The 121,896-nt window shown below is 42.4% G+C and overlaps 5 protein-coding genes and 1 long non-coding RNA gene across 14 annotated transcripts; 3 read left to right on the plus strand and 3 right to left on the minus strand.

The window, feature by feature from the left end:
* Nucleotides 1–10,518: 10,518 nt before the first annotated feature.
* Nucleotides 10,519–56,419, minus strand: IFT81 (intraflagellar transport 81). 3 transcript variants are annotated; one of them, XR_012631349.1, is made up of 20 exons: nt 56,331–56,419; nt 55,803–55,967; nt 54,890–54,993; nt 54,074–54,254; nt 51,050–51,139; nt 49,911–49,976; nt 49,482–49,592; nt 48,143–48,227; nt 40,113–40,276; nt 37,368–37,463; nt 35,222–35,368; nt 26,672–26,821; nt 24,618–24,746; nt 23,411–23,500; nt 22,323–22,409; nt 20,678–20,749; nt 20,502–20,587; nt 15,646–15,691; nt 14,480–14,718; nt 10,519–10,843 (listed from the first exon to the last, which is right to left on the minus strand). XR_012631349.1 is itself a non-coding variant. In XM_074887756.1 (19 exons), the coding sequence occupies exons 2-19, from the start codon at nt 55,944–55,946 to the stop codon at nt 14,536–14,538; spliced, it is 2,031 nt and encodes a 676-aa protein (XP_074743857.1). In that variant the 5' UTR covers nt 55,947–55,967; nt 56,331–56,419; the 3' UTR covers nt 10,519–14,535. The 3 variants fall into 3 exon arrangements, 2 of the variants coding, with proteins under 2 accessions (XP_074743857.1, XP_074743858.1); XM_074887756.1 differs by having other exon boundaries at nt 10,519–14,718; XM_074887757.1 differs by lacking the exon at nt 56,331–56,419 and adding an exon at nt 56,053–56,292 and having other exon boundaries at nt 10,519–14,718.
* Nucleotides 56,420–56,542: 123 nt separating this feature from the next.
* LOC141951463 (uncharacterized) lies at nt 56,543–59,809 on the plus strand. The gene is made up of 2 exons (XR_012631350.1): nt 56,543–57,006; nt 59,425–59,809. It is a non-coding gene; the product is annotated as an uncharacterized LOC141951463 (long non-coding RNA).
* A 1,104-nt stretch (nt 59,810–60,913) lies between these two features.
* On the plus strand, nt 60,914–77,526 carry P2RX7 (purinergic receptor P2X 7). Of its 2 annotated transcripts, none has more exons than XM_074887759.1 (13): nt 60,914–61,154; nt 62,730–62,866; nt 63,421–63,488; nt 64,345–64,417; nt 65,343–65,439; nt 68,478–68,558; nt 69,139–69,268; nt 70,200–70,324; nt 73,663–73,756; nt 74,211–74,276; nt 74,369–74,485; nt 75,094–75,189; nt 75,665–77,526. In XM_074887759.1, the coding sequence occupies exons 1-13, from the start codon at nt 61,030–61,032 to the stop codon at nt 76,136–76,138; spliced, it is 1,683 nt and encodes a 560-aa protein (XP_074743860.1). In that variant the 5' UTR covers nt 60,914–61,029; the 3' UTR covers nt 76,139–77,526. The 2 variants fall into 2 exon arrangements, with proteins under 2 accessions (XP_074743860.1, XP_074743861.1); XM_074887760.1 differs by lacking the exon at nt 60,914–61,154 and adding an exon at nt 61,739–61,810.
* A 339-nt stretch (nt 77,527–77,865) lies between these two features.
* Nucleotides 77,866–85,431, plus strand: P2RX4 (purinergic receptor P2X 4). Of its 3 annotated transcripts, XM_074887396.1 has the most exons (13): nt 77,866–77,955; nt 78,464–78,603; nt 79,296–79,443; nt 80,451–80,522; nt 80,613–80,685; nt 81,158–81,254; nt 81,434–81,514; nt 81,618–81,759; nt 82,072–82,208; nt 83,613–83,706; nt 83,791–83,856; nt 83,944–84,039; nt 84,725–85,431. In XM_074887396.1, the coding sequence occupies exons 2-13, from the start codon at nt 78,473–78,475 to the stop codon at nt 84,755–84,757; spliced, it is 1,170 nt and encodes a 389-aa protein (XP_074743497.1). In that variant the 5' UTR covers nt 77,866–77,955; nt 78,464–78,472; the 3' UTR covers nt 84,758–85,431. The 3 variants fall into 3 exon arrangements, with proteins under 3 accessions (XP_074743497.1, XP_074743496.1, XP_074743499.1); XM_074887395.1 differs by lacking the exon at nt 77,866–77,955 and having other exon boundaries at nt 78,328–78,603; XM_074887398.1 differs by lacking the exon at nt 77,866–77,955 and having other exon boundaries at nt 78,328–78,603; nt 83,986–84,039.
* An 891-nt stretch (nt 85,432–86,322) lies between these two features.
* On the minus strand, nt 86,323–104,785 carry CAMKK2 (calcium/calmodulin dependent protein kinase kinase 2). 4 transcript variants are annotated; one of them, XM_074887003.1, is made up of 18 exons: nt 104,647–104,785; nt 100,098–100,226; nt 99,183–99,669; nt 98,396–98,443; nt 97,935–97,988; nt 97,726–97,777; nt 97,500–97,633; nt 96,814–96,850; nt 96,004–96,025; nt 95,632–95,720; nt 95,191–95,390; nt 95,046–95,099; nt 94,507–94,580; nt 93,859–93,946; nt 93,516–93,611; nt 92,830–92,958; nt 90,070–90,170; nt 86,323–89,677 (listed from the first exon to the last, which is right to left on the minus strand). In XM_074887003.1, the coding sequence occupies exons 3-18, from the start codon at nt 99,618–99,620 to the stop codon at nt 89,605–89,607; spliced, it is 1,689 nt and encodes a 562-aa protein (XP_074743104.1). In that variant the 5' UTR covers nt 99,621–99,669; nt 100,098–100,226; nt 104,647–104,785; the 3' UTR covers nt 86,323–89,604. The 4 variants fall into 4 exon arrangements, with proteins under 4 accessions (XP_074743104.1, XP_074743103.1, XP_074743106.1 ...); XM_074887002.1 differs by having other exon boundaries at nt 86,323–89,680; XM_074887005.1 differs by lacking the exon at nt 93,516–93,611.
* Nucleotides 104,786–106,918: 2,133 nt separating this feature from the next.
* ANAPC5 (anaphase promoting complex subunit 5) lies at nt 106,919–121,430 on the minus strand. The gene is made up of 17 exons (XM_074887237.1): nt 121,185–121,430; nt 121,003–121,082; nt 120,095–120,204; nt 119,498–119,693; nt 118,224–118,290; nt 116,441–116,542; nt 115,081–115,271; nt 114,100–114,181; nt 113,265–113,354; nt 112,154–112,335; nt 111,538–111,673; nt 111,226–111,300; nt 110,329–110,450; nt 109,074–109,181; nt 108,405–108,552; nt 107,655–107,817; nt 106,919–107,251 (listed from the first exon to the last, which is right to left on the minus strand). Exons 1-17 carry the CDS (start codon nt 121,386–121,388, stop codon nt 107,037–107,039), a joined length of 2,271 nt encoding a protein of 756 aa, XP_074743338.1. The 5' UTR covers nt 121,389–121,430; the 3' UTR covers nt 106,919–107,036.
* Between the last annotated feature and the right edge of the window lie 466 nt (nt 121,431–121,896).

Consider the following 121,896-nt stretch of genomic DNA (forward strand, 5'->3'; position numbering starts at 1 on the left):
GGAGACAGTCTTCTCTTCTGCAAATAAGCGTCTTCTGTTGGAGAGCAGATTGCTAGATGTAAGTAAAAATAAACACGAACCAAATCAGATAATTCTCCTCTGAACAGTTGTTTTCCTTGCCCTTGAAATGTCATCAGCTACAGATTCATTTCTTTCCCTGATGCTCAGGTAGAGAATCTGTTCAGAGGGGAGTTCTTCCTGCATGCAGAAGGCATTTTGTAAAACTACACCTCTACATAGGATACATAAACAAACCAAATGACTCAACAGAAAAAAAGTTACATGCAGTGAGATCTTTTCCTCTAGGGATATTTTTACTGCAAGAAAATTAAAATATTGGCAGAAGACAAAGACTTTGAAATCACTGAAATTGTTCTCTCCCCAGTCTGAGTCTGACCAGTCTGGAATTTAATTTTTGGATGTGGTGCCTGATCTAGCCCTAAGGTAGCAGTCCACCTTTCTATCTGTTGTGGGAAAAAGAGAGTCTCAGCTGAGGTTAAGAAGCTGCTTACATCTAAGTTTTTGTAAGTGAATGTCACCTCCCATCTGCTATACTCATTGCAGTTTACAAAAAAGGATTAATTATTTCTTCTAGATCAGTACATATGCAAGTTCCTCTAAAAAAATTCGTTAAGAAATTCTGGGCAGAGACAATGGACTTATTTGACAGCTACTGATGACTCTTTAAGATGATTAAAAATGTTCAGAGAAAGTAACAGTCTTTGTAGTTAGGAATAAAAAAAATGGTAATTGTTCCATATTGTAACTTCCTTACCATTTGAGAACAAACCCAAATTTAATTCTGCCATCACAGGAATTTTGGCTGAGTTAAATGTGAGAAAAGATTTCAATTTTGAGCATGAAATTTCTTTTAACTGTGATTTCTGATACAACATATGCCATAGAAATGAGGAAAAAAACACTGCAGTTAGTGTGAGGGCCTTCTGATCTTTCTGAAGGATCCTGTGTGCCTCAGTATGTTAGTGCTTGAAAAGATTTAATATAGATGTTTTTGGAAAGGAATTAGTTTTACTTGTACCTGATACCAATAATGTTTTCTTTTTCAAACAGATTTAATAATCACAGACTGTGCTGTGAATAAGCTTCTAAATAAAATTAAAACTTTTGCACATAACATTTTTAATTTAATTGCATCATAAGCTACTAAAATTGAAATATTTCCACTGTAAGAGGTATCATGTGAAATTTCAAAGCCATATGTAACCCGCTACATTTACGTACTGACCACTGGAAAAGTAGCACTAGAAACAGAGTGTACCAATTTGAATTATCCAAGAATATCATGTTCTTAAAAGGCAATAGATATTAAATACCCAATACATGAGAATAATATGGAAATTCATGCTTTTATAACTTCAGTATTGATTTCCATTTTTTGAAACTTTAGGTTTTCTGCTTTCTAAAAATGGATTTGTGTGAAGAATATCTTTGCAGCTGAACTTTTGTATAGTAATTTTGGCAGGTTGAACCTGATATTAAGAACTTAAATCTATTTGAACAGCACCTGAATTTTCCTGCAAGGTACAAGAAAACGCAGCAAGCAGACCCCCAGTTATATAAGCAATACTACAACTGCCGTTCTGCCTGACAAAGTCATCATCTGATTTCTGATTACATATTAAGAGTAACAAATTAAGATAATTCCAAGCAGATGGATATCCAACATCATTTATTTAGTATTCCACATGTCCTTTAAAAATTTCTCTTTTCTTTCAAGAATGAAATGTGTTCTCTGAGTTGCAGCTGGAGAATGAGGGCAGCTTAGGGCACCCCAAATCTCAGGAGATCAATAGTGTTAGCAGCTGATGGTCTAATTATGGATTATTTGGGTCGGACTCTTTTCGCCTAGCTAGGTGTGACTTGAGTGACTCAAAAGAGGTTAGTTCATTCAGTTCACAGGAGTTATAGCATCAGTGAATCATTCCCCTAACAACTGCCATACTATTAATCATAAGGAGACTCTAGCATTTCCTATGAGGAAACATTTTGATCTTATAAGACTTTTTTCATGCATATCTTCATGATATTGCATGAATTGCTGGCAGTCATGTATGTTATTATTACATTTGTATTAGTTATGTATATTTTTAAGAAAGCTCAGGATGAAAACATTTACTCGGAAAAATACTGTTACAAATGTTTCCTTTGCAACGTATCTCTCTGAATTTTGCAAAGGCATATATCCAAACCAGGCTGCCACAGTGCGGAATCATTCATGCACTCATATCTTAAGCTGACCATAAACAAGATGCATGATGGTGTAGGGCTCATTACATATCTTAAATTTTCATTGCTTAAGAGATTGAAAAATACTGCCTACTTGACTTACATAATAACCCATAACTGGATGCCAGTATTCTGGAGTTTTCCAGTTTCTTGCATAAGCATTTTTATAATCTCCCTATTGTTGTATTTTACCTCATATTAGCTATCAGCCTTACAGAACATGTACAATGTGTCTGGGCATTAATGTCGCACTCAGGAAAACTCATGAAGTCCTGCCTTACAATGAGAAAGCTTAATGTAAATGATGGGCTACACTAATTAGGGCAGTCTATTTTCTCTGTGGTTGTTCAGGAAATCAGAAGGGATCTGTCCAAGACATTACATCAGGAAAGTGACTTCGGCTCATTTATACCATCATGTAAGCAGACAGATTCCCAGAACTTTATGTTCTAGTTTAATAGATACATCTGCTCTGTGAGGGGAGGATAATGAGTTTATGGAGGGAAAAGCATTCCCTGGAAAATCAAAAGCCCAGGTGATCATTCTGAATCTTTGTATTTCGTTTTTTGAGAATCACACAAAGGAGAGGATCAGGACACCTCTGACAAAGCAAATCAGAAGTTACGAGTATTAATTTCCTGCCTTCCAGTGCTGATCGTCTGGTAAGCATTTCTTAGATGATAAAAAGTTTCTGTCTTGTTTTTCTGTTATTTAACTCTGTGATCACTCAACATCCCCTTAGGGGAGCAGGTTTTTGATGAAGGCAAGATTTCACCTTTGCTTATGAGCTTTTTAATAAAGCAGTTGTTATTTTTCTAATTTGTCTTCAGACTGTCTTGAGCTGATCACTGAAGCACATTGAGGACACTAGGAACTGCAGACATAGGTGCAGTTCTGCAAAACATTTTCTTTGACAGCAAAGGCAGTTTAGGAAAGCTCCAGACCCTGGTTCTCTGTGTCCCTGCCCACTTGCTCCCAGCTCCTTGCCTGCTGCTCTCTCCCCCTTTGGCTGTGCTTTTACAGTTATTTGTGTCTATGAAGTGAGTAACTGAGTTAATAATCATCTTTCACCAAGAGGCTGTGATAAGCCTGACCGTGCAGCTCCACAGAGAGTTGTGCCAACACAACTGAAAACACGTTTTCACAATAATTGCAAGCTGGTTTAGACAATGGTACCACAGAGCAGAGAAGTTGCACCTCTTCTCTCAAGCTACCAGTTGGTTTTTCCTAACCATGCAGTAACGTCTATCACCGTATGCTAGTGTAACGCATCGATGAGTGTACTAACATGGATTTTTTTCAAATCTGTTGAATGCAAAGCTGCTGTCTTTCATAGGCTTTCTATCAAGGCAGTCTGGCTTTTCTTTGCAGCTGTTTTGCTCCACAGGCACTGGAAGTGGGAGTGTGCTCTGCCCATGACCCAGCTTTTTTCATGTTCTTTAACTAGCTCACTCATCTTCATGTAGACCCTTTAGCTTGTTGACAGCACTTAAAATAATAATTCATCTTTTAAAAATTATGCAAACAGTATGAGCCTGCATACAGTGTCTTATAGATACTGCGTTTGTGGACTTGTGTGTCGACAATGTGTGGCTGCAAACAAGCCTTGAAAAAGGGGTTTCAGATGGGTCGGTTCTCCAAAACTCGTAACACGCAGTCAGTCATCCAGGCAGTTTGCTGATGAAGCACAAGGTGGTTACAACTGGAGGAACATGCGTGTGGGGACTGATTTTTTTTTTTTTGCCATTAGTGCAGTGGTGGCTATGAAACAGCAGTCCTATTCTGATGGCTCTGCTTTGGGCAGATTGGCTGGGATTACTGCTGGCTCTGGTGTAACGGCAGGAGGTGTGTGCGTGGAGTTCATGTATGTGAGGTTTCTCTTTTGAAACAGCATTTTGTCAGTTTTTGGTTTACTGTCTGTGCCTTGTAAAGATAAATTGTACAGAATGTATTAGTATATACCAAGTAATGATTTCAGTTAAAAGCAGAGCTCTCACTATGATTTTACTGGAGATACTTTGTTTTTGAAGAAGCTTTGGCTTAAGCTCCATACAGCCTATGTAGCACTCTGCAATTTAAGAAGCTCCATCTAATGTTTTTTGGCCTTCTTTTAGATTCCAGGTGCAAATTATTGCTGGACTTAATCTCCTGGAAACCTACATCCTCGTTGTATTCAGGGAGCAACCATAGTATGTGCAGTAAGAGGGCAGGCTTAATCCAGGCTTATTTACTGTGTGCTTCATCTCCGGCCAATAATCACCCCAAATTTAATTAGCTAATGATGTGTTTAGATATTCAATATTTATGCATCAGTGAAGCAATAACATTGCAAACCACTCTATTTGTTGAATGCCCTTTTATAAAAACTGGATGTACCCATATGGATTGTTTCAAACAAAGATAAATTGCACCAGCACTATGTATTTGCAGGTAAAATGGGCTCTGATTCAGCTGCTGTATCAAAGAAAAATTCCCTTATTATGAAACTCTGGTATCCATGCCTCTCCTTGGAGAATATAATACTATAAACTGAGCCTGCTGTGAAGAGTTCATCTGATTCTAATGGAACAACACAGTAACAGGCTGTACATCTTGTAAGTAAGGAGAACATTTCCATCAAAGCTATTCGAGTTGGTTTTATTTTATTGTATTGACTAAAGAACGTTTTCTTTTTTTTCAAAAAGTATGTTTTCTTTTGAAAAATTTAACTTTGCATTAAAAAGTTGGTTTTTTAAACATGATTTTTCAGTTTATTAAAGAAATAATATGAAGATTTGATTTTTTTGTTCTGTTGAGACTGAAATTTTTCTTGGGGAAAATGGTTTTACTCCCCTGTGGTCTATGCACGTATCAACAGAAGCTCAGGTTTTGTTTAAGGCCAGATCTATCAGACTAAACAGGAGCTATCACCACTGACTGGGTTATTCATTAACTGAGGTTACCCTGGATTTGTTCTCACATAAAAAAGCAAAATTTAGTGCTCCAGTGATAAATCTGGCTTTCTATTTGATGTCTAATTCCACCTAGTTCCGTACCAGTACACTGAGGAGTAGACCAGCCAAGCAGAAGCAGCAGCTCTGACCAGAGCTGCCTGGGGCAATATACCAGCAGCACAAACCCATCCCTTCCCATGTCTAAGCCAGCCCGTTTTCCTCTGGTAGTGCTTTCACATGCATGCATCTTTACATTTTTTGAAGAAAACATTGAATAATATTCAAAATCTCTTCATTTCCTCTAGATGTTTAAGAAAAAAGAAAATTTCCTGTTATTTCTGCTAGGTTATATAATCAAAGTGTTTCAGCTACGGCACAGACACTTGTAAAAAGCTAAAAATGTACACAGAATAGGCACACAAATAACAAGTTGCCCCAGGTTTATAACTGAGAGACCTAATCTTCGTTTGCATGCATGCGTGCACACGCACACACAGTGTTTCTATTTCAGACTGCTTCTCCTGATATTTATCTCTCTGGGATTATAAAAAGATCTCGGGGTAAAAGAAAACCTCACATTTAGTTTTGTTGACTCCATTAGCTCAATGAAGGTAGTTGTGATGCTTTTTATGTCTGAATTTCCTTGTTACAATTTAATTAAAAACTCCTTCAGGAAACAGCTTTACATTTGTCTGCATCATATTTGTTTATCTGTATCTGTTATGACTTTTCCGTTACACATTTCAATGAATTATCACATTGCAAGTGTACGGACATTTTACTTCTGAATTACTTTTAGGGAGTGGCAGGGGTCAGCTGAGGATACTCAAAGCTAGGACACTGACTACTGCCCTGGGAAATGTTGTGACGTTTGCTATATCATTCCTTTATGTTAAAATAAACCAAACCTCGGGCTAGGATGAGGGTTGGGGGGTCTGAACAGCCACGCTCAGGACGAGACTCAGGAGGTTTCTCAGGGAGAACAGGTTGGGAATTCTGGGCATGCCCTGAGACCACAGCCCAGGGACAAGGACTAGATTCCCAGTTTTGCTTCTGTTTCCTTCCATACTGTGGTTTGTTCATCTAGTAAATAATGTAAATAGCAGCGACTTTTATCTGGCTGTATGGCCAACAGACTTTACTAAGTGGTTTTTGTTAAATTATTTTGAGATTCTGTGATGAAAGTTGCTATACCGAATAGTTTATTTTACCCTGCTTTGTGCATATGCTAATGCAGTCATGCTCACACACATACAGGTTCACAGGATCACTTAAGAGTTGCTTCTCTTCAGCTGTCCACAGTTACTTTACATGACTAGGCCATACAATCAGCAAACTGGATATTCTAGAGTTACAACTTGAGCCATCAGTCACAGTAATTCTGTAATAGAGCTACAAAAATATGCATTGACACTGTGATCAAATGAATATTAACAATATACTCCCAAGTGGTATATTTACATCTGCATTTGCATATATCGCTTATGTCAAATAGATTCCACTGGCATGTCTAGATTTAGTTTCCATATTATACTTTGTATTTGATCATTCAGTAACACTGGACAACATTATTACTGAAAAGAGTAAATATTGTACAGGATAAATTACAAGAATACTGTACTCTGTCAATTCTGGTTTTAGTCACAGCAGCGAAACTGCATTATCATTGCAACAAACTAATTCCATTTTGTTACAGAGTGCAGTGTGCCTATAGCAGAGAGTAATACAAATGAATTAAAATATATCGATTATATTGCAAATTAAGTGCAAACTATTTAAAACATCTTAAGTGATTAGATGTAATAAAATTTTACAGATACAATTGCACAGCTGGCAAACCAAAGCCAGAAGAAAACAATCACCCCGCTCTAGATGTACAGAGAACCTGGCTCCTACCCTTGGCTTTTAAACTTGAAGCTTGACAAACAATATTTCTCCTGGGATCGGGACAGGTGGCAGTCCCATCACAGAGCCTTCGCCAGCATTACCACTCTCCTCATTTAGACTTTACATCAAGTCTGTGTGAGCTCTGGCTTGAAATCAGATTCTTCATGTCTATAAGCAAAGACAAAGGCTAACGCTTATTTATTAACACGAGTTCTGAAGGAGCAAAGGCATTACATAAAGGACCACTGTTTGTTTAGATTACACAATATTTTTAAGGGATATGTGATACCTCGGAGGACTATTTATATGTACATTTGAAAGGAACTGTCGATTGTCTAAAATAATTCTTATCCTAAACAGATCGACACTGCAAAGAAGGTACAGAAAAACAATTCTACAATAGCATAAAATAAAACTGTCTTATTTGTGGGTACACAAAAGGATTAGAGTATGATTTTACTCTCTTAGACCAAATGAAGTCCTAAATTGGAAAAGCAGCTCCATCCAAGGTCGCCTCTGTTGTTTCCAAAAATATCTTGAAACAAACGCAAGAGGAGCACTTTGTTGGGTGTTATCTAGACATATATAGTTTCAATCAAATTCTTCAAGAAGTGTCAGAATAAAAGGCGAACATTTGCTTGACACTGCCAAGTCACTAGCAAGTGAATCCCTTCAAAGGTTGAAAATAACTTTGAGAACAGAATTAAGAATTATGAGATGTTTTCTTTACATTTAAAAGAAAAAAGCCACATTAATTTGGGATGGAATTGTAAACACTTTTTAGACATTTCATAAAAGGATTGGATAATTCTTTCCGCTACATAGGGCGAAGTGTTATAAGGTTGTGTTAACGATCCCAGGAAAATATTTATAGTGCTTTTTCCAGTATATGAGTTCTCTCTTTCCCTCTCCTATTTTACGATCAACCTTCACTTCATTCAATTAAATCAACAAGCACAAAAGAACCTTCAGTGTATATTGATTTTAAAGTGATGCATTTCACATACAAATGGTTGAGGTACAGTGTAGTAAATAAAATTAGAAAAGGAATAGCAAGCACAACGGTAACAACCTGCTATGAAGTATGCCACGCTCCACCTCTTTGTTAGAAGAATTCAGATTGCTTTCTAGTTATTAGCTGTGGGAGATACTTTCCTAAGGAGACTTAATTTTGAGATGATGTTGGCATTGCCCATGAAATAATAAATTCCCAATTTTCATTACTGTCCTCTGAACATTAACTAGACCTCTCACTGTTTCATGGCTCACTCATGCAGATACCTGAGCAGTCAAGTCAGCCTACATAAAATGAAAATGGAGAAATCCTTTAGAACAAAAGATGCCACATGAATGTAAAATATTAGTGGAACAGGTTGTCTGTGGGTGATTTTCAATGTTCTGATAGAGTTCTGTTTTCTTTTTAATATGCTATAAAAACATGGGGAGCTCTAAAGCACAGAATAAGGGAGATGGGTACAATGTTTTATAAATACCTAAAACTATTCAAAGTTTTCGAATGCTGCAGTCCACAGAATGCAGTCTTGGAGCAAATCATCAGTGAAACAGCAGCTGATAAGCAAAATGCATAATTTTCATGTGTTTTTTAATTTTTAGATTTTCAATTTTTAGAATCCCAAATTCATCATGCCTTTTTGCTTTTGGTAATTCTTCACTAATGGCTCTGAGATTTCTGTGATAACTGCAAAGAAATGCTTAAACATTGGTCTACCTGCCAGAAAATGCTGCAATACCGTAAACCAAGTAAACTGCTGAATTCTTTATATTTTATCATCCTAGAATTTCAACTATTTAAAAAACATTAATCTAATTTAAAAAAAAGCATTAAAACCCCACAAATGTTAATTGCAGAAAATCTTAATCAACAATTTTGTGTTTTCTTCAGTATGAACCAGTTGTGAAATTTATAAAGGAGAAATTGTGAGATTAATTCCTTCATTATTTCCCTTACTTGGTTATTATTTGGATGTGATGTATGCCTTCATGGTCCTGGTGTTGTTGCTCCCTTAGTGCCAGGCATATTTTCTATTCCATTCCAGGGAAAAGAAGTAGGGAGAGAGAAAGGAATTTATCTTTGAAAACTGGTAAGAACCCATTTTCCATACTCCTATGAACTGCAATTTTTCTGGCACTGTGTGCAGGATTGGGCTTTATCCTATTTAAAAAGCAGTCCTAATTAAGTGCTTATTGTATAAATGAGTGTTTTTAAAACTTGAGCAGTTGCAGTAAAATTTAGAAGCTTAAAAATGACATGGTATTCTGTAATGACAGTCTGAGCTGAAACAGTATAATAGAGATTGGCTTGAGTAGATCCATTTGCAGGAAAAGAACTCTAGTTCTTGGCATTCAGCAAATGCTGGTTGTGCAAACCCTAGTTTGCAAAAACATACTTTTTTCAAAATGACGAGGAATGGAAATGCAAAAACCAAGGTAAAAATATACTACTTTTTAAATAATAAATATAAATGAGGCCTTCAAATACAAGGTAATGCATAAAGTTGTATTTTAGTGATAAACACTATAAATACTTCAGCACTAGATTTGTGCAAGACAGCATCTCATAGATGGATAATAAAAATCAAACCATATTGCTAAGGACTTGTGTATTTTGGTTGTTTGCACTGAGAAAAACTTCCACAAACATTTAATTTTTGTTCTAAATTTGAATGTGTCTAATAGAACATTGATTTGTGTTGGATGAGAGTCGTTATTGTAGATAATTACAGTTCTTTTTTTTTCCTCTGTGTCTTATAAAGCTAATGCTGGCCCTTTAATTCCTGCTTGTTCTGTCAGGAGGAAGAATACAGAGCTAAATCCAGCAGACCTTATTTTGGCAAAACTCCCACTGAAGTCAGTGAGGGTTTGTGAAAGTAAGGACAGCATGATTTGTCTCACAGTTCCTGATGATTATTTGGAATATGTTTGCTCCCCGCCTCAAGCACCAGAGTTTGACATCACCACAGCGCAGTGTCTTACAGTGGTTTTTTATCTGCAAACTAGAATCATGAAAATCAGTGTAATGCAATTGTGAAAAATACCCTTTTCACCCAATGACCTTGGACTAAACTGGATTGCCTTGGGAGTTTGGAGGCTGCTACTGCAGACCTAACGCTGCACAAAGAGAGACACTGAGAATTTGGAGAACCCATTTTAAATTCATGCTGGGAATTTAAAGAACTCTTTAAACAAGCTGGAAATAAGTCAAATTCTGATTGTTAGAAAACAACCACCCACTTGGGTGTTGTCCAGACAGGTGGTACCTTGTGATAAAATTGTTGATTCGTGTAATACTTCCTCACTGGAACACTGGCATGTCCGTGAAAATTTCAATTCTGTTTCCATTACAAATTGCAACAGAGAAAAGCAGCTGAGGAGTTAAGAGCGTTCCTTCAGCAGGAAACCTACGGCTACAAATGATAACACAGGGCACACGTTCAGCTGGAGTTCTTTATTTTTTTCACTTAAGTCTGAGCAAATACGGGCCAACGAGAGAAACCAGATCTGCAAGCATCAGTGTTCTCCTCGTCCACTGACAGGGTGACGGAGTCACAGCTTCTCACACTCCACCGGGTCAACGTGTCACGACCTTTCTCCCGAGGGCACACCTTTGGGGTGACAGCACTTCAGCCTCCGTGGTCTTTCAGTCGTACATCTGTCTGCCTTCCCGTGGAAGCTGGCTCCAGGCTCGCCAAACACTGCCAGCGCGGTGATTTAGGAATTAGACTGATACTGCCAAATCACTCTGCATAGATCACTTGCTGAGGACAAACACCAGGTAGTTAGCAGTGAGCTTTCCCTCGCTGCTCATCTGAGCCAGACGTGAAATAGTGATCTAAGGAGAAGCAGCTCTGTACTTCATTTCCAGTTCTTGAACCGGCAAGTCACTCAGAGAACAGCTTTCCTATTGCTTGTTGGGTACGATACTATCCCTGCTTATTAATCACAACACCCTCCCTGTGAGGACATTCTCTAGGCACTGAACTGTTGCTAAATACTTCTGCTGTGTTGTGTTTTGTAACAGTAAGCAGCATCATACTGCAGGAAAACCTTACCAAGAAAGCTCTGGAAATCAGTATATTTAAACAGAATAAATACTGTAGCAGCAGGGCCTTTTATGATTGTGGGCAACTATATGCATATGACTTTATTAGTAGTACTATCCATGTGAGTAAAGATATACAAATAAGTAATCCTAGGTTTAGATTACTTAAGGAACTCTAAAAACATATATTTTGTTTATTATCGTTCAAATGGAAGTAAGATGGTACCAGTAATATAATCAAAATAATCTGCTATCCAGCTGGTACAACGGCTGGCCATATAACCTGGTAGAGGTACTGTTTCCTCATGCCTATTGCTGATTCTAGTCATTATCTCATCTCTCAGGTCTACGTGGAACTTGCTGCAGCTCTCAGGACAGCTGAAGTCAACAAGACTAAATAAATGCAAAGCTGCAGAATACTAGAGTAGTTCTAGAGCTGGAATACTTCCTCATCCAGCGTGGGGTAAAGATAAGGAGAAGCCTCTTGAAGCAAAGTAAGCTGCTGCTCACGAGTGACTGCTCGGATCAGTGTTCCAACTGGAAGAAATCTGCTAAGTGCTGGAGCTCCAGATTTGGCTTCACACATTTTTTTATTTGGACCTTCACAAGGGAAAGGCAGGTATTTTTCTATATGGTATATTTAATCTTATTAGTTAACCAGCTAGGTTATTAATAATAACAAAGCAAAAAAATTAGAAGTAAGTTTTTTGTTGCAAGTGAGGAAGTAAAGATATAACTGTGAAATTCAAAGATTTTTGAATGCTCCTGTCAAATCATGAACTAGGTCGAAAAGCCAGTGAACAGAATCCATTAAGGTTGCATTTATTAAATGTCCATTTATATAAGAAGCTAAAAATAGCATTTGAGTTTTTCCAATTTTCTTTTCATAACGGTTATTATGATTTTCTGCTTCATCTCAGAAGGTCATTTTGCTGCTGCTGTAGTGTATAATCTGTGTGCCCTTTCTTGGTGCAGTACAAATGACAGAACACTAATCAGATCAGAACAACAATCACGTCATCTTTGAGTAACCAGCAATAAACTGTTTCTACAAGGAAAAAAGATGAACTATTTTTAGGGTAACTCTGAACAGAAAAACAAAAAATTATTATACTCAATCTTACTTTACATCATTGCTATGAATTTCAGAAGCATTGCTTTTTCTTGGGCAGCAGGCTAATCCATGTAATCCATCTTCGCATAAATGGTCTAGTCAAATAGGGTTTCTAGGGTTTTGTTAAAAGTTTGGACTTGAAGTATATAAAACTCCCTTTCTCCCTGCCCTGTCTGCTGACTCTGAACCATAGGCTGATTCCTAAGTAACCTAAATGCCCATTTTTGGTGATTATCCCATGTTTTCAGTATGTCTCCTATCTAGTTGTCTGCATTATTTTACTATAGCTGGCAAGTATTCGGCAAAACCCTCCTTTACAAGTCCAGGCCTGCGACTCCTGTAATTTTCTTCAGCTCAACAGGTCCCACAGTGCAACGCAGGTGAAGTAGGGTGATAACGGCACAGGGCCAGCAGGGACATCACGTGTAGGTGTCTCTGGAGGCAGCTCTGCCCACACTATACAGGCTGCACGTCCTTGTCCGGAGCGTCCCCGTTTCCGATCGATACAGCTCCCTTTGGCGCCTTACCAAGGCCCGTTCCCCGCCTGCCTCGAGTTCTCAACTCAGGGAAGCTGCACCTACCTTCTCCCCACCCCGGCCAACTCTACCTGTTTTTTCCCTGTAAATGTGTGTAGGGGAAAACGTGCTGCTTCTCCCTGTCCTGGGAAAGATTAGTGTGCAGCTGTTGCGAAAGACTATCTTCGGCTATTCAGCAGCGTGGGAGGGCTTACAGGAGGATGTCCTGGGAATCTATGGATCTGAGACCCACTCCTTACACATACGCTGCAGTTTTGAACCCTTTGGGGGCATCTGAAATAAATGTCATTAAATGACCCATTCAAACTTCTTTTTCCTATGGCCCAGCAAGCTACTTGTCACTAACAATTTACCTTCTTAAGAAATGTAAAAAAAAAAAAAGAATACTATACAGTCAAAATGTAGTCATCAGATTTTAGTTTAGTTCTGTTAACAAATATATTCAATGCAAAGGCAAACTAGGAACTATATAATTACCATACTCTCTCTTGATATAGAAAGCAGCAGCAGATCTCATAGTTAGGTACCAGAGAAAGCAAAATTGTTTTTTATGTCCTGAAAATACTTTCTACTTCAGGCAGGAAGAACTAAAAAAGACCCACCCCAACTCTATCTAGAAATTCAATAAGCCAAGAGACTAAAGAATAGCAAGAGTTCTGGTCCTGCAGACTTATCTCTCTGCTTCTGATCTTTGATTGTGGCTAAGAGGTGCTCATCCGAAATGATGAAGCGTGAGGGACAGTTTCAAGCCTCACCTACATTCCTCTTATCCTGGGTCAGCTGTGGGTCTTGATGCAATTTTCAGGGCAGTGACAGTTGCCTGTAGCTCACAGGTCAAAGCCAGAGCACACGGCAGCCTCACCTATCTGCCTGTTTTGCATATCCAAACATATGTGGGAGCCACTGTGCCACTTTTACATCCATCAACAACTCTCTGTCCCTGGGGTGACCCTCTCTGGGCAGCGTAAGCACTCTGGAACCCCACTGCACACACCAAACAGCACAAAATGTCCTCGGTGAGAAAGCCTTTAGTCGACACTTTCACATGGGCAACTCAGAAAAATTAGAAGGTATATGTGCAAGAAAAATACATTTGTTAAAAACAACAACAAAAGATAATGGAAAAATCTCAGAATTCAAATAATTGTTCTCAGAACTCATACTCCTGACGCTGTAGTGATGAACTGTCTCCTAGAAGCACAATCAGTTTAATTCAACCGTGCAAGGAAAGTCTGACTAGGAGCGTGCGGGCAAGGTCTGCGCAGCTCAGAGCGAAAATGGCTCCATTCTGGCCAGTCACACTGAGTGAATAAAGACAATAGGGAAGGAGAGGGCCAAGCCAGGAGGCCCACAATTATACAATATCAACTCCCAGGCCCTGCAAAAATGTAACCTTAGTGATACAGAATAACTAGCAGAGCAATTACGTAGGTTTTCTGTGACCCTGGAGAAGGATTTCTTTTCCTTTGATCTCTCTGCAGATGCATGCCATTCCCAGCCTCATAAAACAAAGATTTACGATGAGGTTCACCCTAGTGCAGCTCTCATAACAGATCTTCCTAACGACATTATGTTGTCACTTAGACCATGGAGGAAAAGCTTCATGGAGTGGTTATTTGTGCTCTTTATCCACCAAAACCAAATAATGTACAACAAATTTATGTAGAAATGATGAAAGCAACAATACATAGCAAGAAGTTACCTTTAAGAAGCCAACACACTGTCTTCTGACTTTATGTTGGTATGAGGAGGCAGAATTCATAATACAAGCCTATCTTTACCTCCTTCCTGAATGACTTGACCAATAGCTGTTTGATTCTGTTGTTTCAGAAAACATTCTCTCTTACATTCCATTAACTGCTCAAAATCCTGCCACATTTTAATTTGCTTCATATTTGGCCCGTGACTTTCCCGTACAACTTTCTGCTTCTCTCGTAATTTCTGTCAAAAATACAAAAAGATTAGATTTCTGGAACAGTTCTACACCACAAAAATTGCTTGCATAGGCAGCTTGGAATGACAAAGATTTTTATATGCTACTGAAATATTATTTTGTTCAAGCTGATAACACTCCTTGCAAGTGATAAATGCATTAACACCTGGGACTCAGATATCTGCTTTGTATGGACTGACAATTATTTCAATGGTTCAAAACTGTCTAAATAATAGTCTTATCTATTGGAGAAGTTATGCTAAAAATCTGAGCTCATTTCCATACAGAGCTCTTGCAGTATCAAGTTGCAACCTGCAGTGGATTCATATCATAATATAAACAGGAAATCAATGTTTTACAATTAAACCCGCTACTGATTATTAATAGTGGCAGCCTAAACCTGTAAAAATCACTCACAGAGTCATAAAAAGGAAACTAAGAAAAGAAAGATGTTTAGTGTGAACCTCGTCCATGCTGATCTGAGCTTCGTGCAAGATTAAAAATGGACAACTGCTTTTGTTTAACACTGCAGCGCTGATGATCCCCTGGCCTTTAATAACAGTGATAAGGCTGACAGGCTCAAAATTTATTGTCTTCAACAGGTTGCTTTATATACAACATAAAACTTGAGCTGGCACAGTTTGTGATGCCCATGTTTCAGTTTCTTATCCAAATGGTTTTCAGGGAATGTGCTGTCATGTTAAGCTGTTTGACTATCTTTTACAAGCGGCTCATGCTATACTCTGCAGGAAATCAAGCCCTGAAGAGTAAGCGTGATCTCTTTTCAGGGTATTAGTTACCAATGCCAGCAGTAATGGAATTTTCTTTGTAGGCTGCAATATGCTTTTTATAAAAGACTGACCACTCATTAGTAAGAAACCCCACAAAAATATGAGCTGTACAATGTTTTTACAAGGTAAAAACCTCATTCTTACCTTCCCAAGGTTTTCTTGTTCAAGGATCATTCGTGTATACTGTTCTCTAAAGGAAATATAAAATAATTTTATTACGATTTCATTTGGTTCTATGTAATAGAACAGAACAATGATGCAATCATGGAACATTATGAAGGGATTGGGAGGTTCATAAATGATACAGAAGAGGAAGCATGAAGAAACCTTTTCATCATTGGACAACATCAAGGATCACATCTCTCCGATTCTCTCAGTTGTGCAGTTGGGAAAAGTGATATTGGATAAGATCTCTTATATTTTTGAAGCAGGCATCATTACTGCTCCTTCCAGCTTGAAGACAACAGCAAGATCATTTAGATAAGATATACATGATCCCTTTTTAATAATGCATTTATCCTGTGATATTCTGAGGTTAGCCAGTGGCCTCATTTGTACCAGCATCAGAGTTTACAAATCCACAGCCCTTAATTCCTGTGAATGCAGCGTTAGAATGAGTGGGAAAATACAGGAACGAAGGGGAATAGTATTTCACCCCAGGTTTGACAAATCCAACGACTGCAATGGAACCACTGTGCGTTCTTCACTCTCAGAAAACAGCCGTCACATTTAGGTGCCTAAATATAGGCTTAGAAGCATAACTGTTGACATTCATTATTAAAAATCTTGGCTGTACACCTCTGTCTGTAACAAGTGGCTGGATCACTTTCTGACATATGCAAACTTGATACATGAAACCTGACAATATAATATGCAAACCGTAACAGCACGATTGAGATACATTACTATGTACTTATTTTAATTTTTTTGGAAATGCGACAATAAAAAAACCCTTCACCGATTCACTTAAAAAAAAAAATCAATTATTATAATTCGTGTGTAACGGGTACACTTAGAGGTTGAGAATTTGTTATGGAATACAAAATAACCCGGCTCATCTAAAGAAATTTCCAAATTGCCCAGGGTAGAAGAACATTGCGTGGAGAAATCCTAATTTCCAGGAAGAAATATCAGCCTTCATGACACCAGAGTGTGAAGGTTTGCTAGAGCGTGGTGAGCAGCCATGTAGAACCAAGGCACCGCGTTTCTTATATTCCTTCCATTTCTACTGAGTACTCCAGGCGTTCGACCGGAGCACTTGGGCCCCTGGCCACCTGGTCCTGCCTGCCACGCTCCCTGCGGAACACACGGGCGAGGAATGAAGCTGCATCGTTTTATGATCTCGCACTCTTGGACAATTCTAGCCAGACCAAATCAGAGCCGTCCTGAGGCTGCTCTAAGTGCTGCGTTGCACAGCTGATCCCCAGCAATCCCCACCAAATCAAAGAGATGGAAAGCCACACTGAATCTTCTTATTTCCACTGGCACACAGCATATGTTCGCACACATTTGGCCTCGAGAACATACTTTTTTTCTTTTTAAGTAGAGTTTTCAAAGTAATCATCAGAAGATTAGATGTCTTTCCTAGTAAGTTTTTCTTTACTATTTATAATGATGACTGGAAAGAATGCAACTTAGTAACTTCATTAAAAAACCCACAACTTTCTATTTTTAGAGAAGAAAATTAACTTTTCACATTCCTAAGAAGTGACTCCACGGAACAGAGAGTTTATATTCAATAAAGAGGGACAGAATTAAGACATTTTTTGTTCAATACGTTGTTAGGAAAGTGCTATTCTATTTATGGTTCATTTTTACTCCGTTTACATTCCAGTGCCTGCTGAAAAATACATTCACATTCTAAAAGGATGTGTAGAAAAAAAAATTATCGTCTCATTTTATATTTTGCAAAGATCTCTATATTGAACTTTGTTGTAATTCATTTAAATGTGATGGGTCTGCGACCTCTTACAGAAGGTCAAAAATGTGTATAGTCACTGTGTGAGGGTAATTTCCCTTGCTTCTGTGCCCACAGTTAGCAAGTGAACCAGGGACAGCAGAGAGAGTGGTAATGCTCCGCTCACATTCTCCTCACCATACCTGGAATTACATAGCTGGACTCACACTGAATTCCAGCGTTTGGCTCTGATGGCTTGTCCGTGTGAATACTCACATTGTGGATGTTCATTTCACGAGTATTTGAGTTGGAGCGTTTTTTGCTTAGCATCTGTGAGTAAACTCAGACCCTCCCCTTCCCCGCGAGGCCAAAAAAGGGCAGTGCCTGCTGTTTGACCCGCATTTCCTCTCAGCTGCTGGGCTGAGCTGGCCTGCTTTTCAGACTAATGAATTTTCACATCGTCACTAAGATTTTTCTCACAGCCACTTCTCTTTTCATCCTTCTGCTTAATTTTGCTGTTCCCTCATCTTTCATTAGATTAATTTCTTATTTCCTACAGCCTTCCATGATTTTGTGAGACGGAGTAAGAGGCTTCTTACCTTCCACTCACCTTCTATCTCCTCGTCTTTTTCTTCTCCCACCCTAACATTAGTAGCTTTGATTCTTTCCTTACTCTTATTTTTCCTACATTGTTTACTACACAGTGTAAACATTTTCACGCCTCAGAGTCTTGCAGAAGGTCTCTGTGATGGATATTAATTTAGCCTGTCATTTCCTAGTGATCTCTGCCTCATGTTCTAGAACAGCAGGAGATGCAGCTGCACCGGTACCAGCGCAAGGTGCATCAGGACAACTTCTACTTCATGAAGGATCTGATGGAGGAAGACGACCTCATCTCTGAGTGACTCCTGAGGGGATCCCTGGAGTTTCCTCATTCAGTCTGACACATCACTATCCCTGTCAAGGGCGCCATTCCAGAGCCCATAACATCTTAGTGGTCAACTACTGCCTTTTTTTCACTCCACAATGAGTGAAGAAATTGCCTCTGGTGATACGGAATGACACTTGATTACATACACGACCAACTAACGGTGCTTCCCTCGTTGCCACCACTGCAATGGAAAGGTCCAGAAATTATTATGAAAGGTAGAGAATCCTAAGAGGACAGATATCTTGGGAAATTAATTTATTCTTCCATCTCCTTTGAGAAGTGACAGACAACTACTGGTTCTCTTTTCCTGTTGTGACGGCAGCATGCTGGATGATGTGAAGCTTTCAAATGGAATGTAGAATGACTATTAACTATCTAGTTAAGTAGTTCTATCTTTGCTTTGTCACTCATTCACATTTTTAAATTGGTTTGTGAATGGGACAATTTTGTGAAGCGTTTTGGCACATCGTACAGAAGACTGTACATGAACCACAGCTCTGACATGACAGATTACACAGATCTCAAGCTACAATCTGTCCTGTTGCCGAAATACAAATGCAGAAGTCTAAGAAGAGGCCTCACATCAAGGAACTACATCACTGTGGCTTTTTAAAGCCTAAGCAATAAAGCAAGCTGTAGGAATGCTGATTGATGCAGACTGTGAGATGGAGAGGTACAAGGCAGAGCTGATGCCCCCTCCGCACTGAACTAAAAATGATACACTCTGTGGAGATTCCTTGGTACAGTAATGACTACACCTTGAAGGAGACCCAATCCTACTCTCAAAACAGAGTGTTTTTCACTCATTCCATTCATTAAAAAATAAACCAAAGACCCTTGATCAAACCGAGCAAACGTGAATTTTAAAACCTCTGTTTTAGTAAATATTTTCATGACTGAGAAATACTGTGGTGCAAAAGCCAAGAGACCACTTTGTAAAACTAGTGACAACAATTTAAGCTTGTTTATTTTCTTGACAGCTAGCATCTAAGAATTTATTTTTTTATGTCAAGGATAAAACTAGCTGGAAAACAGAATTTCTATTTCATGTAAAATTCTGAAATTTTGAAAAACTAATTATGAAGAATAAAAAGCAGGTATTTTGACACTTTTACCAAATGAAAGTTATAAATGTTTTGTTTTGGATTTTCCTGATGTTTAATTTTGATGGATCTGAGCCAGCTTGTTGACTTTATTGTCTGAATTTTGTTTCAACTTTCATATTGTATTAAATGATTGAACATATACAAAAATTTTAAACAGGATAGTTTTATAAAAATATGTAGGATGCAGTAAAGTGTAAAAAAAAACTATACGACATGCTAACATTTAGACTTCTTAGCACATATACTTAATCCAAAATACCTCATTCTCGTAAAACATTTCAATCTTTGGCAGGACTGCATCATTTAAAATAGAAAACTACACAAAAAAAATCATCAGCTCAATTCATAACCTCTTCTGCTTCTCTCCCTACCAGGCAAAGGCAGGGGGTCCTGAAAAAACTCACAGAATGAATCAACAGTCTTTGTATTGGAGTAAATTCAATTGAGTGTAAAGATGAAGGTTAGTGTGATGGTACAGAACAGTATTCATTCTACCTCCAGTAAGAACTACAAATAGGAGCAAACCAAAATCCATTTATGATGAGTATATGCAGTCCTCTGTGCCTGTACCAATGATGGCAATAGCTTTTTTCTTGAAAGAAGAGTAGAAGATCTGCAAGAAATGGCCAGAATCTGAGGGCAGCATATGGTTGCTCTCTAAGAGGTGGTAGACTTCTACTCCTGCATGCTGGAGTAGAACTAGAACTAGTTTCAGGGAGAAACTTGGCAGGGGCATTATGTCTGGTAGAGCCACACTTCCCGCAGGACCTAGCTGAAGCACAGCTTCTCTGAGCTTCTGCCAACAGGGGCTGCAAGTTAAAACCGCTATCTGGGGCCTATAATCTCCAGCAGGAAGGGAAAATCTTTTGGTATGTCTGAGAGAAGTCGTAGGTTTACAGCAGTATATACTGGAATTTGAGATGCTTATTTTTAGATTATTATAGTGTTTCTAAATTTATCAGGTGAACTCCTCCAGTTCAAATGCCAGTGAGAAAATTCCTAACTTCAGCCTTAGTTTATGAATATCCTTCAAGTTAACACAAATGAAACACTTTAATACATTTACCGAATTGCCTTTCGTCTCTCCTGTGGGTCTGAAGAAACATATGCCTTCATTTCTTCTTTAGCACGCTGCAGCTGTACTTCTAGATTCTATAAAGAAGTGTGTAATTAAAAAAATATATCTACTATAATTGCTATTTCATTTCACAACAAACAATTTGGTCCCTCTTGTGATCTTACCCTTTTCATGCAGTTAATGTAACGGTAGTTGCTTTCTTCCTGAACACACTCCTCAAGAAGTCCTTTTACTTCCTGCAGTACAAGAATAAGATTTCAAAGGACATGGTAACCGAAAGTCCGCAGGAGATGCCCCGTGTTGCTACATAAGCCATGAGAATCCATAATAGAAAGAGGCATTAACACTGAATTGATAATTTCTTAAATGTTTATATAATTTGGGCTTTACAGAAGTCTCTTTTAAAGTGAAAGGCAATTGCTTTTTTTAGATTTGCAGTTTCAGTCACAGTTAAGAGATGCTAAACGATTGTTAATAGGTGTTTATTAATGAGACTGACTTCTAACAGACACTCCACAAGTGCTGCCAAGACTCTTGTTCCTAAGCACATCTTAAGTGCTAAATGCAATTGTGAATAAGCGTTTCCTGGAACACATCTGCAAATGTACATTAGAAGCTACAGACATGTTAATAGTGTGTTAATTAGCAATTGATAATTATGTTGAGGAGTATGGAGACAGTGGGTTCGTCCTATCTCTAAATGGTCCATGCCAAAAAACCTAATAATCCCAATGGAATCTGTGTACTCCGGGTCACACAGCAGTTGTCAACTCCACAGCTCTGTCACCATCTGATTTTCAGACCATCAGCTGGAAAACCAAATTCTGCTGTTCAACTGCTAGAGTTTGCTGACACTCATGTCCAGCTTAATCAGTGGATGTGACTGTCATCATGTGTTAGAAAATGACTAAGATTTGTCTGCCAAGAAAAAAAGCCTTGATGATATTGTGAAATAGTTCTCATGGAAGGTCTACTTCATAGTAGGTTCATCTGTGGATTCTTTTATTTTGCTTGGATGAAGCCATACAAAGGTACTTTTAGTGCAGGGAAAGAATTACCTCTGTACCCACCCACACTTTAAATGTAGGCCTTTTTTATTTTGAAATATATTCCTTATGTGGGCAAGGCCTTGAAAAATCAAGTCGGGACAAAATTCACAGGAGGTGATCTAGTGAGATAAAGCAGATTCACATAAACATATTAACACTGTCCCCACCTGAAAGGAGTGTGCTGGTTTAAGTACCTCGCTTCCCAAAAGCACTGTAGTTCAAGTAAGGCATAAACTACACACACACAAGCTCTTAGCTGTACCTACATGGTAGTAGTTTTAAAAAACTGTTGCATGCCAGAATACAAGACAGTCACATTTAATGAAGTATCCTTGCCATCCATTTCAGTGCATTAATTATCCATTGGATTGGTTGCTAATTTAATGAATCTGCTAAATGCATATAAAGACTTGTCTGAATAAATTAATCCTTATTTTATGGTCAGATTGTTAGCAGGATTTCTGGCAGAAGCATCTTCTTTTACAATAGCCTTGCTAATCCCAGCTGGATGTCGGTGGATGGACTGGTGTACCCCTGAGTTCATTTGTTGCTATTCAGAACAGGAGATGTGTGTGACTGTAGCTGGTCCACAGCAGCTTCAGCCATGATTTGCATAGTTGTGGATCACCACTGACTCACTTCCACCTGAAGTGGGTTTGTACTTTCCCTATCCAGAGGGAAGGCAGGGCAAATATCATACCATAGTGAATAACCTGTTGCACAGCATTTATTAATATGCACAAACACGCCACCATCTTACCTGTTCCAGCGTAGAGCGATTGCTCTCTAACCCCGCTGCACAACTGTCATATTGGATTTTTTTTTCATCACATTCTTGAGTTAATTCCTTATGTGAAAAGGGCAAAAGGGTACATAAATGAACTCTTCAATTGACTGACATGTGACATTCAAGCAGACTGTGTTCTTGTCGGTCTCACACATCCACCTCAGCTCTTGGCACACGCACAGACACTTACATAAACCGAGCAGGCACAGGGGTATCGTTACACCCGGGGAAGCCACTAGCCTCCACCCGCATACTGGCAGATCAGCTGTACACACCACAACATAGCACCCAAATTTCCTCCTCACAGCCACATCCAGAGCTTTAATGTGGTAGGTTAATAGGGCAGCGTTTGCAAGAAGGAAGGAAAAATAATTATAAAAATAGAGATTAAGAAAGGATTAATATACTTGCTACCTATGAAAAGCCAGCTTTCTAGTAGCACACCACAAATGCCTTCGCTGGATTTCATTCGTTGACACCTTTAATAGAACCGTTAAAGTAAGTTTGCTGGAAATTTGGTTGATAGATAAATGGATAGCTCTGCTTCTATAGCAATGAGCCATCTTACAGCAGCTCAATGTTTTGCAGCTCTAAAATTTTGAAAACAAATGGACAAATCTGTCATTCCTACAGACTAATATAGGACTTAGATCAATGTATTCAACTATTTGGATGAGATATTATTTGCAATCCATTTAAAAAGGAGAGCATCAGTTGAGATCATTAGTGCTGAGGTACAGAAAAAGCTCTGAAACCAATTTGAAAACTAACTTTGCTATAGTTTTGAACCATGACTTTTTAAATTTCCCCCTAGTGTAGTAATTTTTTTAATTGCTATAAAGGACAAAATCATCAGCCTGATTTTGTGCCTGCACCGTCAGCTTTTACAAATTCCAGCCTTTAACATGTTGCCTGTTGCAAATCACTGTTGGCCCATCCCGCTATTTCCAGCTTTCCTTCAGTTGATTATGTCCTTGTACAGCACTACAGAGACCTGTAAATTACACCTACTTGTGATTCTGACTTTATTTACATAGAGCAAGAGAAGTGTTCCTACTAACCTGGCACTTTTGACGCAACTGTCTCAGTTCTTTGATAACAGGAGCTAGGCTTGCCTTCTTCTCTGCCACCATAGCATTCAGTTTTTTTACCTGATAGAGGGACAAAATAATATACATTAACACTATGATACTAATAGTACATTTCTATAATTAGGAATGTGAAAAGAGAGAGAAGTAAATCAAAATATGGAGAGGAAAAATGGGTGATGAAGCCTGAACTATACATAACATAAGTTTAGGCCTAATTACAAAGGGAAAGAGCCCAACTTGCAGTGGGGTTGTTACCACAAATGAGACAAATTCTGCTCCTGTTCTTTCAACCAAGAACATCACAGCAAAGTCCAGAAAACAGCCCATGTGCCAGACACCTAAAGAGCTTAAGGAGCAGGGGAACTGAAGAAGTTGCACTGAGGTGGACTGAGAGAAAGGAAGAAATCCATAAGAAAACAAACAAACAAAGCTACATAGGTTAAATAAAGTTTGAAAATGCTAAAATAGGGTCACTTTAAAATATTTATACTGAAAATTCAAATTTGATCCAGCTATTTGAGAATCATTCTATTTTAATTATACCACTTTATTTTAAAAGTGCCCTAATGATTTCAAAGAATGCTATTTTGCTTTTTGCTCTTTTCTAATATTTTCAAATTAGAAATTCAAGTTCTGTCTTGCTTCTATGGCTATGTGGAAAGTTAAATTAAAACATGACAGATCTAAGGGCAATTGATAATTAGGCTATAGAGGAAAAGACAAGATATTTAGCTCTTTAGGCATATTAAGTACTTTTTTAACAAACGCTTAACTCCAGTGATTTACAAGCATTTTAGAAAAAGATTCTGTTAAGGAGACAAACCATTCGTCTCTTTCAAATAATGTGCAAGAACAAATACGAAACCATGCCTGAAATCACTAAAAAGTAAAAGGCCAAAGATGACAAGACTTGATATCCCTAATGCTTCTGATTCATTTTTAAGATTTATTTTTTTGCTAATTCTAAATTTCTTCTTTGTACATTAAAAGAAATGCACATTTTAATAAACTTTTTCAAGATTACCTTTGCAGATGTACACTGTTTGAATTATTTAAAAATATATAAACATAGATTAAAAGAAAATTAAAAACCCAAAGAAAGATTTAACTTGGTTTTATATGCTGAGGAACCAGATATTCAAATTGAGGAAATACAATAGCTTAAGATGAAAATCACCATTTCAGACATGTTATCTAGCGTCCGGCCTTTCATTTCATCCATTTCACTCTTTACTGCAGATACTCTTTCCAGCTCCTCCTGGGTGTAACTATATCCAGAAATACCTTTCTTGTCCTCAATAGCTTGCTGCAGACACAAAAAATTAAACGCCGAATGTGAATCCATTAATCAAGTAACATAGCAAATTCCTTCACAGAGTCAAAATATTGTAAGAAAGTAGAAAAGGTAAGTACTGTAATCAATGTATTTTAAAAGTGATTAATAATCTAGCTGCCAGAAAAACTAAACTTTTTATCTAGTGCCTGTACAGCAGCATAAATAAGAACTTTCTGTAAATACAGTATTTGGTCATCCAGCGCCCAATGAAATTAACAGAAAGCTTCCACAAAGTAAAGTGGGCTTTGGGCCAGGCTCTGAAGAAGTTCAGTGTGTAAAATCCAGATGTTTAATCTGAAGATGTAGCTAACTATTTTTTAAACAACTGTCAAGCAAAACTAAATTAGAATTGTATTTATTATAGTAACATTAATACCATCTTACCGAATTCTAGCATTACATTACATAAATTTTACATTCAATTATATGTTGATGTAATGGTCTTTAGCAATGCTTGCTCATTAAGTACGTGACGAGGGTATTTTCTGAAATCTGAAAGCTAAGTGTTGATTCACGCATCTACAATTTGTTAGAAAGCAAAACATTCCTTCTTAAAAGTGCCATATATCTATGAACTCCAAGTCCGTTATCCTCAAAAACCTTTTACAACCATATGTTTAAGAAAAGATTTGTCTCTACTAATAGCTACTGCTACCATGACGGAAGCATTTTGTAAACTTTAATAGCAGTGTGTAGTTTGACAGGGCGTTATGCCCAGGGCTAGAAAAAGTGTGTTTGATTCTATGGGAAAAAAGTGTGCACTAGGCATCCGGTGGTAAGAACTTTATGAAGTCAAAGCTCTGCAGTTTTACTACAGGGTGGTTCAGAAAAGGTCAGACTTGAATGAGAATATACTGTTTACCATGTATAGCCATTTCACAGAAAAACGTCTCATGCTTTGTCTCTGCTGTGATTTTCCTGTGAGATGACCAGTGTACATTAGTTATCCTGCTGTAAATAAACACTTTGTAAGTGTTGATTCACTTTCCTTCTAGTTGAGTAGCAATCATGAGAAAAAGCTCTGATCCTACTGCTTAGGTGCTTCTTTTCACCCAGGGAGCAGTTCTGGTTTTATTTTTAATTAAACAATGAATGCCCAATTGGAATAGCATGGCATCATCCACTGCATTTATGTGAGTATCTTTCCAAAGTCTATCCCATGTATTTTCACATTTCCAATTTTCTTTTAATAAGTATTTACTTTTATGTTTAAAAATGCAAAATATGTACATATATCAAAACAGATACAACATAAATAAATCCAAAGTATTTTGATAACAAGAATACTGGTATTGGGAGAAAATACTACAGCAGTAGTACTGCATTTGGGATGCATGTATATTCCCCAAATGCTGACAGTTATCCATCGCAGAAATCCTTCTCCTGCTGAAATGTTTCACTGACTGTGAAATGCATTTTCTTCTAAATATTCTGGGGTTAGAATGTTTCCTTCCTGTCCGCTCTTTTTTAAATACCATTCCTACATATTTTGCAGCAGTAACTTGAATCCTTCTTGCTGTTGATAATTTTCAAAGCCCTTACTATGTATGTGGATACCAAAAACTAATTTAAGAATCCAGCCTTGCTCTAACTGGATTTAGTGAAGATCTACCATTGACTTTAAAAAGCAGGGTCAAGCCCCTCAGTCTAAAAAGAAATTGCAGAACAGTCATGACTGCCTGTAAGAAACAGTTGCTGAACATAAAGCACAGCAGCTTAGCATAGCCAAGAGATAAAAATAAATTTTATACCCTAATGACTCTTTTACTAATGATAGCAGGAGAGCTGAGGATGATATACATCAGAATCTAACCAAACAACATCCATCTTATCATATAGCTGTTATCAGGGAAGGATGGCTGGTGGACTGTGGGAGCAGTAAATGCTTGTATTACCAACTGCTGCTGAATAGCCTCGTGGCGCTGTTTTAGAAGTTCTTCTGTCCTCTGGAGGATACCATACTCAGCTGTAATTTCTGCTATTTCCAGTCGCTTCTTTTTATAAAATGTGTTCTTGCTCCGGAGCTTATTAACATAGTGTTTAAACTAAAGAGAGAGAATAGAAATATCATTTAACTTAAAGCAAAAAAAGGGTCTTATCACAGACTGTTGCTATATAAAATGTAATTATCCTATTTGGACTGCATATTGAAGATTAAGTGTTTAGAAAAGAGGACTGGAATTCAGGATTCCCAGGGTCTATTTATTTTCAGCTCTGCATTTGTTCACCGAGATCAAGAAAATCAGCTCTATTGCTTTCTGTCCTAGCTCACTCGTTTGTAATAGTGAGATCATTCAGTTCTGCTCACCACCATTTGACAGTGGGAAAATTAAAACTCTTTGCAAAATGTTGTGAGAAGCATGGATAATAAAAAAGTTAATGTAATAGTAATTTGCACTTGTGACAAAGCACCAGATCAGAAGTGCGTAGCCCCAAAGAGCTCTGCAGACCAAGAAACATGATAAGAAAGTGCAGAAAAATTGGAAGAGAGCATGGGAAAACTTTTTTTTCAGTGATAGTTCTCAATAGTTAAAATCTGATGTTCTCTTTCCTTGACTCTTGCAGACCTAGATGATATCACTAGCTATGTTTTTAAAAACAGGAAAAATAAAAGCAGAATCACTGCACAGAAGCAGAGAAATGCAATATCTATTTCACTCAAAATCTAAAGTAATGGAGAATTTATATTTTTCTTAAAGACTAAGTAAAATGATACATAACCTTACAGCTCAACAGCCTTAGCTAATTTACATCTGAATCCATGTGTGCTCAATTTGTAACACATACGAAATATCAGGTGTTGAAACAAACATGTAATATTTTTCTTTGCCTTAATGCTGTCCCTCTGTCACACAGGCTTAGCTCTTATTCTTCTATTTTACATGAGAGCTATGAGGCAAATGCCAGTCACAGCTCAAAAATGCATTCAGATCCAGAGACGGAAAGCAAATAAAATTTATTAGAGTAAATGATGTAAGAACAGGCTTCAGAAAGTTCCTTGATGAGGAGGGGTCCAGCATGTGCAGAGTGAGCATAAAGCAAGCAGCCCCATGGAGAAAAGAGGAGTCCCACTACCACTGATACAAGTTTAAAACTCAAACATAAGAGAACTTTGATTTTGAAATGTACATTAATTTTTCTTTTTGCAAAACTATGCCTCTCCCTTCTAAAGAATAAATCCAAAAAACCAATGTGACCACAGCCTAAGAACCCCCAGAGTAACTGTATGTTCTATAAAAAGTGTCCTGGGCAAAATGCCTGAAATGAAATCAACCCTGTTCATCTGCCATCCTGTGCAATATCTAGGCCAAAGCTGCTTCTCTCTTGCTATGCTCCAGAACTATTTTTAAAGCCAAAAGCTATAAACGTTTTTGGTGAAAGAACAAACCCACAAATTACTCAATGTGCTCTATGCAGATTGGACTATGTGTGGCTTTGGAACACCGTTTTACATTGTGCGTACTACCTAGGACAAGGATAGACAAGGTCACCTAAGCCACAGCACTGCGCAGCGGAGGCACTTCTGTTACTGTCGTACCGTCTTTGTTATAGTCTTGGCACACCTAACATAGTATTGCCAGAATTCATTCTTTTTCATAGCAAATTCAAGCATATCCTCTTAGTTAATACAAAAGACTTTTTTTTTTCCCAATTGTTTAGACAATACCAAGTTTTCTGTGATTTTCAAGAGATTATAGAAGTATAAATACAATCTCTCCAACCAACTGAGGAAAATTTAAGGGAAGCACAGTGGTCTGTCTCGACCAAGTAGTTCCTGAGATATTTCATTTGACCAATGGAATATAGCATAAAAGTGATGTAAAGGATTAAACTTACTTAATGTGACCACATACAGCTATCAAATCTGAACGATTTTCTGTCAGTTTATCCCAGATGAAAAGCAAACTATTATTCTCTTCACTTCTATAGCTACTTTTAAGGTCTTGAAAATAGCTCGAGTGGGAGGTAGAGTATTTGCATATTCCATATTCAAAGCATAATGTATTTCACAATGGAAGTCAAAGGATCTTGTTGATTAAAGAACTGATTCCACCAATTCTATTATTAGTTGAATAAGTTAGGACTATATAATAAAAATTTAATCCAAAATGAACTACAAGTTGCTCACATTGATGAGCGAAACCTATTCATTTTAGGAGATGGATGTCTACCTTTCATCACAACCTCTGGCTTTTTAAAAGCAAACTTAACCTTTCACATAGCTTTTATTGCAGCAAACAAGGGAGAACAAGATATATACAACAGTAGCAAATTTATAATATCTGTAGCAAATCAGTGGCAGAATGGCAGAATTTTCAAAAGACTTCATCTACTCCAAACACAGCACAGATTAGCCCCTCAAAATCTAACTGAAGGCTTCTTTAGATCCAGGGCCAAATTCAGAGCTGGAGTTATTAGATTTGACTCCACCCAAATCAGCAGCTTGTAGGGATCTTATGGCAAAATTAGGTTCCTTCAGCCTAAAAGCTGAAAATCATTCTGCAGGTTTCCAAAAATTAAAAATAAGCTTCTTGTAAAATACCAGTGCTTTCATTTGGTAAGCATTAATTACTTCTGAAACTTTATACATCTCATGCTCCCATCTATATGTAGATGAAAAATCAAGCCCTTAAAATGCTGTAAAACATTGTATTTTACTGCGGTAAAAGGTCTTTTAAATAATTTGAATAGTTCACAAAAGAATAACATATCACTTTAAAGTTAACTAGCCAAAAGGAATCCATTTTTGAGCAGCAGCATTTTCCCATAGACCAGGTCAACTGCTCCCTGCGCAGAAACTCAGCTCAGCCGACAGAATTCCCATGGATCTGTCAGTGCCCGCAGTGATGTACCATTCAAGGCTATGTCCACTCGTAAGCTTTTCTTTCTCAAGCAACTTAACACAAATAGTTATTTGAGCTTCAAAGATTAAATAACTGGACAAGAACCAAATGCTGGCACTGAGTTAGCAGTTAAAGTAAACAAGCCTGGAGACCCATGTTTGCTAGCCGAGTCAGAGCCCCCTGAGATATAAAAGCTATCCAAATGAAAGCAAAGAAAGATTATGCTTTTTGACTTGGCTATTTTTATGGGTGACTGTAACATAACAAGCGTGAAATCTAGATTATGAAATAGAGTGAATGAAAATAGGACTTTGATCTCTCACAGAATGTCCTGAAGCACACAGGTATCTAGCATCCCTGGGCAGACTTCCTGTATTATGTTCCATTTTCACTGAAAAAAATCCAGCAATGCCAGTACTTTATGCTTCTCCACTTATTCCAATTGCTATCACCAGATTAAGTTTTACCGCACTTTTGTGAAGTAATTAAGTATTACGACAATTCTAAATACAACAAAAATCAAATCACAGCTATTAAAATGGCTTCTCCAGGACCATTCAGAGTCTGGCAGGTTACCCCCCTCCAGGGAAGAACGTAAGCATGTTGACCACATGCCTCAGTGCATTGCTGAATTGGGATCAAAGCCCAGCTCCTCTAATGCTGAAGTCTTATGCTTTCACTATAAGCCCATCATTTCGTCTCCTTAAAACTAACATTTGCCCCACGTGAAGTTTTCACAAGGTTCTGATTCCAAGATCATCATTAAAGGAGAAAATGGATAAGCTTGTTTTCAGGAAAGAACAAATCCCAGATTAATCCCTCACTTCTGAGTCAAATCTCTCTCTGGATTACTGTATCAATTTGATTGTGAGATAGTAATCAAAATATTCTTCATACAAAAGTCCTACAGAAAATAACGTATAAATTGTAAAAGTAGAGATTTCTTTCTGAAATGCATAATCTAAACAAGGTTCCAAATAAACAGTTTTGTTAATAAAATTATTTGCATAAGCACAATAATTGCAGAAAATCTTAGCGGACTATCTCTATTTTTATTAAGAATTGAGGAACAGATGTTTTCATTTTCTAACTAGACCAATTAACACGATACAGAATGTCCAAAGTATTAAAATTCAGTTAGGAGAAGTTCCCGATCGTGACAGATTTTCAGTATTTTTTCCTAAGAGGCTTTACATTTAAGCTAGTACGGCCACTGTTGGATCGAGTTAGTAACTCATACATGAAAGGATACACTTCTAAAAGATACGAGCACCATTACCTCAATCTATTAAAATGAAAGTACCCTACAGCCTGCTCATTGGACAGATCAATCAGGAAAATTCTTCATTAGCATTAAGTAGGATATCTCTTCTAGGAGTGCTTGCTTCTGGTCAGGAAAGAAGTATTAAAGTAGCCATTACTAATAATTTGGATCAATTAGAATATTTCTCATGAAAAACCATTTTCAGTTATCACTGAAAATGCACAGATCAATAAAACTGATGATTTATTCATGTGCTGAAAGAGCATCCAGTTCAGTTCAGATTTGTCTGAATCACTGCATACATTTGGCTTAAACGATGGTTAACTTCTTACAGCAAAAAGCTTCTGGCTTCTCTAAGAATCCTACAGATTTGACACTTTTGCTCTCACAACTTGACTACCAGCTACTCTCCTATTTTCATGTGTAAGAAGCCTTTGACAGACAGGAATATAACTGTACCTAGAACCTCAGTGAAAAGTTAAGAGAAAGATGGCAAACATAGGATAATATATCCTGGGTTCTGGCTTAAACCATTTCATGCTCAAGTTATGAGCTCCTTTATAGCTACTTTCTTAAAAATTCATCCACCTAGTTTGGAGCTAGATAACTGTTTCTGGTGGATTCACATGGACCCGACAGTTTTAGAGGAAAAGTCACAAGGTCTATGGTCCAAGACTGACTGTTTTCTCTGTTTGCAAATTGAAACAGTTTTTATATTGTTTTAGCAGGGGGCAGGTAGGCATGGATGAGCATATGTATGAAAAAAAATTAAACTCCTTATGTAAATGCATACGCAAACCTTGCATATCTGTTAACAAACTGATAGGACTTTCTATGCCACTTTCTCAAAAACATATTAATTTCAACCACTGCAGCTAAGCACAGCAATGACACTATTCTATTCTGATACTTTGGGAAAGTCTAGGTTCTTGGGGCCCTATGCTGAACTCTGAAAAGTACAATGTGTTGTGTAAAGAGCTAAAAATATCACAGCTTTACCTAGGATCACTTGTAATTGAACCATCTAGCCTTCTAAGTGTCAACATTTGATTCCCTAATTTTCAGGATCTGACAGCTGCAGCTAGGAGCCTGCCAGCTTTACCGCATGCTCATTGTACTTTCTTTGAAGTGTTTAAAAAGATTTCATAATCCCTGCAGCAGACAATTTATTCCTACCTTTTTGTGCTTGATGTAAATGAATTTGTTATTCCCCGCTGCTTCTTCTAAGTTGTATCTAGCTGTATCACCTCTCCAACCAACTGGAATGCTGAACATTCCTTTTTATGATTAGAGAGGAAAGCAAAACACTAGCACCTAAAAACATAAGCCAGAATTGACCTTTTGGTGAATGAAGTGCTGAGAAGACTTTAAATGGAGATCCAAATACTGGTAGGGGTGCACAAGTTAGGAAGGCACCGATTCTTCGATTGCCAAGTCTTGCGAGTGCCATGATACAAGAGGATACAGCAAAGCGAGACAAAGATGAGAAAAACTGGGTATAGAAGAAAAAGAATTCTTTGATTTAACTGTAGCATTTAGATAGGTTAAACATGGTAGGATTAAAAGTCTGTTTTAAACTTAAGACAGCAAAAGTATTTGTTAAAAAGCCCCGGTTCTTCCTTTTTGAAAATGGAGGACCTAAACGTAAAATGTGTTTGATGGCAACAAGGAAGCATCAGGAAGCTCTCGGCTGTCAGAGCGTGCAAAGTGAAGGTTGACTGTACAACCTCTTTCTGTCCCCACTGACCCTATGTATCACAACAGTGACTCACCACTACTACATTAATCAAGATTTCCTTCAGTATTGGCTCCAAGCTGGAGTAACAGAGCACTGAACCAGAAAATACAAATTTAAAAGCATAACACATCAGAAACAAATCTATAGCAAAAGGTTGTCTGGTGAGTGATGAACCGAGACTTACTGATGAGAGATAACTTGTTCACTTCACTTTTGCTTCATCACCTCTTCCCTGCCAACTTATTTGTCTCATCTATCAGTCCTGTCTTCTCACAACCTAGACCCTGGAGCAGAACTGTTTCTGTAATATGAGTTTGCAATGTACTTTAAGGAGATACGAAGACTACAGCACCAAGGTCCTACGCAGCATTTTTGGCAGCAGACGTTTACAACAGAATTAAATATCACTGTCTCCATTTTCCAGATGAGGAATCTGCAACCTTTGAAAAAGAAGTGATCAAAATCACCACAAATTCAAATCCTTTCCTAGTTTTTAGCCACAGGAAACACTTTTTACTACTTTACACTGGTGCCAGTGAGTACCACTACAGTACACCTAACGAAGTAATAAGAACAGGACACAGATTGTATAATATCAGCTTCCTTGGGCCAATGCGCAGAAAGTATTTTACAAAACAGGAAATCTTCTTACAAAAAGACAAACATTCCTTATTTTAAGCGGATGGTTTTGTCCAAAGTGTTCAGTCACTTATTCTTCACTCCTCAAAATGAAGAATTGAAAAGTCTTAAAAAGTCAAAAGCAGATCATACTTGAACAAAAGGAATGCAGGTTAGGTTCAAGACAGGTCTTTTTTCTGTCTTGAGCCTCTTCCTTGTGTAAGACAATTAACTTGAATTTTTCATTATTAAGCCTTTTACGAGGTTCTGTAATCAATGTTTCCCTGCTACCCTGCTCTCCTTGAATTACTATGGACCAGAGTATGTTGTCCCCCTCAAGAACAGGCCTTCTTACCTTACAGTGTGTTTACAGATAATGTAAAACATATGTTGCTGTCTTGGTAACACATTCTCGCTGATTAATTAAACACTTCTTTCCCATCACATGTCATGAAACACAGATTGTCTGCTTTCTGTTTTTATTTTTACTTAAAAAGTTGCGAAAGACTTTAGCAACATGCTCACTGAGGTTGAAAACCTCGTAGTGGGGAGAAATCTAATGCAGTGGTCTTATTACTGCTACCTATGGAACACCTGTGCAATGTATGTTATGGTAAGAGAAATCAACGTCTTAATTCTTCAAAGTCTCTGTGCCTCTGCTTCCACCTGTAGTTTTTATCTTGATTTACAGAAGGGAAGAAAAGCAAGAAGGCACAAGTGAAATATGCACAGATTCCATATTATACAGGAAGCCTTTATGTACGAGTGTGCACATACACAGCGTACGCATACACGTTTCCATACGTGATTCACTCTTTCAAGCTCCTTTAAAAGAGGACTGATTTTTGTGGAGCAGGCACGTCTTATGGGATCAGGAAGGGAGTTCCTTCTACAAAGGCGTTCCCTGCATTGAGTAGTATGTAAAAAAAGCACAGAAACAGACAAAGAAAGCGAAGAGTGTTACTCTTGATAAATGATGGCAGTGCGAATTAACACAATGTGGAGGGAATGAAAAGATACATTAAGTCAGAGAATGATGCAGCTAAAATACTCTTTGCTTTAGTGATTCTGCCTGTAAGTACACTTAACAGGCTTTTTCCAAGCTGAGAAAAATTATTGTCTTAAGAAAAGTCAATTCATTTTGCTGACAAACCACTACCCAGCTGCAGCAGACTTATTCTTTGCAAACTTTTAAAGAAGAAGAAGCCACTTTGGTAAGTATAGCTTCAAATAGAACTTTGCCTGAGCTACACTGTGCTAGTCAAAGTCTGCATTGCAGCTAAACTTCAGGAGGGTCTAGGAAAAATTTTTTTAAGTAAAAACTTTTGTGGGTAATAAATACAACAGGACTAACTTCATTTCTGGTAATTGCTGGTATTGTGCTTTATGATCATATATAGAGAACGGATAGTAACGCAGATTTTTAATATACATCAAATAATAAAATTAATCTACATGATTTATCACTTGAACTCCTAATCCCTTCATTAGCCTTGTTGACTTTTATAATTAGTTACTGATCATCACACCATTGTAATGATACTGACATTATTTTGACTCAGAGTCTGGAATGTTAAGACAGCCCAACGTTAAGTCCTCGTGTATCTTTCCATCTATTAGGTATGATGTGAATAATTGAATTAATAATTTGAAAATAGCTACAAATCAAGCACTGATGCGGTATAAATATTGGAAAGCATTTGAAAGCACCAGACAGCATTGTACTATCTGCACATTAAAAAAAAAAAAAGTCTTCAAATATGTTAATTTTGGAATTTGATGACAAAAAATGTGCATTAAAAAAAGAGGCCAATCTGTTGCAATGCTGAAGCCACGTAGTTTGACAACATACTCTGAAAATGGATAAGATACTGTAGAAGCAGTTACTGCAACCTACAGTTAAAAGGAAATTGCGAGTTAACAAAAATTGATTCATCTCTTACAAATTTCCTCTTCCTTATAGCCACGTTATATTGCATACCTCATCCCCTTTCAGAACTTCAGAGCCTTCTAACTCATGGGCCTGACTGGTCTTCTGTAGCATCTGCTTTTCAGTGCTGGACATCTCTTCCTTAGCAGCCTGAAGTTCTTCCGCCTTGGCTTCCTTTTTCCGGGAAATTATAGATGCCTGCACAATCATTAAAAATGCATATGGACAAGTAAGGTAAAAAATGCCTTATTGAAATCATTAGTAAAATGTAATCCATTAAACTTCAGGCATTGCACCACTGAAACCACATTTTGACTGTCAGAAACTGATTTTCATTAAGAAATGTGATGAGCATGTCTCACTGCAAAGAAAAAAGCATCGATTACTCATTATATACCGTGGGTTAAACCACAACTTCATTGAAGTTGAATGCAGACTCCCAACTTTCTTCAGTTCGGCCAAGATTTCAAGCATACCCTTTTTCCCCCAGATTTGTGTTGATATATTTTACATTTTAGATTTACATTTCTTCACCTCGTTTTTTCATTTTCATTGAAGAAAGAGGTAGGCATTTTAGCTGCTCCATTCCTTCTACTTAGTCCCTTTTTGTGCATATGTAAGATACACCAACATGGCTTAACTGGAAAGTTATCCAAGATTTCACAAATGTCATAATAGAGATTTTTATAACTCCAACCTACTCCAACCTACAGAAATATGTTATACTAACAGCAGAACTGAGCCACTAAATCTTGGCAAATAGCTAGAAGACGATGAATAAAGCAATATAGTACAGAAATAGTGTAGATTACAGATTTTTTTTTTTTGGAGTCTAGAAGATAAAGCATTTAAAACCCAGTATTTTATACAAGACAGAATATTTAATGGTACCTAACATTTGACCAGAAGCTAACAGATTTGGGAACATAAGTATATATTAGTTCAGGGAAAAAAGAAGCATTTTTATCTTGCCAAAGTATGCTATTTAAAAATATTTTAAAATAACACAACACATTAATTTAGATGCATGCGCATGAATTCGGAGGCATGGTTGGTCTCTTCATATGAAAGGGAAAACTTAAGAAAAAAATGAAGCAAAATACACACCGGCTTTCTCACACTAGGTTAAAAGGACCAGCTTTATTTCTAAAAATATATCTAACAGAATTCTGCTGGGGGCTAGTGTCTCTGCTCTTTGCTTCATGAGGTATCTGCAGTGACAAATTATGGTACAATATATATGATTATTTTGTGAAACAGAAGCCAGTCCCTACCAGAACAAAGCAAAGACCACCATATGCTTCCAACTCACAGCAGCAACCTGAACTCCTGGAGTGGTTCCTCCATTGAACATAATTCTATCAGAAGCCAGTTGGTCTGTGGTACCAGCACATTATGTAGCAGGCTCTTCTCTCGGGAAGAAGAGCAATTCTTACAAAACAAAATGGTGCGTTTCATATTGCATATGTGATCGAACCGCAGTATATATTTTATCACAATTTTTTCCTCCCACTGATACATTTTACTTAAGCCTTTTTATTTTTTAAACCGTCACCATAAGCATCATGATGAAAATCTTCAATAAAATTAGCAGCGGTACAGGTTGCCCGGAAAAGAAATCACATTTCTGCATAAGCTCTGAAAATCTGAGAGTTCATAAAACCTTTTGATAACTTGTGAATTTACTAAGACTAGACCAGACAGCCTACTTTATAGATAGACTATTTTATAGCCTCAGGAAGAAAAAAATCAAAGAATATCTTCTTAATAGATATAACGGGAGAAATAGCATGTGGTCAAACGCAAGCAAGGGCTCTAACTGAAAGCGAGCCTTGCATCCAGGTCTGACTGCAGCAGCCAGCCCACATGCTGCCTTTTAAGAATCTGTCCACAGCTGGAGCTTTACCAAAATAGCTCCTCCACAACGATCCTTCCAGAATTACTGTGATGCAGCTGAAGGGCAACACCTAACAGCTTATGGGCAGCAGTCAATACAAACTCACTAACACGACTGAAAGCAATGGTTTGACTCAGCCCTACACATACGTAAGTACAACAGCTAGTTATTTGCTTTGTCCTCCATTATTACATATTTCTACCGATTTATGCTCAACAAAGAAAAAATCAGTATGCAAAGCAATCAGTGACTGAAATTGTTCTACTGCTTCTGCTTAAAAAATGTTTTGTCCCTTCTTACCTGTTGACGATACATGGAAAATTTACTATCAATTGGCTCATACTTCATCATTCTTTTCTCAATAAGTTGATTAATTTGTGCATTCACTTCATTTATCTGCAAGACAGAGTAGAAAACTAAGGAAATGGAGCTTTATTTCTTTGGTTTCTCCAAGAATTAAATGCTTTGCAAACCAGATTTACAATCCAGCTAGTTCCATTTTTAAAACAGAGAAACAAACCCAAAAAACTCAATGAGTCATTAAGTATTGGCCAGGAAGAGGCTATGTTTTTGGATTTCCAGTCTGTGCCTTTATGATAAGGCAGAAGCATGATGTTGGCCCTGAAAATGAAGTAAACTGGTGTATGTGGAGAGAAAATGCATGTGAATTGGTACAGACAGAAAAAAGACTGATGTTGTCACATACTGTGTAAAAAATATAATTTTATCAATCTTAACTAAAACTCGTTTTCACTCAACCACTTACCATAAGTTTAAAGGGGAGCAAATAAAGACTAAGTGATAGCAAATTTCACCAATACTTTGAAGAGTCACAGACTGTCATATTCCAGCTCTACGGTACCTTCTTTCTACTGCCACAAAATGCACCTGTTTGTCCACAGTCTCAAATTGTTGATCCTCATTCTAGCTGAAGCTTTAGAGCCCACTGCATCTAGAAACTCATAAACAGCTACCCCAGTGTACTGATTCCAGCTTTTCCAGTCCTGACTTAATGCTCCACTGGGACTCTCATCAGCCATGGAAACCACAGCCCTAGCAACCTTCCTTTAATTCTCTGCTAACTAGATGAATGCTGATAAGCAAGCAGTATAAGTATGTGCTGAAATCCAATGAAGTCAAAATGTAATGCAGGTACAGCGCTGGGCATGACCCTAACATTTCTATGAGCAATATCCATGTACTTTGAAAGCTAAGTAATTCAAATAAAGCGTTCAATAGGACTAAAAATACTCCAACACCTGAAAAAAAAATCTCCTGTAAATTCTGCTCCTTTACAAACGCTATTAGTGGTAGAACAGGCTTGAATTTGAAGATGGCATAAAAATTCCCTTCCGTGAATAAATTCCTGGTTTATATATTATAGAATGCACAATAGTAGCACGCTTAGTGCAATTCAGCTCCTTTTTAAGACACTGAGATAATAGAAGACTGACTTTAAAAAAAAATGCTGTCTAAGGCCACACAGTGATAACAGCCAAGTATATGACATGATTTTATTATCTATTAAGAAAAACATACTTCCAAAATATAACAAATTAAAAGGTTACCTCATGGAGAAAGAGAAAAAAAAAAAAACAAAAACAACCAACCTTGAAGCTTTTTAAAATATTGCCAAAAACCCAACAATACTCTTGAAAACGAAAGGTGCAAAACAGGGCTTCAGCTATGCCTAAAAGAAATAACTGCAACCACAAATACTGTTTTGATTAGAAGAAATAAACTGGGAAAGCAGAGGCTGAATCACAGAGCTAGTTTATTATTTCAGACCTAATCTACCATTTAATAATGCTGTCATCCTTAAAAGTGTAACAATTGGAATCCAAAATGCATTAGGCTGTCACTGATTTTACTTTTGTAAAAAGTAGTCTTAACCTTAGAATAGAACGTATTCTTGATGACACTTGACTGCTGATTCTTGTCTGATCCAGAAAACCTGTGGGCATTTCTTTATTACATTACTTTGGAATGTTCTGTGTGTGAATGCACAGGCTGCTCTGATGTTGATAGAGTAGCTGAACCTCTCTCTGCTTCAAGACACAAGAATAATTGTGGACGGCAGCACTCACGCTCATGGGTAAATCAGTCTCTGATCTATTACAATACTCTGTTTCCTCATTATCTATCTTTCAGAGCAAAGCCAGAGTTGGAGATCCTGGGAATATTAAAAACAAACTGATAAAAGAAGATCTTTATACTGAACAGTGTACCTAGTAGTATGTAGGACTAGTCTTCCTGCCCTAGCTAATATTATTGTAAATTTTCATCATCATCAATAGAAATAATAATAATTAGTATTCCTCTAAATTCCTCTAGAACATAATATGACGTATCTAATCTTTCATTTAGGATTATGTAAGCATGAAAACTTCACTGAGTGAAATATATAAATGTACTTCCGTGGCAACAAATCCCTCTGCACATTTTGGATATATACTACGAATAAGGTTTTTTGCTCATTCTAACACCATTTGCTTTTAACTTCCGAAAAAAACTGGAAAGGTAGATCAAGTATTTGATCCGCAGATTTTCTTTGGTCTTACCAACTAAAACAAAAGATATAGACCTGTTCCAAACACTAAGGAGTTCTGAGCCACTGCACATCGATTAAGACATAATATTATGAAGATACATCACTCAGAGAATGGTGTTCAGCGTGCCATAAACACTCTGTATGTTGGCATGAACTCCCTCGATGTCTGTGAGAGTTTAAAACAAGCAAAATCTGAAGAGAAGAAAAATCAAACCTTTATCGCTAAATTAACATCCCTGCTCATGCCTAGCAAATTGGTAACACAATTTTCTAAATAGCATTTAAGGATATGGTTGGGTTTGGTTTGGGGTTTGTTTTGTGGGGTTTTTTTAAAACTTCTCTGAGAGTTTGCATTTAGTGATTAACACATCTTCTTTGTTTTACAACTGAAGTGTTGTTCCTTTGGGAATTAAACATTTTTGCAAGGATATAAAGTAGGGATAAGAACCATAGACTATGCTACGGGACACAAAGAGTGACCTTGGTCAACTTACCTTGATTTCAAGTACACTGAGATCAGATTGACTCATAGCTGGCTCTGCAACCACCTTTTGTAAGAAATATGCTGAATTCTTCTTACTTTCAAGCTCTCTAGGTATTTTTTCAGTAACCAGGTATGAATTGAAATTTATCTCCTCTTCCAGTTTCTTCATTAAACCTTAAAAACAAATTAAATCAGTGGGCGTCTATAAAAGTAATGTAGTGGATAATTAAGTTTGATTTCACCAACACATTAAAGTATTTAGCAGCACATTACAATAAGAACAGCGTAACATTTGAGTCTTCTTTTCAACGCTCAAAGAAATGGGTAGTTACTTGATTTAGATTTTTAATCTGGATGTTAAACACTATAATAGGTATTATTATCCATCTGTATCTCTAACATAGGACTATTAACTCCTTGACAGATTCTTTTCATCAATAAACAAGTAAAACCCTTCTTACATGAAACTCTAGCTGAATCAGATGCAAAATTTAACACGCAGCATTGATACAGAAAGCCATTAACCCTCTGTGTGTCTTAAACACATCAAGACATTGGATTCTATATTACTTTTTTTGTGTTGTGAATTACATTTTTCTGAAATTTTAAAAGTTAAGAGCTAGACTTTGCTTTTGTACATGAAAGATGAGGGGCTGCAAAGCACGTCACAGCTTGTTTTACAAAGCTTGTATCCCTTCGAACTTCCCTGTCTGGAGCAGTGGAGCAAGCATCCAGAAGTTGGTCCTACTCACAGCTTGTACAGGTCATTCTTTCATGTGAAAGACTTCATCTACAGGCAGAAATTATCTCAGGGTGAATCCTTTATCTGTACAAAGATCTTAATTTGGTCTAGCTCATGTATAATTTGTTATATCCTTGGAAATTCTCCCTTAAAATAAAACTTTATTCCAATCTGGCATCTAAAAAGGCCTTAAAATGAGCAGAATTTAATGTATGCCTACTTTAAGGGTCTTTATACATTGCTGTAATACTTACAAATTGCCTCCCTGTAAATAGCCCACTGTTTTTTCTTGCAAGAACAAGTGTTTAATCTTAGGACAGTATATAGACTGAGAATGCTGAAAATAATAATAAAATAGGAAAAAAAAGAAGGAACTCCTGAGTAATGTCAAAAATTCCATTGACAAAAGCAACCCCATTTATCACTTTTGCTCTACTCAAGCCTGATTCAGGCTGCATGTCACCACGCTTATGATGATCTGGCTCTTGCTAGGGAGAGTAATTTCGCCTCCTTAACAGATAATTTATAAATAAACACAGGTGCATATAGATAAGAACAATACACAGCTAGAAAAATGGGATAGAATAAAATAAAGCATCTATTTAAATTACATTACACAGTCTTCCACTGACAACAGGCAGTTTAGTGCAATTAGTCCTCCGAGACACCTGTGCCAAGGACTACAGTAAAACTTGGATGTTATATGTCAGATGAGAGTGGGAATAGGTATTTCAGAATATTTTTCATGATCTAGATGACTAAAAGGTAAGTATCCCAGGTACTTTTTAAAACTACTTGCTAGATTTGGGTTGGGTTGTTTTTTGGGGGGAGGGCAGTTCTCTCCATCTTTGGGAGAATATGGAATTGCCAGGAAATGTCAAGAAAAACAAAAAATTCACAATCTCTGTGTTTCATACATTGAACAGGCAGAGAAAAGCTTGAGTACAGAGATACAATAGTACAGCTGGTGTTGCTGACACAGAGATGGGAAAGGATGTAGGCGAAAGCGGAGTTTTTGGTTCCCAAACCCTGCTGACCATATCACTGACTGACAGAAGGAGAAGGTCAGAACAAAGTGAAGTACAAGCCTAGGAAAAGGGGCCCCGTTATTCTGCCACCATTTAGCTCCAGAAACACTGCACTGATCGATCCTCCTCACCCTCTGCTCCCAGCTCAGACTGAAAGCTACTCAGCTTAGCTGCCAGAGAGGAAATAAGCCATTAATTCTTGAGAAAGCCTCAAGAACTAGAAGAAAGAAAACAGACCCTAGGGAAAGCTGCATTGCTAACAAAGTCAAGTCAACACAAACTAAAAATGAGCGGGAATTCCTCTTTTGCAGCAGTTTAGTTTGTTGATTTCTGTGTTTATGAAAAGCAACACTACCACATGATCTTTTCCCCTTCGTGGAAAGGTCATTTATTTTGTGCAAAACAAACAGCATCAGTACTGGTTTCGAATGGTAAGCGGAGTTACTCTGTGTGTGCAATAGCCATTATGTACTTGGCACTACAGCTATACCCTGAGGAACACACTTGGACTTCCTGAGAGAGAATTCCCACTTCTTTCTTCCAGAAGAACTCAATTCCAGTCTTCCTCAGCCCACGACAGAGCTGGGCAGGAGGGACCACATTTTAATGTCTCACTAGGAATCTACCACCTCTGCAAATGCAGCAAAGCTTCCCACATACACTGTGAGCTGAATTATCACCTCAGAGCTGACTAGGAACACAACTCCCAATTTCATATTTATAACCAAGAGCTTTGGTGTGGAAATCAAAGTGATATCAATTAAATTATTCTGATATTAAATATTAATATTTTTATTTCAAACTCATTTCTTGTTTTCCTCTTAGTAGCAAGAAAAATCTGCATATATAGCCTATACTTATGTCTTGCACTACTCCAGTTTTCTTATAAAAATGTACATGCCTAACTAATTTATTGTAGATATGACACCAATCGCAGGAAACAACCATGCCTAAACAACTGCTTTCATAAGAGCAGGGACCTACTGACTTCACAGGATATAACCTTGATCACTATCTAGATTTAGTTCTCAGATAACCTGAGAGCTATTACCAAGTTTTAAACACTGACCGGTTCTGCATCATGCTTATTCTTCACAGTGCCACAAGCAAGGAAGCAAGTTAAAACTTGACAGCTTGATGGGGAAAGACATGATGATGTCAACATCCCTCATGACTAATGTAGTTTCTTTCCTAAATACATTAGATATATTTTTCCTCCTATACAATTCAACATATGAAGAATTAACTACCTAAGAACCATTTTTGCTGCTTAACAGAACCTTAAAGAACAAAATATAGGGCAGCTCTTGTTTTAATTTTTTTTCAGTGAAAAACATTATTTTTTTCAAATTCCCAGGCTAGAGGAAAGAAAAGCAAGCATACTTTAAATCTTTCCATTACACATATAAATTCTGTTTTTAATGTTTTAACATTGACTTATGGTTACAAAATCTACATACGTAAGCTGCACAGAAAGTCTGGCTCTGTGCCCTAAGGTTATTTTAGCAAGGTTCTGCCAACCACGTATTTACATGTGGGGAGCTATTAAGAGCAACTCCTCATGTTTTCCATTCAAATTTTTTTATTATTATTACAAAGAGAAGGATGGGAGAAAAAGTTTCTTAGTGCTTGCTCAGTCATGTAGGAAAGAGGCATGTTTCTCTACATAATTCTGTGAATGGATCTTCACTCACCTAGCACTCAGATCCCTACTTCTTTTCCTTCTACAGGCTGCCAATTGTGCATCTTCTATCAAAACCATTTGCAACAACAACTGATTTTTTTAAAAAGGGGGGGGGGGAAGAAAAAAAAATAGAGGAGCACTCATTTTATAGACTACCTGCCAAGACTTCATTTAATATCACATAGGAAGCCCACAGCAAAGGCACATCTAGAACAGACTTCCACATGGCATTCACCCCCATCAAAGCCTTCACTTCCCTTTCTGCCACCATCCTCACTAAGAGTGCTGAAATTATTCCCTCCACAGCTTTCATTTCCAATTTCTCTGTATTAAACAGAGGCCTGGGACATGCAAACACTGACAGATTATCATTGAATCATCCCTTTGATATCTCCCTGAAAAACTAAAAAGCTCCCAGAATTTGCCATTGTAAGTTATGCTTTCCATGTTTGTATTTATTACTGATGCTCTTTGGAATCTCTCTGACCTTTCAACATTCTTCTTGAATTCTGGTCAGTGGACACAGTGTTGCAGTGATGGACATATCAGAGCTAAAAAGAGGGTAATATAACTCTTCTATTCCATTTTCTTCAATAAATAAATGCATGGATAGCACCAAATCTTTGGCACCGGGAGCTCCAGTTCTATAATTTTTACATCACAAGTCCTTTTCGGAGTCACTTCTTAGAAAAGAGTCCCACATGCTATAACTAAGTTGAATGTACGTTATTCATAGAGGAATACCGTGGCATTTGGCTAATCCTTAAAATATATACTGCTGGCATGGACTTGGCTTACTAAGCGATTAAGGTCACTTTGAATCAACAGTCTGCTCTCCTCATTGCTCAATCATTTCCCCAATTTTTATTTCACCTGACAATCTCACCAGTGATCATTTGCTATTTTCTTTCAGGTATCTGATGTAAATAAGAAAGAGTCAAACACTGATTTTGGCATGTCACGATTAGAAACACATCCACTTGGTGATGATTCCCTGAATAATTTTCTTTCTAAAAGTTTCAATAAACTCCTTTTAGCAGAGGTTATGTTGAATTTTTCCTGCCTTGTTTGTTCTTCAAAATAGGGTGCAAGTTAAGAGTCAATGGTCTTAAAAAAAGTCAACCATAGCAATACTATTAATCTTACCCACCAGACTTGTATTCTTATCAAAGATATCAAGTTAGCTTAAAAGTGCTTTACCCAACCTTGCATCAATTAACAGTGACTTTATAATAAATAAAATAATTTAAAGATGGAAATAAAGTTCCACCTAATCCATTCTCCTTTACCAAATACATCTCTAATTTTAATTGTAATGTGGACTGCAGTGTTTGTGGAGATCATTTAAACTTGGAATTTTAGGGAAAGATACTTCTGTGGAAAAGAAAAATGTTAATGTTTTCACTCAAATGGAATATTTAAACAATAGCATCCTAAATGTCTATTTTTCACCAAGTGTTCAGAATAACATAAAATAGACATCGATACAAAGCAACTCCTCTTTGACTGGTATCTTTGAAGTTCTCAGTGCTCTAAATCTATCACTGCATATTAACTTAATGAAGTATATAAATTACACATTTCACTGTTTATCAACAATCATCTTAACACATTCTTTTAATCAATATTTTCAAGCTAGTCATCCACTTCTTCATATTTCTGCCAATAAAGTGAACAATAATGTCCTGTAAAATGGACAGAGATCAAGAATTTCAGTAATTCATTTTGTTTCTTGGCATTAACAATTTGTGTTTGTGCCAGCAGAGATATTCAAAGCAAAAAGATGGCAATCTTGCTGAGAAAGCATGAGCTAGATTATTCAAACTCTACTGGTCAGTGTTAATAAAAATACTATTCATATTCAGAACAACAACACAAAAACCCCCAGAAACAGCAAATTCATGTTACTTAGTGCTACCAGCAGCAACTGCCTCTCTGTAGGTAGACAACGTACTGAAGTTAATAAACAGGAAAGGAGTGTACTGTGGAAACCAGTATGACCAATTTTGGTCTACAAAACATCTCATAACAATCAACTGCTTTTCATGATACAATACAAAGTCTTCTAAATATTATTATTTCTAAGTGTTAAAAACCTACTAACCATAAGCTGTATTTTCCTGGCACAGCTAAAGCAGGCTGATGCTAACTGCATGTTAATGATACTCATGAATACGCGCTAGTTGCATTACTTAAAGAGTTCCTTTACATTTCTTTATCCTAAATTAATTGTAAGATGAAGTAATCAAAGCAGTTTGCACCCGTAAGACAAACAAAAATGCTTCCACTCACTAACAACTTTTATCATTTTAACTTGCTCTGGAAATAAAAACACCTGAAGTATTAAAAATAGAAGAAAATTATTTTAAAAGGAAAGTAACTTCCAGTGAAAATCCACACCTACCAACCAGCCGTTGAATTGTCAGCATACAAGCTCTACTGATACGAGTAGGCAGCTGAGGTACCAAACTGTAGCCAAAGGGAATTTTTAAAATAAAATAAATTGTGCTAACTGTAGACCAACAAAGCTTTTAAAATAAATGGAATCCTATGCAGTGCACTGTGGTCACCTAATTTCAATTATTTAAAACACACAGTTGGCATTCTGTAACTGCTACTACAGGCAGTGTCTTTGTAACTACTATGGGGAAAAGCAATTACAAAGCTAAGTCCTGAAGTCTTTGTTTGGGCAAAATTTCAACACAAGTTTTCTTTAAGTAATGACTCCAAGTTTTTCTTCAGAACATCTAAACACTTTCTTTTCCCCTGCAAGCAGGACTCAAGATAAGGAAATTAAATGTTAACTTTATCTTTATTTTCATCTCAATGATTAAATGACACATTTACTGGCTTTTTATTATGTTACCTTTGCTTCTGTGAACTGAACTCATCAAGTTTCCATTGGCCTTAAAAAAAACCCAGGAACTGAAATAGAAATGTTGACACAGCTTTGCTGTATAAACTCTCCAATAGCTACTGCAAAAATGGAACAGTTATAAAATCCACTGCAGGTCCCTTCGAGTAAAGAAGACAGTTCAGATACTCTTTTAGTTCCATTTGTGGTTCAGCAGCTGATGAGCGTCGTAAAAAAATTAAAGTAAAATTACAAAGTAATGACAACACAATGTGGTGGTGACTGAAAAATATTCTCTAATTCAAAACAGCTGCCAAGGCAACAGGAATATTAAATGTACTTGGAAGAGCAGGACAATGACTTACTTTACTAAGTTTAAATCAATAAATAGTCAGATTCTATCATTTTAGAAGTAATTTATACATATAATAATCATTCTATGGCTTTTTTTTTTTTTACCACAGCAAGTTAGAATGCAGCTGGAAAAGCCCTGTGAAAAGGACCATTCTGAGTCTTACACCTTCACACTACCTCATATACAGCAAAGTATTCCCCTATAAATCAATCCCAATGCCTGTATGAACAGCACATAAAACCTCTATCAATCCTGTGATGTGTTATTAACAACCAACTGCAAGAGAAAAACCGAAAGGGCTTAAGCGATTTGCCAAAGATCACATACATCTGAAACACTGAACCCTAAACTGACTCCCAGTTCTGTTGTCAAACTGCCAGGCTAATCCGCGTTACATTTCTTTCAAAGTGATTAAATCATCACAAACCTAGAGGCTGTCAAATTGTAGCCTTTGAGACAGCTAGTTATGCGCTTATCTAGTACCTGCAATTCCTTCCCACCTGCTCGTTTTATAAATGATCATAGAGTACTAACTTGCTCCACAAGTAGTATAATTTATTTTGCTGAGGTTATTTGCAGACTGAGATACCACTGAAAATGAAGAGAGGCAATCTCACTATATTAATACAACACAGCAACATACAACTCAAATGAGCTAGTTGTATAATGAGAACAAAGTATTTTCATATGTAAACAGATTTATTCATATATAAATAAGCTTCAATATATAGATATATCTCGTATATATACTTAGAAACATTATCACATATAAGGGTTTGTGTATATATATAATCCATGCTCAATTAAAAAAGCTTAATTAGGAAGTAGCTTTATTTTTGGTACCATACAAAACTACAACATAACTGCACTACAAAAAGAAACAGGCCTTAAAGCTTTTCAAACAAAGTATTTTATAGAAAGTAACTAGAAAAACAAGCCTACACTGAATAAAAACATAGCATTCAATGTATTTGTATGTACACTGAGAAAATTTTGAAGAAGCAGTATTTCACCAATGCCCAATTACAAATACAAGAGGCATAAAACCTTAGAAAAGACAAACGTCTGATTTAGTAAGAGGTTTCTGCTTTTTCCAACCGTCTGTAATTCCAACTGTTTCTTTCTTGCAGAGTATTATGGTTAGTATTCAGTATTTAAGTGTTTTAAGATTTTTAAAAAAGTGGACCTCAAAAATATGGCATCATCAGGCTTAGGATCTCCAGCATGTGCCTTTAGAACACGAGTTATTTCTTTCTTCAGATTCTCTTAAGTTCCCATATGCTTTTTGGCACTACAATATTACTGACAGCCATCCAGTTTTGATTTAATTTCTAACCGAGAAGCATAAACCCCCAGCTTTTATAGATTACTACTTACTTTCAGGTTTTGAATCCACTACTGCATGATGCATCTCTTTCAGCTGGAGCTGTGCTCTTTGTAGTCTCTGCTCTGCATGGAACAACTTTTGAGAGAGAATTGGACACACATAAGTACAATCCTTTGAAATGCATATTTAAACAACTAAAACAAAAGAGTATCAAAAAGAATCCCAAATATAAAAAATGGTAGCTGTAAGCATCTGGTGATTATCTGTTTCACAAGAGAATGTGCCAAAACAAATTTTCAACAATTGGCCTGGGTTTACTTGATATCCTCCAGTGTTAATTAAGGGAAGTATTCTTATACTCCCAAGTGATATTTTCTCTACGGCAGAAATTCATTAAACAATTTTCAACCAAAAATATGAGTGGCTTGAACATTAGAACAACAAAAAAAATAGACAGCTAGAATCAGGATTGCAGCAGGTAATTACCCTTATACTGCAGTTCTTCACTGCAGCGGAGTTGTCACAGCAATCCACTGTCCAACTTGAGAGCGCACTGGAAAGCTTGTTGCCAAACACCCCCCTGTTCATTAGCATTTTTGTGATTTGGAGAGACGTGTACTAAGAACTGGAATTAGCTGGACATCGCATTCATTTTACTTGTGATCTCACTCAGGTTCAAGCAAAGACCCAACAGCTTGAAAGCCTACTGATACACATTGATTCCACATCCAGATACAGACTGCAATACTAGAAATCTCGGGGTTTTTTCCCCTTTTAATACAGTGTTGAAGGTCACGCTACAGAATTTGGTGAGATGATGTAACAGTATGGCACTGGATGTTATTAAAGTATCTGGTTTTGACAACATAGCTCAGGAATAAAACCTACCCTTATATTCAGATGTCAACTGCTTCCAGTGCTTCCTAGGACATCATCTTTGTCAAACTCAGGGAGCAAAATCCCAAGGTTGCTCCTGAAAACATATTCCCCCACCCAGTGAAAAGCCGAGGTACTCGCTGTGTTACTCAGACCCTGAAATCTTAGTGCAGATGCACAGAGATACAAATCAAACTAAGGAAAGATTTGCTCACTACCATAAATATAAAGAATTCTCTTTGAGTGCTACAACAGTAAGTCATGGAACATTTCCTGGGACTGGTAAATGATGATGTCAGAGGCAGCTGGAGCAGCCAAGTACCTTGAATGAGGTTTCAAAACTTGCAGGGTCAAGCCTCTTCCCTTAAAATGTACATAGATATTTTAAATGGGATTTAGTTTTCTGGTGTTGGGAGAAGCTCTGTACTGTTGTTCCTGATGTACTTTTCAAATGCATGATTCCCAAACAAATAACAACTATTTATTTTAACAGGTACGCTCCTATGTCAGTACCTGATTTTTTTGTTCTTGTTTCTGTTGAGCCAAAGACTCTTCTCTCTCTTTTTCTAAGCGAAGTTGTCTTGCTATTTCAAGCATTCGTTGATGATTTTGTACTGTCTCCACCTACAGCAAGTGGATAAATAGTGCATGTTACTGTCAGATAGTTGAGAAATACATTAAAGAGATCATATGTCTCACAAGCCCACTTAGCACTTCCTTTCCATACATGTTACTACTCAGAAATGACAGCAAAGTACTGGACTCAAGATTCTTAAAAGCTCTGGACTAACGCCTAGGGAGATTCCCTGTGGGTCAATTAGTTATTCGATTCCTTCCTAGACATACAGTACGTTTATCTTAATCCTTGTTTGCATTCCTAAATCAGAGTTGCAAGCCAAGGATTATGACACTGAAATGTAACAGCGTTACTTCTCTTATTACCCTCTTCTTAAGACGCTCTACTCTTTTGATGAGTTGATCTTTCTCCTCTTCCATTGCACTGATGTCCTAAAAAGCAGAAAAAAAAATAAAGAAGTGTTAATTTATTTACAATATAATATGGATTGGACTAAATTCTGTTCAAATAAACACGAAAATCAGAATTCTCTGAATACACTGAAGCGGTTATAATTTTATTGATCTATGATCAGAACATCCTGGATTTCACTCTCTCTTCTCTCTCTTACTTCCCCCACAGTTCCCACTCTCTTTATGCTAACATTCCTTCATCTGCATCCTTGAATATTAGTGTGAACATTTAAAAGAAAAGCAGGTGGATTTCTCTAAAATAAAACCAAACAAACAGAAACAACCAAGCAAAAATCAGCATGAATTAAACATCTGATGCAGTCAAACATATGTTCTTAATGTTACCATCATTACCCACTTCCTGGCAGATAATTTTGCATGAAGTTGCATATGAGTGATGTTTGCTGCCACTTTTTGCATTAAAATTGTGTTAAAAGAAACACTTTCTAGTGCTAAAACACATATCCGATTATTATTCTCCTTTAATCTTATCTTACTACAGCAGGATTCCAGAGATTGATGGTTATGAGAGAAAGGGAAATAAATTCTCCAAATTTAGGCCTTATCTCAACATTTTCTTATCTTGTCCATATGTCTTACTGGAAAGCTGTACCGGGCTTAAACATTTTGCTGAAAGAGGGCAAATATCTTTACTTAACACCTTAGTCACACAGGATCACCATTTTTGTTGACTAAAGCTCTTAATTCATTCAACATCCTCTGAAATTATTACCCTATATCATTAAAGCAAAAGGCTTTGTATCAGTCTGCATTCACAGGAAAAGGAGTTCTAATATTGGAAAATCATGCTGAACAGTCTTGGCAGCCTTGCTTCCCAATCTGCTTCAGAAAGCTCAGTTCTAAGCACAAGCGAGGACTTTCTAATCTGTTTGCCAACAGAGAACAGTTTCAAAAAGGCAGCTTCAGTGCCTACCAGCTCTAACCTCTACAACTTATACACTGCAATGAATCCACAAAACCAACAAAAATAGAACTGACATTCAAAAAAAAACCTAAACAAAAGTTGTGTGATTTTGTCAGATTTTTTTTACCCTTCTTATTTCTGCAGTAGATAAACCAGATGTTTTGAGCTGCTCGCACTCCTTATGTAGGTTTTTAAATGCTTCCATCAGTTCTTCATACTATAAAATGAAATAAAAACCATGCAGAATGAGCTCTGTGTCTAAGGATTTACAGATCAACATGTTGCTTTACTACTAAGACAGTAAATATAGAAACAGAAATATCATAAGAAGAAGAATTAAAGGCATTTTTTCATCACAAAAGCTTGTCAATTTATAAAGGAAAAATAAAAAAAAAAATCACAGTGAATTATCTTCCATTTGAAGGTGCGCTAAGAAGTATCACAATTTCTTCACTGTTTTCACCTCTTCCTTTGTAATACATAGTGTATTTTCAAAACATGAAGGTAAGATGTTATCTGAAATATATTAACAAATTATTCTCTCTTACTACAAATCGGTGTATATCACATACATAAATTTATCAGCCCAAAAAGGAAGAGCTTGAGCTAACAACATGCTTGATCGAAGCAATGGGGCTTGAATTTATAGAGCACTGAGCTTCAATCCAGCAAAGCAGTCCAAGAACACACCTGACTTAACACGTAAGAAATAGTTTTGACACATTGCGTAATCATGCCCTCAGTATCTTACAGAGATTGATAGATGTAGTTCGGTAGTTAGAAAGAAGTAGACAGTGCGCTACTTCCACACCAGTACATTGCCCACCAGTAATCTTAAACTGAGAGGCAGTGTGAAAGTCTGTGTGGGTAGAGAAATAACAGGGGACAGAAAGAGTTTAGAAATATGGATAGGAAATAAATTTAGATTCAACTTGGAGAAATGCAAGCTGAGATGGAAGGAAAGATAATCTCCACAGAAACAGTCATTTAATGAGATGGAAAAATCTAAAAAGAGAATATCAAGTCATTTCTTACTTCCCGGAAAGAGCAATTGATATGAATGTTGAACACAAAATGGCAACAGCAAAGGCCAGCTCAAACAAAGGCATCATATCCCCGAGCAGTGAAGCAGCAATTCTATTCTATAAACCCCTGGGGAACCAGCATCTAGAATGCTCTGTTCATTCCTGGTCATTTCAATATCGGGCACACACTGACAAGCTGGAATGAATTCAAAAAAACAGCAATAAAATGGCTACTGAGAAGAAGATAAAATAATAGAGAAAGAGCTTGATTAAATGGCAAATGAGGGTATGCTAAGGTATGCACACACTGGACAACAAAGAATGAATTACAAAAAACTAGGAGTAAAAACGCAACTGGCCTGCATTATATCACTTATGCGTTATAGAAGTTAAATAACAAATCACAAAATAGCAGGTAGTCTCTGAGCAACTGTGTTCATGATTGCTGATGTCCAACAGCTTTCCCTTGCGTGGATTCCCTACCTCTTTCAAAAGGGGAGTTCGGTAAATCTGTTCCTTATCGGGACACAAAATTTCAAGACCGGTGGCAAGATTCAAACAAGGACATAGCACAGTTTGCCAGACCATAACGAAGGGAAGGTTTCTCACTTTCACTGAATAAAAGCTGCAGCTACCCCATGTGCACCCAAAATAAGCAACACACTCAAATGACCAAAGAACACCCAGGTTCCTATAGTGGAAAAAAAAATTCCTGGCACCTGGGGGCAACTCACTGAAGACTGGACAGCGAGATTTACACCTGAAGTTGCTTACTTCTTAAATTATATACTGCAGCAAATCCGATGTCTGAACCATAATGCGATTGGGAAGGTGGCAAGTATTCTGAGTATCTTGTTTCAATAATTTATAAAATTACATCTGAGCTCAATTCTAGACACCCATAAAACTTGAGCATGTTCTAAGATTTCCAAACTCTCATATTCAAAATGTTTCTCTTAAAAGACACTATTGCAGGCCTGTATATCTAAATAATTTAGGCTAAATTCTTTAATTCATTAGTACCTAAATATCTGCATTGTAATGTTAAATTACATTAAGGCAGTGCATTACCCCAGCTTCTGTTTTGAATTAATCAGCAGGGTATTAGTTTAATAAGATGGCTATATTGCTGTAATCCCAAAAAGGAATACATTTTACGTAATGGAAATAATGGACCTGGATATTTATACATATTAAGACTGTGACATACTGAAAAAACATACAATCTGCATTCCTTTCTCTCTTTGCTACTTCTGCTTGGTTATTCCAAGTTATAAATCCAATATTGTTAGTGGTAACAAAAAAATAAAAGGCTTAGTCAAGCTTCAGTCAGACTATACAGCTTTGCTGGTGCACAGTTAATAAATCGAGTTCTCTGTTACAAACATTCAAAACCACCATGATTTTGCAAGTCATTATACATAACAAAAGGCATAGAAAACTGGATAAAAATTAGGTAAATATGTACCTCAGATAATACAGATCTAAAAACATAACTTTGGCTCACTTTATCTACATTTCAAACCCACCCACTCTTGACTATCTAAAATCAACATTTAATGCTCACAAAAGAAGTGGGAACATAATGAGTAGGAATGTCAGTCCAGGAAAAAGACATTTTTTACTTATTCACAAAAAAATAAATGGTTGAAGCAGAAGTGGGATAAAGCTAATACAAATATTAGGTGCTAAATACTATACAATCAATTGATAATTAGGAGACATTGGCTTTTGGTCGGAACATTTGCTGGACTAGTTTGAAGTGGTGATTTATAAAGTTAAAAATATCCATGTCATAGTTCAAAAGGGAAAAAAAAAAGGTGTTTAAAAATTAAAAACAAAAATCTGTTTTGGCCAACATGGCTCTGAACATTATTTAGCACCCAGTACCTAACGGGCTTAAAAACTTTTAATTCAATGCTACTTATTAATAGACACTTTCAGGGTTAGTGGAAGAAAGGTGGTCAAGACATACTTCTTATTACAAATTTTTGCTCACCCTTGATTCCAACATGCTATTAAAACTCACTTGAACATGTATTTCAACATAACTCCCCGATTCATTTATCCCTCTTCCTACTGGCAATTAATTAATGTAAAATGTTGGCAGTCATGAAAAATGGTACCTGTTTGTTGATGTCAGCCACAGTGTCATCCTGTAGGAACTCTGCTGGCACTTCCAATTTTACCAAGAAACGTGCCAGGTAAGCTCTTTTCTTGAGCTCATTGGTCCTCTGAAGAAGCCAATGTAATACAGGATGAATTACGGGTTTGCTTCCAGTCACTAACCCTTGACGGAATGCACTCCTATACAAAAACAACAAAAAGAAAATACCAATAAATCTCAAAGAACACTGGCTTGAAACACACAATTTGCAGTATTTTGACATTCCCTCTCCACTTGCCTAATGATTTTCTTAATGCTGTTAAAAGAGAAAACACTCGTGATGCCAGTTTGCTATTTATGACCCCAATTACCTTGAGACAGATAAAAACCCCATAACACATCGAAAGGCTAAAGCCAGCAACAATGACTCTTCCTTTTCAGCGATATTCTTCGGGAATAAAGGCAATGTGGGAAGAGTGGGGGTTTTCTGGGTTATAACCTGGCGCAGGAGGGTGCAATCCAGCCTCGGGCGGCTGGTCTGAGGGATGGGGAAGGGACCGACCCTTCCAGTCGTGCGGCACCCTCTCCTGGCTGGCTCCGCAATAGCAGCTGCTGCAGCAGGGCCCGAGGGCAGCCTACACCCGCGGGAGCCTTCTGCCGGCAGCCCCTACACCATTACTCTATAGGGACAAGGGAGCAGCTCTCTGCAAGGCGTTAAACATACCCCACTGGGATGCTGGAGGTCAAAAATACACGCAACTACTGAATTCAAGGTCGTTACCGCATCAGCTGTAAAAGATGTTTTACTGTGATGTGTAGACAAAAAGATACTTACAAGTCTGATATACTTCCTGGAGGTTTGTATTTAAGGATACCAAGAAGACTCAACATTCTTTTAGCTGTTTGTTCCGGCAGCTCCTCTCTAATGTCAACAGCATGCTAAATAGTTTTAAAAAAATAAAATTAATTAACCACTGTTTGTCCAAGTCATGTTAATTAACTAGCAACACTAATAGAATTACTTTATCCATTTATCACATGATTATGTCACTGAAGTGAGATGCTTCACACATAACATCCTTTTTATCATCAAACTTCCATTCTCTTCTAACGAATTTTTCCCCAACATGTGTATTCAGGTAAATTTATTCTCAGTATACATTCTCCCTGCTCATGGGACCTCATCTATGCAGACAAACTGATTACTTCCACCAAGGAAGTCAGATATCCCTGCACAGCAAGGTACACATATCTGCACCCCAGATGTATGAACAATCCCTTCCGATCTTACACACGTTTTTGGTAGCCTCAAAGGAGAGGGATTCAATATGTATTGCATCAGATAAATCATGAGGTTCAGTTCTTGATCAGTTCTTGCCCTGTGTATGTGTGCAAGACAACCTGACCTTTGACTTAACAACAGAGCGGTTGTCAGTAGGAACCAAGTTAAGATCTGTATCCTGATTCCTAAGGAAAAATATAGTCATCAGTCTCTGGGGGACAGGGATCCAGGGTCCCTGGCCCGAGAAACATTTCCTGGTTTGCCAAAACCACACAGATGTATAGACAGAAAGGATTCTTGCCAGGTGCGTTTATTTCCGGGAAGATTCATACAAGCTATTTTGGTAAACCAAACATGCCACAAGATTATACACAGCCAGACCTGAAGAAAAGCAAATTTCTGTGTCAAGCCCATTTAAGATGTTTGCAATTATTTGGAGGAAAGCACCTCCAATTGCTTTCCTTACCTTTGGGTCAATCTCCCCCAGAACATCATTGAGCAGCTGCAACAGCTGCATTGACTCTAAGGAGTCAAATGTGATTAAATTGTAGTTCTTCCTGAAGGGCTCCTGATTGAGCTTCTCAACAATGAACTGGATTTGCTCACTCATGATCGTGTCCTGGAAAAACCTCTGCAGAAAAGACAGAACAGATGTCACGAGGCCTCGGCAGGGAGAGGGAGCTGGGGGCTGCCGGGAGGGCGGCTGAAGGCACCACCTCAGCGAGGTCCACAGCAGCCCAGAGGCGGTGAGCTGGCACCGGGCTCGGCGGGGCCCAGCCCGGCCGCCCCCTCAGCCCCGGTGGGGGCACCCCGCGGCCTACGGAGGAAGGTCCGGCCCCTCACAGAAGCCAGCGGGGGGAGGCGACCAGGCCGCTACCGCCAGCCGGGCCCGTCGGGGGCCACCCCCGCTCGAGGCGCAGCGCCCTGAGGCGACGGGGCAGCCCCGTCCTTCGCCCCCCCCGCCCGGGCCCTCCCGCGCGCGCCTCCCGGTTACCCTGGTAACGGTTGCCAGGCCAGGGCGATGGCGTCACTTCCGACGCTACCGCGCCCTTCTGCCAACGCGCGCGAGCGGCTGGAAAGGGGCCCAGGCGAGGAGGTGTCCGCGCATGCGCAGAGCGGCGGGGCGGGGCGGGGCGGGGCGGGGGCGGTCTGTGGGGAGGAGCGGCCGCCCCGGCGGGACGGGACGGGACGGGACGGGACGGGACGGGTTGGGTTGTCCCGGTGGAAGGCCGATCGCTGCCCTCTCCTCGCTTGTTTCGCTGCCCTCGCAGCCGGCTGCGGCCTCAGAGGAGACAACGCGGAGTAGGCCGCACCGGGAGGCCTTCCGGCCGCGCCTCACTGCCAGCCCGGCGGGGCGCTGGGAAGCTCAGTCTCTCCCTATCCCGCCCCGAATTGGGCAGGAATTGAGTTTTTTATCCCCAGCTCCTGACTGGGGAGGGCAGCTGGTGGCGGTGCCACAGCAGCAGGCCCTGCCAGGCGGCGTGGTGTGAGGCGGCAGGGGTAGGGGCAGCACCATCGCTGGGCACCGGGAGGGTTGAGCTGCTCTGGCCTGTGGGAAGCACGGCTGTGGTCGCTGGAGGTGACGCTGAGGCGTACGCTCCGTAGGCCAAGTCTCTCGTGGGGCTTCTTCACAGCACAAGTGCTCTTGTTGCAAGGAACGGCAGAAATAGGTTTGAGATTCACTTTTTAAAGTATATACTTAGCTTTGCAGTTTCTTAAGAGGGAGGCTGTTGTCGCATGTGTAGGAGATGTACAAACAGATTGATGCAGTTACCCAATTAAGATTTCTGGCAGTCTGTGACAGCATAAAGAGATGTAAAGTGTGGCTGATGTACATATCAGGTGAATGGTTACTTCATTTCTTTGAAATGGAAAAATGCACAGAGGATCCTTGTGAAGCAGGAATGCCACTCCTGTGCCCAGGCTTCATTAGGGGCAAATGGCAAATTCATGTCCTCTGGGTTGAACATCAGTTGTCAGCGTGCCTCAAAGTAGCCATAAATATGTACTGCTAGCTATGCTAAATCTGAAACAAGGACAGGAGCTTCAAAAATACCAGACAAATCAAAGATAGACTATATATTAAAGTTAAACTTGTTGATGAAACGGGTATCTCTCAATCTGCAAGTTATGTGTTGCAGATCCTTCAAACCCCATGCTTAGGCCTTAAATAGATGGATTTTGGAGCCCCTGCTATTGCAATTAGCTTCTTGGATAGTCTTAGAATCCCATGTGAGTCCACAGATGATGGATTAAAATATGCAGTGAGTCATATTAAATTGGTGCCAATTGAAATGCACAGGTTGTAAATCACTGCAGAATTTGACTCAGTAAATAGCAATCGTAAATGTAATACTTTGCAATTCTAAGCACTGTGTCTATCTTAGGTTACCTCCTTTTTTCTTTCAGAGGAACAGAAAACACTTCATAAAATACTAATTTGCTGGTCTTCACAGAAAGCCTGAAAAGTGACACTGCATTGGTGTCCTAGCTTTTAACTGGCTAAACTAAGTTCCAGAGGGGATGGATGGGTTGCTTGTGATTGTGCGTGAAAGCTGTGGTAGAGCCAGGAACATAATCCAAGTCTCCTGACTCTTGGATTTGAACTTTAAAACCAGATCATGTTTCCTTTGTGCTTTCAGTCTGTATACTGACCTTTAGGAATCGTATTTACCTACAAGTTCACAGAAGAGATCTACTTTCTCTTGACGTGCTTTTCTGGTATCAATTACGCTTTTCTTCTGATGAGTATTTTGAGCCTATAGAATACACAGAGAGAGCAAATGGAAACAGTATTTCCTGTGGAGATGTTGGGGGCCAGGTCTGCTCCCCGCAGACCACATGAATAGGTAATAGGAAGTGGTGGATGTGGGTCCACCACTTAATGCTAGAGAAACACTTTCTGAAAGTACTGATACACATCTTTTCTTCAGACCTTGGTGCAGAGGAGAGAGTGATTGTGCCCACAGTGCTGAGGATGGAGAGGGATCTGTGCTGGGTGCAGTGGGAGGGTGCTGCTCTGAGATTCTCCTTTACATGAGACTATTTCAGTCCCCACACCTTCCAAGAAGCAAAGGACCATTCCCCTCTTCTCATGTCTCTATAATGTTAAAGAGGCAACAGATAAAGAACAGGAAAGATGTCTGAAAACTTTAGAAAATGCCAAGATAATAAGGGAAAAAGATGGTGAGATTGTTTCACTCTGTTGTGGTGGAAACCCATAAAGTCTGATTGTTCTGACTCTTGGGGAAGGAGGCCTCTGACCAGATGTTAGAACTGGACTGGCTGAGCTCTGGCTTGCTGGCCTGTTTGAAAGCTCAACTGATTGAAGGCGGGAGCAAAATCATACATCACAGCCCAGTTCTATGGGACTTCCCAACTTGGGGAAAGTGTCGGGGATCCTGTGTCGTCCTTAAAGTATGTTTTCATGATCCTTTCTTCCAACAGTTTTGTGTTACTTGTATGTGCAGTCCAAAGTAGCCATACTGCTACTCCAGGCTGCCCACCTGCTGCTTGATATTTACAGTCTGTAGTGGTGTCTGAATTTGCAAACTTACTGCTTAAACAATTAAGGTTTAGCTCAGTGTCTTGACCTCTGTATCGCAACAGAATCTTCACAGCCATAAAAGAGATGATAGCTTTCAGTGCAGCCTTAGGTAGATATTACAGAAAGCAGATGAGATATTTGTCTGATGTTTAACTTGTCTTAAGTTAGCTTAGTTGGGGTGAGGTGGTATGTGGACCAAGTCTCACAGAATCAAAGGCCAGTGTTCACATAATTGTTGTATAATTCTGGGGGCATTTTCCAAATTCCCAAGTTAGTTTGCATGGAGAGTGATAGAGAGTTTCAAGCAGTTTCCTAATGACATGAGAGTTATAATAACAGTTCAGCCCTATAGTTCCATCCAGTTCTCTGCACAGGGCTTATGTTATGTTGCTTGGGAAAGGCTTATGGAAGCTGCTTATTGAAAAGGCAGAGGCAACGGGCAGAAGAAAGAGAATGGAGCCTGTAAATAAACTATCCAGAGCTCTTTAGATCTGCAGGCATGGCTTCATTACTCCCTCCTGACTTTCTCCTCCCTTTATAGCTACTGCTGTGTGGATGACTGCTGTGCAAAACTGTGAGAGAGCTCGACCATAGAGGCCAGCAAATCAGAGTGGAACGAAACCTGAGCAAATCAAAATCGTGCTCCACGGGCGAAGAGAGATCACCTTATATGGGAACATCATGGGCAAGAAGATGAATACGTCCGGCTGAGCTGCTGAGGTCAGATCCCAAACAGATGGAAGACGTTAATGTGAAAACAAGAGCATTTAGGAAGAGAAGACAACACTTACTTCTGCTCCGCTTATGCAATCTGAGCCCTCCTGTTTGGCTGTTTTATTATAAATATTGTGTTATGTGTATGTACACATAGGTCTGACTGTCTTATATTAAAAATCAATTTCTTTGTGGCTATTCTAGCACCTAAATGCATCACTGATCTGTTTCTGGTTCCAACTTGCAGCTTTTTCAGTTGTTATTATGTAGCAGGATTTTGCTTGCTGAAGTGTCCCTAATGCCAACCATAGCAGTATGGACTGTGGTCAGCAAAAGCTTAAGGAGTGATCACTGATGTCTCAAAAAATTAAGCCTGTTTGTGCAGAATGTAACTTGTTCCTATGTGCTAAAGCATTTAAGGTAATACTGACAGCCAAGAAGCCTGTCTGGTTCTGAATGTTTTGTCATGACTACAGCCGTAGGTAGCATCTGAGGGGATTTAAAATACCAAAGGAATGGACGAAAAACATCAAGCTTCTTGTCTTTCAGACTCTTGAGCTTGAGATTTACAAGTCCCCACCTTGACAGCTCCGCATCTTTAGGGCTCTACCTCCTGTGTTTACAGTGTCAGATGGTGGCTTCACACCTGCTCCTTGACCTGCTGGACCAGATGTAAATAGTTGGCTTGCAGCACACTGACCAGCTCTGGCTTGTGCCTGCTTCTGGGGAGTAGGAGAGGCTGCAGCCAAAGTACGTGCCATGTTTTGGCTCTGCTGAGAGGAGTAGTGACTTTGTCATGCCCTTTTAATCCCATGAGCTGATACAAACCCAGTCTAAGACCAAATAGGATGGTGCCCCATGCAATGTGAGAGAAGATGCTGGAGATCTCTGTGGCCACTGATGACCCAAAAACTTGCTTTACCATTGCCCTGAGCCTTGCATGGCCGTTGCCACCCCTGCAAAGTGGGCGTTGCGTGCATCAGCCCATCCAGAAGTGCATTGCACCTTCTTTGCGCTGGTGCGAAGTGTTGGGATGGTGCAGAAGAAGCTCTACATGATGCTGCCTTCCATCTGTTCGGGCTCATCTCTACGGTTGTCCTAGCGTTACTTCAGACTGGCGAAGTCTGGTAGTGCTGAGGAGAGATCATGCCATAAACAGAAGGTGGCAAGAACAGTGCTGAGCAATCAGCTCTGCAGCTCCAGGGTGAAATTTGGGGGTTTTTTTTCTGTGAACAAACCAAAGGATGTGGCTCTTCAGGCCATTCTTCATTCCATCAACTGCCATTTTTTAAAAGGCCTGTGGTGCCATTCTCATAGAGGTTTCTGACTGTGCCTTTAAGTGGGGTGGTCCGGGAAGAATGCAGGGGTGGAAGAAGAGGTCACTAGGCAGCTGCAGTTTTCAAAAGCTGGCATCTCGGAGGAAGTGCTAGCGATGGGTGTGTGTAGCTGGCTGGAGAGCCTGACTGAGTACGACTCTGTGAAATACGTGCGCATTCAGAGTGTTACATGGGGAGGCGTGAGATGTTTCCTTTCTGCAACTGTTGCTCTGTCTATTTGGTAAGTGCATGGCACCGGGATGCTGTGTTGTACGTGAACAAACGTTTCTTGTATTGGGCATTGTCTGGTTACAGCTTGGCTTTCAGCACTTCGAGTTTCGTGGCAGCAAACAAGCTCATTGATCTGGTGTTAGATCATTCTCGGAAGATGGATATGGTTGTGGGAATTTTGTGGTGGGAGTGTGGTGTAGGATGTTATGTAACAAAGTGGGGTTGCTTGCACAGAGTTAACTAAGCTTGCTCTAAAAAACACTTTCAGTTTCATTTCTTGCCATGCTGCCTGATTTTGTTTCTTGTTGGAAAAATCCAAAATAACTCTAGTGAATAATCTCAGATGTACACCAGTGTTTTTGCGATTGGAGTCTGCTCTGTAGAGTCTCCTATTCAGGGTCAGATGAAATAGTCAGTTGCCCCTTGCAGCAGAGTTCAAGAACAATAAGATGTTTTAGGAATATGCAATAACTGCTTGTCTCTAAAGAGCAGATTTTCCTCTTTGCTGCCAAACTAGGGCTGTTCTCAGTGCTAAATGCTTGCTGAACAAAAGTTCATAGAGTTGGTTTTGTTCTCATGGGAGGGCGGCAAGCGAGGACATTGAGCACGCTGATCCCAATCTCTCAAAGAATCAAGTCTGCAGGAAATTCAAATTGCCTTACTAAGGTACTGTACCCACCTACTGCTGCTCAGAGCTGGGTTCCCACTGCCCATTCCCAACAACATGGTTATCCCAAAGCGCTGTTCTCCAGGAGGAAAAGGCTGATATGCTATTGTAATAGACGGTACAAGTAAAGGAACATTGACTGGGTGCTTTGTATTTCTGGTCTTCAGATACTATTTTATCCCCCCGCAGACAGTCTGTTGTTAAACTGAAATAGTGCTAGCTCTTATGGTTTGTTTTTCAAAGCAAATCTTTTATAACACTTTTATCTAGTGCAGAAAGTATTTTCTGAACATACAATAGTTTCTCAAAGTTGATGAGCTATATGACTTCCCTGTCAGCTTAAACACAGATGCGTCCTTCCTCCTTTTATTAACACATTCAATTAATGAGAAAGTGAAAACATTAGGCCAAGGTTTTTGAAGCAATCAGCATGAGGCATAAAAATAGTCACTCTGGAGAGTTAAGGACTAAGTATTTTAAGGTCTCTTTAAAAAAAACTGTAGAGAGGGCATTTGTGTTTGTTTGTGACAGAAAAAGTCAAAGTCTCGGTACACAGCAATGCAGCATGGGTGAAAGTTTTTGGATGACATCAAGCCCTTTATTAATTGGTGTTTCACAAATGGCATCTTGAAGGGCCAGGATGTCACCTCATGTTATCTGTATCATTTCAGATGGGAAAATAGAAGTTCTCTTCTTGCATATATCAGTTCATTTCTGATAAAGCCAAAGTTGCGAAAGTGAAACCAAGGCAGGCTTTGGTCCAGCCAGTGCATGTGTCTCACACAAAAAGCCTCTCAATTACTTGAAAATGTCCATCTGACTTTTATCTTGCAGTGCATTTTGTCCAAGAATGATACAAAGAAGCTGACCCATTTTATTTTTATGGGCTAATTTGTCTTTTCTGTTTTATCTGGCCAGTTGTGTGGTCATCATTTACAGACTCTATCAGGAGATGGATGAAGTTAACAGCTCAATTCGCACTAGTGTGAAGGGAGTGGCTTACACAGACAACAGGATCTGGGATACAGCAGAATACACTATACCAATGCAGGCAAGTCTTAATTTAATGTCAGTCCAGTATTCAACTTCCACTGACACATCTGGTTGCTTTCCTGATGTGTCTCTGTCCTACCATGCAATGTGATTACTTTACATTGGAGACAGCAATGTTTAAAGCCAAATCTTCCCTTCCTCCCTTAATATAAGGAAATAAAAAATCCTCTTTTATGAGATTTCTGTGGTGCTATTTGTTACACAATTTTTACATAATCGATTTATTATTTTGTTAATAGCAAACTTAGGAACAGATTCACTGCAGTATAGCTGTACTAAACACAGTAGTGTTATTACCAATTAATGCTCGTGTGTCTTCTTGGTTGTAATGCCAGTTTAAAAAAAGATCAGTGCCTTCTTGCCTCTGGCTGCTCATTCCTGCCCTGATGATGTCCCTGGCTTTTCCTGTTTGAGCTGGGTAGAATCTGAATGTTTATCAGGGGGAGGTAGAGCAGGAACAGCCTTGTCATTCCAGGTGATGTTCTGGATTGACTGAGGTCTGAATCAAGTATGTGAAATTTCAGTCAGATTCATATTCTTTTCTCCATGTAGGCAGTAAACTCTTTCTTTGTGATGACCAACGTCATTAAGACAGAGAATCAGCTTGAGTGGAGGTGCCCTGAGGTAACTATGTTTTGTGATTTATACTTAGGATGTATCAAATGCATGTTGATGTAAAAGAGTGGACTGTTCTTGGAGCAGTCTGGTACAAGCAAATACTGTTGCTCTTTATGTCTGTATCTCAGCAGATAACATGCAAGATCTAGTTTAGTTGCTCCTTTTCTTTCTCGGGGAGTCAGCTGGCAGTTGTGACTTTGCTTCACACCAGTGACCTTGCAGTCAAACCTATCTGCATCACTTTCAGGAGATGATGACATTCAGGCCAGTGATTGCTGTCCAGCTTCCCTGGCACTGTGGCTGCTCTTGAGGAAAACCCAAAGGAATGATGGAGCTACAGAATTGTTACCAGCTTCTCTGCTAATATGGCGCTCTTACTATTACTGTTGCTCATTCCTACATGTCCCCTTCCTTCCTTTCTGTAGGTCAAACCTGGTCGTCAGCTGCAGCTCTCCTTTTCATTTGGCTGGACTAGAAGTGGGACCTTGCAGAGTAGTTCCTGAATACAAGTTGACTTTCACTGGCAAAAGTATATGAAACTGTTACTAAACAAAGAATTAAATAGTCCCGTATTAAATTTATTGTGCTCAATAGTATAAGAGAGAGTGTGAAAAATGGGAAAAGAGATAAATAATAAAGGAAAATGTTATTGTAAGCAAGGAAAGGACTTTTTTCTGGTTTTGCAGGTAGCTGAGCTTTTATCTCCTATAAGCCAAATAATTAGTAAGGGTTATACCTGCTCTGCATTGTTATTTTCTCTTATTATTTGATATTTTTACATTGAAGCTGAGTAAGGCTTTTTACATAGGTGTGGAGAGGGAGATTTTTTTTTTTAAATCACTTTTATGTAATTTTTTTCCAGTATCCCTTCCCCAAAGCTATCTGCTCTTCAGAAAAGTCCTGTGAAAAAGGGAGTGTAGACATCAACAGTCATGGTATGTAAACAGCGTTTTCAGATTGTAATTTTTTTTGTGGGTACTATCTTCTATTGTAGCATGTGCAAGATCCAGCTTGGAGAATGGCAGTAAAACAGTATGGAATCCTAAGAGATATCTGAGAACATATTTTTGAAACCATAAAACAGAGTTCTTATCAGCTCATGTATGCTGTTACTAAAAGGAGAAACGGTGGCAGGGAGCAGAGGAAGGGAGATGTGAAGAAGAGCACCAACTGGTGTGAATGAGGTCCCGTTGAAGTCCGTGGCTGCTTAGCAAGCGGAGTGACTGCGGGATCTGTTTGAAGGGTCTGTAACACCCCTATGATGGTTAGGTAGTTCTTGGAATAAGTCAGGAGACTCGTGTCCTTTATCTGGGACCAGTGGTCCAGAAGGCATCATACTGTTTTCATCAGCTATGTGAGTTCTTTGTAGTGCTGAGATTCCCTGAATTTGGGCTGCTGGCTGGATTATTACCTCCCCTGGTAAAGACTGAATGCTCACAGAAAATGCAGACTTTCCAGGAGTGCAGAAAGAATTAAGGTTTCCTGCCCACCTTTATATCCTTGTTTAATTTGCTCATGTTTTGAATTAAACTCCTGACTGAAACAGTTGGTTTCTTGATTTATCCCAAGACTGAGATACATAACTTCATACAAAACTGTAAAGGAAACTACTTCACCCTCAGCCCAAACAATGATAAGCACTGTTGACCCAAGTAAATGGCTAAATAAGGATTGGTGAGGTGTGGCAGGACCATGGTTTGGCTAGTTCTTCCTACAGCTCCCTCCTATAGAAAGCTGCAACAGTCTGAAACGTCAAGTTCCCTGTCTTACATTTGAGGATGAATCCACTGATATGTTGAAACTGTCTCTAATTGGCGAGAAACTCTTGTCTTTGCTGAGTAAGAGCTTGTTTCTCTACAGGAATTCAAACAGGAAGATGTGTGTCTTATAATGCAACTGTTAAAACCTGTGAGGTCAGGGCATGGTGCCCTGTGGAATCCATGGAAAACCCCCCTGAGTAAGTGAAAGAGATATCTGCATTTTTTTAATGTCAAAAGGAGGATTTACTTTGAGAGTCGTGAACTTTTAGGATAATCCCTTTGCCTAGGCACATCTAGATCTCATGTATGTAAAACAGCCATACCGTTAACACTCTTTGTAATATTTAAATAACTTCTAACAATCTGTCCTACTGTATGATTCTGCAGTGAAGTCATAGCCTCCAGTTTGTATCATCATGCAGCTGCCATAGAAACAGTTTTAGATGTCACAGGCTCATCTTGAATTCACTAGAGGCATTTGGCTCATTAATTCAAATGTCAAGGAAAATGCATCAATGTAAGATAGGTTTAATCAGTGACAGAAATAAAAGGTTCCCTAACTTGGGGTTTTCTTCTGCAAGGCTTAGGGCTCTATGGTGCAAAGTTCTTTGTGGGTTCATTTATCACAGTGAGATTGCTTCCACCTACCAGAACAGTAGGAGGAGGTTGGTTGTCTGTACATTGTGCTGCAGGCTAGTGTTTGGGGATCCACCTCAGGCTGAAGAACAGTCTCTCCAACCTCTCTAGGTAGATGATAAGGGCCTCGATGCTGACAATCTGTAATAGCAAGCTGAAGAAAACTCCAGGAAAAAGACTTCATGGAACAATGCTGCTGTGACCTAGTGAGTAGGATGGAGGGGCCTCGTAGCCATCTTTTTCTGTAACCCCGTGACAGTACAGTGTTCCAAGATGAAAATGTTCTATTCTGTATCAGCCAAAGCATGAAAAAATTTTATAAAGGATTTGATTTCAACTGAAATGATGGAAATTATACTCTAAGAGAGCCAATGACAATCAATTTTAGCTCATCTCAACCAGCTTTGAAATACATGTATAAGAAACTAGGTCAATTATCACTTTTATTAACTCATTGCTTTTAAAAGATACAAGCATGATTCTATGTATATATCCCATCTAATCCCCTAATTCAGGGTTTTCTGCAGAGGTTGAGCATTTTTTCCACTGCCAGGTCCCCTCTAGAGCCCACAATGCCTTCTACAGCTCCTTCAGCTGAGTTTTTTCCAGCTCTTTAAAGGAATTTCCATTCCCTTCTTCTGTGGACAGAGTTGTGATCTGAAAAAGGCTTTCTCCAACAACAGGAAGGCTGCATTGTTCATACGGCTTCCGAGAAAGATATGCATGAGCTTCCTGAGTTAATGAAATCCTAGGGGATTTTTATAAAGTTTCACTGACTGCCAGTCATTTTTAAATGTCACACTGCGTAGGCTCACTGCTGTGTATATTACAGAGGGAATTTTGCTTTTAATTACATGGCACAGTTGACACATTCTGTCTTGTTTCCTAACCTTCCTCTAAAGTGCCAATAGTTGGTCACTACCAGGGACCAACAATAATAGATAAGAGGTTTGATCCAAACCTCTAATGTATAAAGTTCCTTCACAAGTTCCATTGACAAGGAAAAAATGAGGATTCACTAAAAAGCAAAGTTGAGTGTTTATTTTCCTCCAGAATTATACATAAGACCAAGGTCAGAACCCAGGAAGCTTTGCCATCTGGTTGAGATACTGAGGTAACAATGTTGGGCTTTGGTTACACCCATGATTGTCTTTATTGTCCAGATTCCTTTGAAAGGTATGTTTCATGAACTATACAGGCGACCTCCTTTTCCTTCCTGTTAGTTATGGCAGGAACTAAACAAAGGCATTGCATGTTGCCAAGAAGATTCTTTTATTTTAGATCATTCATTTCAGCCTGTGGCAGGGCACAGTTGTCAGATTAGCTGGCTGAAGGACAGAAGAGCCTTGCATTCAAATGCTTCCCAGTGGATGAATTACAGAGTTTCACATTATAGGTTCATTCATATTTAGTTCTTTAAAAATTAACACACTTTATTAATATCTTGACTATTATACACTGAAAGTCATCAGTGACTTTTCCGTCCAGGTAGCACCCACAAATGTTAATTTGGTTTGCAATCAAGTCTCATTCATTGACTTGGTTTAGAAGACACTCATGACAAGTCCCTCATGGAAGCTGCATGTCATCCAGCTAATGTGCTTCTTGTCATCACAGTTCTCTGATGCAGAGGCACTGCTCAAAATACAGTGATAGGAAAAATATTCCTTGCTTAGAAGCACTGTCCTTTATGTGGATGACTGCTTCGAAGACTGGGTTTCCCCCTTGGAATCACTGTCTTGATGGAAATTAAAATATTCCTGGTTATTCTTAAATGGAACAATGCCAATATTCCAGTTCGGCATAGTCCCTGTGCTAGACAAACAATGCTAAAAACTGTATCTCTTACTTTTATATAGCCCTGGCAAGTCCTGGAGTATAGCAGAGGTTGTCTCACACAGTCTAGGCCAAGGCTACCCAGCTAGCAACTTGTGGAAAGATTCTTTCTTTCCTGCCATATTAGCTTCAGAGAAATCACTCTTTGGAGGAAGGGTCAGACTAGCAGCCTGCTTTCCAGTGTGTTTGCATTCCACCTACGTATTTAGTGACACAAACCACTGTGACACAAACCACTATAGGGGAGGTCCTCGAACTGGAATCTGCTAGGAAGGCAGGACAACCTTGGTGTTGTGACTGCCAGAGACTCTAGGATCGAGCACATGGCTCATTCTTATACTTTTACTACCTGTGCAGCTCTGGTGTAAATGCCCACCTCTCTGTGGGGATCAGCAAGGAAACTGCCAGTTCATTGTGCAGAAATCATCAGCTGTCAAATGGTGCAATTTCTTACTACTATTCTATAGCAAGATTTCTATGAGAAGTCTCCTGAGATCATATTTCAGCTGCATGTAGAGATTCTAGTTAGGCTTGGCCCACACAAACAAGTGCAATAGAGAGAGAATATTTTATACCTAAAACTAAGAAAACCACCTGCATCTTTCTTGATCCCCCAAGCCACCTAACTCCCTGCATTTCAATCTGTTATTCTTAGCAACATATTCCTCCTACTGACAGCTTTCCAGGTAATAGTAAAGTAGCATAACATTAACTGATGTATTTAAGTAAAAGAAGTTTAGTTAATGTAATGTTTCTTTTTTAGCCCTGCTGTTCTGAGGCGTTCTGAAGACTTCACTGTGCTGATAAAGAACAACATTCACTTCCCAAAATTTAATTACACCGTGTAAGTGCAAACATTCCTCAATGCTTTCTGAAGAGTGAGTAGTTGTGCTCTGAAAAAAAGATTGTATAAATTGGCACCTTCTTTACTCAAAAAGGCTATGCATTCAGGGCTGTATCTGCCGCAGTGATAAACATCAAGTTTCTGTAATTCTTTAGCCCTATTAATCCTTCAGGAACCAAGAGAAATAAGGAGAGCTTGGGAGCAGAACCTCCCAGCATAACTATTTCTCTTATGCACTGGACAACAGAATTGTTCGTTCAGATACACTGGTTTATGTTAGGGTAAAATTACTAAAATAGAGCACAAAAGACATGTGATTCAAATTATAAGGTGAAAGTGTTGAGTATACACATGTAAAATTTTGCTGGTGATAATAGCCAAAGAGTAAAGAAATCATCTTGATTCCCAGATCCCAGTTAGGGATATATAGATCTGGTAGCTACAAAACCAAAAGCTCGTATACTTACAAACAGAGCACATTTAACACAGGTTCTAGTTAGTAAGTGTGAAGTCCCTTACCTGTATATGTCGCTGCTCCAGCTTGGTTTTAAATTTAAACAGTTGTGTGTGTTCTTCACAGACTAAATATTCCACAAAATTTAAATACTTCCTGCACATACAACAAGATAACTTCCCCGCTCTGTCCAATTTTCCGTCTGGGAGATATTCTTCAGGAAGCAAAAGAGAATTTTTCTGAGATGGCAGTAAAGGTCTGTGATACCACTTTTTTTTCACGCTCAGTGTTAAAACACTTTCTTGATTCTCTTCCTGCATGTTTTTCTGTCTGCTGTATCATGGAATTGTTCTAGGTTTAGAAACTGATGTATGAGAAGCAAAGTAATCCCAGCTTTCAAGAGTTTAATGTGCTTAACAGCTCACTGGATGGGACCCATGTTGACAGAGGTGATATTATTTTATTAGTATTGTAGCATGTAGAGGCCCTTTTACAAAGCCCAGTGCATTTAAATAAGTCCTATACAAGGCTGCCACTTGTGGTCATCTTTTGATTCTACTCAAGCAGATCCTAAATCATGTTGCTGGGGCAATCATCCAAAAGTCAGACTGGCACAAATGGCAGCTTATGTTCAGAGTCAAAAAGCACTTATTTTTGCCATTACATTTTTACTCTGTTCTTTAGGGTATTGAGCCAAATGCCCTTAACACAGTATCCAGCCATACCTCTAGAAAGTCAATATTAACAGATGGGTAAAATAAAAGTAAAGACAAAGCGTCCTGCCCAGAGTCATCAACTGAGCCACATTTACTGATTTGCAGCCTGGCACACTGCAGTCAAGATGAAACATTTGGACTGGGTGCCTACAAAACTTAGGCTTTTGGTTTGAACCTGTATGTAGTTTAAAGCAACAAAAGGTCCGTCACAGCATATCAGCTACATCCACACTTGGGCTACTAAGATGAAGAGAAATAGAAGATAGGAAAGGCCTGAATGGTGGCTTCTGGGTCACATAACTAAGTCACTTCCATAGAAGACTGCTTGATTGGCAAATGTTGCTTGTTAGCGTGTCTGTAGAGATATGTCCCTGCCAGTGGCATCCCTCAAGTCTCCACTGACTTTAACAGCAGTTTAGCACTGGCAGCCATCACAGCGCTAGTCCCTAAACTTACTGTGTCTGTTTCTAGGGAGGAATCATTGCCATTGAGATTAACTGGGACTGTAACTTGGACAGGTGGTTTTACGACTGCCATCCAGAGTATGGTTTCCGCCGCCTTGATGACAAAAAAATAAAGCCCGGATTCCAGTTCAGGTAAAAAATGTTATATGAAGGCATGTTTTCTGAGTTGAAGCAAAGATGTGATGAGGTACAGGGAATGATGACTTGGAATGACAGGATGTTTGATTCTCCTTCTTCACTCTTGTAGTCAGGTCCTTAACCTGCAGTTACTGCAGTTGTATAGATGATTCATCATGGTCATTTTGCAAATGAGCATGCTTGTATTGCAGGAGATTTTATTTCTGTGTTGAAAGGCCTAGAAATTTCCAACAAGTATTCTGGGAGCAAACACAGAGAATAGTTTGGACAGATTCCACCATATGGCAATCGAGGCTTGAAACTACCTAAACTTGTGAGTTTCCCAAGGCAATTAACACAAATAAAATAACAAAGTGTTTTTCTTCCATCTGGGTAACCCCACAGTTCACTGAATCAAGATTTGTTCAAAAGCAAATTGGAGCTTTTGGTTCCGTGTGCATATAGCAAATTTATGAGAAGTTTGACGTGACTCCAGTTCTGAATAGTTACACAAACCTTTTATCAAATGCTTATCAACACGTTTAAAACTAAAGTTGTCCCTCAGATCTAGATTAAAACTCTTGTGTAACAACACTCTTTTGACTCACGACATGATTATTATTACATGATAGGTTTTCATACATTTGTGATGCTAACATGAGTGCCATAACTGTCTAGGAACTGCCAGTGTATTCCAAAGCTGCATCGTGCTGGAGCTGTGCAAACAAAGAACAAATAGCTGTTCCCTCTGACCTGGCAGCCACAGACGAGAGATGAGGGAGATCACAAGGAAAAAGCAAGACAGTGCTGAGGCCAGCAACCTTTCCGTTGAATACATTTTTGTAGTCAAAGCAGTTTCTGAGAAGGCTTTTGGAAGAAGACAGTGGAGTAGTTTTGAGGATGTTTACTGTCAGATTAACAGCTGGGGTCACAATGCCAAGAATAGGTTTGCCCAACATTTGCTATCTTTTAAGTATCACCATACCAGTCTGTAGCAAGATTGTTTTGCTGCAGTTCAGCTGAAATCTCTGCTGCAGGAAGTGAGCCTAGTCTGAGAACATAGGCTGCTGGGAGAGTGTGCATGGTGCCAGACCACATCCTGGTGGCCTGACTCTGTATCTGTTAATCAGGGGGTTTATTGGCAAAGAAATGTCATTCTCTAATGTCTCCAAAATTAAAAAAGAGGAGCAGAGTAGTTTGGTGCAGCAGTATAAAAAGCAAAGAGAGTGAAAGTTGAAAAGCAGTGAATAGATTGAGCATAATACTATTTAAAACAAGCGAAGAACATGCACAAACCCTGACACACTGTTCATCTTGTTTACGCCAACTTGTATGAACAGAGCTGCTGATTTCAGTAGAACTACCCAAGTGAGCAAGGGGGAGAGCTAGAAATGATGTTACAATTAATATATTTCAAGAAAACTTTTTCGACATCAGTGGCATGTCATAAGAATGTAAAATATTATCATATCAGAGGTCCATCCAGCCCAGTGTCCTAAAGCTAACAAAGATAACAGCAGGAGAAAATTTTGGAAAAGAGTGTAAGAAACCGGGCTCGTGTAGAATGCTGCTTCCCCTGCAGTCTAGCTGTCCTGGAAGTGAGGAAAGCTACTTTGGGCAGCTTATAACCTCTGTGTGCATGGAGCCCTATTGAGTTCATCTCAGTTCCAAAAGGAATTTTGTGATAGACTTAAATGGAAACAGGCTTTAACCTTCCAAAAGAAAAGAACTACTTGAGGTGCAAGGGAGCAAAGCTTCAGCCAGTGATCAAGAAAGCTCTTAACAGGTCACCTCTGAGGACAAAGCTGTTACGGAGGAGAAGGCTTCTGTGCCATCAAGAGCAGATGTGAAATAACCTCTACCCTGAGGGCTAGAGAAAACCTCTGATTCTGGAAAGAGTTAGGAGAACTTTCAGATAAAACCTAACTGACCTGTAGGCTTCAGAGGCAAAGAGCTGACCAATAAAACATGTCTTGGGCACAGACTGTGGAACTGTTCAGCACACGAAAAATGAGATTTCATGTCTGTGCAAGCAAGGAGAAAGCAGAACACATTACAATGTGTTTTTCTGAGTGACTCACTGCCTTCAGAGAATACAAATCAGATCGTGGTGAACGGGAAGCAAACGATCGCATGATCTAGGGGACTCTGATTAAAAGCACTCAAAGTTTGCCAAACTTAGCTTGCAGTAGGATGTGCAGGAGAGTGGAATCAAGTAAAAGCTTGCTCTGGGCTGGTTTGTTAGCAGAGATGGCAAAGCAGAGCAGCAGGGACTGAACCCAATGAGAAAGGAAAGGAGGAAAATGTATTTTTGTTTAGATGTCTCCATCGTCTGAATGAGTACCTGGAGATGCTAGAAAGCAGAGAGCTGAGCTGATGGCATTTACGCCAGACATATCCTATTAAATGGTTTACTCTTTCAATACTTGAACAACTAACCAACTATAAAACAAATTCTGATTAGCAATGAGAGTGATCTGTGAGTATCTGCCACTCCTGGAACTGACCTTCTGTCCTTTTGGCTAAGCAAATTCATGTTCAAATTATTTATCTAAACAAAGGAGAACAGGACTTAGAGATCACTCAAGTAAACCAGTCAAGAACAATACAGCACTTTAAGTCCTGACAGCATGTCTGAGGCAGAAGACATATGGGTGTTTTTATCAGAGATTGGATATTAGTAGCATTGTGTGGTTTAGTATGTCTTGCAGTTTAATGTAATGATTTTGTCTGTACTGCCAGCTTTTCACTGTCAGATTTAAAAAGATCTCTTTGTTCTATGCTCTGTGACTGCTTATTGATCCATAAGCTGATGCGAGCTGTGCATCAGGAGGGTCATGTTCTTGATAGAATAAAACACTGGAAGTTAGTAAAGGCTCACATGATTCTTGACACTCTCTACTGATTGAGGAATGGAAGATGGCTGATATCCAGCATGCTGAAGTGTGCTCAGGAGTTCAGAGCTCATCTTGGATAACGTGATATTAAAGCCTCCAGAGCATGGGCACTCTTGTCACTGCCAGCTCCTCACATATCCTCACCGGGGTTTTCTATCTGCTTTACCTGTGATTGAACTTCTTTCTGCAGCTTCAGGTTCCAATTTGAATTGAGACAGCAAAACACTTGTTGGACATTAGTTGAATTTTTAATTTGTCTAAATCTATATATATGTATTAATTTAGTTTAGACCGCCAGGTCAGATGCTGGGCAAAATACTGTTCATCAAGCTGTCCTCAGCACCTTCACTTCAGAAGTCTGAAAGGGCTGGAGGAAGAAGGGAGAAGAAACTCTGCAGCCTCAAGGCATTATATCCCCCAGGGAAGCTGCACAGATCTTCATTTACTCTTTTGCAGATATGCAAAGTACTACAAGCTACCAAATGGGAAGGAGCAGAGAACCCTTTTCAAAGTCTATGGAATACGCTTTGATGTCCTTGTCTTCGGCACAGTAAATGCCATTCTTTTTCCTTGTGGAGGGAGAAGAAAGCTTGCTATTTCCTTAACCCCGCTTCTGCCTTATACCGCTCTCCCCTCTCCTGTCCATCATTCTGGGATGGAAGTCATGTCAGATGAGTAGATGTAAACTGAACTGAGCAGCATAGGAGAGCAAAGCTGAGGATGAAATGGCCGAGCTGGGCGGGAGGCAGGATTGTTGTTTAAGACTGAGACAACAGCAGGTATCACCATGACATGATGTTATGGTCATGAACACCGTGTGTCACCACTGCGTCCCTCTCAAGTTGTTTATTCTCCCCTGCAAAGTGTCTGAGATGGTCTATGGAATTTTGGGATTGATTGAATTGTAAAGAGACATTGTGAAGAGACAAAAAGAGAAAAGGCATTAAGTTGAATGAATGATAACAGACCTTGCCTCCTAGTTATTCTTTTCTGCTTTCTTTAAGGGTAGAAAATTTAACGCCATTGAACTCATTAAAAACGTTGGGTCCATGATGTCCTATTTTGGTTTGGTGAGAGACTTTTTTGTGCTAATAAAAACAATTCTGGAGATAAAGCCTCATTAAGAAAGTAGAATCACCATTTATTTTTTTTTCATGTGCAGGTTGTGACTGCCATTGAAATTGCTATTTGTGTAGGTAATTGCTCCGGCTGCTGCAAATCACCATTCTACAGACTTTACAACAGGAAAAAGTTTGAGACTGTGCTGAATCCAAGACAGGTAAAGAATGTAAATTGCTGCTGTGTGGATACAAAAATGCAGCTGATCCAGGAAGATTCCATGGAGCTGTGCACTGCATGAGTGCAGTGGGCTCTACCCACAACCTTGGCATGGCAGAGTCACAGCAGCTCTATCAGGGAAACCTGCAGGGAGTAGTAAGCCTTCAAAATAGCAGAAGGATATCATGAGAGGGCTGTCCATGAAGAGGGCATTGCTCAAAGCCTCTTCCCTGCCAACTTCAGTTGCTTCTTCCTCATTTTCAAGACATTAATGGTTATTTCTCTAGGCTGCCTCTGCTAATCCCCCAGCATTTTAGGCATGTATTTTTAAAGAAGGGTGAAGAGGAGAGTACCTAAAGGCCCTGCACAATCCCACTCCTACAGTTAGTTCCAAACCATCTCTTCCTGTTCCCTCTGTCCCCGCAGCTCCCCGTGTCCTTTCTATGCTGGATGCTGGAAATACTGGTCCTTGCAACATGCATGTGCAGGGGGTGGTTACTGGAGTACAGACGGCAGAGTCCAAGCCCTGAGGTCAGGTCTATGCTGTGTTTGTCGCTGTTCTCCAAGTAACTACTCCAGCTGACAATGCTCATTTCTTCTGCTGCACAGGTGATGTATGTGTCCTATGTTGATGAGCCACATGTTACCTTGATAAAGAAGCCTCTGAAAACAAGCTTGCAGCATACTCAAGGCAGCATTGTTGAGGTAAAGACAGACACTAACCTTTGGGATTCTCCCTTCAGAAGGGAGAACTGAGGAACATCATTCCAAACTGATTTGGGTTTCCACCACTGCCACGCCCCCATATTTCCAGATTAGATTCTGAGGGGCTAAAACTAGATTCTTACTGTCTGCTTCAAGTTAATAGGTCCTGTGACCAGAGCATGTATTTTCTAGAGTCAGCTAAAATTTGCTGCTTTCCTGTGGTGTGTATGTGCCAGCGGGAGTGCGTTGGTGTAGAAACAACTTGCGAGTTGTCGATTCGATTTCGCTAGGGTGGGCGTTGGCAACACAGAAAGACAATCCTCCTCCAGATCTGCTGATCTATCGTCATTATCCCTATTGTGCTGTGTCAAATGAAAAACCCAATGGTGAGGATCACTGGTGTAAAGTCTCCCTGCAGTTGGATGAAACAGCAAACGCTGTTTTCTTTAGTTTATGTTGGGAATTGTTGTTGCAGAGCGACCCTGTGAAATTCGATGATGCTGGCGGCTGCTGCCCCAGTGAGGCCAAGGAGAACGATGATAATGAAGAATACGCACTGACGCACGCTCTCAGACCAGGGGCCTCTTCCCCATACTTCCTAGAGTGGTGCCACTGTGGCAAATGCCGGCCAACACAGGAGTTCCATGAGCAGCTCTGCTGCCGAAGGAAAGAAGGGCCGTGCATCACAACCTCCCAGTTGTTTCAGGAGCTGGTGCTGTCCCGTCACACCCTGGATAAAGCCCTTCTCTACAAAGACCCCTTTCTGGACTTGACAGATGACAATATCAACAACCAGCTGCGTCACCTTGCTTACAAGCAATACGTACACTGGCGCTTTGGCTCGTTTGATCTGGAAGACAGAGCTGTCGTCCCGAGCTGCTGCAGGTGGAAAATTAGAGATGCTTATCCCAAAGCAGACCACGACTATACTGGTTTTGAGATGGAATGAGGATGTAGCAGAACTTGAGCTCACACTGTGACTCACCTTGGGCATTTAACCTTTGTTTTCTTTCACAGGCCTTTTAAAAAAGAGAAGAAAGTGTGTGACTTCCCAAAACGTTCTGTGGTACAGCTGAATTCTGGTATACTGTCTTTGGAAAGGCACCATTGCCTACTGCTTAGCATAGAGGAACAAATACCTTGAGACAAAGTGCTTACTTCTGCCTTTGCTTCATTCTGTGAGTCACCCCACGTGGTTTGGAAATGCAAGCTTTGGGGTGAATTCTTAGGGGCTACCATTTAGTGGGAGGTTCCAGGCCTCCTGCCTTTGCGCTAGCACATACCAGAATCCCCCGAGTCAGGAGATGACCAGCACCCTGAAAATAAGGTGGAGCCAAGAGTCATCTCAAAGCATGACCCCTGAAGGAAGGAAGTCCAAAAGTCACTTGAAAACGTGGTCCTGAGCATTTTTCTCCCCCAGCCTCACCACCTTTCTGCAGCCCTGGATCAAGAGGCTCTAGAAAGAGGCCACTGAGCATGTAGTTTTGTAACTCACCGTTGAAGGCCTCACGGTCCATCCAGATTAAACAGGCTCATTTTAGGTGATTTCAGTGACACAGACGAAGCATTTTCTGAAAAGCCCGGCTGTTCTCTTTGTATTATTCCTTTTAGCTTGAACTCGGGAATTAAAATGAAAAGTACTTTTACCATCTTTGTGTAATATTTTGGGGCATTTCATTCATACACACTGAAATTGTCATGTTGGACTTTGGCCTCCTGTTTGCTCTTAGCTTCAAACAGGCCTTGCCTCTTACACCTCCTCCTACTGAACTTGGCACAGTGCGACTTGCTTTGTGCTGTGATGCATAAGGCCAGACTACAGCCGAGGAGCAGCAAACTCAGGGTAGATTAATCTGTGCTCCAACACCTTTTCAGTTCTTTCTTTTTGTTATACTTGGACATGTTCTATTTTTGTAGAAACAAGGTGAGAAGGATTGTAACACATTTATTCTGCACTCCTTTCAACTAAGCTTTGTTCTTTCCGAGCTAATCCTGCAGTTTGCCATTTCCATTACCCACATGTATTTTAAGATATATTGCTGGCAGATTATGCCAGCTGTGTGTATATCTTCAGTTATAACAAGCATTAATTGTATTAATGTTCATATTGCAGCGTCTTACCTAGCTAGAGTGGGAAATACAGTTGTCATTAATGCATTCCAGTTGCGATACATGAACCAACTCTTCTTTTGGAAGAATTACACTGAATATTCACTAAAGACGGCGATTTTAATCTCCTTTCACATTTGGATATACATTCTTCCTTATCCTCTCCCAGCTTTTTTTGGTCCTTTCAGTTTTGAGTGTTTTTATAATAAATAGAGCATTTTACTAATCTATAGCTGACTCAAAGTCTCTTTAATAGTTTCATACTGTCTGAAATTTCCACTGCCAATTTGCCAGCTCACTTCATCTCTTTCTAATGATTTACCCGCTATTATGAGGGTTGTGGTCATGTTTCTAAATTAAGCACTGTGCTGGGCAGCTCAGCATCAGGTGGAAGGTGCAGGAATTAGGTGGTGCAGATCTCTGCTTTTATAGTAAAGATTAATTCTGCAAGAGGATAAAGGATTTGCTCATTGTGGAGGGTGACAGGCTTAGATATGCTTCTGCTATCTTTTGCAGGCAGGTGCTCTGGCCTTGCCCTGAGCTGGTGCAACTTATGTCTTGGTGTTAGGATGGCCCTTGCCTGAGGTCATCTGTCCAGCTTCTTCGTGAGACTTAGTAGCCAGACTCAGCAGAGGGCTGACAGCAGCAGACTTCCAGGTAACGGCTGACTCACGTCTGGCCAGTATGGAGGTGAAAAACTCCCCATAAACTTGCTAACAAAGAGTAGCACGGGGAAAAAAAAAATCTCCCAGATTTAGCAACCAGGTTGAGAGCATCCTCCTCAGGATGACCCATCACCCGCACTCCCCAAGCCCGTATCCAGGCAGAGCAGAGCTACAGCAGCGGGAGGCCTCAGGGCTGAGCCTTGCCCTGGCTGCCGAGCCGTGGGTTATCCCGGGCAACCCCAAAGAGCGGCGGTGAACCCCCTTTTTCCTACCGAAAACAGCCCGCGGGGGAGCCTGCGGCACCTCCGGGCAGCCGCTGCCTCCTCCTCGGCCGCGGGCAGGGCCGGTGGCTGGCAGGCAGCCGGCGGAGGAGGGCGGGGGCCGGCAATCAAGAACCGGTGCAAGCCCCGGGCCCGCGGGAGCGTTCTCCGGGATCCGCGGGGTTGTAGCAGCCGCTACCCGGCGTGTGGAAGCTCCCTCCTTCCCTCCCGCCCTTCCAGGTCGCCGCCATGGTGTCGTGCGGGGCTTTCCGCAGCTTCCTTTTCGAGTACGACACCCCCCGCATCGTGCTGATCCGGAGCCGCAAAGTGGGGCTCATCAACCGCGGGGTGCAGCTCGCCATCCTCGCCTACGTGATCGGGTGAGCGGGCGGGTGGGCGCCGGGCTGCGGCCCCCGCCTCCCCGCCGGGTTGCGCTGGGGGGACCGGGAGGGGTTGATCTCGGGGCGGCTGCCGTGAGGGAGGAAGGGCAGCTCCTCGCTGGGAGCCCCCGGGGGCGTGGGGCTGAGGGGCGGGAGCCGGCCGCTCCGCTCAGGGCGAGGCGGGAAGGCAGCTGCCGGCGGCCCGCGGCCCCCCTTGTCCTGTGAGGGAGGCGCGGGCTGGGCTGCGGCGGCGGGAAGTGGCCGCCGCGGGGCTGAAGGGAGGCCGGAGCTCGCCCGTGGCAGCTGTCGGGGGTGCCAGCGCCGAGAGGTGACAAGGAGGTGGTGGGACAGTTTAACTGGGAGTAACTGGGATTGCAGGGCTGCTTACAGGCAGCTGCAGAGAGGGCAGGACCCCTCAGGAGGGAGACGTCCCCGAGGGTGTTCATCATTCCCCTAGCTGGGGTGTGCATAAAAGCAATAATTACACCCCGCCAAACTGCTCTGGGAAAAAAAAAAAATCAGAAAGGAGATTGCTAGTCCTGTGACTCTTTTGTAGGAAAACACTATGAAACTATCTGGACCATCCCTTTCAGGTGGCACATGAAAAAAAGGAGAATTTCCCACTGCCTGTGCTGGTTTATGGTGTTTATAATTTTTTGTTGTTGTTTCTTTCTTACAACCTTCTCTTGCAGCTGGGTGTTTTTGTGGGAGAAGGGCTACCAGGAAACAGACTCTGTGGTTAGTTCTGTAACCACAAAGGTGAAAGGAGTAACGCTGACAAACACATCCACCTTGGGACCCAGGATCTGGGATGTAGCTGACTATGTCATCCCTCCTCAGGTATCAATCACTTTCACATGCAGAGGGAGGGTTTTCTAACGAACAGCTACTGCTTTGCCAAAGTCCACTGAGGTCTGGAGCAGCTTCAGCTCCAGTGAGGCCTTGACATGGGAGAATGAAGCAGCTTTTTGCTTCGTTGCAGGTCATGCTGGGCACCTGCACCACTAGCCCTGGGGAAGCTTGTTTCAAGAAAAGTGTGTCTCTGTGTGCGCTTGTATAGGAGGGAGAATTTTGCAGGCTTCAGGAAAAAGTTGCAACAATAACCATGTGTCGTCTTACTGCTTTCTAAAGCAAACAGCTCAAAGTTAACTTGTTGACAGAAACCCTGGGAATAGCCTGCAAGTCACTTGATCCGGAACTGTAGTTACTGATTGACTGTGGGAATCTGTGCTGTGTGGGCAATATGTGGCAGCCTTTGGGGTTGGCAGGCACAGCCAAGCTGCTAGTTGTGGGTCACTCTGTCTACATGAGATTGGTGCAGAAAAAAATGACAGATTTAGCCAAATTTTGGCTGAGTGATTGTATTTGCGTATCAGTGGAGCAGAAGCAAACAACAGATCCCAAATTGTACAGATTGAAAATAATGGAAGTGGTGCTCCCTGGAGAAACAAACCAGGACGGGTCAAATCTCTAGTAGATATATTGCAAAAAGTGAGTGGGAGTTGTGCTCAGAGTTGCAGCTGGAGCTTTATTTCTGCTTCTGCCTTACAACTCCCCTGAGCAGCTGTGTGATCTCTGTTTTCATAATGTGAATGAGGAAATTTGGGCTAAGTGGGAGGACAGAAAGAGTTGCTAATCCCACAGTCCTTCCTTTGCCTAAAGACAGAAGCATCAGGTGATACATGTGAGAATCTGCTCTGGGAATAGCACTCTACAGCAGCACTGTCCAAAGTGGGTCCCCTCTGTGGGGCCGCCTAGGCTCTGTCAACAAAGACATTTGGGGCAGTGCCTTGGATATTCTTTGCAGACTGTCACTCTTAAATTTCCTTCTTGTTTTGCATGATCAGGAGGAGAACAGTGTGTTTGTCATGACCAATGTGATACTCACACTGAACCAGCGCCAAGACCGCTGCCCAGAGGTAGGATCTGCTTTAATCCTGCCATGTGTGGGTGGGAGTGTGGGGGAGAGAGAGTTCGTAGAGTTTAGTGTAATTATTGTTCCTCTCCAGTTTCCAGATGATCAAACAGAGTGCAACGTGAAGAACAACTGTGTTCCAGGATACGTCAGCACCCACAGCAATGGTAAGAAGCCTGCTACAAGGGTCTGTGTTGTGATACATCTGTGCTGTGCCTTCCCTCCTGTTAAGGAAGCAGCATTTCACTTCGGTCTCCTTGTTCGCTTTCTCTCACACCTAAGAGAACTGAAAGGGAAGCTCAGATTTTTCTTCTGGGGGAGAGCAGATGGGCTTATTCTGTGTTGAGTGGATGCTGGATAGATGTGTGCTTTGGTGAGTTAGCAAACAGTGTGAGGGATTTTTCAAGACCTTGAGTCCATGAAGCAGTATTTCACGTAGATGAGGATTTGACTAGGGGACCTGATGCTTCTTTCTCTGAAATTGCACTACAAATGGCAGTGGAGGATAATGGGGGTCTTGGTACTGGCAGTTCACCTCTGAGCAGATTGCTTTCACCTTATGGAGTGAGGAGACACCGCAGGACAAATACTGCCTCTGTATTTTTGCTTGGTAGTAGCTGCACTCACCTGTCTTCCCAGGCATCCAGACTGGGGAGTGTATACCATACAACAACAGCATTAAGACCTGTGAAGTCTTTGCGTGGTGCCCTGTGGAGGATGACTATCATATACCCAAGTGAGTGCTCTGTCCTCCTACCCTGTGGTGGCCCTCCTGAGAGGAGGCTAGCAGTACGCAGCTGATGTTTCCCCCTGTAAGGTACCACTGGGAACAGCTGAAGAAGTGATCACCAAGGACCCTGCAGAGTCCTGTTTATGAAAATATAAGTAAAACTTACTTTTGCTGTTGTTTTGTAGGCCAGCATTCCTACAAGAAGCTGAGAACTTCACCATTCTGGTGAAGAACAACATTTGGTACCCCAAGTTCAACTTCAGCAAGTAAATAGCATGGGGGGCATTGCACTGTCTGGTCTCTTGGCTGGTAAAGGGGAGCTGGAGGAGTGGAAGAAGCTGCAACAGATCTCTCTCTGTTCCCCTGTAGGCGAAACATCCTCCCCACTATCAACTCCACCTACCTCAAGAACTGCATCTATGACTCCCAGACAGATCCCTTCTGCCCTATCTTTCGTTTAGGGAAAATAGTTGAAGCTGCAGGGCAGAACTTCCAGGAAATGGCTGTGGAGGTATCTGGCAGACCCTTGTCTTGGGCCTCAGCTGTGTAGAAAAGGAGTGGTAGGCGGTTGTCCCCCTCTGCTTCGTGGCATGAACCACAGGATGCAGAGTAGCTGCAGAATGAAGAGCTGCTCTGGCCAGAGGGACTGGAATCAATTCTACTTAACAAATATTTGGCCTTGGCTTGTTTGGGTGGGGTTACGTGCAAGGTCCTTCTGTAGCTGGGGGAAGGAGTGTTTGGGACTGGGACAAGAGCCAGTAAATGGAGGTCACCGTCCACAGGGACTTGGACTACTCACCTTCTCCTCTCCTCCACTTGGCAGGGTGGAGTCATGGCGCTGCAGATCAACTGGGACTGCAACCTTGACAGAGCTGCTTCCCACTGTGTGCCAAAGTACTCCTTCCGGCGCCTCGACAACAAGGACTCTGCCCACACCGTTTCACCTGGCTACAACTTCAGGTAATGTGGCTATGAAGGGCACCTGGTGACCATGTGGCTCAGTCTGCCGCTGGCACAGTGTTACGGGCTGCCTGCACTCCTCAGGCAGTTGCGGGTAGTTCTTGGACTTTTAATGGTGCTGTAAAACTTTCAGAGTTTCTCTGATGCTGTAAAACATAGAGCAGGTCAGATCCTTGCTGTGTGCAAACCACAGCAGAGAGGGAAGTCAGTGAAGCTCCACTGATTGCATCAGAGTGTCTGAGTCATATTTGCATCAGCATTTAGGTGCCCGTTTGGGCCGGCGTCCCATGGCATGGTGATGTGAGAATGGGCTGTTTCGGGGTCTGCTGGTAGGGCAGTATTTGAGGGGGCTGGTGTGTGGGAGTGGGAGACTGAAGTGCCTCCCTTGCTGTGCATAAGGGAAAAACTAACCTCTAGAAAGTGGCTCTGTCAGCTGAAGACTATATCTGCACCAGGAGTGTCCTGGCATACACCACCACATACACACTGGCCAGTACAGGTGGGTCCAGCAGCTCCAGTAAAACCACCAGTGCAGAACTGGGTCACTGGGTGCAGCCAGACTTAGAGCTATAACAGTGCAGACTGGCCACCTTGCCAAGATCCTTGCAACAGTCCTGCTCGTGAGGAAACATGGCTCAGGGCTGTGCTTGTTTCTAGAATCACAAACTCTCACTGTTTTGGTGGAACTTGGATGAATTCACTGAGAAGCTGCTCTCATGCAGACAGCACCAGCGTGTGTTTGGGAGGTGCCAGGCCTGTGGGTATTGGGGTGTCGGGCGAGACCGGCTGGAGGATATTGCAGCCCAGCTGGCGTGGGTTCTGAAGTGCTCTTACTGATTCCAGACCGTGGTGCAGCCCCTTACCAATCCTTCCTCTTCTCTTCCACCCTCTTCTCTGCTTCCTCCTGGCTTAGTCAACCATGTGGCGGAGTAAGTCTGACCTCACTTATTTGTTCTCAATCCTTTTCCCTGTCATCTGCCTGCGAGTCACATTGTGCGGGACAAGGAACAGCCTTTGTGTGCCAGGCTGAGCTGTGCTGCCTCCCTCCCTGCCTGCTCCCTGCCCTGCCCTCTCGTGGCTGCCTGCACTCCTGCAGCCTCCTACTTGCCTCGTGTAGCTGCTCTTCCTCCTGCTCCCCTGCTAAAGCTAACTTTCTCCCCATTCTATGCTTTGCAAGTTTTCTGATTTGGCTGGTGGTAACCTGCTGTCTTATATTTGCCTGTTCTGGGATTTTCTCCTAGCTGTGCTTGCCTGCATGGAATCTCCCTCCATCGTTTGGGGTTTGTCTCTGGAGGTACCGATGTTCAGCCCATCCTCTTGGGACAGGGGACACACCTGGATGTTGCATGATCACATAAGCAACTTCAAAATTTCCAGCTAAGCTCTGACCTGTCTTTTTTCCAGGTTTGCAAAATACTACAAAGATACTAATGGCACTGAATCACGGACGCTGGTCAAAGCTTATGGCATCCGCTTTGATATCATAGTGTTTGGAAAGGTAGGCTGACAATTCCTGGAGGTCTTGTGGTGAGGGCTTTCAGAGATGCTGAAAAGCATATTCACCCTTGTAACTGTCTTCTAGGCAGGGAAATTTGATGTAATTCCCACCATGATTAACATTGGCTCTGGCTTGGCACTGTTTGGCGTGGTAAGTGACACTCCACTGGGACTCAGTTCTGGATTAGTGCCTTCGTTCTGAGGATTATTGTCTTAAAACTATTTCAATCTCCACTAGGCAACAGTGTTGTGTGACGTAGTTGTTCTGTATTGCATGAAGAAGAGATACTACTATCGGGAGAAGAAATACAAATATGTGGAGGATTATGAACTGGTAAGCATCAGTGAAGGCAAAGTTCCTCCTCTGACTCTGGAGAGAGTCTGAAACAGGATGTAGAAAGTCCACATCAAACGGAGATTTTGAACCACAGCTTTGAGGAAACTTTGTCTTCGTCAGAGAAGCTAATTTTTACCTCAAAGCTGTTGCAGGGAGAAGCACTAGAAACAAATATTGTCATGTTTCCTGGGCAACCAGTCTTGGAGAAGGAAATGTATGTTCAAGAACTTGTCATGCTCCCACTGCTCCTCTTGGGTTGCAGTCCTTGGCAGTTGCCTCCTGAAAGCTGCAGGCAACAGCTCTGTCCCCATCAAATCCTTCCTTCTTGGCTTTTGGGGGTTCCTGCTGCTGTGAGCAAACCCATCCAGTGAGTTGGTATTTTCCCTGACAGCCGCAGCTGCAGCTCCCTCCGGGATCCCTGTGATCCACTTGGGCAGCAGAAGGGTTTAGCAGGGCAGTGGCGTTGCTTGACTGGTGTTGAGGGCAGAGCTTGGCCCCTGCAGCCCTGTGCTTGGTGGGAAGTGGTGCTGCAGAGGGTGGATTACTGAATCAAAAGACCTTGTGGCACTGGAAAAGTAAACCCCGAGTAGTGGAGAGTAGCTTGCCTGTACAGAGGGTTTTATGTGAGAGGAAGGGGGAGTAAGAAGTTTCGTGGCAGAGCTGTAATCTCTGATCCTTGCAGGGAGTCAACGAGACGTACGGAACAGACTCCTGACCTCCTGCCGCTCCAGCACCAACCGCTGCTGTAAACTGCTGCTGTGAACGTTACTCTGACCCCGCCATGAGATCCACCCCCTCGTCGCTGGAAGGAAGGGGGGGAACAAACGTGAGAAAGGGACCTTCTTCATTACTTTTCACTACTTTTGCTGGCTGGAGCCAACCCCCGGGGAGAAGAACTGGGTCTGCTCCTTGTCTGCTGTCTTTCCAGGTTAATTGCACTAAGCACAGAGGGAGAATTGTGCGTTTATGCCAGGCCTCTGCGCCAGCTAAGCCTGGGACAGAGACTGCTCCCACATTGTCGTTTTGACAGTCCTTTCCCTGAGCTCACCCATGGCAGAGCACAGGGTTACAGGCACAGATTCTTCCTTACAGTGAACACGTCCGCTGCCAGGGGTTGCCTGACCTTGGGAGGGCAGCTCCTTGCCGTTGGCTTTTTCCTTGCCCTGAAGGATTGTGATGCTTAGCTGAGCCCATGCCTACTCTTGAATCGTGTCTCCAAGCTCCAGTGGCCCCAGACCGAGACAAAGCAGTGTCTGGTTCCATTGTGCTATGGTAAATGACTTACTGCTTACAGAATTATTTTTTTTTCCATTTTGTCTAATTTTTATGGTACTACTTTAAAATTTACTTTCTTTGTAATAAAATATTGCCCTCTTCAGAGTCCTGCAAGGTGGGGTTTGCTTGTTTATTTTTCCCCAGGGCCTGTGAAGGTTAGGCTCCGTGAACTGTCTTTGTTTTATACGGGAGAGCTAGCGCAGCCCATGCTGCTGTCTGCTTTGCCTCTTGATTCCCTCAGTGAGAGCACTGCTGCAACTCCAGCTTCTGCTCCACCTTGGTTCTCCTCACACCTCGTCTGTGTTGCATTAAAACCTTATCCAAGGGAAAAGAGTTGGAAGTTAGAGGCCAGGGTGGGTTGGCCGAGCATGGCCTTAGCCAAACCCTAGTACCAGCTGCTCGGAAGAACAGATCTGTTGCTCCCTGGTGCCTCCCCGACTTTTCACCACCCCACCCTGACCCTCCAGCTGGGCTGCTGCATTTAATGGGTTTACACAATTTGATTTAAGTGAATTTGTTGGCTTTTATCTTCACAAGGCCTTGAGCATCTCTAGCAATCACACTGACACCCAAGGTACAGCTCTTCCCGTTCTCTAAACCTTTCTAGTGCTACAGAGCCCTGGGACCTAGTCCCTCCCTCCAGCATCCTGGCTGGGCCTTTGCTGCCTTTTCCCAACAGTGCAGTGGGTCTGCTACAGCATTAATGGTTTGTTTTATTCTTTATTTGCCACCTGCTGCTGAGCACTAAGCTGAGTGTCCCAGCTCCAAGGGTGCCTTTCCAAGAGTCAACACACCAGTTTGGGTATGTGAAAGGCTGTTTGGGTTACGCAGGGGCTGGAGCTGCTGTGGGCTCCTCCCAGCCCAAGATCCCCAGCAGTGGTAGAGCACCAGAGTTCACTAACACAGGAACGTGCTTTCAGACTCCTCTTTCAACAAGGAAACTCGCAGAGCTTGATAAAGACCAGTCAAACAGGACAATGGTTCCACTTGATAACTAACTCCAGGTTTGGTTGCATGTCATTTATTTCAACTTGTACAGAGAAGCTTGAACAGCTGTGTGGAAAAAACACGTAGTTGTTTGTTGTTTTTTTTTTTTTTTTCTTTCTCCTTAGGTAATATAATTTAAAAGTGGTAAATACACAGTATTTAAACTTGATACACCTGATAAAGTTAAATGCATAATAAAGGGATGAAACACAAGCCTTGGTCATTAAACAAACAGTATAAAAATCAGCAATAGTTCAGGACCTTAGAAAAGAAACAGATCAATCGTCTGATAGGTAAGAGGGGACCACCAAGAAAAACTACTCCGACAAAAGGCCTGGTTTCCCCTTAGCACTTTCCCGTGTGCTTTCAGAGCCAAGAAGGCTTAGTACCCAGCATTAAGCCTACAGTCAGCACTGGGCTTGCTTGAAAGGAAGGGAGTTGGGGAAATCAAGCTACAGCCCAGTTCCAAGGCACAAGCAAAATGTTCACTCTAAGGGCAAAAGCTAGCTTTACTACTAAGGAACAGCAGCTAGGGAACTGAGCAGGTTTATATACACAGTACAGCTTCTCTAACAGGTCATGCATTTAGCTAGATCATCCTCACACAGCCACGCTTTCTGCTTTCAACAGAACTAATCAACAAGAAAAATCTACACTGAGATTCTTTCGGAAATGTGCATTTGGCTGCAGCCCTACCGGCGCTGGCACTGAGAGACAATCGTTTTGGAGAGCGCCTTGGGGAAGGGCTGAGCTTTAGGCTTCTTACCACCCAAGCCCATGCTAGCTGTAAGACACTGATCTGTGTAACAGCTGAGGCCCAGTGACTCCGTGGCTGGGCCTCGAGGAACTGGTACAGCTTATTCTGGTTAGAAGCTGCGTTGCACCCCGCAAGCCTGTTTGGTAAATGTAAACTGTCTCGCTAGGCACCTGACAAAGCACAAACCGGAGATACGCAGCACACAGCATCTCTACAACTCGCCTTTAACAAAAAAAACACACCACACACATTACTACGCACCAGCTACAAATAATCAGATCCCCTATTTTTTGTAATTTTTTTTTTTTTTTTTTTTTTTTTGGCAGAACAAGTCCATTTACAGGGTTAGAGAACCAAGCTGCCCACTCGCAGGCATTTCCGCAATGAAAAGTCCTGTTTAGGAAAGGGGGAGCAGGCAGCTGGAGTAGTGCTGGCACCCAAGTGACCTGTTTGGTTTTCCCATAGCTGAAGCTGCAGGGCTTTGGCATAGCCTCGGACTAAAATGGGAGGAAAACAGTGCGTGTCTTATGGCTCCAGACTCCATAGTACTGCTCCTAAACCACGAACCATCGCCACTGGCTTTGGAGAGAGGCCGGCAGCGCAATGTCTCGCTAAGAAATTGCGATTTTGGGGGAGCATTGCTTCAAGTGATCAAAAGATGTAAGGGACAGTTTGTGTAGGCACCTGCGCACTTGCTAATGCTGTCCTGGCTTTAACAAAGACCTGTCCTAACCAGGAATCACCGGGCCAGGTCCGACTGCAGCAGGGCCAAGGACCTCGGCGCGCTGCTGCTTGCAGTACACAAGATCAAGGAAGACAAGGGGACAGTCACTTCCTAAAGGCAGGGTTAGCAGGCAGAGATCGTACCATTAATCAAAATACTTGCGTCTCTCCTAGTGCCTTCTTCCTCAGGGCAAAGAATTAGGCCTTAGCAGTCCCTTACATGCTTGGGACATTTGACTCCTCCCCCTCTTTCAGGTACACCATCATTTTAAACGCTTCATTCAAGGTCACACAACCGCATCAGACTGAGAAGTCAGACCTTCTCCAGCCCGGTCCCACGCTCCATCCACAAAACACCTGTACTTACCGTGACCCCTTCCCTCAAGCAAACCCTGACTCTTCTCCAGCTCACCCACACTCTGCCATTCTCCAGCTTTGTCCGAGCACGGAGAACTTGGGAAAGTGAGTCTGGATGTCAGAATCTCTCCTACCACATGACAGGTTTTTTGTTTTGTTTTTTTTTTTTACAAGCACCACAAAATAATCAGAGTAATCTGACTGAAGGTGAAAGAGCTCTTCATAAGAAACAATCCATGAATTAGGTATACACTTAATTTACTAACAAGTCTCTGATCCACAGGCATTCACAAATTACTGGTAACGAACTTGCAAAAAATACATAGCATTGGCCCCAGAATCCAGATTAAGAGTTTGGAAAACAAAAGTTTCTTTGAAAATTACTAGCTAATCTAAGTATTTCATTAAGATCTTAAATTCTAAGCAAGCCCTAAGTCTATACTTAAAAAATAGCATAAGTTGTATTATTTTTAATTGTACTAAACCATGTAATGTACATGGAAGTGAAGGATTTTACCCTGAATTTTATATTTAATAATATATCTACCTAGATCAAGTAAAAGATTTAGAAACAAACTGTTGTTAGTGCTTCATCTGCTGTTCAAAACAAACATTCAGCTAAATACCACCTTTCACTCATATGTCTGCAGCAAAAATAGTTCAGACTGAACTTAAGCCCTTAAATACCTTTTCCTTTCATACACTGAATACTCAACTTACCAAGTCCTAGTCACACCAAGACCTTAGGAAAGGCATTAATTACCTGAGGAGGTAATTAACCTCACTTTCTGAACATCCCAAAGATGCTGTTTAATACAACCTGGCTCACAAAGGTAGGCATTCTTTAAAAAGCTGAAAAATGTGGGTTTTTGCTTTGTTCCCATGCAGTTAAAAAGATGTCAATTAAAAACAAACCAGAACAACAAGAAATAGATGCATCAACATTTCCGGTAGGTCGTGAACTCTCAAAGTGCACACGTGTAGTTTGACCGTTGCGTATGCCACTTGGCAAAAGCTTCACCCTTCCACATGTGCCCACCGACTACGTGACGGGCATACAACACCCCTGGGACGCTGGCGTTAGTCCCCGGAAATTATTTGGCATTAAAACCAGGTAAAAGCAGTTCCAAATTTCCAAATGCATTTTTGTTTGACCGCTTTTTTTTTTTTTTTTTGCAAAGCACTGTTGCTGCTCAACACCGTAGCTCACCTCTTTGCTGTCAGCCAGTGCCTTTCCCACAAGAAGTCATCAGTCCAAGCGATCGGCGATGTTCAATGTTTATGACAAGTAGTCAGATGTCTTATAACATGCTGCTATGTAAGCTCTACATCCAGCATTATACTGAAATAGCGCCATGTCATGCTGTGTTTGGTGTTGGCTCTGTTAATGTCGCTCATCCCCAGCTGCATACTTTATAATGTGCTCCGGACCAAGTTGCTCAACAGAACCATAAAGTCAATATTCATGAAAGAAGCTCCTCCTCTCCCACATTGGGCAAGTCGTTGCATTTCAGATTATCTTCACTGCCTTGTTTCCTGCTTTAAAAGGAAATAAACCAGTTGCTGAGCGACTCAGAAAAAGGCAAAGCAGACAGTGAGATACCAGCATCTGCCCCTTCCCTGCCATGGGACCTTTGGGACCCTGAGCATGTGTTGTCTCCCCCCAGCTCCCCGATAACAGGCTGGAAGTGCCATAAAAAGACACTTTTCAGCCCACTGGAGGGGTAGGATATGCCATGTCACAAAAATCATCCCACAGAGCAGTTACAGATCAGACAGAGGGTGTGTGAACGTCCCAGTCATGGCCCCACATGAAAGATTCAAAGCCCAGCTCCTCGAATTCTCCCCCTGTGCTTGGCAGCAATTTCCAGAGCATCGGGACAAGCTGCAAACGTCTTTTCGGGCTGAGGCGACGTGATGACACTTACGGCAGCAGGTTCCCAGGGGCAGACAGTGACCGCTCCTCCCTCCTGCTCCCCTCGAACGGGTTCCCAAAGGATCGCTTCCGGATCATCGTTTTAACCAAGATCTGCAAGATCAGATTGGAGTTTGTCAGGGATGCTTTCCTTTCATTCAGGAGCAACAGGAACATTCAACACTCATGACCAAGTAGTTAAGAAAACTAGTGAAAACAAGTCAAAGTTCTCTTTTTTTAAAAAAGAAAAGCAGAAGGAAGCATGTCTACAAGTCTCCAGCTGCTTAATACAGGGGCTGTATCCTTGTCTGAAACACACAATGCAACAACTGAACATGCAGATGGGAGCCACACTAGGCATGAAAGGCTGGAAAGGAGACCAAAGCCAAGTCTGGGAAGATTTTCTCCCCCCAGAAGTAGGTTTTACTGATTACTGCATCTAATACCTGCAAATCCCCAGTTCCCTACAATTACCTGGCAGAGGAATTCATTGGAAAAGGAGAGGGGAAGGAAGGAACTGGCACAATTTTGCTTTAATGTTTACCAAAACCAAGATGAAAAATTGGCTGTTTGTCTAGTTTTGGCTGCAAAACACAAAGTTACCCAGTGTCAGCTGCAATCAGAGACTACTGGGTACAGAGCAAGTGTCAGGGTTCTTCCCGGGCATCCCCCAATTTGTTTTGCTGGTGGGAGCAGAGAACGATGTGAGCAGCACTGGCCCCTGCTTCGGCATGTGCATCCTGCTCTGGGAACCCCTGGCTTCATTTGATATTGCTTCTCGTCCCTCTGTGCCTTATTTATCTGCTCACCACGGTGCACCAAGAGTCCTTACACATCTGAACCGTGCATGCCAGCAGGGTCCTGCAGGGGAAGGCATTTTATGCAAGAGTCAAAGCCACGTGGAGCCTGTACTTAAGCATTAATGCCTGTAGTTGGATGCACAAAGGTCAGGCACCAGAGGGTAATTTTGAAGAACAAATGCAAATGGAAAAATACAAGATCTGCCTGGAAGCAGTGTGTTATTTAAGAGGCAAGAGTGGCAGTAAAAGCTCATTTGCCCTGAGCAGTGCTAAACACACCTGGATCCCAGCACAGACTGGGATCTACCTGGCTGGAGAGCAGCTCTGTGGAAAGGGACCTGGGTGTCCTGGCAGACAAGAAGCTCAAAAGGAGTGACCAGCGTGCTGCAGTGACAAAGAAAGCTAACAGGATTACACCAACAAGGGCATCACTAGCGGAGATAAAAAAAGTCATTATCCCACTCTACTCAGCACTTGCCAGGCCGCACCTGGAATACTGTGTTCAGCTTTGGTCCCTGCTATACAAAAAAGATGTGGACAGGCTGGAAAGGGCCCAGAGAAGGGCCACAAAGATGATCAAGGGACTGAGAAGCCATGTGAGGAAAAGCTGAGAGAATTGGGTTTGTCTTGAGAAGAGAAGGCTTCGGGGAGACCTTATCACCATGTTCCACTATTTAAAGGGTGGCTATAAAGAAAATGGAGAGTCCCTTTTTACAAGGAGTCATGTGGAAAAGACAAGCGGTAATGGGTACAAGTTACTCCTGGGGAGATTTTGATTGGACACAAGAGGAAATTTTTTCACAGTGAGAACAATCAGCCACTGCAATAATCTCCCCAGGAAAGTGGTGGACTCCCCAACATCGGACACTTTTAAGATTCAGCTGGACAGGGTGCTGGGCCATCTTGTCTAGACCGGGCTTTTGCCAAGAAAGGTTGAACCAGATGATCGTTGAAGTTCCTTCCAACCTGGGATTCTATAATGATTTTCAACAGAGCCAGCAGCACTGAGCTGTTCTCTGCTGCATCACAGGAAATAACCTCTGAACAGGACAAGGAGGGGAAAAACCCCTCATCAATGGTGATCTCTTTAGAGCAAGATCTGCTTTTTCAGCTTGAGCAGTGCACGGCACATTTGCATATTAACGTTATTCACGGTTGCAGAGACTTCTGCAGGGTACCGAAGTGGGAGAGAGCTCCAGAAATAAGTCAGATGTGGGCAAAGCCACAAGTTGGAAAAGGGGCTTCAAAGGGAGACCTGTACTTCAAAAAAATCCCAGCCTGGGTGTCTACAGGCAAATAACACCGTGCCAGGGAACTGCGAATAGTTGTTCACTGTTTCTCCCAGCATAAGGGCTAGCAGGCACCCAAAGAAATCATTAGATTCAAAACTCAAAACAATTTCTCTTTCCACACAGGGAAGGGTTACACTGTGGTTCTCACCACCACAGTGGGTTGCAGAGAATAAAAATATGATCTTGAAAAGAGATGAGATGAATTCACCAAGAATAGCTGCAGGTGGGAGCTGGTGCACACCATGGCCCAGATAAAATCTCCATCCCGGGAAGTTCCCGCAGCCGCTATGGCCAGACGGGCAGAGCAGGGCAGGAGCTCCTCCTGCCTGGCCAAAACACCCACTCCCAGCTGTGGGCAGGTCCTGGACCAGATGCTCTTTTGCCTTGAGCAAATACAGTGATATTTAGGCAGCCAGCTCAAGTGTGGAGACTGGCAATCCGCTGACAAGTCCCTTTGGGACCGCTCTGAAATACTCCCCCGCACCGTGGGGTACGGCCACCTCCAGCGAGATGCTGAGCCCCCGTCCTGCAGTGCTTGTTTCTGAGAGAGGGAAGGGTTTTGTTCTAATCCTGCCCAACGCTTTTGCCCTTCAGCAGCAACCTCAAGCTCCTCGGGACCACCCCGGGAGGCAGCGTGGACCCTGATGTGTGTCCACAGATCATCACCTCCCCTGTACTCACCACAGTGGCCAGGCTGGGGATGTGCTTGACCGAATTCTCCACCTCCTCCTCCGTCACCTCGACGAGGGTGCAGTTCTCATCCTCCGTGGGCAGCAGCTCCGCTCCGTTCTTGGTGACCCAAGGGTGCAACTTCAATGAATAACACAGCCTGTCAGGAATGATTTCCTCTTTTTCGTAACTCAAACAACACAAGCCTGGCAAACGCATCTCCTCTCCCAAGCTACGGCCCCTACATGCTCCTGAAATACCAGGGAGCAGGGCAGAGATGTGCCATCTCACTGGCGATCTTGGGTCACCTCAGCACCACCGGGAACAGCTCAGCTCGGAGCAGACGTGAACCACAGTGCGGTTCGTCTGGAGCCAGCGCTGGCCCCATCTACACAACCAAGCAATAACCTTGGTGACCTACAGCACTGGGCATCTCAGTGGGTTTTAGGGAAAAAGACTTATTTTCCCTCTCATCTTACAGAAGAGACAACACCAAGAGGCTGGAGTGATTTATTCCACACTGTACGTATGAGCACTGGTGATGGGGAGACCCACCGAGCCCTAGTCTTGGACCTGGATTAATCCATGACAGAAGGCAGAAACCTCTCTTTCTCCTTGCCCACACACCTGGCATCTTGGGTGGCTGCAGGAGGAGCACAAAACGGTTCAGCAATTCCCCCGCAATCCTTTCCCCCTACCTTAGTCTCCATTTTCTCAGCTTCTCGCCCCTTCCAGGCTCCTGCAGGGGCGGAGGACCAGAAATCTCCTGCGAAAGGCTGTTGCACAGTACTTTCCTGGTAGCAGAGGAAATACTGTACTCAGGGAATTTCCTTTTGCCTGTGACTTCTGTAGGCACCAAAGGTCCCAAAGCTGAGCAGGTCCCGGAGCAGGGGAAGGAGCTGGGACTTACCTGCCCAGGGGCCCTGGGCACAGGGGGAGGACCTAGCCTGGCGCGATCAAACTGACTCCCAAAAAAAGCCAAGCAAGGAGAACCCAACAGAAGTGAAGCCACAGCCAACACCAGGGGGGTCGGGTCAGTACCTTGATTTCTGGAACCGAAATCCTAGATTCAGGATTTTTATCCAGCATCCGTGTAATCAAATCCTTCAAGAAGTCTGTAACTTCTGGCCTGGGGAAAGGAGAGAGGAGAGATGAGATGGGGAAGGGGATGATGGGTGCTGCCTCCCTTCTTCATCCCAGTGCCAGCTGCTGTGGGCCTTCCCAGGCAAACTGGAGCTGGACCCCAGCCCTGGCAGGGATGTGGCTCTGGGTACTCATACACCCAGGTGCCATGAAGCCCTTCTTCCCCAACACCCCCAGGAAAGCAAAATATCCCCTTTGTGGGCAATCTGAAGCACGATCCTGTGTGTACAGGGCTGGGAGAGCCCGACACCAACTCCATACAGGCTAAAACCCAACAGGCAGCAACTGCAGAGGTTAATTTGTTCCCTCACATGCCTCTGCAACTTCAATCGCTCCTTCTTCAGCAACTGCAAACCAAGAGATGTTGCCTTCATGTTTAATGCAAAGGAAGTTTTCCAGGGCCGAGGGCCAAGAGAAGGGCTCAGAGCCTGAGTTCTGTAAAACCGCAGCAGAGCAGGGCCAGCCCCACCCAGGCAGCACCTGAGAAACGGCTTAAATGAGCTTTAAAATAAGGGCTGAGGATTTGGAGGTTTTTTGAGTACTTACTGGTCTGGGAACTCCAGTGTTTGGGTCTTGATTTTATTGTGTAAACTCAGGATCCTTTCATCCATAAAAGGACACTACCGTGAAGAAAAAAAGCAATGTTAAGAACCTCTATTAAGAAGCAGCAGTGGGGTGGCCAGTCGAGCATCAGGATCTCGTAGGGTTTGAAGGAGAGCAAGGAGCCAGCTATATGAAAATACCAGAATATTTCCTATTATATCAATGTCTTCTTTTAAACGCAATGAAAATAACATTTGACTAAAAATGACCAAACTACTACAACAGTTTCTTTGCTAAAAAATCTGGCAAGGCACAGAGATTTCCCTGCAAAAAAAGGGAAGCACGGTCCTTTTGGATGCTTCCATCCTGGGGACAGGCAGAGGTTTCCCATTTCCACCCACACATCCCCATCTCCCCTCAGCAATACCCAACCGCTCAAACAGCGGTGCAGGGTCCAAATCCCACTGCGTACCTGGCACGTGGGAGACACACACCAAACCCTGCCCTGGCCACCAACAGCACTGAAAATTCAGTCTCATTACCTGCCCAAACACAAAGCAGTACAGTGTGATCCCCATGGCCCAGACATCCAAAGCCTGTGGAGAGAAAAAAGCATAGTTAGATCTGTGATAGACAGCGTATTCAAGGAAGGTTAGTCCAAAAATCCTCAAAATCACTATTAAATACCTTTCCAGAGAAGATTTTCCTGGTTTCCGAGAGCGTCTCCGGGGCCATAAAGGCAGGGGTGCCCACCGTGTTGGTTAAAAGGGCATCGGCTCCCTTGAACTCGTTGCTCACTCCGAAGTCGGCGATCTTGACGTGCCCGTCTTCCCCCACGAGGAGGTTGGAAGGTTTAATATCCCGGTGGATTATCTTTTGATAGTGCACTGCAGCCAAAGGAAAAACAACAATTCAGCAGCAACGCTGGTGTGCAGCAAAATCAGCCTCGAAGCCCCGGCATGGCTGTAAGCCCTCCCTCTAACACCACGACCAGCCCCAGCTTCAAAAATCCCCGTGCAGTAGCATAAGCCACCAGAAACGGCACTGTACACCAGCAGAAAGTCCAGTCCCAGGTGTTTAGGAAAAAATAAAAATAAGAAATCCCATCCTTTTTGCACAGACACTCACAGTATTCAATGCCCTTGATCAGATCCTGGAAGTAGAACCGAGCCTGGTCCTCACTGAGAGGTTTCAGGGTTGGGATTTCCATCACGGGGCTGCAAAGGCAACAGAGAACGGAGCTTGTTCCCCAACCAGATGTGACAAAACAGGTCCCGGAGGTTTTGCCGTCGTCTGGCGAGAGCACACAGTGCCGAATGCAGGCACATATGGGGTGTGCACACTGTAAATATGTTGGGGAGATGCTACCCAAACCCGTAGGAGACCCACCACGAACCTCCCCTGTCACCTCCACGTCCTACACCTGCCTCAGGTGGTCGAGCTGTGCCACCTGCAAACCCATCTCACGTTCATGCTTTCAATCTGGAATTCACTACTCACCCTTGCTTCACCAGCTCAAACACTGAAACACAAAAGAAAAAGTGGTTACTGATCACTTACAGGTTAGAGCTCCTGCAAGCACAAAAGAAATTATTTTGGTGACAAAAATTACAAAAAAATATACGTTTTTTGAAAAAAGGAGACGCTGTCTTATGCAAGGCACAGCCATTTTGCATGCTTCTCTCTTCAATTAAGGGGATGCTGCCAACTAACTTCTCTGTGCTGCAGCTTCAGCATTATGAAACACCCTCCGCACGGCACCCTGAAACCCTCAGTTTGCCTGCAAGCCCACGCCTCCAGCAAACCTCTGCGCTTGGCCATGAAGGCATCGCAGGCTTCTCCGCTAGTACAGGCTGAACGTAAATGATGGAAAAGAAATGCCTCCTCCAAGCATGTGTATTTACATCAAGCAAACCACTGCAGTCTGCAAGACAGGTTGGGAAGTGGCTCATTTGTACCGTGGATAATTAACGTGTGCCTTGTCCTCCAAGCCAAAGAAATAAAGCTACTTTCTAGCAGCCTGGTTTCAAAGCTGAGAACATAAATGCTGGTGCCTCTCATGGCAAAGCATGCCCTGATGTCGAATTAAACCCTATAAAGCGATATAAAGCACTTCTGTCTCCTTTCTGAACCCAGACTGGATCCCGTTGGCTCCAACTATTAGAGAGGATTTGCTCTACCAGCACATCCAGGCCATACCTGCTCCAGAGGAGAGACCCAACCCCACACGCAGCAGCCCCAAAACATGGGGGAACCCTTTGCCCCATCCTACTGACACCCCGTGAGCACTGCAGGGCAGTGGGCAGTTACCCATGTACAGGTGGTCCTCACTGGGGTCATCCAGGACCTGCCGAAAGAAGCAGAAAGGCAATTAAATGGCACCAAAATACCTTGCAAATTAAACATTGTGATTTTTTTATTTAGCAGCCATCTCAATTCTGCACCATCTGCACCATTAGCATGGTCTGCTAATCTCTGAGCTTCTACCCACAGGGAGTGGGGGGCGGGGGGCGGAAAAAGAGGACAGAGATATAGCTGTACTTCAAGGAAGTAAATATTTTAAAACACAAATGAAGCATCATCTGACTCATGAGCCAAACAAATTCCAGTCTGCACATCCTTAATTCTTGGTTTTTAGACCATTTTATGCAGGCAGTGGGCAGAGGGCAGAGCAGCTGCACCGCAGAACCCGCAGCAATACCAGTTCCTCCCCCAAAACCCATCTGACCACTTGTTTCCTCCAAGAAAACAACATTTTTCTGCATTTCCCTTTCTGAGCAGGGAAAAAAAAAAACAAACGCTTTTGAGAGCAGGGGAATAAAAGACCTTTTAAACCAGGGAAAACACAAGTCTCCCATAGGCAGGACCTGCCACAGCCATCCCAGTCCCTCTGCAGTTGCTCTCCTCCACCCAAGCCGACGCGTAGCCCATCCCCGCAGCATCCAGGCTCCTTCACGCTCGGGGTGGGTTTTGGGAAGGGGCTGGTCGGCGCTCACCTCCACCAGCTTCACCACGTTGGGGTGGTCCAGCTTTTTCAGGATGGCGATCTCCTGGTAGACCTGTTCGATGGGCCCTTTGGGCTGCAGGCAGCCCTCGGAGGCAGCTTTGGCCCCACGGGGCGGCGGGCGGCCTGCGGGAAAGGCAAAGACGGGGTGTCCGGTTGGGAACAAGCCCCCAGGGTGCCCAGATCATCTCCCACCCTAAAGCTTTTGAGCCACTTACGGGGGAAGCCTGCCTGTCTCATCAGTTTCTTTTTGGAGAGAACCTTCATTGCCTGCAAGAGGGGAAAAAACATGGGATTTGGGACAAATCAAGGATAAAAGGGGGCTGGCAGGATGAGGCCAGCACGGAGCTGGGCAGGGAGTCAGCAGAGGGAATCCATCCCCATCCCACCTGCTCTGCTGTGGGCTCCAGGGCTATGTGCTACTCACATAGTAGGTGTTATCGTCCTCGTTGTAGGCCAGCTTCACCACCCCGTAGGAGCCCTAGAAAGGGGCACAGCCATAGGGGACCAGTTAGGGACAGTCCAAAAAAAACCCACAGCACCAGACTGGGCTCCGGGCTCCTCTGCAAACCCGGCTCCACTGGGATCACAAAGCTGGTGGGTGATGCTGGGAGTAGTGGGGTGTACGGTCTGGCATCACACTGCCAGCAAAGAAAAGCTTCAAATGCCCCATTTCATGGCAGGGAGGGGGAATGGGGAAAATTAATAATAACTAAAAAAACATCTACAATTCAATCGGCAAAACCTAGAAGAGATCGGTGTGGCAGCGAGGAGTCGGCCAAGTTGCCGTGATGAGCAGCTGAACTTGCCATCTCACCAGCTGGAAAGTGAAACTGAGCCCAACACCCTCCATCCCCCCATCCCACCCCAAACCCGGCCAATATTCACCTTCCCAATCTCGTCCTTCAGCTTGTACTGGTTGAGCTGCACACAGTCCTGCGGGGAGAGAGGGGGAGGTCCGACACGAGCCACGAAACCGCTCACATTTGCTCTCCTCCTTTTATATCTCCAGCAAAACTTTCTCTGCAAACTCACACCCTTTTCTGCTCTGCCCGGGCACCCGCTCAGGACTGAGCAGCTTTGATTCATGAGCCATAAATGCCAGCCGCTCGGCCACGCGTAGGTGTGTTTATAGATGGCTAATTACAAACGTTAACGGCCGGGCAGGCAATATTATCCACTCACGTGGAACGAGAGCGCACGACGGGCTGGTGGTGGTGGGGATCAACAGCCAGGAGAGCCCTGGAGGGTTCAACCCAGCACTGAGTATTTTAATTTCATATGGGCAAAGAAGCTGCTTGCTGCCTGTTTTCTGTCAGCACTGGCAGGCTGGGGGCAGGTAGGGCCATTTTCTCTTTAGATCTCAGTAGGTCTCTCTCTTTTTTTATTTTTAAGGAAGAGAAAAAGAAAATCGCGGTATGCCGCCAGCTCCCCCAAAATGCAGCCGGGAGAACTGGTGGCATCTGCAAAAAGCATGAAACACTGCGAGCCGCTGGGTCCCACCTCCCCGAGGGCTGTCCCCATGGTCCACGATGGACCAGGACATCCCGCCACGCATCTGTGGACATGCTGCAGGGTTTTATCCCAAAAAAACAAGCAAGAAGGAACACCACAGGGAGGGAAACCAGGAGGATGGGGGCAGGAGAACTAGGGAGTAGCAATGATTCCCCCTCACCTGGAGTCCCGTGATGGACACGCGGTTTGACTCCACCGTTGGCCGCCGCGGCAGTCGCGGGGAGGAGTGTGGGGACGTCACCGGAGAGTAAGGGAGGGACGGGTAGATGAAGCGTTCGTTGGCGCCATCGCCATTCCCGGGCGAGCGGGCAGGCTGCGACCGCTCCTGCAGGGAAAGCTTTCGGCCGGAGAGGTGCAGCTTTGCCCTTGGCTCCCGGCCGTCCCCAAAACTCTCGTTGCCGGGCGCGTTCATCTCCTCCTCCTCGCTTGCGCTCCCCGTCGCGTCGTACTCGGTCACCACAATGAGCGAGGCCATGCCGGGGCAGTGGGGGCTCAGCGGCGGGGGGTTCCGCGGTGCCCCGGGTGCTCGGTGGCCGCAGCCTCTGTCACGGCAGAGGGGCCGCAGGGCAGGCGAGCTGCCGGGGATGCATGATGGCATGGTGCAACCGATGGCCTCATCCCGGCCACGCTGCGATGGGGAGGTGCACCTGCAAACACAGGGCAGGCTCAGCCAGGCTCCCCTGCAAAGAGCGATTTCCTCCCGCTGGTCATTAATCTACAGATTAATTTATTCATCCCATAGGGGATGGTAAAGCCAACGGCAGCGGTGCAGGATGGCACCGGGATGTGCACCCACCCTGCCACGGGGCAGGGCCAGCCTCAGCCCCAAGGCCGCAGCCACCACTCCTTCCACCCCCTTTATTAAAACACCTCCAGGGAATAACAACCCTGTCGTCCCCGCTACAGGAATACCCCAAAAGGAATATTTTACAGGGGCAGGATCCAGCCCTGCACTGTATCAGCATAAATACCACTCAGTTCCCTGCTTTACTGCTCGGTCCCACAGCTGGAGTGGGCACATGTCTGCCAAACACTCCCCGAATGAAGCAGTTCAGGGGTACAGGGACCTGCTTACCAAGCGTGGGGTGCAGGATCAGCCCCCCCCCAGCTCACTGCCTCCACCCACAGCCCGTCATTGCCAGCGATTTCTCTTCCTTGCCCCGGGTTTCCTACAGCCTTCTGTGCAAAAATCAGGTTCTTGAACCTTGAGATAAATGAGAAAACAAGTTTGTTAGCAACAAAGAATTAAAAGAAAAAAGAAAAAAAATTAAATAATAATTTAAAAAGGGGAGAAAACAGTGTTAATTCACACATGCCGGGCACCCCGCAGCAGCTGGGGCAGTTCAATGGTTGTTTGGTTGTAAACCATCGCTCTTCCCCGCCGCAACACTGGTGCTGTTTTTAATTTCTAGGTTAACGAGCTGCTGCAGAAGCAAGTGAAAAAAAATATCCCGAAACAAACAGCCCAAAAGCAGGAACAAGGTTTGAGGCATTTTTTTGCCTGGTTCCCACACCTCAGCGAGGCGGCCGGTTAAAATTAGCTCCGCTCATCTCCATTGAAGTTTCCGTGATGTACCCGCAGCACACCCGCTCTGAATCAGCCCTGCAGAAATTACGGGTCAAGTACAGAAATCAAATCGTCTCCCCCTTCCTCAAGGCTTCACAATGGCCTAATTGCTGTTTTCAACACCAATCTATAAACCAGAGCCTTTTCCTTTTTTTTGCCTGAATGGGATCAGCCCGAAGCTAAAGCCAACCCGGCACCGCTTGCTGCTTCAAGGCGCAGAGAAACGCAGGGGATGGGAGGGCTATAAATAAGCCGATGAACAGCAACAAGGACAAACTATTTCAGAAACCTTGCGTTTCGCGGGGCTGAATCCACTCCCGGCTGGGGCTTTGCTGGGTAAGAGAGCCGGGAGCCACCAGCCAAGTGGAGCCCGGGCTCCGCGTCTCAGGCATCGTGGCCGCAAAATTCCCCCCTCCAGTGCTGCTGACGGTCAAGGCAGCATGTTTTAACGCACTCACAAAATGGATTAAAATAAACAGGCAGCCCCCCCGCCCCGTTCACCCCAAACCCACAGAGATGCATCTTGAGGCCAGTTGCCATTTGCCTGGCTTGCTTCGGGCACCCCGCCAGCGGGCACATATAAATAGCCATCTCCACGAGCCAGAGCCGATCCCAAACACCGTGCCCTCTACCCTCACCGGGGACCGGTGCTGCGGCCGCACCAAAAAAGGCAGCTCATCGAGGTGGCCCTGGGATGAAGCCACCCCAGGAGCATCGCCAGCCCCAGGGGTGGCACGGCACAGCCGGACATCCCGTCCTGCCCCCAGAGCATCGCCTGCGTCTGAATTTCCAAGGGTTCATGCTAAACTTTGCCGGGCTACAGCAAAATTGAGTTATGAAGTCTCCACTACACTTGAGAGCTGAGTGTGCCCTGGTCGGCGGGAGTTAATTGGCTTGACCAGGATAAATATATCAAGGCTGATTAATTCAAGCAGGCTTCCCCAGGCTCTGTAAACAGGCTAAAAGTCATCCAAGCACCATCGTAACATCGGCTAGGGTGGAAAATTGGAGGGGTTTTTTTCCCTTTACGTGTGCAAAGGGGCCAAGCACAGCATCTTGCAAAAATTGCCCTGCGAGATGATAGTTCCCTGAGAGAAACCCAGAAGTGGGATCCCGTTGTTGAACACAACCACTCGGGACATGGGGTAACCGCTAAGGGTAACGCAGCTGGTTCTCCTTAATAAGCACACAGGGAGGCTGAGGAGGAGGAAGAGAACAGCCATATTCCCAGCCAGAGGGAAAACTAAAATAGCTGGAATGGGGACAATAAACCCAAATAGGGGAAATACAGCCTGGGGGCTTTGGCTTCACCAACCTACCCAGGGCCTTGCCCAGGGAAAAGCAGCACATACTGATATGAACTCCAGCAGATCCTTATGTAAAAGCGAGCAGCACATGCCCACAAAATCCTCAGGAAATATAACAGCCTGGTGTATAGGAATGATTTATCGGCACGGCTTTTGGCTGCAATCCATATATAACCCATAGCGGCTGCAGCAGGATTATCGAAGCAATCAGTCTCACATCTAATTCAGCAAGGAGAGGGATATTAAAATGAAAAGAGGTCTGTGAAACCCTGGCAGCGGCTCTCCCTCTCGCTCAGCGTCCACGTGGCTTTAGCGGAAATGAACGGGAGTGAAATCGGCCCCCGCGAGGGTGAAGTGATTTTTACAGCCCCCTCCTGCCGCCCCAGCTCTACTGCGAGCGTGTGGTCCCTGCCTGGTCCCTGCTGGGATGCGGCCACCCCCAGATGGGAACATGCCAACTGATGTCGGGAGGTGCAGAGGACAACACCTTGCAGCCAGCACTGGCTGCACAGATTTAAACTGGGGCGTATGGACGCATCGGCCTGTCCTTCCCTCCCTGGGGCTGTTTCCCTACCCAGGCGCAGGGCAGGTGATGGGACGGTGCCCCCCGGCTCCCACCAGCTGCCACACACTTGCCTTCCCCCCTCTACACGCTTCCCTCCAGCAAGGCCAGACACGGTGTCAGGGTTGGACTCTCCCAAGGGAGTAAGACTTGGTGGCAGCTCCAGCAGCAACACCTCCATCCATCCTTCCTTTGGGGGTCAGCTCATGCACTGCAAAAAAAGCTGTTCATAACAAAATTGAACACAAACCACCTAAACCAAGGTTGATTTTACTCGCAGAGGATCCTCCCCCCTGCTACCACTGAAGGTCTGCAGTTAAAAGTTAACCGGGGCCAGCACACGGGGCAGTTACAGGCTCTCGCTGGGCAGAGTCCAGTGGCTATTTTGCTTTCCCCGGTCACTGTCAGCAGTGGAAGTGGCAGTGCCAAGAGCGGTGTCATCTGCAGCAACGGGGGCATCGATCACAGTTTCCCTTCCTACGGGCGAGCGCAAACCTTGCCAGAAATATATTAGTCACTGTAGTATACAAAGACCATATGCACCCCCGCCTGACTTTTAATGGAAAAAAATCTCTCAGCAGCATCTCTAGAAGTCAGAGGACACCCAAAATAATGAGATACTGGAAACAGGCACCCAGCCCTCATCTACACCAGGTCCCTGTGACTGACCAGTGAAGGTTTTTATCATCCTCGGGGCAAACAGAAGAGCCTCCTGTACTGCCTGGCCCAGCCAACACGGGGTGAAAAGAATCAGGGAAAGAACGTAAAGCTGGGCTGGTAGCATTGTAACGGCACGAAACCCAATGGCAGGTTTCACACCTTCACCAAGATTTTTTATAATCTTGATGATACCACCGAATACTGCTTAAGCAATATATAATGAGCATCCCAAAACAGAGTGTATGCTCCAGACATAGGGTTGAGCATGGGCCGGGATGAGCTCAGGGTAGCACCATCACCTTGTCCAGTGCTGCTGAGCGGCTCCCGGCTCTCCTGGAAACAACAGCTCCAGCCCGCAATGCCCACCAGAGAGGAAACGAGCGGCTTTGCACTTTGTGAACACCACTTAAAAGACATTAGGGCTGAGTTGAAAGCGAAGCCTCCTCCAAATTACCTCCCCAGTCTGATAACATCCGCCTTCCCCGAATGATGCTGGTCAATCAGACACCCCTCGCAGAGCTCTCAGCGATGGGCTCTCGGGTTTTGTTGGCTGTTTATCCCAAAACAAAGTGTTCATGGAGAGGGGCCAGGAGAGGGATGGGGCTCCTTCTCCCAGGAAAGGGGCTGCCTCTCCACCTGGGGCCACGAAGGCAGCTCCGGCACCCACAGCCACCGCATTCCCCCTCCCCATCACCATCCCCCTGGCCCTGAGGACAACCTGGTCCCATGCCCAGGGATGGTTTCTGCTCCTGTAGCACCGCACAGCCACGCCGTCAGCCCACAGCTCCATCGCACCAGCTTTCTGCGGTCATCCCGCCGCTGCTTTTGGTCTTCACCGTTACCTTCACCATCCTGATGCTCTGCGCCGTGTGCGTGGCCGCAGAGCTGCGTCCACCTCCGAACCACGCTGGGTCACTCGCAGCAACCCAACCTACGGCTTCTCCTAAGGACACGCGGCCCCTGCACACAGTCACTCCACCAACTTCACCCCCTCCATCTCCCCCAGGCCTCTCCCTTGCCCCTTGGCCTTAAAAATCCTTTTCCCAACCCCACGGCCTAACTCTCCCCGGCCCCCCTGCTCCCAGCCCTCTCCTCCCCGGGCAGGAGCCCCATGGGGTCTGCGGGACGCCTGATGCCGCGGGGACGGCCACCACCCTGTCCCATCCCCAAGCCAGGGATGCTGCCAGCCCACCGGGTACCACCGGCCCCCGCCGGGGCTGGCGGGCGGGAGCGGGATTCCTGCCGGGCCCGGGCGGCCACACCGCAGCTCCCCGAAGCGGGATGGGGAAATGACAGCCCCGATCCACCCCCCCCTCCGCCGCCCCCATCGCTAAAATACCCGCCGAGGCCGGCTGCGAGCCCCGCGGGAAAGCCCCGTTTGAAGGAGATGCCGGTTTCTGCTCGCAGGGCATCCCCGGCCTCCCCACGCCCGCCGGTCCCTCCGGGCGCGGCTTTGTCTCCGCAGCCGCGGGCGCATCCCCCGCCCAGGCCCGCCCGGCCTCCCCCGCCCGCCCCCGGAGCCACCGACCTGGCGGGAGCCGCCGCTCCGCCGGCGGGAGGGAGGGAGCGAGGGAGGGAGCGGCCCCCGCAGCCCCCGGAGCCGCCGCCGCGCTGCGCCGCCTTCGCTTTCGGTTCCGCTCCGGCGGCGGCAGCGAGGGAAGGAGGGAGGGAAGGAGGGAGGGAGGGAGAGAGGGAGGGATGGAAGGAGGGAGGGAGGGAGGCCCCGCTCCGCCCCGGGGAAGGGGAGGTTTCCCCCCCCCCCCCAGCAGCCGCATCCTGCCCGCCCACCCCCCGTAAACCGTTCTTTGGGGTGGGGGTTTTGTTGTTGTTTTGTTTTGGGGGGTTGTTGTTGGGTTGGGTTTTTTTTTTAAAGTATTTTTTATCGCGCTCCGGCCGCGGGCTGCGCGGCCCCGCCTTACCTCGCAGCGCAGCCGCGGGATGCAGCCGGGGTGCCCCGGCCCGGTCCTCTCTGGGTACCCCGCACCCCCGCTGCGGGCGCCCCGCGCCCCAGAGGGACATAAATAACCCCCCCCCCCCCATCCTCCCACCGCTGCCCGTCCCGGGGCTCCCTCCCCTCTGCCCTTGTGCAGAGAATTTCCAGCGTGAGGTCGACCGGGTGCAAACTGGGTTACCCACATGAGCTCCCCTGGCCCTTCACTAAACGGTTGCCCAACGCTTCCAAAATCATCACCTAAAGGGGGTTTTAAAAAACCAATTGTTTGGAAATGGCACAGCAGCCACCGGGCACAGCTCCCACTCGGGTTCCAGCTCTGCAGCGCCGGGACAGAGGCGACGCTGCCACATGGGCACGGCCTTTAGCTCGTACCAGCCCTTTGTAAACATCTCCCTTGCTTTGTATGTGCCAATTATTTGTTTTTTCTTATCGAGCACGTTCACCCTCCTTGCGCCGAGCTCACCTGCAGTTTTCTGATCCACTCCTCATGAAACAGCAGCTTCAACCTTGAGCAGATGCAAAAGCCACGGCTGACACAAACCCTGTTCTTCGTTTTGCTTCGAAACTTGTGGGCACCACTTCGACCTTGCGGAGCTCCCAGCAGTAGGACCATGCTTCCATCTGAGCTTTATGGATAAACGCAGCTATTTTGACCAGGATCTCAAAAGTCACTCTAGAAATCAAGTTTATGCACTTACCGTAAAAATAGCAGATGCTCTAAAAGTTTTATGGATCGAACTCCTCAGCACTGATTAAAACGTAGCTGAGAGGGGGCGAGCCACCAAAACCAGCATTCCCACAAAGCTGGGTTACTTGTCAGTGTTAGGCGCCGTTTTTAAGATCAAGGCACTGATTATCTGCCAACAGCCACGCTGCAACGCTAATTAATGAGATGGGTAAACTAACACGGGACTACCCTTGTTTCAACCACACCTCAGAGCTTCTCCCTTCCTGCCTCACCTGGCAGGGCTCCAGCAGAGCCAGGTTTAGGTCTGGTCTTGCTTTCTCCTTGCTAACAATGCCAGTTTAATCTAGCGCTTCCTAGCAGGGTATTCCCAAGCGTTTACACTAATGATGTTCCGCTTTGATATAGTCACAAGGTGAGAGGGGTGGCACCCCCAGCCCCAAGGTTCACCCGCAAAAAGTTTACACTCACAAAAGTGCAACGCCGTCTGCCTTGAAATCCCACACCGCATCTGAAATGAGATTTTTCTTCCAAAAACGAGGATCTAACTGCTGGAAGTCAAGGGCAGCATATCGGATACCGAGTTAGTTGTGATCATTTGTTCACCCATGAAACCAGAGCAGGTGAATTACACGCAGCGCCTAGGGGAGAACACATACAGTGAAAACATTTCAGCTGAGCCGCGGCTTTTGTTCTGCACTAACTTTTCTCAGCCACTCTTTGCACAAGGACACATGTAACAACAGTGCCAGGACTTTGCACCATTTGACCTCTCCAACTGAATCCTGGCCAGCACCAGAGTAGTTTAGTCTAGAGAGCAAACAGCAACTTTTAGACAGGTTAAACGCAAGGACATGTTTTAAATGAGACTCCCCGTTCTATACTGCTTAAAATGAGCATGGAGGAGCTTCGCCTACATTTTCCACTATTTTTTGTACCCCAGTGTTCATAAAGCCAGCATTGATTCTGAAAATGTCACTACTAAGAACAGATATTATTTCATCGTGACTGTGCTACTCCCCTCAGCGTGTTTATAATGCAGTCAAGAGTCTTTTCTTTTTTTTTTTCCCCCGTTCTGACTCTTTAATTTCAAGTACAGAATAAAAGTGAAATGGGTGGAAACTTACGTCTTCCCTTAAGTCATTACAAACAAAACACAAGTTTGTTCAACAGAAGACCATGATTTATTGGCAGTTATTTTGAAACACAGATGACTGAATATAATAAAAAGACATTTGTAAAAAAGCAGGAAAACAAACGAATCTCATCTTTAATTGCATCACTTGAAGGCATTGATTAAGGGGACACCGTGTGCCGGCAGTTCCTGGTGCAACTGACGGAACAACATGGCACATTTGTTCCTTTCCTGGGTCTTGCCTAGGGTGTGGAACAGCCGGGCTTGGAAGTAGAGAACATCTCTGAGCTGCTCTTTGCAGTCCACTTTGGCAAAGTAAGTCTTGGCTTCATTTAGATTCAAGATGGCAGATTCCAAAGCTGTGGAAAAAAGGGGGACAGTCATATTTAAGATAGTATCACAATAACAACTCCAAGCAGTACAGCTCAGTTCTAAGGAGCCCAATTAGAAATTCCTCAGCTTTTCAAAACAATTTGTGTCTTAGCAACATGGTCTTTCAGTTAGTTTCTGTTATTCAGCCTTTGCTGCAAAATATGGGTGTGAAAGTATGCAGATAAACAAGATTCCATCATAAACACCGCATCTATTGAATAACTAACTCCAAATTAATTTTGCTATCCGATAGCTAGGTAAAACACACTCTGCTGTATCATTTAAACTTTTTTAACAGTGATCGTGCAGCAGGACTCCAATATATACACTGGTTTGCACTTCTCAACTTCTGAGCGCAGTTTCAGTGAGGAGAATTACTCTTCACGCTACCTTCAATCTTCTTTTGTGGAGTGTAGGAAGCTGCAGAAGCCACCTGACATTTGGCCACCAAGAACATGGCACAGCCTTTGTCCAGGACAGCTCCGTGGGCCAAGACAGGTTCTATTGCCATGTGCAGAATATTCAGGGCTTGTTCAGGAATGCCAAGGATGAGCTGAAAGAGAAATACTTGCTGGTCTAATACCAGAATCCACTGGTGAGAGCAGCTTCTTCAGAGAAGACCAACATAAGCCACATCTGTTTCTAATAACGCAACACACCGCAGGCAAGGACGTAAATTTTTTCCCCACAATCTTCTTTTAAATCTAAACTTATTAGTAGAAATGAGCTACTATCTGAAATTATTAGGCATGGCTTCTCCGCTGCAGTCAGTGCTGACAACCACGTCTCTGCCAGCTCAGAATAAACAGTATAACTGAACTCCATTACAAGCATTATTTTTAATTCAAACGCATGCCAAACTGTGCTACTAGAAAACCAAAATACTAGCAGAAAAAATAACAACTGAAGAAATGAAGGCAGGGCCAATTTGCCTGCTTAACTACACGTCTTACTAATACACATGAAACTCAGCTTTTAATAACTTCCTCAACAGATTTTACATTTAGAATATACTACTTCAAAATCGATAATTTAAGTCCAACAAGGCTGTGTTCTTAAATCTCACAGGAGTAAAAGCAGTATCCAGATCCCCAGAATAAACATTGCCCTCAGCCCTGTGAAAACACAAATCAGACATACCTGGGAGAAAGCCAAGTTCAGCACAGTTTCAGAAGCCAAGTACTGCAGACTATATTCTCGAGAGAGGGCAAGAGCCTGCAGCAGGACGGGCAGCGCTATGGTATGACATGAAGATCTCCAGTAGAGCTCTGCTATTGACAGCAGTACACTAACCAAAACAGGGGGAGAGAATTGCAAACATTTTCTTTTGATGAAAGATGTCCACTTGTTCCCCAATTATTCCATCCATAATGGTATGGATTTTATTCTGAATTACATTACTGCATATACCATAAACTTCAATTACACCCTTAAGAGGAGATGCCACTGACACACAAAAGATTAAATAACACTGAAACTACTCTGAAGGTTAGGACCAAGCTACAATTACACACATGTTTCTATTCCCTATTTATTTTGGATGCAGTGTTTCCTCCTTCCCCAAGTCTTCATGGAACTTTAAAATAAATTTTCTACCTTTTAGCTTCCATATTAAAGTTTACTAGGTTTCAATTCCGCAATAGTTTGAGGATTCCTCCACACCATGATTAATAAATGAAATTATTCTGTAATCTCCAAATCATAGTAGGTAATCTGAAGACTAATGAAGTCTGAACACAGACAAATTGAAACGGCTGATTCTAATCACTGCAAAGTGGCTTTAAGAGTCTGAAAATTAAACATTCTTACCTAATCACCATCTCAGTGTTCTTGATTTTCTGGCAGTGGATCAACAACTTCTGCAAAAGTTTGTGCGCCTCTGACATTTGATTTTGGGCTTTCAAGACAATGGCTTTTCTGCCATGGTAGAAAGAAAACATCACTGATTGTATTTTTATACTTTAGATACAATTCTGCTCTTCAGAGCACAGTAAAATAGGTCTCTATTTTGTGACCTCTGTTTGTTGTAACTGCAGAATGGCATTCTGGCAAAGCGTACGCATGCTACACACACCGGCAGGGGGGAAAAACAGATATCTCTGATTCCAACTGGACAACTCACAGGCAGAAAGGATCCAACTCATAAATCAGCTTTAGATAGAAGACAGGGATTGCCAAAACCAAAGGCCAAACAGGCAGCAGACGCAGGAGGGCATGCAAGCTAGAAAGCATAGGTAATTATTTGTAAGAAAACCAGGTATGAGGTCAAGTAGCTAAAATTGGCTCGAGCTAATAATGATATGGAGCAACAGGGAAATGAGAAACAAATACACAGCAGTAGGGGATGTGTACAAATGCCCTGAGCCCAGACACCGAGTAGAATATTTAAGGATCAGGGAAATGATAAACAGTCCAATTCCAGAAGGACAAGCATCAGGTCCCACAGCTTGAATACTGATCTTCCGGCTTACTGGCACTGGTTATGTTTTTAGGTGTTTTGCCTCATTGAAAATCAACAAGAAATTGCTTTTAACAGTAAGTTGTTTTACATACTCACCAAATGACAACTTTTAACCCTACCTACTTCTAACATATTGTTCTCATTTAGAAACAAGAACCCATTCAGGTGAGAGAAAAATCATATTGTTCCATTTCGTAGATGTAGAAACCAGGACACAGATGAAGACACTCAAGCTCAGACCAGGCCTGAGATCCCTGGCTATGGGATGTACAATTCTGCTTTGTGCTTAGGCTGGAGTACAGTTACCATGTCAGATTTTGAAGAAGCATTTTGTTTTCTCACAACAGATCTACAGCTCTACAATAACACCAACTTCAGCAGTGCTATTCCAGTTCTTAAAATGTCCAGAGAAACAACTAGAAGTTATTACTGCAGAACACAGTCTAAGGGAATAAGCACTACAGGTTAGACAACATGACCATAATTAGTTCTGGAAAGGGAAGAACATGTAAGCACACGTGACCGCCAGCAATCGTTTTGCTAAATTTTTCATTATCTTCATGGGACACACCTGCAAGTGTATGCAGATTCATGATTTCTTACCTGTATACGCCTTCAATGCTATTAAGTGCTGTAATTCCTGCTACAAGAGAATCTGCTATATGATATCTGCCATCATTCATGGCTCTCTCAAACTGTATTTTCTGATCAAACAGCATCCAAAGCTAAACAAAAGAACATCCAGGAACAAGTTTTAGAAGTTGTGCCTGCTCATTTTCTAATCCCAAATTAGAACATGCTTTTTATTTTCCCTTGTGGATATTTATGTCTAGACACAACTAATTCCACTGTCTAATTACTGTATTTACTAAATTACTGTCCTCAACAGAAATGCTCAAGTCTGGATTAATGCTTCAATACCAAAGCTCACCTATTTGACTGCATTTTAAGTAAAAAAGCTCTTTTAAATCATTATTAATGCTTTGAAAGAGTAGAATTGTTCAGTAGCAAAAAGAGAAGGACCAAACTGTATGTCATGGAATCTCGAACACTCCGATGTAAATTCTATCTTATAGGCCTGTGTGTTAATGTGCTTCCCAGAGTCACACAGAAACCGGCCTACTCTCTCAGTTATTTCTGGATTGTAATATATCAAAATAAGTAGCACTAATTAAACAGAACTTTGAAGCTCCAAATCAATGCAGAGCTTTAATCCTGTATGTGCTCACGAACGAGATGTATATTTCTCTGTCAATGACATTTCTATTTAAACAGCTTTTTCTTAGGAGGCTGTGGTGAGACAAATGTCTCACCAGTCTTAAAACAGAGGCATCTTTTTCATGTTTCTGTAGAAAAGTTTATGCCACAGCTTCCTGTGAGGTCAGGAGCCAAGTGAAATTAGCAAATGTGTAGCCTTGAGGAAAGAATTCAGATGCAATGGAATTCAGATCCCATGTATAATAGTTACATAATTTACAGGTTAAATTATAAATATTCTACCTGTGCATGCTGACTATTGGGAGGGAATCTCTCCTTTAGATGTTTCAATATTTCAGAAGCAGCTGCAAAGTATCCCTGTAACACAGGAACAGCACTCTGATGAATGCACGCTGGGGCAAGCACCACTCCCCTCGATTTCAACACAACCTTCATGGAAAGAACTTGCCAAGCACAAACCCTGCATTTTCTTCACCCCCAACACAGACATTAAAGGCAGAACAAAACACGAGTCAAGTCTCGCCCTCTCTGTCAATAACACCCACACGTCTTCTCACCCAGATGACATTTTGTGCAACTAGCCATAAAACTCACCTGCTCTGCGTGTAGCTCAGCCAGGTGACACAATACTACCGCGAAGGACTCTGTGTTATTCTGCTGAACGCCCACGTTCACAGCCTCCAGACTGTTCATGCTCAGCAGTGTTTGGGCTTGTTGAAGTGCCATGGTGCTTGTGCAAGAGAAACATCTTTTAGCTTTCAAGCAACAAACAACTGCCATTTTTAATCTATGGTCTTGTTATGACAACAGTCTACATTTTCTGGTAAGACAGGGGCCTGGGGGAGAACAAAAACCTGTAAAACAACTGCTATTCAGGAACTCTGCACTATGCAGGCACATCAAGTACTACATACCAAAAGCTGCAGACAGCCTAAGCACAGAGATGCTGAAAATGGGGGCACAGGAACAACTTGTGATCTATTTGCTGCTACTAAATGGAAACTCAATCCCTTCTCCAGTACGAGTTTTAAAGGAACACAAGAGAATGGAAATAATTGCACTCAGCCTGTACTGAATCACAGTCTGATTGCTTTATTTTAGTGCACTGGAGAGACACAGTCACTTGTTACACCTATATAAATAACTCAAAATGCATTATGTGCTAATAAGTACAGTGAGCTAACCCAAGAGCTCAAAAGAAAGAAAATACCTGCGGCCGTATAATCTCCAAATGGCAGTCTTCTGTGCTATACTGATATCAATAAGCTCTGACAAACTGTGTTTCCAGTGCAACAGATCAGAATCTTTTAAGGCATCCATTAGTTTGTTGGCAGCCTTTCCTGCAAAAGCTCTTTGCTGAACCAAGGACTGTATTCCCAGGGAAGCAAGGTACTAGGAAGAAGAAAAAAAAAAAAATACCAACAGCATTGAAAGACTAATAGAGTACAGGATGCTTACAAATTTCATCGGAGCAAGAGTTCTAAACTAAGAAAAAAATCCCAAAGAGGTGATGTTATTCAGCACAGACAAAGGAACACTGCTCGAGGCATTTCTTTAAATACCCACTTATGCACACCCACACTATGTGAATGCCATTTTGTCAGATGTGAAAGGTAATTTCCACTCCCCCACACAGAAGTCTTAAAGAGGATGACAGGGCTTGTACCTGGATTTCTCCAACGATGAAACAGCTGTGAAAACACAGAGCCTTCCCTCCCCTTCCCCACCAAGCAGCCATGTCTGCTCTCGTCTCCCAACATCAGCAGTTTAGTTCCTTTTAGAACAATTCTCTTAAAGAGTTTGCAGATCTTGAGGAAGACAGAACCAAACAGCCAACAGATTCAGGGCACAAAACTATCTCAGGGGGGGGCTGCCTTGCAAGATTTCACAGCTGGGACGGAGCTATACAAGTAAACATGTGTTCAAAGGCCTGCCAGAGGCATCAGCACTGAGTTTCAGGGAAGGCAGAGGCTTAAGAACCTCCCTTGACACCAGCAGATTGTGCTACAGGCCAAAGGCCAAAACGGTGCACGGAGCCAGGCTAGTAGCCACAGAGAGTTTTTCTGCCTGAAAAACAAACAAGTTAGAAGGAAAAACAGTGAGCCTTGCAATAATGCACTGGCATTAAAGCAACTGAACTCTGGTTTGTTAACATGAAGAGTAGAAACCGCTACATTTTGGACTGTTAAAACAGATTTGTCTAAATTCAGTTACGTATTTTGAACAGACCAGCCACAAAACCCCAAACCCTATCACGCGTGCTCTCCTCACCACATGTTTTTGTTCTAGAATAAAGTTAAAGATAAATGAAACGGACTTACTGGCAAACCAAAATGTAAGGATTTGTTTACAGAGTGCTCCAGCAGAACACAGCTATCGAATATCTTCTGCTCCAAGATGTACAACCAGCTCTATCAAAGAAAAAAAGATAAAATCTCATTGCAAATAGCTAATGGGTGCAGCACTTTTAACTTCTCTTACTTTTTGCACAGCCTGCACAAAAACTCACTGGAAATACAAACCACTCTTTAGAATTAATATGATACTAAGGAAACTTCTATTAAATGCTGCACAGCAAAACAGATCAAAAGTGCAGCTAGGCTGGGACACCGATTTGACAGCGGTCGACGCTGGAGGTTCAGACTAATGCACAGAAACCCCATTATAACTTTGCTGCGGAAAGCAGTATCTCAGGAGTTTGATAGCACTGATGCCAATTCATTATATCAATAATGTTAATTACAGAACAAAATACAGAGGAACCTAAGTCCTTCCCTCCTCCTTTTTGTTTGCTCAAAAGAAGGCTGATTACACTCTGAGAATCCAACAGACAATAAGGAGGAAGTTTAGGAAATACTTTGTCTTTTTAAAACATCTAAGCTTAGTTGTGAGTTCTTAGTACTGTGGGATCACAAGTCCCATTTAAGAAAGTAATCCTTCATTGCAACAAAGCCATCCCATGATCTCCCTACAGCTTGTTGCTTTGGGTGACCCATCTGCCAGAAGCAGCGTCATCCTGTCACCCTGCTGCTGGACAGTCACATTTAAATTACTGATGCATTTGATGAGATACTATTGTAAGAGTGTTCACGGGGCAAAGGCTCAGATAACAGAGGCAAAGGTGACTTAACCTCTGTTTCAACACAACTATCTTACCAGGCAGTGCTGCAAGCAAACATGGTCGTTAGACTCCTGTGCAATTCGGATGGCTTCCTGAAGTGCAAGTTCAGCCTGCTGGCTATCGGCAAACAAAAAGGGAGAATGTATTAGTATTCCCACAGGGCTTAAAATACAGCATTATGATCCAGAGGAATATTGATCTAAATTATGCATATCACACTCAGAAGATAACTGATTGTAGAAAGCCTGTATTTTCCTCCTAGCACTTTAGCAGGATATTCTAGTCTTGAGGATAATTTGCAAGCCCCTACAAAAATGCAACTGTAACCCCTAAGTGGGCTTTCCAACCCCGTACACGCCAGTGTGCCAACCTATTGTTTGAACAGGGGCAACGTGAAGTATCTGCCTGCATAGAAAAATGTTGCTGCTCTCAGTTCTGCAGATGTCCTTGCTATCTCCAGTCCTTTTACATGATGCATCCAGGCAGCAGTCAATAAATGAAACCATATGAGAGATGGGTAAGCCAGCTTTATCAATAAAATAACACCCACCCCTATGGCATTTTAAAATTAAAAAAGCTCAGATGGCACTTTTTTTTTTTTAATTATTCTTTCTTCCTATCATCAGCTCTATGTTGATTTGAACATTAACAGAAAAGCAACCACACTTTCTTGATAATATAGCTGAAAATAGGCATTCGTGTCCATTGACCTTTCTGAGGTCATGGAAATGTAGCAATTCAGAACTTAAATACCTAGGAACAGTTGCAACCAGACATTGACAAATGTCAACTCTTACCCTGCTGTAGATGGCTCAGTTATTATGGAAACCAAATAAATGTCAAAATAAACCAAAACAAATTAAGATTCCAAGAAAATTCCAACCCAACCCAACTACAGCTGTCATCAAGTTAGAGAAAGTCCCTCCTTCTCCTGAACAGATTTTCAGAATGAACAAAAGGTCTATTTATCAGCAACAAGATGAATTTTAGTTGTGTGGTACAATATATGAACTTACTAATGGCCAAACCGGCAGTGCAGTGCAGCTAGATTCAGAGCAGCGTATCTCAGGCTCCGACCGTAACCTTCATCTCCGTTGCTTTTGCTTTCTGCTCCAGTGAGAATTAAACGGTCAAAATAATGAAGGAGGCTGTGTGTTGAACTGAAGACATCTTGCACTCTGAGGCTATTTAAGTAGCTTAAATAATGCTAAAAATTGAAGCAAAGCCAGCTTTAACTATATAGAACTATTAAAACAAAGGTTTTCTTTATAATTACTACGTACCTTCTTACTGAGAAAGGTTGCCTAATGAGGCAACCATGAAATACTGTATGGCCAGAAAACTGCTTGACCAGAAGCTGCAGCAATACTGAGACTACCTGTGCAAAAGTTTTATAAACCTTGGACAAAACTGGTTGTTTTCCCTAACAGGATCTTCCAAACGGTGTCCCATTGGCCAAGATCTGGCCGTCAGAACTATCCCACCCAGTCTGAGACCTCTACATTGGCAGAATCCCTCTATTTATGTGCTAAGCAAGAGTGGGAATGAGGCATGACTCCCGCAGCGTCTGCACTCAGGAAGGTACTCAGAAGCATGAGCACTGCTTCCAAACGCTGTGCAAATAGAAAGGAGATGCTAAAACTGTGTATTTTCTTCCTGGTACTGAGACCTGGGCAGAATAGCCCTTCATGTCAGACAAACAGGACAGTGGAGAGGACTTGGGGAGTTGTGAAGTCCAGCCCCTGCTAGTGCAGCCCTTTCAAAAACATGTCCCCAAATGGGAGCAAAGAAAATCCTGTCTGCCTCAGCCCAGGGCTACTGGGAGGAAGAGTTAGAAAGTAAGGCAGGAAAGAGTTAACTGGGAACTCATGGAACTTGCTCAAGAATAAGCTGTCCAGGAACAAGGCAAATGCTCACAGCACAGGTCTGGAAACAACTCTCAACGCAAGTCATCTATTGCTTTCTGTATAAATTGCTATTAAGCACCAGAAGTAAAGTGAAGGTCAATAAGCAAAATCAACAGATATTGCACTTAATACAGACTTTTAAACTTAGGGAGTATGAGGCCTGAAATTTCTTAGGAAAACGTGTGTAAAAGAAGTTTTAGTTCAACAAGAATGCACTCACATAGTCTCCCTTAAATTAAGAGGATTATATCTGTGCAAGAAGCTAGACATGTGGTTAAATACTTAGCTTAATTAAGGTTTCTGTACCTTCAGGAGTTTCAGTCTGAATTACTAAACATTTACATGCAACTTGCTCACATTTTTATCATCTGCTTATATTTCAGTATCGAATAAATTACTCCCAAATAATCCCATCCTAGAGATAAGAAATCCCTTTACAACCATTTTGGATGAAGAAAAAAATACTTACTGCTTCAGCAAAGTCTGGATTAAATTTTAACAAGTTGTTCAATTCCTTTTGTAAAGATGCTGGAGTAAGAGCCTTTGTTTCGTCATTCTTCAGTAAAGAAGCCTGGATTAAAAATGGAAAAGTAAAAGTAAGATAAGTAGCTCAAACTGCAGGGTTACAATATATTTTGATACATGCTTGTCAGTTTGTTATCTGCTTGGAGAGAACATTAAAGATGATTTTGTAACAGCTCTGTCTATTGTGATGCTGAAACATCAGTGGCAATTTTATTCTATACTATAGTATAGCATTCACTTTCCAAGATCAGAGAGACCAAGTGAAGTAAAAGCTTATTTGAAGAACCGTTTGAAGGTATTTAAAGAATTCTATCTAAGTTTCTCTTTGAAGAACTAATACAACGGATCGCTCACTAGAATTACACGTATCTTCTCACCAAAAAAAAAAAAAATCATGAAACTAAAAGTAAATCCATAGTTTGATTCAGGAAGTAGATCAATTAATAAAAAATTACAATGATCTAGTTCCTAGAATAAGTATCACTGAATAGTGAATAAAGAGACTTCAAATTTCAGAACCTCCTAAGCATCCCAATTCCTCCATAATACTCTAAATAGGAGGAAAAAAATAAATATCAATTAGGAGGAAAAAAATGTTAATTAGGAGCAAAAAATATTAGGAGCAAAGAATGTTAATTAGAAGAAAAAAAATAAATGTATACACACAACTGGAGCTAGATGACAGGGGTCTGTGTGCCTGCGGTGCCAGGAACTGGAGTGGGGACCAGAGGTGACAGAGGCCTATGTGTCTGTGGTGCCAGCAACCGGAGCAAGCGGGAGTACGTGTGTCAGCGGGTGACTGCTGGTGAACATCCACCCAGACTGGGCAGAAAGTCGGATAAACAGCTTGAGAGCCAAGTATTGAAACAGTGATAAGACTGGGCCAGATATGCCTCTCTGAATGAGGGAACTGGAAGAAGTCCAGGCCAACCAGGAGGTCCCAAGCCAACTGATGAAGACCGTGGGGCCTTTGGGTCAATGGAGAGATGCATTTGTATGTGCGGTGTGTCCTTCTGCTGGAGGCAACTGGACACCAGACAATCCAGGGGCCAGTTACTTGATAAACTGAGCCTATAAGCCCAGTTACTGGTGGAAGAGAGAGAGAGTGCACACGCATGCAAGAGCATACATGTGTATATATTTCACACGAATAGACCTTCATCCTCATCAGCCACAGAGGGGAACAGGCTAACAGACAGGATGCTCAGCCTCAACACTGGTTGCACCAGGGCTCATGGAGCTGCAGGAGCCTTGTCGTGATCAGGCTACCGGATTCAACAACCCCAACAGTAAAGAACCTAATGGCACTAAGAAGTTACTTTAAACTTTTAAAATGTATATGAAACATCATGTAATAGATTTTATGTTTTTTAGCAAGCTATTATAAGCATGCAGTGCATTTACTGACATCTGTGCCCATGTGTCTTTCTGCTCCATTTTGTATTTACCAGCTGGAATAATCAACAAAACTGCACATTTCACAGACATCAAATCTGAGGCAAGTGGTCAGAACAGAAGTGACCTTCTCAGAATCAAATATAATCATATGGTGTAAAGTCTAGATAAAACACTTTTAGCCCCAAGAGCTCATACTGAGCAACTACATGCAAGAGATCAACAAATCTTTAACAGATATAAGAAAACATCATGTCTGACACTGTGGATGAAATTGAAGGTGAAACTCATGTTATGGATCATTTACTCAACTTTATTCAGAATTAACATACCTGCTGAGAAAGAAAATACTCTGCTTGTTTCTGGGAAAGAGGCCCACTGCAAGATATCTCTTCTTCCCTGATAAAAAGCACTCTGGTTAGAAACAAGGCCAATGAAATAGAATACAAGGAAATAAATTTTATTAGACACTCCATACTTTTATCAAGTTTTATGATATTATAGCTCAAAGCATGAAAGGAAACTAAGAGGAAAAAACTTAATAAAGAATAAAATCTACTACGTCAAAATTAGCAATCCAAATTATTTCAGACAGTTCAGTTGCAATCTTCAACCTGCAGAGACCATAGTCAATATGAATGTTACCCTAAATACACATGAAAACCCAAATAAAAACAGCAAATAGAAGATTTGGGGTTGACACATTCAAATGGCTTTGCTCTGGTTTTCCTTTTTTCTGAAGACAGTCATAATGAAATGAACTGGCACTTTGGCCGCATACATCGCTCCAGAAAACAGCTGTTCTGCAAGAGCAGATAGAAGTTTATTCCACAGAAAGGCAGCAACTACAGCAAATAGCCAGAAAGCTGCTAACTGACTCATGCTGTAGCAGGGCATGCACAAACAGGAGTCTATATAAAGACAGTTTAGAAAGTACATTTTAACTATATGGATACACAAAATGCTTTTAGGATTATTCTTACAGTGGAGCACCTCTTTAGCAGGTGAAAAGTCTCAATATTTGTTTCTCATTTTTGATGTAAATAGACACAAGTTCTTTTATTTGGAGAAGGACAAAAAGAGAAACCAAAACCATTAAGCTTAAACTTTTCCTTAGCAAGCAATCTTTCCTCGTTGGAAGCAAAAGTGACCTCTCCAACAGCTTTGGCACATCACACACTACCACAACCACAGAAGTCGTTCAGCGCGGGCTGTACAGAAGGGAACTGTGGGCAGCATCTGGCCTTTAGCCTGCGATTCCCTAAGCGAGCATGAGAACAGGACTGCCATCTTCTACCAGTGAGCAGAACTGCTGCCATTTACAAGTGTTACCACATGGTGGCACCACGGAAACGGAGAGGCCACGCAGCTCTGCCAGTGGTCAGGAGGCTTTAAAAAAAAAAAACAACCCAAGATTACAGTACACTGTATCTCAATACTGCAGCTGAAGTCGTTAGTGATAGGACACACACAGGGCCTAGATGAGCATTCGTGGAGTTCGGAAGGTTTAACAGGATAAAGCTTAAGTTTAGTCTGATGTGTACAGAAGTAATCTGAAATAAGACTAATTCTCTTAAAAAGAAACGCTTTAATATTAATGTATCACCTTAAAGGTACATCAAGTTCTTCTTTCTCCATTTTCCCCTCCAGTTCCTCTGTATTTGTCAGTTCCATCTCAGTCTCATCAATGCCATTTTTTTTCTCATCATTCTGAAAGTACTGCTGAAGTGCAGTGTAAAGTTTATAGACCTGACTAAAAGAAAGCTTATTGTATGCCAAGATCATATGGCGCAGAAACAGACCTGCAAAGGAAAACATCTGTTATGACAACTGTCTGTAAGGTTGCTGTTTCAGGGAGGAGACTAGAAATCATAACAACCAGAAGCTTAAATGGCATTATTTAATTTTGCTTGAGTGTCTCATCTCAGCCTACCAACTGAAAAAACTCAATTTTACAGGGTGTAAATCTGGTATTAATTTAGAAGCAAATCTCATAGACTACCTGATCACAGAAAAATCATTAAGATCAGTAAGAACTGCAATATATGCAAAATTATTAGTTAATATGAAACATCTGAGCAAGAGAAAAATCATATTTGCAATCTTTACACCTCCCCAAAAAGAAAACCAAAGCTGATCCTGAGTGAATTACATTAGTGATAGCTATCCCATCAAATATAGCTTATGGATAACAATTAATTACCTACTACACTTGTTTTATGAACTTCTGGCTCTGTCCCTGTAAATGAATCTGAAAGATCATCAAAAAATTGTTCCATGTCTTTCAATTCTCCTTCTGCCATAAGTTTTAGCCTAAACAGGGAAAAAAAAAAGAACACCTTTTTTTAGGGTATTAATAATACGCATCAAATATTGTTCTATTTCAGGTATAGATGAGTAAACACAAACAGAACCAAGTGGCAGCTAATTCATTAAGCCCAGAAGGTTTTTACACTGATGAGCCAAATCAAAACATATTAAATATTAATAATAAGGCAAATAATCAGGTTTAGGGGTTTTTTTTCCTTTTTAAAGAGTTCTTTTAATAAAGAGAACGATTAGAAGACATTGTTATTCTTTCAACAAAACAATTTGGAACCCAAAACAGACTGATTTTTAAAACCAGATCTTCTGTATCATAGAAACTTTAAAACAGATGGCTTTGATGTTTGGTTTGTGTATCTTTCAGAACTTATTTACAAAAACTAAGAAAGCTGTAGAAGTACATTTCAGCTCCAAATGTATGACTTTTTAAACTATACATTTACACATACAGAGCACTTCTTCACAAATATCAGAGTAGATATAGATAACACAGAGCACACATATAATGGCTTTATATTTCACAGAAATACTGGTTGTAGAGGCAGTATTCTCACGTTTCCAACACAAAACACAGAATCCACAAGAGTGAAGGGATTAACCGAACAACGCAAGCAGTTCCTTGGGCTGGCTCGCTCTGACTTCGGGCCCCCCCTCCACTGAGAGCTCACAGCGGGGGCCAGTGTCCGGCCCCCAGCAGCTTCCCCCCCCCGCCCCTTCCCCAGACGCAAGGACCCGGTTTAGGGGTTTCCTGAGGGCGGGAAGGGGAGGCGCGGCCCCGGCTCCCACCTGATGTGCACGGAGCTGGCCAGGTGCGGGCAGGACTCCTCGATGGCCTTACGCAGTCGCGACAGCGGCATGTCAGGGCCCTGGGGAGAAAAGCGACATGTCGCGACAGGCCACAATGTCAGCGGCCCCTTGGGGTCGCCCTCCCGTCCCTCCCAAGCTCAAGGCCCAGGCCCGTCCCCGACCTGCAGCAGCGGCAGTAGCAGCCGGTTGAGCCGCCGTCGCTCCAGCAGGCCGAGCTGCGCGCCGGCGCGGCCCAGCTCGCTCAGGAGCACCAGCAGCGCCATCTTGTAGGGGGTGACCCAGTCCTTGATGCCGAAGACGTTGGCATGCACCACGCCGTTCGTCATCATCGGGTTGAAGTAGAGGCTCTCGTGCACGCTCGCCATGGCGGCACCCGGCCGCCGCCCCGTCGCCCGGGAAACCGGGCTCGGCCGCCGACCAATCGCCGCCGCCTTCGTCGTCACGTGATCCGCGCCGCAACCAATCAGAGGCGGATTCGTGCGCCGCCACAGCGGGGCCGGCTGGCGGCCCGAGCCCAGGAGAAACGTTCCGGGGAGAGAAGGGCCCGGGCGGCGCCACCCGGAACGAAGCGGCCTCCGCGCTGCTCCCGCCGCAGCCCGCGGGGCCTGCAGGGACCGCGACCGGCGGCTCGGTGGGGCCGGCGCCCCAACCGTGACCCCGTGAGGTCCTGGGGACCCTCTCGCGGCCCTTCCTGGACGTGCCGCAGCCCTCTGAGAAGGTGTGACCGCCACCGGCGTTGTCCTAGGCAGGGCCGCGTGTCCCGGCGGGGAGAGCCACGCTGAGGGGCCCGAGGCACAGCAGCGAGGCGAGGACACGGCGCTTCTCCACAGCCGGTCACGGGAGAGGCCAGGAGGGGGTTTCCTGGGCCATACG

The sequence above is a fragment of the Strix uralensis genome, chromosome 17, assembly GCF_047716275.1.
Source record: "Strix uralensis isolate ZFMK-TIS-50842 chromosome 17, bStrUra1, whole genome shotgun sequence".
Taxonomy (NCBI): domain Eukaryota; kingdom Metazoa; phylum Chordata; class Aves; order Strigiformes; family Strigidae; genus Strix; species Strix uralensis.

What these genes read in the sequence shown, in the direction of transcription:
- IFT81 (XM_074887756.1), bottom strand. Translation starts at nt 55,946, where the DNA reads ATGAGTGAGCAAATCCAGTTCATTGTTGAGAAGCTCAATCAGGAGCCC. An exon ending in TTTCCATGTATCGTCAACAG is followed by an intron (nt 35,369 to 37,367) that starts GTAAGAAGGGAC and finishes ATGATTGTGCAG; the next exon opens with GCATCTATAATTTCCCGGAA. An exon ending in ACATTAACTGCATGAAAAGG is followed by an intron (nt 20,588 to 20,677) that starts GTAAGATCACAA and finishes ACTTCTTTATAG; the next exon opens with AATCTAGAAGTACAGCTGCA.
- P2RX7 (XM_074887759.1), top strand. Translation starts at nt 61,030, where the DNA reads ATGGGTGTGTGTAGCTGGCTGGAGAGCCTGACTGAGTACGACTCTGTG. An exon ending in TCCATGGAAAACCCCCCTGA is followed by an intron (nt 65,440 to 68,477) that starts GTAAGTGAAAGA and finishes TTTCTTTTTTAG; the next exon opens with CCCTGCTGTTCTGAGGCGTT. An exon ending in CTGTGCTGAATCCAAGACAG is followed by an intron (nt 74,486 to 75,093) that starts GTAAAGAATGTA and finishes TCTGCTGCACAG; the next exon opens with GTGATGTATGTGTCCTATGT.
- P2RX4 (XM_074887396.1), top strand. Translation starts at nt 78,473, where the DNA reads ATGGTGTCGTGCGGGGCTTTCCGCAGCTTCCTTTTCGAGTACGACACC. An exon ending in CGTCAGCACCCACAGCAATG is followed by an intron (nt 80,686 to 81,157) that starts GTAAGAAGCCTG and finishes CTGTCTTCCCAG; the next exon opens with GCATCCAGACTGGGGAGTGT. An exon ending in GATGACTATCATATACCCAA is followed by an intron (nt 81,255 to 81,433) that starts GTGAGTGCTCTG and finishes GTTGTTTTGTAG; the next exon opens with GCCAGCATTCCTACAAGAAG.
- CAMKK2 (XM_074887002.1), bottom strand. Translation starts at nt 99,620, where the DNA reads ATGCCATCATGCATCCCCGGCAGCTCGCCTGCCCTGCGGCCCCTCTGC. An exon ending in AGGACGATAACACCTACTAT is followed by an intron (nt 97,778 to 97,934) that starts GTGAGTAGCACA and finishes CCCCTCTTGCAG; the next exon opens with GCAATGAAGGTTCTCTCCAA. An exon ending in TCCCCAGCCTGGCCACTGTG is followed by an intron (nt 90,171 to 92,829) that starts GTGAGTACAGGG and finishes CTGATCTTGCAG; the next exon opens with ATCTTGGTTAAAACGATGAT.
- ANAPC5 (XM_074887237.1), bottom strand. Translation starts at nt 121,388, where the DNA reads ATGGCGAGCGTGCACGAGAGCCTCTACTTCAACCCGATGATGACGAAC. An exon ending in CCTTACATTTTGGTTTGCCA is followed by an intron (nt 112,336 to 113,264) that starts GTAAGTCCGTTT and finishes TCTTCTTCCTAG; the next exon opens with TACCTTGCTTCCCTGGGAAT. An exon ending in AACACTGAGATGGTGATTAG is followed by an intron (nt 108,553 to 109,073) that starts GTAAGAATGTTT and finishes TGTTTTGGTTAG; the next exon opens with TGTACTGCTGTCAATAGCAG.